Source organism: Puma concolor, chromosome D4 (genome assembly GCF_028749965.1).
Source record: "Puma concolor isolate L17-30 chromosome D4, mPumCon1.1.hap2, whole genome shotgun sequence".
In the NCBI taxonomy this organism is placed as follows: Eukaryota; Metazoa; Chordata; class Mammalia; order Carnivora; family Felidae; genus Puma; species Puma concolor.
This window is the reverse complement of record NC_141679.1, coordinates 15,061,237-15,204,391: the sequence shown is the minus strand read 5'-3', so window position 1 is coordinate 15,204,391 and position 143,155 is coordinate 15,061,237. Positions and strand designations below refer to the sequence as shown.

The following is a 143,155-nucleotide window of genomic DNA, read 5'->3' as shown; positions in this document are numbered from 1 at the left end:
TACACAACAAATTAGCACTGAGTGCTCTGGGGAGAGCTAGAGATCAAGGCGGGGCAGCTGGAAGAATGAATGTCCTCAGTGTAAATTAGCATATTTATGCCCTCCTACAAAGAACTTCTGCCTGGGTTCCCATGTAGAAAGTAAAAACAAGTGAGTATTTTGTGTGCACATATATTCTAAAAGGCTCTTCGTTCAGCAACCTAAAATGTTCAGATTAACATTTTTTTCAGATTCAGATTTTATAAAAATAATTATTTATCGTCTTACATCAGCAGATACCTCAGTAACACTGTTGTTAGGACATGTAACAGCTGCCACAATGTATGAACAAACGCAATTCTTTGGCTTCTCAGACCCGAAATAATCCGAACTCCAACTGCAAGAATTTCTTGGGATTCTGTGAGCCTATAAGATTTGCAATCTGGACCACCTCGTAGTATTTGGGACCTCATTACTTTGAAATCCGGAGAAGTCAAAGGCATAGGGAGAACTAAAAGATCTTTGGGCGTTGAGAAGAAAAAATATCCAAATACAGAGGAGAATCGCATTTCCCCAAAACCAGACAATGTCTACATTTTTAAAAGATGTGTTTAAAACTATGCACAAATAAATTAATAGGCAGACAAGTTAATATTGTAATGGCAACCCACCAGAACATTTTAAAATGTAGAACAAAGAGGGCCGATCCCAGAGCAAGATAAAAGCCAGAAGCAAGTTTAAATATTTGAAAATTAAATCTTCATTGTATAAATAAGACATTACAGGATTAAACAGAAAATATCTGTTTTATATTGGCTTGCCCTGAGCCTCTAGACACTATTTGTATTTCTTTTCTTCCGATTTATAAAGCTATGCTGGCAATAATTCTTAAAACCTTGAAAAGTTAGAGGGTATTTTATTAGCCTATGCGCTACAGAAAATATAAGGAATTTTATCATGAAGAATTCAGTTCCGCGATCATTAATGTGCTATCATTGTCCCCAGTATCCACGTGGTAGAAAGCGTTTTCTGTTCCAGGAATGCCAAATGATGTCACAGACGTTGGAACCACTGTTCCGGGAGAGACAGGGTCAGGGATACGATACAAATGTGCGAATGTCCGCCCACCTCCTTTCCTCCCTGCACCCCGCCCCTGCCCATTTTCTATGATCCACGCTTCTCGATTCCAGTATAATAGCCAAGGGGAAATGGGGGAAAGTATTTTTTCTTAATTTTTTTGTGGCCAATTGAAAATAGAACCGACTCAAAGGAGGGAATTTTAGCCTCACATACTCGGAGGCAGTGATGAATTAGAAGACCCCCTTCCCTGGGTAATGCATGATTTTTTTGAGTCACATTTCACTTGGACCTTTAGAAGTGTACACATACCATCTACTGAAAGCTTTTTTTTCCTGTGTATTTTCTTTTCTTCTTTCTTTCTTTCTTGCTCTCTTTCTTGCTTGCTTTCTTTCTAGTATATCAAATAACCAGGTTATATTTTGACATGAAGTGGAAGTTCCCAACTGGAATTTCACTCGTTGATTTATCTTGGGATTTTTTTAAAAAAAATTTATTTTATATATTCTCTGGAGATGCATTTGAGCCTTATCATTTTGATGGTAAAAGAATATACTGGAACGAATTGGAGATGGTGGCTGTTCTCCCTCGATATCAAAATGCAGTGACTGCCGGAAGGGCAGGGAAGCTTATTCTTACAGCACGCGGGGACTGTGGTATTCTGGAAGATGCTATCCTGAGTCAAGACACAAATGAAAGAGAAATAGCTCAATTATCACTCTGACATTCTGTGGAAGGGTAAAGACGGCCACAAACTTCTTAGTTGGGCTTAAGATTGCAACACAGAATGGGGTGCCTGGATGGCTCAGTTGGTTAAGAGTCTGAATCTTGATCTCGGCTCAGGTCATGATCTCACAGTTCCCGAGTTCGAGCTCTGCACTGATAGTGCGGAGCCTTCTTGGGATTGTCTCTCCTCCTTCTCCTTCTCTCTCTCTCTCTCTCTCTCTCTCTCTCTCTCTGCCCCTCCCCCACTTACTCTCTCTGGCAAAATAAATACAGTTAAAAAAAAAAAAAAAAAGATTGCCCTACATTATGTCTCTAAATGGGCCCTTGGATTCTGAGCAGTGGGTTTATCCCAGGGAAAAATAGTCACATCTGTCAACACTTATTTTGGCATTATCCTAATTCCAAAATCCCTAGAAGGTTAACTTTCTTTCCAAATGAAATATCTACGGCAAAGGTATAGCAATGCTTTTCACATGTTTATTTTAGTGCCATGTGCTCCCTAGCCTTTTGTTTTATTTAGAAAAATGGAAATCTCTGGGGGGCACCTGGGCAGTGCAGTTGGTTAAGAGTTGGAGTCTTGATCTCGACTCAGGTCCTGATCTCACCGTTCATGAGTCGGAGCCCCCCATCGGGCTCTGCACTGATGGCACAGGGCCCACCTGGGTTTCTGTCTCCCCTTCTCTCTGCCCCTCTGCCGCTTGTGCTCTCTCCCTTTCAAAATAAATGAATAAAATGTTTTAAAAAAGATAGAAAATGGACATCTCTGAGTTTTATAGAAATGTTCACAGGAGGCTGACATAGTGTTTTCCAGGAGTGGATTTCACCGGATTTTAAAAGTTTAGTTTGTTTGTTTTTTGTCAAGTCACTTATTTAAAGATTCATCAAGCCTAGGGGTGCCTGGGTGGCTCAGTCAGTTAAGCTCCCGACTCTTGGTTTCAACTCAGGTCATGATCTCATGGCTCATGGGTTCAAGTCCCATATCGGGTTTCATGCTGGCAGTGCGGAGCCTGCTTGGAATTCTTTCTCCCTCTCCTTCTCTCTGCCCCTCCCCTACTTGCTCATCTCTCAAAATAAATAAATAAGACTTTAAAAAATAATAAATATTCATCATGCCTAGAAAAATATTACCAAATATAAGAACACAAAACAGTTTCCTTCAACTTATTATTTTCAAATAACCTCACTTTTGGAAGTGTTGCTATAGCAGTTCAAAGAACTCTCATATATCTTTTATTCGCTGATTTCTAATATTTTCCCTCATTCACTTTATCATTCCAATTCTCTGGATAGATTCACTCTTTTCTTGAGGGAAGCTCTGGAGAATAACTCTTGGATATCAGGTCCTTTTGCCCCCAAATGCTTCAATATCTTTTTCTAGGAACAAGCTCATTCACAAGAGCCACGGAGTAATGACCTAATTCAGGACATTTAACATTGACAAAATATTAGTATCCAATATACAATCCACATACTAGTTTCTCAAGTTGCCCCTATTGTCCTTGATGGCATTTTTTTCTGCCTGTGGTCCAAAACTTGATCCAGGATCACGAATTGCATTTGGTTTTCATGCTTTTCTTTCATCTTACTCTTCCTTACTGATGGTGGTGTAACATGTAAACACATCTAATATTCTGCCAGGTTGGTTAATGTCTTGGCCTGGAGAGAAACCTAGGAAACACACAAAGCTCACAGAGTTAGCTAAATTAAGAGAAGCCAGAAAAGAGCATTAAATAGTTTTCAAGAATAAAAACTTCATTTCTAGATTGATTATTAATTGCCATCCTTCATGATAAAACTGAGAAGGATTCTATACATACAGGCTGACAAACAGGCTGACAATTCTGAAGAAAAGTTGTGTTCCCTTGAGGACGCTAGTCCCTACTTCTTACATGCATTATTGCAATACTGTCCGTTTTCATTTCATTCCCTAGATTATTTGAATATTTTCCCATAATTACAGGTTGTCTGCGTTCTGATGACATCTAGGGAGGCACCATAATTGTACTTGGTTACAAATCCCTTGGTGACTTAGAAACATCTTAAATGACTTTACTCTCAAAGTACGGTTGTGGTAGGAAGATCTTGATCTTTGGAGTCAAAGAGACGCTAAATTCTGGTTCTACCACTCACGAGTGGTATTAGTTTAGGTCAGTTATTAAGCCCTTCCCATTTAGCCATCACTCAACAGGTAATGGTGGCTGTTGATATTTAGGAAGCAATATAACATTGTACATAAGCCCATGGGCTCCTGGAGTCCAGCAATCTGGTTTCCAATGCCTGTTCAGCACCCACTGGCCTTGGGATTTGGAAAAAAATAACCAACCTTTCTAAATTTCAGGTTTTTGTTTTTGCTTTTTAATCTGTAAGGAGGAATTAATACTGTACTTATCTAACTGAGTTATTCTATTAAAAGAAATAATGTTTGTAAAATGCTTAGTAAGCTTCGTAGCATATAACAAATAATACATGTTACTGATCTACTGATGAAGATTCTGGAATTAATAATAACAATATCGGGCACCTTGGTGGCTCAGTCGGTTGGGCATCCAGCTTCGGTTGAGGTCATGATCTCATGACCAGTGAGATCGAGCCCCGCGTTGGGCTCTGTGCTGTCAGTTCAGAGCCTGGAGCCTGCTTCAGATTCTGTGTCTCCCTCTTGCTCTGCCTTTCTCCTGCTCATGCTCTGTATCTATTTCTCAAGAATAAACATTTTAAAAATTTAAAAAATTAATAACAATATCAACAAAGATAATAAAGTTTCTTTAGACACTATAGGAAGTATCTTTCTCTTGACCTTCACTCTGGTCTCTTGACTCTGGTTTCCTGTGTCCTAGCTATTAGGCTACCTTCAGTTAGGGCCATATAATTATGATTTGCCCATCCCTCCCCACCATCTTTTTTAAAAAATATCATTCCTTCAGACACAGGTGAAAATTATCAAAGAAAGAGCAGAGTGGAGGACAATGTGAGCAAAAAACTTGGCTTAAAATCGAAGTTAGAAACTTAAATACATTTAGTACCAAAGTGGGGCTAGTTCTAATTAAATGAACCCAACTGCCTTTCACCCCTGAGTTGCCAGTCATAATGATTAATCCGTAAGCTAATAGTCAGGGACAGCGGGACTAAGAGAACAACAAACTGAAGAGGCTGGTTTCAAATGCAGCACAGGAGCCTACAATGACATTGGTCATCCGGTGATTGATTCAGAGACTCAGCCCACATGCATTCAGTGAGGATTAGTGGACTTAAAAGCACATGGCTTTGCATTTGTGTTCAATGTTCAGTCACCTTGCATTCATGCGACCACAAAATGTCAGAGCTAGAAAAGAACTTAGCGTCCTTCTAACCCAATAGCTTCATTTCACAGAGGCATGCAGAAATCAAGTGATGCTTGAAGCATCACTAAATTACCAGTGGCAGGGTTTAGCTAATAACCCCTATATTCTAACTCCTAGTTCTATGCCACTGCCTGTGTCCCATGCGGTATCGTAGATGCTTACATTGATACTTAATTAAATATGTAACATGCAGTGCTGTATTTTATTTATTATTTTTATTCCTTTTGTCTAAAAAAAGTAATGCTGCATTTTGTTTGCATGTATTTTATTTATTGGAATTTACTCCTTTTGTCTACAAAGGGAAAAACCTCCAAGTGATAGTTTTTTTTTTTTTTAATAAGCCTTCAACCACTTGCAAAACAGAGTGTCTTGATAGAGTTACAAAGATTAAAATCCATTAAATGTGCTAACTTCTTAACTTGTCAGAAGTCTACTGTGTACAAAATATTGTGTATTGAAAAAAAAAGGATGAATATCAAGTCCTTGTCCTGTGCAAACACAATTTTAGGTGCCTTAAACAGGTTATTTGTTTCATATAAAAATGAAAAATCCTGCTCGTACAGTGCTTCCATCTAGTAGAGGAGATGAGAAATATACACGAAATCATGAAAAGAAAAGATCAAATGTACGAAGTGCCGTAAGATGGATAGCAACAAAATCTGCAATTGTTTGCAGGAAGGAAGATGGTCAGTTTCTGGAGTGACTTTCATGAAGTAGGCAGCACGTGGCCCAACCCGACACAGAGCAGCAGACCCTGAACACGAGCAAATAAAGCAAGGAGCATGTTCTATCCTGGAAATGAAAAGTAATAGTGGAAAAGCCCCACTTTATATGGTGAACGGTGAACTTACATGGCCCTGGTGGGTGGAGAAGAAAAGCTGGACAGGCAGTTTGGGGCAAGATCATGGAAAACTTGAATTCCAAGTTAAGCCATAAAAATTTAACAAGGAGAACTCTTAAAATCAACAGCAAATACATTGCTGTGGGATTTTTCTTTTTTTTAAGTGGATTTTTTTCAATTAAGCTCTTAATTTTTTAATCATTATAGATTCACATGTAGTTGTAAGAAATAATAAAAAGAGATTCGGGGGCGCCTGGGTGGCTCAGTCAGTTGAGCATCCGACTTCAAGATCTCACAGTTTTGTGGGTTCGAGCCCCACATCGGGTTCACTGCTGTCAGGGCAGAGCCTGCTTCAGATCTTCTGTTCCCTTCTCTCTTTGCCCCCTCCCCTGCTTATGCTCGCCCTCTTTGAAAAATAAATAAACATTTAAAAAAATGGAGATCCTATGTGCCCTTTATCCAGTTTCCCCCAATGGTAACATCTTGCAAAACTATAGTACAATATCACAACAGAACATTGATGTCTTCGCAGACAAGATACGGAAACTTTCCATCATCACATGGATTCCTCAAGTTGCTCTTTTATGGTCATACCCTGTCTCTGCCACCTTTCTCCTTCTTTAACACCTGGCCATCTGTCCTCCATTTTTATAATTTTGTCATTTCATGAATCACACAGTATGTAACCTTTTTTCTCAGTATAATTCTATGGAGATTCATCCAAGTTATTGTGTGTGGTAAATTATAATATATGGCTGCATTTTTACCACTTGGTTTTTTTTTTAAGTTTATTTATTTATTTTGAGACAGGATGAGGGGCAGAGAGACAGAGAGAGAATCCCTAGCAGGCTCCACACCCCTACTCAATCTCACAACAGTGAGATCATGACCTGAGCCAAAACCAAGAGTTGGAGGCTCAACTGACTGAGCCACACAGGTACCCCTGCATTTTACTACTTGTAATGAGAAGCGTCTTGCCAGATCCTAAGATAGATACCTCTAGAGAGACATTCACTATTTTTTTCTTTAATAACTTCTCAACTGAGTGGAATTGTCTTATCATATTCCAACCAAGTATGAGTGTAGGATAACAATGAAAGGGTAGGTAAGTAGGAGGAGGATCTGTTGGCAGAAACAGAGAATGTTCCATTTCCTCACTTCCAGAAAGTGTAACCGAATCTCCTCTGAAGTTCTGAGTTAGATTTGAGAATATAGAAGAAACAATCCTTTCAGCATCAGTGTTAGATGCTCAACAAAGGCTTGAGGGTACGGTGCAGGGCACCATGGGAGAAAGGGTGCTTCATAGTCTTAGACAACCAGGTCAGTAGATTTTCTACACTATGTGTCTTCTTCATTCATTTCCATTCGTGAGTACTCCCCAGAAAGCTCGAGGTAGAAAGCATGTAATTTCTCCCTCAGGAGCTTTTGACATACTGCCAAACAGACTGGTTTCCTCCTGCTTCTCCCCCCCTCCAGAAGTTAGATTGTCTCCACATGAACCTGGATTGTTCCCTACTCTTCCAACTGCTAAATCCGGCTATGACTACGGTGACACTCAGAAGTACTTGTGACCCTCCCTGCAGAGTGGAAGGTGCGGCCGCCCCAGAATACCATGAAATACCATGGGATATCACCCAACACCAGAGAACAGCACACAGACCAGCAGCACCCCTCTCTGACCACTTAGTTCACTCCAGCCACTATTATAGGCGCACTCAATGAGTCATCTCATCACCTCTTCTCAACAACTACATTAGACTAGAACTACTTTCCTGAACTTGTGGGCGAAGAAACTGAGGCGCAGAAAATTCAGATTACATGTCGAGTAAGTAGCAGCATGAGAATTCAAAGCCAGGCAGTCTAACTACATAGCCCTCCTCATTCTTAACCAATAAACTGTAATAACTGGGCATCAAAGCACAGTCAGGCAAAACCAAACTATAGAGTATAATTAGCAAAACTTAATTTTTTTTCCTTTTGCCTTAAATGTTGCATGAAAAGTCATTGAGACTTTTCAGATTTCAAGTTATTTTATTTTTCCTCCTCTTTTTGACCTTTAAGTCCAGATGTCCCAGACTTCTCTGTTAGATTCTTCTTGACTTCTGCTGTCAAAAAGATCCATAGGCTGGGAGGTCTTGGTGGCAGTTAACCCCCAAAGACACAGCTGCTGGAGAAGTCCCTCCATGTCTCTTTCATGCTCATTTTCACGAAGGAGCACACAAGGGAAGCCGTCATCTCAGGCATTAAAATGTTCCCCAGCTCCATGATGCTCAAAACACTGGCATCCACAACTCCAGTGCCCAAGGTCTTCTTCAGCCAAGGGAATTGATTGTCATACTTCTGTAACATCTCAAGACCTTTAAGCTGCTCTCAGCTGATGTTCAAAGATAGAAGGATTTTATTAGGGCTCATCCCCTCCAGTAACCAAGGGAGTGCTAGTTTTCGGTCAAATCAAGTCTGAAGGGAAAGGATGGAGGAAGATGTATTTACTTTTAAGAATTTTTATTTTTTTTTTTATTTTTTATTTTTTTTTAATTTTTTTTTTAAATTTTTTTTTTCAACGTTTATTTATTTTTGGGACAGAGAGAGACAGAGCATGAACGGGGGAGGGGCAGAGAGAGAGGGAGACACAGAATCGGAAACAGGCTCCAGGCTCTGAGCCATCAGCCCAGAGCCTGATGCGGGGCTCGAACTCACAGACCACAAGATCGTGACCTGGCTGAAGTCGGATGCTTAACCGACTGCGCCACCCAGGCGCCCCGTTTTAAGAATTTTTAAAGGGCAAAGTGAGGGTTCAGGGGAAAATCAGGGTAAGATTTGTAGAAGTAAGGAATGAAAGTACAAGGGAATTGGAGTCACAGGTGCTGAAGGGGAAAGAACAACTGTATTTTCTTATAGCGTTGACTTTGGTGATGCTTTTTCATGGCTTCAGTCAATGGTCACCTTAACCCAGAAGCCTCCCTACTGCACGCTTGTCTCCCACTCGTCTAGTTATTTGGCTCTCCTATGTACTCCCCAAGATGCTCGGTCGATCTCTCACCTGGAAGTTATTGGTCCAAACTGTCACCCTCTGCTTACCTGTTTGCTTTACTCATCGGATGGAAAAGTTGCAACCTGAGATTGGATGCTTTGCTTTTATTTTACATTTTGAGATCCAGTATCGTGCTTTACCATGTATTAGAAGTTCAAATAAAAGTAACAGAGTGAATTTGTGCTCCAATACCCTGGTCCTTTGCAAGCTCTGTTTACACTTCCAAAAAATGGTCTCATATATAAATCATATATGTTGGATTTGCCACGACCCTGGTTTTGGCCATTGGCTCTTCCCACTCCTCTATGTCTGGGAATGATGGAAAGGGTATGGAACCCAGTGATGAAGAAAAAGAGACTAAGAGAGAGAGCCAGAGCTGCCCGTCATTGCATGGGCTGCAGGTAGAGAAGAACAAGCTAAGGAGATCAGAAATCTGCCCTTCTTCACCCAGGCAGGCACAGCGATCCTTACAAGAAATACTATAGAGATCTTGCACAAGAGAGGTAACTCGAACATCACACAGACTTGCTTCAAAAGAGCCAGCTCCCGACTCTGATGTGAGTAACTGAGCCCCTTTGGGTGGAATAACCGTTCTAGGTTTTACTCTCTTCATCTCCTCAGTGAAACGGGGACATAACAGTGAAAACTCTGGAGGGTTGGAAGAATCCACGTAAGTAACTAACTTAGCCTGATTCTCGGCTCACAGCCCCTGGTTCGTAAAGGTTAGCTGGGAAGTCATTAACTATGAAATTATTCACGACAGCTGACATTTTTACTGCATTTTATATGGTAATTGCCCACACTTTATTCTATTTGATCCTTGTGATGTCTCGTGAAGTGATCTGGGAAGGTACGGTTATCCCACTGGATATAGAAGAAATCCCAGCTTCTAAGAGATTTACCGACTTGCTCGGGTTCACACAGGTAAGGCATAATGGCACAAAGATTGTGCTGAGATCTTCTGATTTCATTACTCCAGGCTCCTAGACAGTGCCCTTACGTCAATAATTGTTCTTTCTCTCACCATACTTTTAAACTCAGAGCCTGCTGGAGAAGCCGCTATGGCAAAGGACAGCAGTTCAGTACTGGGGAAAGAGTCAAAGGGAGGAAGGAAGGTGGCGCATGGAGGCAGTGTGGCATTTCTCCTTCACTTTGCCAATGAACGTCAAAGGAGAGCTGCATGTGGTTAGCTCTGCATAGGGAAGGGATGCATGTATGGGATACAGCGCTCAGTGTTCCTGGGATGACGACACCGTAACATGACTTCCTCAGGGATGCTCTGTTTCCTTTCAAAACTCTGACCTCCTAACTCTTACTTGTTTCCTTACCATTTCTAAATAGTAAGTAGAGCATAAGGCAGGGTGGGTGGGGACAGTGTAAGAATAGAGGCTGTCTGTACCTCCATCCAGAAGAGATCCCTCTCTATTTGGGGCTTGAGAATTTGATCACCAATCCCTTCATATCTAAAAGACGGACAAAAGCTTCAAAAGAAGGTCTGAATGGTGATGGAGGTGGAGCAATATGGAAATTTCTGGATCTGTCATCCAAGTAAATATTAGAAGCAAAATGGCCATTATTAAAGAGCCAAAAAACCTCCCCCAAACAGGATTTGCAACATCAAGCATTCTAAAAGGCAAAAGCCCTGAACCTTGCCAATCCTGGACCTTTGCATAACTGAAACTGAGAAGTCTGTCACAGCCTCTCCTCGGGCAGAAAGGGTTGAGGGTAGATGAAAATGTTTAGCTACAACCTGCCCTTGGGATAATTGCACGTTCCAAACGACATCAAACAAAAAGGCAGTCTCGACTTTATTGGCATGAAGTGCTATTAGGTTGTCAAGAATCCTGTGATCTCAAACTGCAAGAATAGGCAGAAAATGACTATGCAGAGGATATTAAAGGATTGCAGGATATTCTCTCCACTGTTGCATTATCATTTTTTTTCTCTCCAATCATTTTGAGTTACTTTCTGGAGAGGAAAAACCAGGTAGGATTTTCCCATAAGGCAGACGATGCAATTTGAAGAAAAAGAATGGCTTTGCTAGGCTTATAAATATCCCATCTGATCTTCTCCTGGTTTATAAGCTTTTTTAGAATCAAGGAAATGTGGGCAGCTCTGACATGATTATACCCAGCAGGTAAAAGAGAAGCACTGAAATTCCATTTCTGTAAGTCATCCACATTGCAATGAACTTTCCAGGGTTCTTCTGGCTGTGACAGATTGTTCGCTGTAGATTTGAGGAGGAAGTCAGCATCGAACGACTGCAGAGTCAAAATCAGCCCTCTAGAAACAGACAAAATCATTCTATACCTGCCACGGGGCTATAAGGGAGAAGGAATCACGTATACATTTAGCCCAGACCTATCATTATATAGATGAAGATACTGAGGGTCCTAGAGGTAAAGTGAGATGGTCGCTATCACACAGCTACTTAGTGGCAGCTTTACAACTAGAATCTAGGATTGCTGATTTGTCACCTGGGATCTTTCCCAGCAGCTCGCAACTTAACAATTTTCTAAACAAAAAATGTTTGCTATTTGCACCTTGAGTTGGGAAGTGACTTGAGAGTTGCTGCCATACATATTGGTGGTGGTTGTTTTGTTGTACCAACTTAGTACGTGTTTGGGGAGCCAGCTTTACTCCATTCTCACTTCATATGGTTTGGGAAAGTTGGAACCCGTGCATGTTCTCTAACTGCTGGGATGGGCATTAATTCCCATCCGGTTGACTCCGAGTGAATTCTGATCTTCCTGGGTTTGTAGTCCCATCGCAGTGACCTGCTTAATTTGCATCCTATTGAGGGTGACAGCCTACCATATGTGGAACGGTCTTGCTCTTTTAGTATAATAGCCTCGCAGTTCAGTTTTGATAAGAGGTTATCATTCTGGGGCTCAACAGGATGGGGGTTTGTTTTAAAGTGACAGCCTGCTTCTCGCGCATTCGTTCTGGTTTGTGCAAACTGTGCCACGTGCTGCTTGATGGAACGGGGCAGAGGTGTTTTGCAGCAAGGCAAAGGGTGAATGGCCAGCTCTGGGGAGCTCTGCCTGCTCCTTCCAGCTCTGACCAGAACATCTCCTGTATTAGTTACATACTCTGCTTCAACAACAGATTTTTAGTTGAAAATGGGATACAGAGGGTCCCCTGTGTGGCTCAGTCAGTTGAGTGTCTGACCCTTGATTTCCACTCTGGTCATGATCCCGTGGGGGATCGCGGGGTGGAGCCCCACGTCAGGACCTGGTCATCCCAGGGTTCCAGAGGCACATTGAACATGTTGGACTCTGAAAAGCTGTCAGGGTCACTAAAAGCAATTTGCGGCATTATTTAGTGACTGTAACGCCAAGCCGGTGTTTCTCACATCCACCAATAGATTATGGTGTTTTAAAATTTCCCATTTCTTGCAAAAAAATAAACAAAAAAGGGATAGGTCCCGTAAGAAAGGTAACAAATGGTTTCATACCACTGCAAAATTAGGAGGGAGAAAGAAAGAAAGAAAGAAAGAAAGAAAGAAAGAAAGAAAGAAAGAAAGAAAGAAAGGAGGAAGATTAAGAAAGAAAGAATCCAGAGGAGAGGTACCTGTAATCAATAATGCCTAACCCCCTGGGCCCCTGATGAATTCCAATCTCCCACTGGGAGGAAAACAATATTCCATCCTCTTCCTTGAGATGTACCCAAGTATGACATAAAATTCCCAAATGGAGTCCATCCTAAGGCACGGGCCAGTGAGCCAATAAAGTTTCCTTTTAACTTGTATCTTTGCCCTTGAAAACAAGACAAAAGCTGGCTAATTCTCATTCTGTCTCTTTTTCTTTCCCTGTCTCTTCCCCCATCCCCCCCCTCATACTCATAACCAAATGAGATATTCCCATATTATATACCTACTATTTCCTCTCTCTTGAGCTGCCACCATACTTTTGATAGAAACCATTTTTCAATGTTTGGGCAGCTTCAACTCTGCATTAAAAAAGAGACAGGGCAGAAGGTGACAGCAATCACCACAATTTATCTTTTGTTGTTGCATGTCCTAGAAAAGAAACTCATCATTCTGGGATAATTCAATACTTTGAAGAACAGCCCGGAAACACAAGTAAAAGGCCTCAGTGCTCTTCTAGGCAATGTAGCTACAAAAACTAAGGGGTCCAACTCTACTTTGGACGAGAGCTCTAAATGCATCTCACTATTTTGGAATATGTGCAAAGGATCTTAAAATGTCTCTTCCTGGATTCCATGTTCTGTTCTGTTTTGTTTCCTTCCTGTTGTTCTCGGGGAGTATGGATATGGGAGACGGCATCAGCAAAAAGGACAAGGCAGAGAATTAGTTCTTTTCTTGAGTTTTCTTTTTGCCACTGAAATAAAAATATAATAACCATGATAGTTATTGTGTATTAAATTCTGCTATGCACATCATGGTTTCATTTAAGCCTTGAAGTTCATGCCAAGAAACAGTTGTCTCTATTGTATTGATGAAGGCTGTAGCTGGGGAGGTACGGATGAGAATTTGCCCAAGGTCATAGAATGTCCTCGTTGCTAAGAACCTGTGTCCTGAACGAAGCATTTCGCACAGACTATTTTGTGAAACCTTCACAAGACCCCTGGAATAAATGCATGATTATCAACAGTTTTGTAACTTGTCAAAGTAACAGGCTAAGTGGTAAGTTCAGAGCAAAATTAAAACCTGGATCTTCCTAACTCTAAAACAAATGTGCTCTGACTATACCATAAACATTCTCATATCTCGTCAGAACAAATGGCCTGAGTTTTAGTTATACATGGTTATACATGGTGACCATGCATAGCCAACGATAATAGATTTAGCTTTTTATGGACTTCCTGAAAAGCATTTTTTCCAACATCCTTCAGCAAGCATTTGTTGAGGCGTCTGGGCCAGGCGTTGGGCTGGATGATGGAAGCATGGCCATGATAGACTTGCCCCAACACTTGCCCCCAAGGAGTTCGGAGTCTCAGAGAGTGGGGAATGAGGATGGGGGAAGAAGAAGAAGAGAGTGAATTAGAGCACACCACACAAAGTCACACCCTTATACAACACAAACTCAGTGAAACGGAGACCCAGTAAACTCTAAAGTACAGTTTTCAGCCATGGCACCATTGCCATTTGGGGCTGGATAGGTCTTTTCTGTAGGGAGTGCCCTGTGCGTTGTGGGATGTTTAGCGGCACCTCTGAATTCTACCCACTAAATGCCAGTAACACTTTCCTTCCTCAGATTTGACAACCAAAAATGCTTCCTGGGGATGGGAGGTAGGGTAGCCCCCAGTTCAGAATCATGGACCTGGAGGTACACCATGGCAGAGATAAGCAATGAAACAAAATTGCAGGTTGTTAATAATGCTGTCTGATTTTTTTTAATTTTTCTTAATTTTTTTTAGCATTTCATTTTTTGATGAGACAGACAGAGAGAAAGAGAGAGAGAGAGCATGAGCAGGGGAGGGGCAGAGACAGAGGGAGACACAGCATCTAAAGCAGGCTCCAGGCTCTGAGTGGTCAGCACAGAGCCCTATGCGGGGCTCGAACCCACGAACATGAGATCATGACCTGAGCCGGACCCTCAACCAACTGAGCCACCCAGGTGGCCCTGTCTGATTTTTAAGTAAGGGCTTGTTACATGCCAAGTACTTTAGAAACCTGCTATCATCCCACCCTGACAATAACCTTTTGATGTGTATAAATCATATTGATGACCCTTTTATAGGACTAAGGCACCAAGAACTCAAGTAACTGACCCTATCAGCTATGCAGTAGTTTCAGGTAGAGCTAAGATTTGAGTACTGGCCTGTCATCTTAATCCATGCACTGACATATGAACAACATTTTTAAGTCTTGCTGGTTCTCTCATGTTCTTTACATGTCCACAGACTAAACCTAAAACTGTCAACATAAGAGAATGCATATTTATGGGTTTACCCACTTCTTTTGTGGGTATTCTATCTTGTCCACCTCGGACCTAATTAATCTAGTTAATTCTAGATGATTCAGTTATGGGAATAATGCCCATAGGCCATATATCTAGGAAAAATATGGGCTTTAATTCTGAAGAGTGGAATAAGTTTCATATCTTGGTTTATCTTTTGGCCATCCAACCACTAACTGTGGAAATAATCAAATACTATTGGCTGAGGCTAAATGTTTCTAGATATTTTTATTGGAATGAGTTAACAGAAGGCAAAAAAAAAAAAAAAAAAAAAAAAAAAAAAAAAACCTGGATACCTTCTCTCCCTTAAATAAATACCTACAAAGGATCTCCTGGATTACTAGAAAGTTTTCATTTAAATTTCCAATTCTATCATTCCAGCAATACAAGTAAATTTGCATCAGTTATGTTTTTCTAGGTATTTCTCGGAAAATTCTAAGTGGAATATTTCCTTTATGGACAGAGTTTTCTTTTTTTTTTTTTAATGTTTATTTATTTTTGAGAGAGAAACAGAGTGTGACCAGGGGAGGGGCAGAGAGAGAGGGAGACACAGAATCTGAAGCAGGCTCCAGGCTCTGAGCTGTCAGCACAGAGTCCGACCCGGGGCTCAAACCCACACAACGTGAGATCATGACCTGAGCTGAAGTTGGTCACCCAACGGACTGAGCCACCCAGGCGCCCCTAGAGTTTTCAAATAGTCCATTTGCTAGGCTTACGTAGCTAAGCGAGAATAGTGATCATTTTATACTCATTTATTTACTCGAGTAGACTTTTAGGATCTGCTTCCTGTTCTTCAATTTTTTGTGTGTGCATCTGTGGTCTATTAATATGTATCCCAAATCCAGTAACTATAAGAACATCAACACAGGCATCAGAATTGTTACTGGAGCTTTATTAAATCAGTGCACTAATTGTGGACTGTTATCTGTGAAATCAGGACCTGAGGACAATAAGGCCACCGGTAACATTGTGACCCAGGGTGGCTAAAGCGTTGATTCACAATTAGCCTGCCGCACTGTGGCTAAGGATTAGGGAGAATTAGAACTGTATGTCAGATCTCTGACACTCAAGTCTACACCCTGGACACAGTGGCACCAGATGCGTGTCAGGCGGTGTGTGGGGACGTTCGACGACTTGATTTAAAAGAAAAATCATCTGTAGATAGGACGTTGTTTATTTGCCCGGCTCAGATTTGACTTTGTGCCGTTTTGGTGGAAAGAAAGAGAACCAGATCTGCTAGTGTATGTAATAAATCTCCCCCAAGAGGCAGGGAGTTTGGCCAACTGAAAATGTGAAGCGAGTTATTTGCATACACTTTAAGATTACTTTAGGAACAAGCATTGGAAAACCTTGTGTCCATCACAAATTGATGATTTCTACCTTCAGGTACTACATAAAACAAGTATAAAATAAAAAAAACAGTCTGAGTGGAATAGCACTGTGTATATTTCAAAGGTTTTCACAACAAAGGTTTTTCACTAATTTTGACAAGATTTCCACCACTCACCACAAATATGTATGCCCCTTATTAAAATAATAAGGTACTTAAGCAATAAGACTTCTGCCTATGTATATACATAGAAAATAATTGGATTCTCATTCACACACTTGTAACTGAGCAAATTTGCTTCTTCACTCTAATTGGGCCGTGAGTCGTCTTTTTAAGTGCATACTTAAATGCCACTTAAAGAATTTTTTCCCATAACCTCATAACTGTAATTAAGTCCCCATGTTACACTGTCTCTTAAAAGCCACACATTTTATGCGGAGCATTTATAGTGATTTACAATTTTATATGCATGTTTGTTTAATATCTCTCTTCCCTATTAATGTCTTATCTACCCCTGTATCTCAAGTCCCTAGCACCGTAGCAGAGACTTTGCATATTCATGAATGAATAATGAATAAATGAGAAGCAGACATAAGAGTGAGTATGTGTTCCCTTAAAGAAGCAAAGAGCAGCCCCCGGTAAGCCTTTGCTGTATTTTGTTTCTCTTCCAGAAATGTCTGTGATATTTCTTCTTGTATATTTATAATAAAATTCTCTTTTCTTGAGCCAGCTGGAATGAGTCTCCATTCCTTGGAACGGAAGAGTCCTAAGTCATAGCTAGAGAATGGGGCACATTGACAGAATTGTCAAAGTGACTATAATAATAACAAGGTAACGTTCTAGCAGGAAACATCACAGGAAAGCAAGAGTCCCCTTGGTATTGTTTATCCTTGCTTGGTCCAATCTGAAACTGAAACTCCCAACCAATTTGCTTCTTAAATTTAACCCTTTAAAACTGGCCTCTGACTCCACCTGGTGGAGATTCCGAAACCTGTGGAAATAAACCAATCCAAATGAGGATAAAAAGGCACCAGACTGATTTCATTTCTCAAAGAAGAAAAGACACATACTGAAAAAGTAAAATAGATGAACTTCTGGAACGTTTCACCCACTCAGAGTCCCTGACAACAAGTAGGCTTGCTGTTCTCGGCTCATTTCAGAGGGTCCAGGGATCTGCATGTTCCATTTTCACAGATTCTTGCCCCAAGCTTCTGGGATCCTTTCTACCAATGGGAAGTACAGGCAGGAGTCTTGCAGGCTGGAGTGGGGAGGCGGGATTTGCTTCCTGTTCTGGATTCTGTTAGCACTTTCCAGCAGCAAGAGAGCAGCCAACACTCCATCATCATCCGATGGAACTTCTGGCATCCGCAGCAATGGTAGGTACCATTGCATGCTGGCCAGTAGCCCCTCAGCTGCCTCAGTATGGGTTTGGGTGGTGCTTTATTTCTGGTTTCAGCACTGGCCCAGACAGACCCCTTCTCCAGGATCTTGGACTCTGATGGCCCATAGCCTCCAAATATTCCTTCAGGTAGAGGGTTTGTTGCTGGTCCCACAGAGCTATCTGAGTATGACCAATTCCCTGTATTTGATTCCTCTGTTTGAAAACCTAGAGTGGATTTTGACCCACTTCTGCCTCGAGGCCTGAATATCCTGATTCATATCAATTTCACAAAATGAATTAAAAATTAAAAGTTGGGGCACCTGGGTGGCTCAGTTGGTTTAGTGTCTCACTTCGGCTCAGGTCATGATCTCACAGTTCATGGATTCGAGCCCTGCGTGCAGCTCTGTGCTGAGAGCTCAGAGCCTAGATCCTGCTTCAGATTCTGTGTCTCCCTCTCTCTCTGGCCCTCCGCTGCTTATGCTCTCTCTCTCCCAAAAGTGAATGAACACTTTAAAAAAGGATGTAATTAGACAAGAAAAATAAATAAAAGACATCCAAATTGGAAAGGAAGAAGTGAAATTATCTCTGTTCACAGACAACTTGATCTTATATGACTCATAAAACTTTATACAGCTTTAGTTCATAGTAAAGAACTGATGATTCCATAGACACACACACACACACACACACACACACACACACACACACACACATATACCTGTTAGAAGTAATAAATGAATCGAGCAAAGTAGCAGTATACAAAATCAACACACAAAAATGAATTGAACTTCTATACATTAACAATGAACAATCTCCATAGAAAATTAAGAAAGCAATTCCATTTACAGTAGCATCAAGAAGGATAAACTCCTTCAGGAGGTTAATTTAATGTGCTTTTCTACTCCTACCACTGAGCTGTATCCAGCATCTAACTTTTGGTCTTTAATACTCTGGTGGACTGAAGGGACACAGGATCCTTTGGAGGAGAGCTCTATCCAAGCCCTAGAGAAAAAAAGATAAAAGTCTATGTGGATCTGGATTATACTGTTTTTGCCAAACATCTACTCCTTATAATAAATCTACTCCTTACAATAAATTTAAAATTCCTGCTGTTAAAAAACGTGTTTCTCACCATTTCTATACTTGAAATTTGGTTCCTTCCACACTCCCTCATTAATTTCATTCCAGAAGTTTACACCCCTGATGATTTTCCCAGTAATCATGACACCCTCATCAAAATATATGTAAATTTCCAGTGATGCCAAAAAAGCCTCAAAATGAGAGGACTATCAATCAGTATTTGTCCATTTTCAAGCATACATTATTCTTGCAAAAGTATCAAGTTTCAAAAACAGATAATTTCATAAAATATATGGTCTCAAGGTCTCATGATCTAACAAGGGAGATTGATCATTAGAAAGGACTTATCCTAAGCGTTGCATCACTTTGAATGCAACTTTGGGTCCTGCAACTCAACAAAGAATCAACTGCTCTAGAATGTAAACCTGGACCTTGGCAAGTCAGAGAGAGTATTCATTTGCTTTAGGGTTTGAAAATATTATCACCACCTTCCGGTAAAATTACTGCAATTTTGGAAAAGTAAACACATAAGAGCAAAAATAAGAATGTAAATATGTAATGAAACCATTAATTAATGCAGATAAATGCTTTCATTGTTTTCTTTACAGCTCCAGTTGACCTTTGAACAAAGGCAGAGGTTAGAGGCTCCAATCCTCCCCTCCACCCTTATAGCACAGTAAAAAATTCTGGTATAACTTTGAGTCCTGAAAAACTTAACTACTACTATCCTGTTAACTGGAAGGCTTACTGATAACATACAGCCAAGTAACTCATATTTTGTATGTTGTATGTATTATATACTGTATTCCTATAATAAAGTCAGCTACAGGAAAGAAAATCATAAGGGAGAGAAAAATACAATTATATACTATAAAAAATCCACGTATAAATGGACCTGCACAGTTCAAACGCATGTTATTCAAGGGTCAGCTATATTTGAATTTTACTCTAGTATTTGTAATTGGTGTGATATTATGTCCACGTTTTAACTGCTCCTTAAGTTGCTAAAGGCATTTAAGAGATTTTCATGTCTTATGTTTTGATTTTAATTAAACATTTAGAAGAGTAAAGTGAAATAGGTTCCTAATTGTTTAAATATTTGAGATACTCTAACTTTAACTTTAAAAGTTTTGATGGATTTGCTTTATAAGTAGTACAGAAATATTTAGAAAGTTTGTGGTCACTCAATGTTTAAGTGAGTGTTAATAACAGAGAGGTTTTGAGTTTAGTGAATTAAGCATTAAACAAAGTAAAAAAGTATGTGTTTTCCATTGTGGAATTAAAGGATCTATCAATGTGTTTGACATTCTGTGTAAATTGCCACACACTGATAGAGGTATGTATTATACGTTGGGGTCGGGGGAGGGATCTGTCAACTCACTGGTCTCTTCCTCCTCCAACGCCACAGATACCAGAACCAGGAGCCCAGCAGGCCATAGCTTCAGCTTTATTTGGCTTTTAATATAGCCATGCCTTTTAAATTGTATACTTTTTGTCCTTTACCCATCACTGGCATATATTTGAAGCCGACTGCAGTCATGATGATCTAGGGCTATCTTAACTGAAAATCTCTCCTAATGGGTTTTTAAAATTGAACTGGAAATACATTTTTCAGATATCTGTATCTCCTATTTAGTTACAAACTTCTTTAGGCTTTATTCTTCTTTGTATCTGTAGACACATAGAAAAACACTCAATAAATATATTTGAAGAAATTACGAAAATAGTAATACTTTGTGAATACTAGAAATGCTGGAGAGGACAGATAATATCGCTCATATATTATTGATGGGCAAGTAAATCAGTCCACCTCTCTGGAACTGATGTCTGCAATGTCTTATAAACATGTTCATAGGTTTTGACTACACTTATAGGAATCTGGCCTTAGGTAATAATGAAAAGGAGGCAAAACAATACAAAAAATATTTGGAAACAAAGTGTATATCCACCCATAGGGACTTGGTTAAATGAATTACAGTTCACTCACTGGGTGGAAAATTAACCCTCCCTTAAAATATGTGTTGAGTATCATATAGTAATATGAAAGATTATTTGTGGCATAAGCTTATTTTAAAGGCAGCATTTAAAGCAATTATGACAACATTATGAAACATATGGATTAAAAACTGGACGAAAATAACATCAAAATTGTAACAGTGTTAATTCCATCTCTCTTCCATTTCTCAAATTATGTAAAACGTGGTTTTGTAAATTGCCTTGCCTTCTGTCCTTAAATTTGCATCAGAATTAGATGCAGTTTTAAAATTGTTACTTCCTCCAACTATATATTTAGTTGCAAGAATCAAACAGAATATGCATTTTGGAAAATGTGATGTTTCATCCAGGAACAAATTCTACTTTCAACTTTTAGCTTAGAGTAAGCATGAATTTAATTTCAGGGACCCTATTACTTTTAATATATCATATCTCTACAAGTTTTGTGTACACGGTTAATGTAAGTAAATGTTGCAACAGCTTTTGGAAAAATGAGGAGGAAGGGAAAAGAAACATGGAGTTGAGATTACAACAAACTAAGGCTCAGACAGATTTAAAAATGATGGTAAACATCCCAGTCTATGACCGCCACCCACACGAGAGTGAGGCCATCTTGAATCTTCCACCCCACTTAGCTTCCGATCTTTCAGATCATCACTACATTTGAAATCATGCAGGAGTTTCTCTCTGGAGGAGAGTACTTGTCGTATGCCATAGTGTTGAATGTTCTTTTATGATCTTGATAATGGAGATCATCTGGCACAGAGTCAACAGTCCTGGCAGCTCTGAGATTCTCCCCAATGAGCTCAGCAATCCAGGAAACTTCATACCCCCTGGAGCTCCATGCCTTCTTCGGTTGGAGGTGGTGGGGAACACATCTCCAGAGACTTAATTTCCTCCAGGATTCCTGTTGGTTTAAATAGACAGGGCAATTGAATGTTATCCTGCATAAATACACCAAGGGAGTCTGTTAAAAATGTAGAGTTCAGGGTCCACTCAGCAGGGACGAAGATTGAAAAGATAAAAAAGATAGAGATTAGAAATTTGTATATTTAACGAGCATTTAATAACCACTCCTATCCTTACCAGTGAATCCATTGAAGATGGTATGTATGTCCTATTTATTGGTAAATAGTGTCTTACACATTTCTCAGAGTAGTCTCATGCTATACATTGGTTATGAAACTGTTTCCAATTCAGAGGCCTTCCCTAAACTCATCCAGAGATGGTCAGACTGGGTTGGCTTCCCTCAGCCTTCCCTGACCTTCAGCAGCTTCTGAATCCACGTAAGCCGCATCCTATTGACTTGGTCATGAAAGCTTTGGGAATTTGTGCTGGGCTCTCTCGTGGTCTGTGTGAAAAATTTTAGTTCCTCTTTTTGAGAAATATATGATAACGAATCTGTTGACCAATATACCAAACATCTCTTCAAATTCACACTAGTGTAGTGATGAGTCATGGGTCAGGATATGCTTGACATCTCAACTTAAGAATGGGTTCATTTGAATCTCGGGCTTCATTTCTAAGCGGAGGCCCTGTTGCCTTGGAAGAAGAAAAGATGGCAGCTCAAGATATGACACCACTGTTTACGCTTCCATTCCTTTTTTTTTTTTTTTTTTTTAACCTTTATATGCCCTGAGTGCTAAATCAATGCTCACTCACCTGAAATAAATCTGGCTACTGGTAACCGGTACTGGTATCCTGGTACTGTTGTTTCAGATTTCCAGAAGTTCTTCTTCTCACCACCTACTTTTCTGGCTCATATTCACCCCTATCACTGGATTATCCCTGAAAAAAAAAAAAACAAACTCACCACATGTCATCATCAGCCTCATCGTCGTCGTCGTGGTCATCGTTGCCATCAACATCAAATGTTTATTAAACACATACTAAGTGACAGGTATTTTTCTGAGCACTGTAGCTTTCATTGAGTTACATTTCAGTTTCCCATTCTTATGAGGTCTGTATATTACCCCTAATCTGTAGGTAAGGAACTTCCATAGTGGCTTTTTCCCTTTCATTCCTACTTCTACAATCTACAGTGAAAACCCCCTCAAAGGAAACCCATGTAGTTGCAGCCTGGGGCCTTTTGGTTAGTTCTTTTTCTGAAATAGAGTCAATCTTCTGCTTGTTCATGTCACACATCCTTGAAAAATGTGTAAGACTGTTGAGTGCCTATGTTGTAAGGAAGATTCTCCTCTCCGAAAAATAAAATATGTTAAAAGTATTCAGTCAAGATACACACACACACACACACACACACACACACACACACAGTATTTTTCCCCTCAGTGGGTTTCCAATGGGTAGCATGTCTTTGTGCATCACTCATGTGAGAGTCAAAGAAAGTTTCTGACTGGCTGAGCCTAAGTCACATGCCGGCTCTGTGGCTGTATCAGAATACAGATAGATGTGGCCCCTTTGGCTTTCACAGGGGAGACATTACTCCAAACAGAAGTTAACCTCCCCAGTGGCACTGCAATGGCTCATTTTATGTGTCAACCTGACTGGATATTCTGGGTATATCTATGAGGATTTTTTGGGTGAGGTTGTGTTTAAATTTTAGACTGAGGAAAGCAGATTTCCCTCCTTGAGGTGGGTGGGACTCATCCAATCAATTGAAGGCTTGAATAGAACAAGCCTTCTATTTGAACGTACTATTTGAACGTAATGGGAACTAATGACTGCCTTGAGCTGGAATGTTGGTAACTCTGGCTCTGCCTGGATTCCTAGCCTACCAGCTTCTGGACAGGATCTATACCAACAGATCTTCTGGTGCTCAAGCCCGACTCAGATTATAAAGGCATCATGGCCTTTCCTGGGTCCCCAGCTTGCTGACAGCAGATCCGGGGGCTTAACAGCCTCCATCATCATGTGAGCCAATTCACACACACACACACACACACACACACACACACACACAACTTATCGGTCCTTTTCTGTTTCCCCGGAGAACCTGATTAATACAGAAAGTCAGCCAAAAAGTGTCAAATCTTCACTACAACAGAGTCTTCCACCATTTTGAACATGTTCTTAAATCTATTCTTTTCTTTCTCATCTACACACCTCATTGAAGTGTTAGACGTAGATCGGGGTTTACCATTTAAGTATCTTTTAGAGAAGTCCGTTTTTATTTCCGTGGTATTGTTACTTGTTCCTCTTTAATTTTCCCATTTGGCACTTTTTAGTAAAATAAGATTTTAAAATGTCATCATTTTTATCCAATTGTCTGATACCAGCATTGCCTGAGTTAAACTAAAATGCTGGGTTGCAGACGGCAGGTACAAATCGATAGTTTGCGGTGCTAATTTTTCAACCGTATGAAATTTCACTGGGAACATGCTAGTCAAGGACTTCTGGTGCCCCGCGTCCCTTCCCATGAGGGATTTAATTCATTCCTCCTTCCCCTCCGCTACAAAGCAAGACTGACGGAAAATGCTTTGGTGGGGGAGGGTCTTAGAGGGAGACTTTTCTCATTCTCACTCATTCTGCTCCTTCGCCTGTAAAGTGTTCACTATACAAATTAAAGCAGAATAACAAAGAAACGGGCATTCTAGAAAGCGTTAGGATTGAAGCCACATTGACTATTCTAACCCTCACATGGTCCTGGGGAGGGCAGCTGTGAGCAGTGAACAGATTTGAAGCCAGATCTGCTCATGACGTGAAAGTTGTCTCTAATCACGCAGCCAGTCATTTCCACGGCACGGTATAATGAAATATGGCATTTAGTCAGAAAGTACTGATTAATCTATCAAAGCAGTTATTGCAATGAGAACGGTTCGTTTTAATAAAGATTAAAAAAATAGAATCAAACCACTGCTCCTCAAATTACTTAGTGCCCAGGCACAGGTTATAGGAACAGCTCAATATAGCACCATTTTTCCCTAAAGCAGGGGGGACTCCCACATCTCCTTCATTTCCAATACCACATTTACAAAGAGCATCTACTTATCTCTTTACTGAAGGAGTCAGTTTAGAAATGGCATTGCTAAACTGTCATTTCAAGACATTGTAATGGTTGCACTTTCTCACATCAAACCCACAGAGATGACAGAAAACACATTTTAAAGGATATTCAGCCACGCTGAAAAAATAAAAAGGAGACATCTCTTATAATAGATAAGAAATTGTGAGAAATTCTGGAAATACAAGAGCCCAACAGGTTGGATTTATAAGGAAACTCATATCGCAAGAAAAGTGTGAGAAATTTCCCGCGGAAAAGGCGGGAACAGCACCCAGAGTATCTTGCACTGCAGTGTCAGTGTGGACATTCTTGCCCAGGATGTCATCGGAAGTCATGTTTTTCAGAATCTCAAGAAAGCTCAGTTGAGGAATTAAGGTGGGGGGGGGGGACTCTAATTCTTCTGCAAGCTAATAATCAATGTGGAGGAATTACTGGTTGTAAGGAATTCACTGGTATCTAGTAGAAAGCAAGACATCTGAAGGACTGAAGTTTGGGACTAACCTTTCCAGAAACCTGAACGGGAATACGGAGGAGAGAAGCAGGAATGATTTAATCCAGTATTGCCGTAGCTCTTGTCATGTATAAACGAGTGTTCATGGTCCAGTCTGCTAACAGTTATTCTTGTCAATGAAATAGGTACCGATAAGTTTATCTCATGGCATATTTTAAACAAATCCAATGAGTGGTGTGTCAAAAAATAAAAAGTTTGGAAAACAGAAAATGTTCTTAAATTAGCAACTTCAATCAGTGATTCTGAACAGTCCTGTGAACTTCCTAGGAGATCTTACTGTCATGCATTCATATACTGCCCAGTGACATTTTCTGGCATTTTGAGGGTCTGAATAGTTGCTCTAGGCTACAGTTCTTTGTAAATGCCTTAAAAGAGGAAATGCAAGGAAAAGAAGATGTAAATATTATTGAAGGATTATCCCTTGGGAAATCAGAAATTGACCTAATATCTGAATGAGCAAAAGCATATTGATTTCAACAAAAACTCGACATTGTTTAAAAAGGAAATAAACTTATATGAAGCAATGTGTATCCTAATACCCAACTTAAAGATGCCTACGGGGTACTTGGGTGGCTCAGTTGGCTGAACATCCAGCTCTTGATTTCAGCCCAGGTCATATTCTCATGGTTTGTGGGATCGAGCCCCACATCAGGCTCGTGCTGACAGTATGGACACTGCATGGGATTCTCTGTCTCCCAATCTCTCTGTCCCTCCCCCACTCATGTTTGCTCTCTGTCTCTCTCAAAATAAATAAACTTTAAAAAGAAAAAAAAAATTCTTTTGGATGAGTGAACAAACACCAATGCAGAATAAAAGCGATCTTCGTTGCAAAACAGATCACGGTTATCAACGTGTTTTTTTTTTTAATTCAAGGATGTTAACTTTTAAACATTAAATACATGTAGTATGTGGTAATCTTTACATTTTAAATAATTTTTATTTGACATTTGTTTCGGTTTCATGTTCCAGTCTCCCAATGCTAGTCATTAATTCGTAAACTTTCTTCATGCTAAAGATCATGGAAAGTAAAATATTAGCAATCTAGCTAGAATTTTCTTTCAAAAAGCTTAAAAAACTGCCTTGAACGCTGTGAGCTGTGTCACAGTTTGAATTGCAGGAATGTCAACTCAGCAAGGTTCATCCACATCAAATGTCTGCTGCAACTCCTAGCCCGTCTGAAGTTCCATGTGCCAGACCCTGCATGGAGTGCTTCGTGGACTTTAATTCAACTTCTCGCAAAGCCTCATGGGGGAAGTGTTGTTATTCTCCAGGCTTTACAGGGAAGGACAATAAAGCTAAAGGACAGTATGTCTTTCCCCAGGCCGCTCACCTGGTTAACAAGGGGCAGATGCCACCCGAACGTTGGACCCTGGAGCTCACGCTCTTCACCAAGTCTCCATGGCCCCCCTCCTCCACGTGGCATGGGCACCCTCGAGCTGGGACAGTGACAAGACTTGGCCTCTAGCCTTCAAAAGCCAGACTCTAATGGGGTAAATAGATGCATAAATAAGTAGCTGTAATGATGATGAGGAGAAGGAGGAGGAGGAAGAGGAAGAAGTAAGGGAAAGGAAAGGGAAAGAGAAGGAGGAGAAGAAGGAGAAAAGGAAGTTATAGATGCTAAGATGAAGCCATGAAACCTGTGCTGTACCAACCTGTCTAACCTAGCAGGGGGAGACTCGCCCGGTTCCAATGCCATTAACCCTGCTGGCACAGCCTCTCCTTCTCCACTGCCTCAACTGCACAACGAGGAGAACTTTCACACAACCTCCCGGTCTAGTGTGAGGCCTGCCCGAGTGAACCCCTGTGTGGTGCTCAGAGCCTGTGTTAGAACTTCTTACCCTCAGGGAAGACGAGGTTAGTAAAGCGGACCGAGAAGGTCTGGAGAGACTTCTCAGAGAGCTTTCGATTCCAACTAAGCCTGGAAACAAGAGGTATTTGCAAAAACAAAAACACAAAATGGCCGCGGTCTAGGTGGGCCAACAAAGCACCTTCCGGACAGCAGGAACAACCAGGAGACAAAACCACACACAGGCTACATCTCAGCTCAGGGTGTGGTGTGCGAATGGACGTGTCAGGACAGCGAGCTTGACAGAGATGCCGAGAAGCCTGAAGGGACTGAAGCCGGAAACCTAGGAAACAGCTAGATTCTAAGCTGGAGAAGTGTCTTTATGTACCTCAGCCTAGAGGGACTAAATGTAAGTTTTCCTTTGCCTAAATGAAAACCTATTTCTGGTCTCTCAGAGAATCCTGGGTTGTTGTTTGTTTGTTTTTAATTTAAAATTTGAATTATGAGCCGATAGGCCCCCAAAGCTCTGTACCCTTCCTGCTCCTTTACCTCTGCCTGGAGCACATAGCGTCGCTCAAAAAGGAAAAAAAAAAAAAAAAACAAACCCTGAATTAATTTGGAAAACAAAAACTATACAGCGTAAAATAAAAATAAAAATAAAAATAGATCGATAACGCTGTCAGGCTGGCTCTTAGCGGAGTTTGTTTGCTGCCTGATTTTACAGTTATTGAAACAATTCTTAACAAAACCAAGCCGCATAAACAATCTCAGCAGGAAGAGGTAGCCGGAGACGTCACAGGATGAAAATTTCTGCCACTGCATTAATTAGCGTTACCTTCCAGTGAAACTTTAAAAAAAAAAAAAAAAAAAAAAAGTTTGAGCTCCCTCTTGTGGTGGTACATTTTGAGAGCTGAACCCAAATCCTGGGGGTTTTTTGACCCTGAGGGCCCTTGGACAGCATCCTGCTGACAGATGGAGTGTGCCTGTGTGCGTGTCTATATTGTTTTGTGCTAATTGCTAACATTTAAACTATTTTGGTTCTCTCTCTCTCCTCTCTCTCTCCCCCTCCCCCTGCTCTATCGCTCTCAAAATAAATAAATAAACATTTAAAATTGTGTTTCTATTTTTTTTTTAAAGGGGGCGCCTGAGTGGCTCAGTCGGTTAAGTGTCCTACACTTGGTCGGCTCAGGTCATGATCTCATGGTATGTGAGTTCACGCCCCACACTGTGCTCCAAGCCGAGGGCGCCGCGCGGAGCTTGCTTGCGATTCGCTCTCTCCTCTCTTTCTGCCCCCGCCTCTCTCAAAATAAATAAATAAACATTAAAAAAAATGATTTTAAAATAATTTGGTATGTGACATAAAAATTCAAGTTTCTGGCTTCTCTTTAAATATCAAACGATCTGGGGGCACCCGGGTGGCTCAGTTGGTTAAGCATCCGACTTTGGCTCAGGTCATGAGTTGGAGCCCCACATTGGGCTCATTGCTGACAGCCCAGAGCCTGGAGCCTGCTTCACATTTTGTGTCTCCTCTCTCTGTCCCTCCCCTGCTTGCAATATGTCTCTCTCTCTCTCTCACAAAAAGAAATAAACATTTAAAAATTTTTTTTAAAAATCAGAAAATCTGAGAGCCCTGGTTCTGCAATAATTAGCTAAACTGAGTAGTGAAGGCTCCCTAAAGATAGGACAGTTCTTTTCATTTTCTCATATACCACTAGACAAGCTCATTCATTGTGTTATTTTCTTGGCCTCTGTCGGCGGCTGGGTTTGTGGTCCCTGATAAAGCAGGAAGTGCGTAAGAAAAAGGCGCCAATGTCCCTGGAAGAGCACAAAACACGGACTAAAGGGTTCTTCTATTTCTCAGCTTTGTCACTTCCTGGCTGGGTGACTTTGGGGAAAAACAGTCCCTATCTTTAAACCTCTGCATTCTCACGGTTTCTTGTACTCATCCAATCCTGCTGGGCTTTCTTTTTTAACTAAAGAGAATAAAACTTACAGTATGTAAACGAGGTATGGCTTATACCCTGCAACACTATTTTTTAAAGAAATATTTATTTCTCTAAAACAAACAAACGATGGTCAAGCTTCCAACTGTCTAGTTCTCTGTAATTTAAACTCTTTTTGTGACATCCCTCCCACTCCCCAAGAGGGAGTAAGTAATCAAAACAGACAAAGAAGTGCCCTCTGGGTGTCCTTTCTTATCAGCTTTCTCTAACTATGGTGTCACCTTCCCTGACATGCTTCCCCAATGACCTTGCTAAAGTGGCCCTCCGTCTCCTCCATCACAGTGACCTCTTTTTACCTTTCTCTTGGTCATTATCAGGGGCAGAAGTTGCTTTATTTTTTTTTTCAATTTATTCATGTGTTTATTCAGCGTGTTTATTTGTTTTTGTAATGGTTATTGTCTGTATTGTCTTCATGGAAACATCTCTTGTGTTCACTGATGGGTTCTGGAGCCTCCTACAGTGCCTGACGCTAATTGTCCCGCAAATATTTATGCAACTTATATGGCAGTTTTACAACCTATACTGAAGGCTCGTTGGTTCTGTATCTCCTCACAGAGGATAGATTAGAAAGGAGGGAGATTAGAAAAGGGGGAAGGAGGGTCATGGAAGTCCAGCTGATGTTATTAAGGAAGACAGAGAGCAATCAAGGAGGTAACGATTCACTTTGCTGGGTTGTGTGCTAGCAGGGGGGAAGCAGTTCTCAGAAGTCAGTATGACCCTGAACGTGAACCCCATGAACCCAAAAGCCAAAAGGATTCATTGGATTCATCGAGGAATAGTTGGTGTCACTTATGAGTCACAGATTTGTGACATTTATGTTTCATAATTTCTAACTATAAAGTAGGTTTAAGAATAAAATAATTAGGAACACTGGGAAGAAAACTGACATCTTGATCCTTATGTCCTTGATCTCTTTTATTAATTTTTCAGTTTATCACAGATCCACATGCATATTAACAACAGTAAGAAGACAGTCAACACCCATGTGAAAAACGTGGTTAAGAAAAGTTAACCACAAAAGCTATTGTAAAGTAATAATTTGATTTTTTTTTTTTAATTCATAGGCTCAGGAAATAGTACGAGTTAGTATTCAATCTCATCATTGCCTCAAGAATATTATCCCTGGGTCAAAGAGAAGGGAGCTCTGGGATCCCATTTATATGCCACTGGTTTTTAAGCAACAGAAAAGGCGATACAAAATTGTCAAGGTGCATGTCTGTCAACACTTTCTTCCTCCCTCTTCACAGACCCCTGCACCTCCAGACAATCTAGGCAATAACACCGTGAACCAGCTGCCTTCTCTTTGACCTGGCATGTCATTGCTTTCAAGAAACTCTGATTTTTATTCTATATTATTTTATTTTAGTAATTTCTACACCCAACACGGGGCTCAAACTCACGACTCTGAGATCAAGAGTCGCACGTTCTTCTGACTGAGCCAGCCAGACGCCCCAGGAAACTTTGATTTTTAAAAGATTATTATCACTGCTTAACTAAAAAACTTCCCTGAGCGTTACCAGCCTTAAGTCCAAAGGAGGTATTTATTAACATTAAGATCCCAAATGTATTGCACCCATGTCTCAGTACCTACGCACTGGTACCCTGCAAAGTGCCACCTGTTTATGTGTGTTGGTCCACAGTTTATGAATTGATCTCTCAGGCTCATTCATTATGAAGCTTGCGTTGTACTCTCATTTTGCACCTCCAGTCCCTCAAACGAATATCTGAGAAGTGCCTGTCATGGATGTCTGTCGTGGGGACACCAGAACCCTTTCAAGAGGGCCATCTCCCGTGCTCCCCAAGCTGTCAGTTGATGGCAGAACCACAGTGGTGTCATGCTCCATTCATAGGGGCGCAGAATGTCTCTCTTCCCTTCTCTGTGTTAGATTTTATTCCCTGGCCACAAGTAAGCATCACATGTAGCCCACTGTCCAGAGTCCCCCTCCACCAAGTTACTCCATCAGGCTCTGTGTCCAGTGGACTCTAATCCATTCCTATTCCCCTTCCCCACTTCCTCAAAGGCAGCATCCCCCACCCCCAGTGCAAATCAGCTGCTGAAATTAGATGGGCGGAAGCCACCAGCCCTAACAGTTTATCGTCAATTTCCTAGCACATCTGAAACCCAGCTCTGCGAACGATGCACTGGAAACCTTCACAAAGTCTTATTTCATAAACACAGTTTGGAGAGCAGCGCTCAACTGTCCAACAGAAAGGGAAAGCAGCCACAAATGTAAGCCACGTGTCACTTAAAACGTCTTAGCAGCCACACTAAAGAAAGGACAAAGAAACAAGTGCAAGTAATTTTAGTAATTCAGTTCACTTAGTCGAAAATACACAAAATGGTGTCTTTCCCACTCTCGAAGTGAAAAAGCAATATTAATGAGATATTTTTACAGTAGCTTTTTCATACAGCCTTCCAAATCAGGGTGAATTTTATGTCGCTAACACATTTCAAGTGCCAAACATGTTGCAAGGGCTCCGTAGTCCCACGTGGCTGGTGCCTACCTGACACAGCGGGTCTGGTTTAGAGCACAGGAAGGAATCTGAGAAATCACGCGCGCAACCCCCTTATCTTGCCAATGAGACCGAGGGGGCTGCACCCTTCCCAACAAGTCAGGCAGCTAATCAGTAGCAGAGGCAGGACTAGAACACAGGGCCCCTAATGCTCAGTCACATGCATGTTTATTCATTGAATGCTGCTTATATTTGTTAAGCCACTCTGCTACTACCACACACCCTTCTAAAAAATACTAAGGATGTTCCAAAAAAACTGAGCTTTTTTTTTTTCTTTTTTCTGTTTTTTCAAAGTAGCCTCAATGCCCAAGGTGGAGCTTGAACTCAAGACCCTAAGCCTCAGTTGCATGCTCTACTGACTGAGCCAACCAGGCACCCCCAGACAGTTGTTCTTTCTTATTGGGTCTGTGAAAGATTAGGTTTTCCCGACCAAGCAAAACCTTCTTTGCAATTGGTTTCTGACTAATAGCTCTCTGAAGCAGATCAATTTAAAATCATCCTAATTTTTTAAACTAAAACATGACTGACGTCTTCAAATCAAAATATTTGATTGACAAGAAAAGGAGACTTATGGGTGATATTTATCCAGTTGTTCACTGCGTGCTCCATGCCAAACGGTGCCAGGTGGTTTTCAGCATCATCACCATCTCATGCAATCCCGATAGCAATTTGAATGGAGACAATTATAATCCACTTTAAAGGTGACATAAATGAAACTTAGTGACAGCCAGTAGTTAGCCTGGGTCAAAAAGCTAATAATGAACATCAGAAAATCACATGGCCAGTGAACAGCGCTTTTCATCGGAAACAGAACTTGAACTCAAACCTTGGCCTCAACTCCCAGGTCAGCACTGTTTACCAGTCATCCCACTCCTGCCCACTGCACTCCATTCAGCCCCCAGTTAGTAGCCTGTTGAGTTGACATATATGGAGCCTTTTCTGTGATACAAAGGTTGAGTATTTCCACTGGATCTTATTACTTCACTAGGGATAAGCATTTCCCATGAAATCAACTCATTCCATGTTCCATTGAAGTCAGTTGTTCCAACCAATGAATGGTTCCTTCTGCAGCAGGGTAATTTTCATCTGCTGATGGGCCATGCCATCGTCATTTATGCAACTTTGAACTCCACTGCAAATGTATTTGTCAATTCCGAGGTCTATGTCCTAAGCACCTTGCCCTTCAGACCTTCTAATCTATCTCTTTTCCAGAGGTATCTTCACATCATGCATAACAATACTGCATTCACAAAATTTCCTTTAATTAATGTTGTTCAGTTTGACCTGCCTTAGCACACACAGGATTATTTCTCAAAACGTGTATTGAAGCCATTTCCCCACTTACTCCTATTATCAAATCTGTGCTATATTCACACAGGAAAAAAGTTTGATCCCCAAAAGAAAAAAAAAGCATTTTAAGATTTTAACATTCAACTCAGTCACGCTCTCTGTTCGTGTTGACTCACGGTCCTTATTTAAACCATTTATATAATCCTTGCAAAATGCTAACCATGCCCATAGGGCCTTACACTCTAAATTATAAGCACATCAGATTGCTAATTCCATGGCTGGATTATATGATACAGCAAGTAAGCAGGTGTTTAGAGAATCAGCAAAGCAGGATTTTTTTTTCTTTTTCTTTTTTTTAGAAAGGAGCATCTGACTTCAGCATCCATGTAGTTTAGTATTTTAAGACTAATCTTGTTTTTGTTTAAAATTAGATGTTGGGGATCACCATAATATTTTCAGTGTTCCACCCCTATAAGAACTATGATCAGGCTCTGGATAAATCTTATTTCAGTAGTGTTCTCGATTACTTCACAGAGCTGATATGTATAGTCAAGCAGAAAAAGTAGTTGTAGGATAACTACAAATATTTAGAATTCCACGATAACAAGCATGACAACCGTGTCTATTCCTGAAGGCTAGCTGCAGGCCAGGCCCAGTGCTATATTCTATAAAGGTTCTATCTCTTTTAACCCCAAATAGACACTTTATGGAGCAGGGCTCTTATTAGCTCAATTTTTATTTTTTTTTATTTAAAACCAAAATTTTTTAATGTTTGTTTATTTTTGAGAGAGAGAGAGAGAGAGAGAGAGAGACACCAAGCAGGGGAGGGTCAGAGACAGAGGGAGACAGAATTCAAATCAGGCTCCAGGCTCTGAGCTGTCAGCAGGCTCGAACTCACGAACTGTGAGATCATGACCTGCGCCAAAGTTGGCTCAGCTTAACTGACTGAGCCACCCAGGCACCCCAGCCCCATTTTTAGAAATGAGAAACATGAGGTTTTGAACAATTTCCTTAAGGTCACGTGACATATTTTATAGCCATTAAAAAAGGTCTCGAAGTTATTTCATGGCATGGGAAAATGTTAAATCAGGAAGTAAGATAAAACTAAATATATCTCATGATCCAAAATCTTTTATTAAGTCTGTGTGTCTGTGTGTGCGAATTTGAGGGAAGGAAAGTACACCAAAATATTAAACAGCAGTTTTGCTGGGTGGTAGAATTACAGGGTTCTTTCACTTGTTTTATTTTATTCAAACTGTTTAAATTTGCTGTAGTGAACATGTACCTCTATTGTAAGTTTTTAAATAACCGTAAGGATTGATATGAAAACTTCCTGGTATGTGTGAAAAAGATGTGTGTTGTACAATATCTAAGTTCCCAGAAAAGGTCAAGTCTTCCTTATATATGTTTTTCCATTACTCATAGTTACCAAGTCACCAAGACTGATCCTGGAAAAGACAGCTGGACCATCCAAGGCCAAGTATCAAAGCAATCCATTACAAGAGAAGTCAGAAAAATAAATCTAATAAAAGGGCTTGAGAACTGTCACCACCATACAATGGTATTTCCTTCTTGCAGGAAGTAAACACAAAAAGAGGCCATGACTATAGTTCATTTAAAAAAATACATGGTTGGGGCGCCTGGGTGGCTCAGTCGGTTGGGCGGCCGACTTCGGCTCAGGTCATGATCTCGCGGTCCGTGAGTTCGAGCCCCGCGTCGGGCTCTGTGCTGACAGCTCGGAGCCTGGAGCCTGTTTCGGATTCTGTGTCTCCCTCTCTCTGACCCTCCCCCGTTCATGCTCTGTCTCTCTCTATCTCAAAAATAAATAAAAGTTAAAAAATTTAAAAACAAAAAAAAAAATACATGGTTAAGTCTCAGTGTCTCTCTTCCAAAAAACGAAGTGCATACCTGCATTGAGAACTGGGAACATTTGCCAAACCCATTCTTAAGTCTCTTGTTTTTGAGGCCTGCTTACATCTTCTTTTGGGATATATTTCTTTACGAATAAATTGTGGAGATGCTTTTACCCTTGTATACCAAACAAGGCAAAAGAAAGTTATAACTGGGCATTATATTTTTTGACTCAAGGAAGGAAATAAAAGTCATCAGACACCTATCTCCTTGGTTTCCCTCTTTTGAAACACTCTCTTGGTTTTCCCCCAAAGAACAAAGCCTAAACTGTTTTGTTTGCCTTCCACTCACTAAGCATGTGATGCCAATTCTGCATTCCAGGGTTATTTGTCCATCAAAAAATCCTAGTTGTGGATGAAGGCTGGAAAAGGTGAGAATAACATCTGGATTTTGCTCGGCATTGCACTTGACAGAGAATAAGAGAGAGTAAAACTCTTTTCCAATTTCTGATAGTGTATTGTAATAGCTGCCTCACTGTGAAGAAAGGGACACTCTTGCCTTGAATGGAAAGGTATCATTGATTTTCCTCAATCTTAAAACAGTTTCATAAGTTCTAGTATCATTCTAGAAGATTCTGGAAGCCAAGAAGATCAATATGGCAGGTGGTACAAAACAGTGGGAGAAAATATAGAGAGTAGGTGATACTTGGGGTACATTACATTTAATAAACATTTGACACACAGTATGTGATAAATGTTTATCAAGTGGATGAAGATGTGCTGGCTTCATCGTGGTTCCTAACGATCACACGCCCGGTGTGGTCCCAGCATGTATGATAAGCCCACTTCCCCACAATCTACCCATACTCTTTTAGGAAGGGGCTGGTAAAGCAAAGTGGAATATTTCAAGTTCCAGTAAAGTCTACTAGGTTAAAGGCAGGGCTCCAGCCCTGAAGTGTTAAACAGAGAAGTTGACCCGAAACCTCTTCCTATTAACTCATCCACTGAGGAGTGAAGATAGCAAAGGCTGACCCCCTGTGGCAACGAGGGGAACTATACCCCGCCATATAACATTTTGAGTCACCAAATAATATTTCCAAACCCTGGCTAGCTCTGGCTCTGGTACTTGTAGGGATCCATCAGAATAAGAAAACATAGTTCAGGTCAAAGTATTGTTAACACGAGCCCCTAGGTATGGTTTACACTATGTGCTACTCTCAGAAGCCAAAGGAGATAAGTCAAAGAATGTGTCGAAATGCAGTTTTTCAGTTTTCAAATGAATGGCGAAGCTCTGCAGAAAAGCAAATTTAGTTTTCACATACATTGGTCAGAATTTGTTCTTTATTCCTCTTAGAAAAAAAAATAAAAGGTGCAGTCTGGTTGGTTGGTTGGTTAGGTTTGCCTTCTCAAATTTTTCCTATAGTTTTGATCATTATATAGAGAAACAATGATAGAGAACTAAATCATAGCAATCAGAACCTTCCCAGTACAAGGCTAGTCTCCAAATTGTCCTCAAACAGCTTTGGAAATGGCACTCACCGTTTCAGATGCTTGTTCATGTAGTAAGTACTATGGAAATATTTTTGCCAGCTCTCTGGAGACGAAAACGGTTAAATTTTCTAAAAATGCTTAGCTTAAATCAGAGGAGTATTTAGGTGCAATCAAAATCCAACTTAATTTTCAATGTATACAAAGATTGGAATTTAGAATGTCATGTCTGAATTCTTTCTTATACCCTGAGCGTTTGTCCCCAAAGCACATTGTTTGAAGAGGTACAAACTTTCCGTTATAAAATATGTAAGTGATGGAGATACAATACACAGCATAGGGAATATAGTCAATAATATTGTAATAACTTTGTATGGGGACAGATGGCAACTCGAGTAAAAAAAAAAAAAGTGCATTGCCTACCTTGCCTTTAGGACATGAAGTCCTTGGGTGACAGTTTGTCAGCTTTCATCACTTCTCTTATGAAGTAGATCAAGAACAACGAGTGTCATCCACATTGTAAATTTGGCAACACATGTACACCAATTCTCTAATCTTATTACTACACAGTACAAAATGATCCAAGTAGAAATAAGCACTAACTTTATTTACTCATCTGCATTATAATCGAATGAGGCAAGAAACCCTGCATCGCAACAGATAATTCCATTTCTTCCATCATAATAACACTTCTCATGCAGATAACACAAGTTTTTGCTTCACAGTGTGACTGCTGCAAGTTAAATTGATTCAATTTAATTAATAAGCATATGCTCAGTGCCTACCTGTGCACAGCACTATCCTAGGCATACAAAAGAGTTAAAAGATATGATCCCTGCTCATAGGGAGCTTACAATCTGGATAGGAAAGACGATGCATGCATACAGGAGACAGTAAAGTACTGTTAAAAAAGCACAGGAAAACCTATATAAATAATAGACTCTGAAATAAAGCCAGTAGGGTCCAAGGAAACCTCTCAAGTTTGGGAATGGAGGCTAATCGGGAAAAGTGGACCAGAGGAAGGAAATCTTGAATTTGTGTCATGGCAGTGATGGGCACACGGATTGGCAGAGGAACAGGGCATCCTTTTACGGCCAGAAGAAGAGTGAAAAGAAGGAAGAACTCACGGACAGGGTAATAAAAACCAGCAAGTCAATTGCAGAGAATGGCAGGCAAATTGGCTCAGCTCTGGAAAAGGACATTGTGGGTTCGCATATGTAACTGAAGTCACAAAACAAGGCTGGCTGAGGGCATTGATTGGTGCTATTCAAAGTTTAATCAGATGATAACGCTTAAACACATCTATAAACTAAAGCCCCCTGTGGAAGTGTGTGTTTTCCTAACCTTAACAAGAAAGCAAAGACAAATTATGGAATATTAGAATCTAAACTCAAGAAATGTGATCCTTGGAGGTCATGATTAAGCTGTGATGGAGTTGTAATCATGTAGAATGCCTTTTTTTTTTTAACTCATAAAGAGGTGGGTTGTCTAAGATGAGAGACTTTCAATCCAATGCTAATCAGGCCCCTACTTCCCTTAGGATTTTTCTTTTAAAAAGCCCATTCCTTTTCCTACTGAATCCAGCAGCTAATAAAAAATCTTGGGTGTATAGTCATGGGGGCCCTAGATGGGGAGATGGAAAAAAAATGGAAAAACAAGACGTTGGTTTCAAAATGCGAGTTAATGAATAATTACAGTGACTACTTGATAAAGATATTTCTTAACTTGGAGGGTAAAAAGAGGTGAAGTATTTCTGTTCCCAGGCAAAGAAAACTAAGGCAGAAGAAGGGTATAAGATGAAAGTCCATATACCCAAAATTTTTTTTTAATTAACCCAACAGGTAAACCAGTAACCTGTATTGTTGAATCACATCCACTTTTAAATTCCATTAGTTAGAAGAAAAGCCAGGGAAATAAGTCAGGGGAAAAGTTGGTGGTGGGGGAACAAATCCCTGAGTTTGGAACAAGGTGGAGATCCTTCTTGCTGAACTGAGACTGGTGACGCCTTGATTGACCAGCATGACCTTGACAATACATCAGGGTTAGAAGAGGGGAACGGCAACTTCACAATGCTTGTGTTCTTGCCCTTTTCAGAAGTGGCTGGTTTTGAACAGCAAGGTGAAGAGTGCTTCTGGGCCCCCAGCGTACCTGGGAACGCTACTGGCCACCAGCAGCTGCAGCTGTTCAAAAGAGAGAGAGAGAGAAAAGATGAAGGAGCAACAAATCAAAATTTAACTTTCAGGGGCACCTGGGTTGCTTAGTCAGTTGGGCATTAGTTCAACTTTGGCTCAGCTCATGATCTCGGGTTTCGTGAGTTCAAGCCCCACATAGGACTCTCTGCGGTCAGTATGGAGTCTGCTTCAGATCCTCTGTCCCTCTCTCTCTCTGCCCCTTTCCTGCGCATGCTTTCTTTCTCAAAATAAACATTTTCTAAAAAATTAGCTTTCAGTGTGCTTAATGTTCCGAATGAGGTGGTCTGAAATCTGTATCTTCCAAATGTGCTCCAGGTCGCCATAATATTTAGCATTTTTACCTACAAAATATTTCTATATTTCTTACTCTACAAGGGAGTGAAAGTTCTGCTCTTTTTATATTTAGCACTGTTTTTATAATTAATATAAAAATTTATTCTTTTTAAATTTTTCAAATAAAAGAGTTCCTTATTGGCCAGTAGAAATTTGGTAGGCCTTTCCTGAATGACTGTTATATAATAAAGTTCTGTATTAAGTTCTGAGGAAACAACTATGAATAAGATAGTCTCTGCTTTTGCAAAGGTTGTATATGTTTTTAAGTAAAAATTATGGGAAAATATCAAATAAATAGCATGCTATACTATTATATCTTTAAAGCAATGAAGATAAAAACTAGCCTTACCTAGAATTCAGATCTTAAAAGTCAGAACTTTTGGCTCACCATTCTTTTTTTGTAAGATACTTTAAAAAAAAATGTTTCTTTATTTATTTTTGAGAGAGAGAGATAGAGCATGTGAGAGTCAGGGGTGGGGAGCAGAGAAGGTGGGGGCAGAGGATCCAAAGTAGGCCCTGCGCTCACAGCAGCAAGCCCAACATGGGGCTCAAACTCACAAACCATGAGATCATGACCTGAGCCGAAGTCGGACGCTTAACCAACTGAGCCACCCAGGTGCCCCTTCATTCACCATTCTAAACACGAATTTGATAATGTTAAGTTATAGTCACAATCTATAGCAAACACAAGAACAGCACAGATATGTGTGACATACGTGCTTCAAACTAAAAGATGCCCAGAAGGTCTCACGTCAGCTTTAAGAACACACGTAAACTGATAGCGAGAGAATGGAAAGAGATATTCTGTGCAAGTGGAAACCAGAAGGAGGCACAGCTATACTTATTTCAGACAAAATACATTTTAAGCCAACGCAGTAGTAACAAGAGACAAAGAAGGTCATTATATAATGATTAAAGAAGACACAAATAAAAAAAAAAAAAAAAAAGAAGAAGAAGACACAAATAAATGGAGAGAAATTTCATGTTAATGGATTAGAATTGATTTTGTGAAAATGTCCCTACCACCCAAAGCAATCTACAGGCTCAGTGCAATCCTTCTCAAAGTTCCAAAGACATTTTCAAAGAAATAGACAAAAAAAAAAAAAAAAAAATTCTTATATTCGATGGAACCACAAAAAGATCCCTAGTGGCCAAAGCAATCTTGAGAAAGAACAAGGCTGGGACATCATGCTTCCTGATTTCAAACTATATTACAAAGTTGTAGTAATTAAACAGTATGGCATTGGCACTAAAATAGACAACAAGATCACTAGAACAGAGTAACAAGAAATAAACACATGCATATGTGGTCAGTTAGTTTTTGACCAAGTACCAAGGATATACAATGAAGAATGAATATTCTTTTCAATAAATGGTGCTGGGAAAAGTGGATATCCACATGCAAAAGAATGAAACTGAACCCCTATCTTACAACACACACAAAAGTTAATGCATGATGATTAAAGACTTGAATGTAAGACCCTAAACCATAAAACTCCTAGAAGGAAACCTAGGAAAAAGCCTCCTTGCCCTTGGTCTTGGCAATGATTTTTGTACTTGACACCAAAAACAAAGGCAGCAAATGCAAAAATAAACATTAAACTAAAAAGCTTCTGCACAGCAAAGGAAATCATCAATAAAACGAACAGACAACCTATGGAATGGGAGAACGTATCTGCAAACCACATATTTGAGAAGGGGTTAAAATCCAAAATAGACAAGGAAGTCATACCATTGAACAACATCAAAACCAAATAACCTAATTTAAAATGAGCAAAGGATCTGAATAGACATTTATTCAAAGAAGACTTATCAATGACCAATATCTGTATAGTACATGAAAAGATGCTCGACATCACTCCCAGGAAAATGCAAAACCAAACCACGATGAGATAACTCCCCACACCATTAGGGTATCTACTATCAAAAAGGCAAAGGACAGCCAATGCTGGTGAGGATGCGGAGAGAAGGGAACCCTTGTGCACTGCTGGTGGGAATGTAAACTGGTACAGCCAGCATGGAAAACAGTATGAAAGTTCCTCAAGAGATTAAAAATAGAACTATCATATGATCCAGCAATCCCACTTCTGGATATATCCAAAAGAAATGAAATCATTAATTTGTATTCCCATGTTCATTGCAGCATGGAAGGATGGAAACCACATGAGTCTATCTATGGAGGAATGGATAAAGAAAACGTGATATAGATATATATAGATAGATTGATAGAGATATAGAATTATATAATATTTTTCAACCTATAAAAGAAGGAAATCTTGCCGTTTACAACAATGTGGATAAACCCGAAAGGCATTATGCTAAGTGAAATAAACTAGACAGAGGAAGGCAAACAGTACATGGTGTCACTTACATGTGGAATAAAAAAAAAAAAAAGGCAAACTCATGAAAACAGAGAGCAGAATGGTAACCCAGGAGCTTCGGGGTGGGGGAAATAGAGTTTGGTAATAGAGTACAAATTTTCAGTTGTAAGATGAAGAAGTCTGAGGATGTAATGCATCACATGTTGAACTATAGTTGATGATACTGCATTGTATACATCGCAATTTGCTGAGACAGTAGAACTTAAGGGCTCACACACACACACATACACACACACAAAGGTAAATATGTGAGGTCATGGATGTGTTAATGAACTCAGTGGTGGGAGCTCTTCATAATGTATGTGCATGTCAAATCGTCGCATCGTACACTTTAAAGGTTTTACAATTTGTCACAGCTGAAAAAAAATGCTAATGCAATTAAAAAAAAACAAGTAGCTTTACGGTGGAAAAACCATCTAAGACAAATGTAATTTAAGGACATAGCACTGGAAATTGTTACATCCTCTCCTGTTGCCATAAAGGTCAGCTGACACGGAGTGAGAGCAGTGTTGAAAGAACCATAAAGAAATGGGGCTCAGCCCTGCTCACTTCTAAACTTGGGATAAAACGTGGTCTCAGGCCATCCACACCACTCTCCTATTCATTTGTGTGGACTAATGAAGTTTTTTTCTACTTAAACCAATTCGGACTGACTTATAGTACTTACAAGGGGGGAAAGCCCTAGTAATATAAAGAGTTTTAAAGTTAAGAATGAGGGAAAAGTTTGAAAAAATGTTCCCTGAGGTTCTTAGACATTACTTTCCCATGTGGAATGCAGAACGTATTGGGAATTTTGGCAAATAAGGGTATGCCTTATTTTAATGGTTTACAACTTAAGAAGGTTATAAAAAAGAGAGATTAATGAATTAGAAAAGGCTCCAGGAAATCAACACTGGTGAGCTCAGAAGAGCCTAGTGATATCTTCCTGGTGTATCCATCTATGTATAAAAACAGCCCCAGGGGGCAGAACTTCTGCATTTGTGTCTGCTATTTGTACATGACTATGTGGATGTTGTCTTTTTCTTCTGTCAATTTGCAAAGTCACCTGTCTATTACTATCGCTAAGTTTCCATTTTTCAAGTTTTCTTTCTCTTGCCTTTCCTCCACTGGAAAAGCTGAGAGGGTCTCAAAAGGTGAACAGTAAAAATTGTGGAATGACTCACTCAGGGCAGTAATGGTATACTACATCAAATGCCCACTTGGAAAGAAAAAAAAGGAGGAACACTTTATCCATAGCGGGGAGATTTTGCAATCACAAACATTTCTCCAACCTGCTCGGGCAGCCGCCATTTTCTTGTTGCGCATTTTGTTCTCCAAAGCTTGCTACACAATACAAAAAGGAGAGAAGGACGTGAGATTTCCCGGTGTTTCCTACTACTTGACATTAATAAAGATGATACTTTTATAAAATAAATTGTATCCTACCTGTTTCATCTTCTTCTTTAGATCCAGATTTGCTGCCTTCTGGCCCTTGGCAGTAGCATTGAGATAATAGATGGTCAAACTACATTTTAAAAAATAATAAAATATATGGTAGTTTTCAGTTCGAGATTCTTCTGAAATTTACATTCACTAAATCATAGAATGTAGATAAACGACTGAAGTACACAGAAGTAAAAAAAAAAAAAAAATGCACTCGGAACATGGTTAGTAGAGCTGGACCTGGGAAGGTGGGACTCAAGGGTTCTCTTCCACAGCATCACTCTGCCTACCATACCCCGCTGCCTAATTGTATCTTCTTGGAAATGTATTAACATCAGTTTAAACTATAATTAAAAGTAACATTTCAAATTGATGCCAAGGGCATCCAAGAGAACGGAAAATCTACGGAAGCTTAGGGAATATGTGGAATAAAAAAGAAATTGACTTTCTGCCTTAAATTCCCTCCTTTGGCTTTCACAACAAAGAATATAATCCTCATAAGTCATAGTCAATTAACATAGACATTTTTTTCCATAGGATGTATTGTTTGCATTTCTCCCTTCTTTGAAACGAAAATGTTTTATAAAGGAATATCCTTGGCTTTTAACCGACATTTACATTTCTAGAAAGAGCAAATTCCAGTCAAACATTTGTGTAAAAATAAATATGTTCATCTTCACTTAAAGCAAAATAAACAAACAAAATGCATTAAAAAAAAGGTAACTGGCATTGCTCTTTGTTGCAAATAACTGGATACTAAACACATTTCCTCTACTCCCCAACCATGCCAGATTATACCCTTTATGAGCCATCTGGTGCTAGCAACACAATTATTGATATTGTTTAGCTGGGTTTGTTTATCTTTTATATGAGTGATGGGAATTTGAATGAAATTACATACACGAAAGCATTTGGCATATACTATTTGATATGAAGTAGGTGCTCAATAAATGTGTGTGTGTGTGTATGTGTGATAAAGATTTTTTTAGAAAAGTGCCTGGATTGGGAGGGTGAACGCAAAAGACCTCCCAAGTCATTTGCAGTTCTGGAATTCTCTCTTTATATGCCACTTTTTCTGTCTTGTGATGCACCTTAAATAACTACTCTTCATAAATCCTTTTCTGGTCTCCAAAAGGAATGAACCTGGCTGCAGAGAACCTGAATTCTACTCAGTTATCCCAAAATCACCCAAGCTGATTTACTATGAGCCACTGGGGAAATTCAAAATGTTTGTAACATGTAACATTCTCTAATTAAAGGTAATAAAGAGCCAGGCCAATTGTGTGAGCCCCATAAACTAGAAGATGACATCTCAGGATTTGAAAAACAATTCAGCAATAAACTGAAATTGGGTTTTAAATCAGAACCTCAGAACTACAATCAACCTTGCAGGACATCTATTTGACCTTGTATCCTGCCAACTTTCTTCTGCACAGTCTGTATGAGGGGTTGGCAAACCATAATCTCCAGGGTAAAACGGACTCCCAGCCTGTTTTGCATGGCCCATGAACTAAGACGGCTTTTACATTTTTAAATGGTTAGATAAGTGCTTCCAGAATATCCTCAATTTTTCCTTTTGACCCATACAACCTAACATATCTACTATTTTGCCCTTTTAGAAAAAATGTGCTGACCCTGAGTGTAGACCATCCCTGACAAGTGGCTTCTAGCCTTTCTGTCTATTCCCACTCATTCCAAACTCACTGTTTGGTGCTTCAAATGGTTAGGGGAAATAATAGATGGGAAATAAGACATGAGCTTGCATTGACTTATCAGCCACTTGATTTGGGGCATATCTTCCATGTGATAGCAATAATATGATTAATGAGGCCAACCTTTTAAGATTATCGTGGAAATGCAATGATTAATATACGGGTAGTGCCTGGACATAGGCCATACTAGTTCCTCTTCCACACTCTTGGGACAACTTAGTCAACCTTCACCCACTGGCATCAGAACAATGTTGCTCCTCAGTTTAGAAATAAATCTGTCTCTTACTAAGGTAAGACTATACTCATAAAATCTGACATGAACTTTGATCTGTTTTTTTTTTTAATACAAGATCTCATTTATACCACTAAGGGGCTTTGACTTTTAAAAACCACTTAATAACTTAACATCGTCCCACAAGCCACTGTATTACGAAAACTTGGAAAATAAAAATCACTTCAAGGGCCATCTGGTGAAACAGGTGGCTTCCAGCAGGTCATTTTCTTTCTTTTTTTTTAATGTTTATTTATTTTTGAGAGAAAGAGACACAGAGAGAGAGAGACAGAGTGCGAGCAGAGGAGGGGAAGAAAAAGAGGGAGACACAGAATCCGAAGCAGGTTCCAACCTCTTGAGCAGTTAGCACAGAGCTTGATATGGGGCTTGAACCCACAAATGCGAGATCATGACCTGAGCCGAAGTCGGATGCTTAACCGACTGAGCCACCCAGGTGCCCCCAACCAGATCATTTTCTAACATATCTGCACCAGAGATTCACCATCAGATTCTGAATGCCACCAAATGATCAAGGTTCTCTAATATACAAAAGTAATCTGTTTTACTGTTTAATTATTCCCATGGGCTTTCCTTCAAAAAAGGTGTCATAGTATAAAGCGGGAGGTAAAGGTTGGATCTACTGTCAGAGTCTTACTATTACCATTTTGCTATAGTCCTACCAGGTGAAAATCATCTTGTCCCTCTAAATTGGTGCCTTAATAAAATTGAAGATGAAACCTGTCTTCTCTGACATGACTCATGACCATGATCATCACAAAGTAGATGGTAACAACTTGGCCCAGAACCCAGCTCATTTATTTCAAATCATTGGGATTTCTCTCCCTGAGCTTTCTTAGTTTTACGTTTTAAGAAACAAATCCTGTGCATCAGCTTTATTTCTAAAGTGTTTCTGAGGGTGGTTTCATACTTGCCCTCCTTCACTGCGAGCAGTGACAGTACCAGACTTTCTATTTAGGAGGGCCTCAGGGGTTGAAAGGAAGGACCAGGGTGCTTTTCCTAGCTCTTCAATAGCAAATATATTTTTTTTTCCTTAGAATGTAAGTTTATCTCTGTGCTGGTCAAGAGTCAGAAGCCAATGAAAGTTACAAGGGAACAAAACCCCCATCCCAAATTCTCCTTTGGATATCACCTCTGACTTTTGAAGGGACAGACTAAGCGACCTTTCCAAGACCCTTCTGGGCCTCTGATTTTATTATCATGGACCCACACTTACTGATAGCCTTTGAGGAACAAGGACATGATGGTTTTTAAGACCCCTTAAACCTTTAGCCCTAAAATGCAGCCTATAGGGTCCCCAAAGGGAATGTTAACTTAGAGACTCATCATTTCTGTGTGTTCACAGCCATCTGCTTTATGGGACAAGAGCTGGGGGCCAGGAGATCGGGGGAGCTCCATGTGCTGATTAGATTTAGCATTTTGCATTTATGTTTCCCTTGCTTTAGCTGTTTACTGATAATTATTTTGGTTACTTGGGAACAAATCTTATAATCCTAGGCAGGCAAAGACAGATGCAGATGGCTGGGAATTACATTCAATGGGATCAGAATATGGCTCATGAATTTCAGACTCTCACCACCATGTAATCAGCACTGAATTTGCTGAGGTTACAGCACAACCCTTAGAGAGCATGAGAAAGCTAAGAAAGCTGGAAATTAAAAGGAGCCAGGAAAGACATCACAGAGTCTCTTCCTATGAGAGGGGAAGCACCTACGCCATAACCAAAACAACAGCGATAACCAGTCCGGGGTTAGAGAGCTGTCTCAAGATCTTTGCCATCCAGCTTGGGAAATCGTGCTCCAGTGTTTCTCCAATGACTTCGAACATCCTATTTTTGCCACTGAAAAACAAAAAGGGGGGGAGAGGGTGGAGGAGAGAAGTTCATTTATAACATATGTAAAAGCCATGGTTAGAGCAAGAAAACTAGACGTCTTTCTCAAACACCACCTAAGTACTCTTTCAGATTGGGAACCTAATGTTTAGCTACAACTCCTGGCACTTCGACCTGTTACTATCAACATATGGGTAAGACATGAGAACTGGTATGCCAAGGTAAACACGCAGTCGAGCAGTTAGGAAATTAACCACAGCGTTGGGAGAAGTCTGGTTTTGTTTTGTTTTTTTCTTAAGCTGTATCCCTAAGATTTTGATTGAAATATATTTTATAAATAACTCGCAAGTCTACCCCTTAGCCAGCTGTCCTTGTTGGAGAACATTCCCTTTGGGCTGCATAAAGAGCGCACTTAATTGTTGAATTAGCCTTGGAAATAAACATACAGAATAGCTTAACAGAATCAAGTCCACAAATAATCCGGTATCTCTCCCCATGCAAGAGCTGCTCTCTCATTTTGCACAGAGCTCTTTCATCAGAGTTATTAACAGGTAATCACACTGAAGGGTGAGTCCTTTCTCTCATTGTCTTTCTTGTGGACAGGCCCTAATGACCGCCAGCTCAGTCTTACAGCTAAGAACAGACCATGCGAAGAGAAGGAAAGAAGCCTAAAGGGCCAAAGTCCTTAATGGATTTGTTCTCAACCCATTGAGGTAAGAATCAGCCCCTATAAACTAGAGAAATGAGGGCAGGATGTCTGTCTTATCTTAATATGTAATAGTCAGAATTATTAAGTAATACCCATCATGTCAAGTTATTTTTTCTGTATACGCATATTGATTCTACCATGAAAAGCTGTAATTTTCAGAGCAGAGATTAGGTTATTTACCACCAAGTTCTTCATATCATCAGAATAAAGGCTGGTATAACACTTAATATTTTTGTTTCACTATCGTTTATTGATCTTCATACACTCTCAACTACTAAACAAACATGACTCACAAGTTCCAGATGAGATTTTTTTTTTTTTTTTTTTGCCTCTGGCCTCACTATAATAAAGTCTTTCAAAACACTGAGAGTAATTCCAGATATGTGGTCAAGGGGTTGCTGGACTGCCGAGGTGTTAAGTTTTGCTTCACAAATTACAGATCTGCACCCGGCAAGACCTGTGATATATTAAGGGGGAATGGAGTTTAGAGATAATTCAAGATTATATTGATTTATTTCTCTAGGGTTTCTTTGTCGCCATCCATTCTACCTGGCCATACTTTCTTCCCAGCCATAGGGGATACAGCGAGAGTAAGAAGGTAAGCAAAGATGAGAGAAGGCAAGACATTCCGCTCCCCAGCTTCTTGGTCTGAAGCTGATGGACGTGGTTAGAATAGGGGAACTGGAATTTTACCAAATGTTCCCCTCCCATAAAGGTCTTCTCTGCATTCAGTGTGTCCCAAAGTCGAAGTCATTGGCATCTCTGGGGATTCTCCTCTTTCCAGGTCTGGTGTTCTTACTAGGAGTCCAGATCTCTTATGTACAAGCTAAAGAAGCTTCTACTAATCCCTGGTAATCCTTTTATCTGACAGTTAGCCAAAGCGTGCCATGTTTTTCTGGTCTGCTGTGACTCTACAGTCAAATGAAATGATAATGAACTTAGGCTTCTATGGGTGTGGCCCCACCCACCCTGGCTTAGAATAGTCTATAAGCAGACCTGTCTTCCCAGTGGACTGAAAGCTTCCCAGGACCAGAATCAGTGTCCAATTTGCTCCCACATCTCCTCTAATGCTTAGTGTCCAAAAAATAGCCATTATTCATTCATTACTTCAAGTAATGGCCAACACTCTACTGTGCTTAGACTCACAGACATAAAAATACCTTTTTTTAAAAAAAATATTTTTAAAAGTTCATTTATTTTGAGAGAGATAGAAAGTGAGTGGGGGAGGGGACAGAGAGAGAGAGAGAGAGAGAGAGAGAGAGAGAGAAAACCCCAAGCAAGCTCTGCACTGTTAGTGCGGAGCCCAATGTGGGGCTCGAACTCACGAACCATGAGATCATGACATGAGCTGAATTTGGACACTTAACTGACTGAGCCACCCAGGTGCCCCCAGACATGAAAATATTCTATCCCCAACCTCTGAAAGTCAGCCACACTATTAAAAAAATAAACACATAAGGTATAATGGCAAATAAGTAACACAACGGCAGTGTCGCAATTTAAAACAAAAAAATATATATAAAAGTGTCACAATATAATATAAACCTGCACTTACTGTTTGATCTCAGTTATTTTTAAAAACTGCATAAAAAGAAAACCAGAATACAAAATTCCAAAATGTTGAAATGTGGAGGGTTGTTATTTCAGGTCTTTGGAGCCTTTGAAAAGTGTTTATTTTCAAGGAGAAACATTTTTATAATTTCCAGGTTTTCTGGGAGAAACACATAATAAGGCCTTTGCAGTGAGATGAAAATACATAAAAATATAATTACCATAATGCTAGCAGGGAGGTATGTGAGAACCCAGAGAATTATAAATTGTTCAGAATTATTAGCGAGAGGTTGGGGGAGAAGCATCATGTCAGCAAATGTGGTGGGAGAAATTAGAATTTTCTTCATCTGGGTACAAAATAAATGGTTTTAAAATTGTTGAACTGTTTAAGGTGAATCCACTTAATAGCCTATTGGAATAATTTTCTGACAAATTCACCCTCCCAAATCAGGTCAAGCAAGAATACCTCATCAAATTCCTTACAGAATTCCTTTTTTTTTTTTTTTAAGTTTTATGAGAGAGAGAGAGAGAGAGAGAGGGCAAGAGCAGGGAGAGGTGGAGAAAGAGAGAATCTTAAACCAGATGCAGATGACCAATCAGGAGTTGGACGCTCAATGGACTGAGCCATCCACGCGCCCCACAGAATGGGTCTTCTAAGGTATTGTAGCCACTTTACCTGCGAACATACCTGTCCCTGGGAGTGATTAACCATCACTGTGCTATTGGGTGGGTGTGGCCATCCATTAACCTACCGCAAATGCAAGTTCGCTGCCCACCCAGGTGCCAAGTAGAGTCAGACACTCTTCCGGAGGCAGGCTGACAAAACCATCCCAAACTCAGGATCCTTGAGAATGCCAAGCCATGAAGATCCTAATTCATGCTTTCTCACCTCATTTTTAGGGCAGAGCAACCCTTTCAAACTTCTAAATCTAAACAAATAAATGAAGTATACATTCTTTTGCTCCAAAATGAGTAAACTGACAGGAGAAATAGACTAGTTAAATAAGATAGAGACACCCCTTTCCTGACATGCTACTGAAAATATTTAAATTTTCTTGATCTCAAAACAGTGATATATGTACAGTAATTTTGCCTAAGTCTGCCAATCAGGGAACACTTGGTTAAAATCAGCTACTATGCCTTAGATACAGGCTCTTTTTTTTTTTTTTTTTAATTAAAATCATAGCAACTCTATGTGATATAAAGAGAGGCAGAAGAATTAGGCTCAAAAAGCTAAAACTGTGTGGCCATTGTGCCTGTCTAGCTCAATGATATTTTTCACAGGAACGCCCCCTGTGTAACCACCATCCAGCTCCATGTGGACATTGGGTTTCCCTCCCGTTGATACATTTTTCTGAGAAGCATCGACTTCCAGTTAGAAAGTCAAAAGCACATCTAAAACCCATCCCAGATATTTAGTTGTGTGGGTAATTTGCAATTAAGTAAAGTCTTTGAATGGCTTAACTGTTGAACTTTGTACCCAGAGATTCATTAGGGATTTATGAAGACCAAGCTCTTCTTCAAGACTGCAATTTCATATTTAGTCTCCAGATGTCACTGTCTGCATTATTTATTTCAGCCCAGAGTGGGGGGGGGGGGGGGTTGGGGGTTAGGATTTGTCAGCATCAGCTTCCTGAGTATGACAGAACTCCAGTGGTTTTTGCCCTATCAGCTGGCTTAACATTTTCTTTCTTTTGTTTTGTTATTTTTTTCCCCCCAGGAAAGCAATAATAATAACTCAGCCTATTATTAGAGTGAAATGCCTCTTTTATACTTAGGTCTGTGGGCAACGAAACTTTTGACTTTAATTTAATAACTTGCGTCTGACAGCACGACGGGGATATTACATGTGGCCATTATTGCCTCACGTTCGTCATTCACGTGGCTTTTCACATTCACATTTCTTTCACTTGAAAAGGAGAAATAACTCAAATGCATGCTGAGCAGTGACTCAACAGGCAGAGATTCTTGCGGTTGCAGAGAGGAACTTGTGGTAGATTCATTTTTAGGGCCCTATTTAGGGAATGAAATCTCAATTCCCCTCATCCCGGCGACTGGTTTTCTTGATAAGTGTCACCGTCAGAACTCTGTCATAGAGAACTGGCGAAAAGGACGTTTCAGCTTGGATCAGAGAGACCTCTTGACTCTTTATTACTGACTTGAGCGATCTGTCCTTGTTTGGGGAGAATATACAGGAGCGAATGTCACCCTCAATTGTTTTGCCACCAGGTAGCATTTTGGATTGTGAATTGTGTGACCCACTTTATAGTCACAGTTATCGAATGATGATCCCATTTCTTAGGTAGCTTGTGGAATAATCTATTTTTAATTAATTAATTATTATCTATTTGACGTGACGTAGCACGTCAAAATTCCTTCCGACTTTTGGACACGCTGGCCCGGCACCAAGAAAACTGACACATCCCAACTATCGTAATCTGAACACACTCTTTGCCATCCCCTTTGAGCTCAGATTTATCATCCATATTTACCCGGGTAGAGCCTGGCGCACTCAAATCCTTTTCCCTTTTATGATTCTCAAATAAGAAACCAATGCAACTTGCCTAAGAATCTCCATGTTACCTAATGAGCCTGGATGCTCAAAGAATCTCATTTCTACAGGCCAAAATGCCATTGTTTGGAGAAAAAAAAAAAGCTTGTAAGAGTGACCATTCCTATCTCCACGCCTGGAATAAAACGACACCCGGATGGAATTTCAAAGGCAAGAACCTGAAGGGGCCACAATCAAAAGATGGTGGGAGGGATACGATCATGTACAGGACAGGCATGGTTGACAGGAAGAGAATGAGCAATAGCATGCCCAGGTAGAAATTATTCGATCTGGAAGCTTTGAAGACCCTGGCCTCGGGAACGTTGCAACACATCACGGCCCAGCACTGGAAGTACATGGATGTGTGGAGTCGAAGGATATTGATGCCTGGGAGGCTGGGGGCGAAGAAGGAGCCCATCCTGGAAAGAAAAAACATGGCTCTGCTCACTTCAAGTCATCTCTTCGTAACAAAGTCACACGGCACCTTGCTTATCTCACGTCATGTTTATTTGCCAAAGGGAGAAAATGCAGTGCCGCTTTCAAGCACACAAACTCTTTTCATAAATAAACTTGCCTAGTCAATTTCCGTCTTTGATGCACATTTTACCATCTTTCCCTTTACCACAGGGATTGCACACATGATTCTCTCACGGCAATTATGCTGTCCGTTAACTATATCTGTTAGCATTAATCAATTTAAACTACACCAGAGAATATGTTACATATATTTACTTCTCTCTTCTACTTCTAAAATAAACTTGATTTCCCTTAACACTCAAATCATCAATTAATAAATCTAAAAATCTAACCTCTTTCTACTGTTACCCTTAAAACCATTCATTCTATTCAAATAAACTACACATCTGGATTAATTACTTTTCTTGTGGGCTAATTAATTTTTGCTTAATGGAAGAGAAAAAATAAAATGAATTTTTCTTTTGCTGATGGTTTTCTCTATTAGCTATGTAGCTACTATGGTGCTTTAGAGCGGATGTATGTATGCCCAGTAATAGACTGTGTTTTGTTGATAATCTATAGGAAGCTTTATGTATTTGAGATGAAAATGCAACACATCCATTTAATTTCATTTCATTTCATTTAACTTAATCTGTTTACTTCCTTACACTTCTGTTTGTCCTGGAAATCCACCACTTTGTATATCTGGCTTTTAAAAACTATTTTTAAATGCCACTTTTAAAAAGGAAGTAGTTAGGTGAGGTCACTTTTACTTGATGGCTTAGTTGGTTATTTTCAACAAAATAAATTTCACTTTTCTTTGATGAGAAAATCCATTAGCATCATCAAACAGTATTAATAGCAATGTATTGGTCCAAAACCAAAAAGAGGATACATGTGCACTTATTTCAGAAGTATAACCAGAGTCACATCTTTTCAACTGTCCCAGCTATGATAAAGCCCTCAGTAGCTCTAGTTAGGGCCAGCAGTTTAGATTTCCTACATATGTAGAGAGGCTGTTTCAACCAATCCAAAGTGAATTTGGTATATTATGTTGGAGGGGGGCAAGGGGTGAGTTAGATGAAGAAATTCATTTCTGCTATTTCTATAATTGAAATGCTGCAAACCAGCGTTAAGCTATTTCATTTAAAAGTGGAATCTTCCCCAAATCTGGATTTTCTTGTTGATAGGATTTGATACCACAGATCTGAATGACATTTGAACATAACGAGTGGACCAGACACTCTGAAGAAAGATAAACTATTTTTTTTTTAATGGTACGGACTTCAGGCGATGATCTACCCATGCAGGTTCATCAATCGTAACCCATGTGCCACTGCGGTGTGGGATGTCAATAGTGGGTGCGCCTGTGGGGGCCTGGGGGTGTATGGGAACGCTCTGTACTTTGCACTCAGTTTTTCTGTGAACCCGAAACTTCTCTAAAATATAAATTTTACGAATTAAAAAGAGTAAGAAGACAGACTTTGGAACAACACGGGGTATCTTTGTTACAGGATAGCCAGAGAGAACCCGGAGCCTCAAAAATGTGAGCGAGTGAGTGACAGTCTCAGGTAAGGGGCAACAATTGCATAGCAGTGCACTGTATTCTCAAATGCCAATATTAGTCATGTTAGATGCTTGTGAATGATTATGTGTGTTCCCTTCTAAAGCTGGGCTTGGCCATACGATTTGTTTTGCCCAAGGAAATGGAAATCAAAATGAGGTGTCTCACTACTGGATAGAAACGTTGAAAGCCCTGTGTGGATTTTTTTCTCGTCTCTCTGCTACCCTATCTAGTGTTGTTCCAGATGGACTCAATTTGGCCGGTCTAGGACTCTAGAGTGAGAGTAACTCAAAAGAGCAGATCCCTCTACCAACCCACATTGAACATGCAGAGTACATAAGAAGAAAACTTTTCCCTTTGTAAACCACTAAGCTTTGGGGGGGAGGGGGTGGTGTTTAGCTGCTATACAACCTAGTTTACCCTCAGACACAATTCTGTATATAATTTAATACCTAGACTTACCTAAAGCCACACATATTTGTACATATATATATATATATATATATGCATCATTCGTCTGTATACGTATATATGCACACACCTAGGTACATGCACCTATAAACCTCAGATTTTCAAAATAAATATCAAATGGGCACTCTGAACAAACAGGTTCAAGAACCATAACCTAGAAAAACAGATCCTGGCACAGTGATAGCTGAACCCTAATGCTCAAACTGTCTTTGCCGGTGACTCACTAATCAGCTCGGCCCACTAAGTCCCTTACCCACACTTGATCCTGTCATCTGTCAGTTCAAGATCCTTGTAATACCTTAGCCTTATAAAGTGCTTTTCTTCCAAGAAGATCAAAGCGAATGAAAGCTTCTTTCATTGAGCTCTCCTTATTACTCCAGTGACATGGTACATGTCAGGTAAATTATTCACATCTGATCAACCAAGAAAATGAGGTAGCAGACAGGGACAAAGGTAGAAGAGGTACACAAAGAGACAGTGTTGGAGCAATGTCCACACCCATCTTCTGTCTCACTGTTTTCTGCTGCCCCTACACCCTGTTCTGATAGAGATATGACGTGTGTTTGTCGTTTTAAAATACGATGACGAAACCCTGTGCTATCCATTTTAAAATGAAGTGCGTGATATAAAAGTGTACTGATCATGTCAGCCAATTACATGCCAAAATGGATTTTACCTTTAAAGTTGGACTTTAATAACATCCACTAATTAGAAACCCCTAAAGCTGTACCTGAATGTCTCTAGTCACAAACCAACGGACGTGAGTGCAAACGTCCCATAGTCTTTTGTTTCTGTGTGACCAAGCTCCAGTATCAGTTCCTTGTGCCTCATAAGATAGTAGCTTACTGTGTGTGAGTCCCCTTGTGTGGGGGAGCCTACCACACTTGGAATACACACTCCTCACACCTTGCCCACCAACCACATCCTCCCTCCTTTACCAACTTTCTGGGAGTTAGGAAAAAGACCATCTGTCCAAAGGGTTGACCTGAAAGTAAGCAATAATTCTCTTGCTTCTGTAACTCCGGGGTGTAATTATCTCTGTACGCTCAAAAAAACACCATCACATTCTAATGTCCTCTTCAGACCAACAAGAAGCAAGGCTTGACCACTATCTAAAGGAGGAATACACAGAAAGGGATAGTGGAGAGATTTTGGTAATGGGTCTGCCCATGAGAGAATGGGGGAAGGGTTTTGGATATTTAAGAATTTCAACATGAACCATAGTGGACTAAATAGTTGCAAAATTATAAGCAAAACGAATCAGGACAGCCATTTCAACGACTTTTCTGATCATGAAAATGAATTTCTAGGCCAGTCTGTTGTCTTTGCTACGAAAGAACAAGAAACAGACATGTAGCATGTGTCTGCACAAATGGCATCCACCAGGCCTGAGGGATTTGTGGCACTCTGTGTAGAAGCCAGGGAGTTTTAAAACTGATACACGGTGATGGTTTCTCATTGTTCCAGTAGCGAAGTTAGCTATTTTCTGCTGTGACAGCAGAATCCCCTCCAGAAAATGAAAGATCCAGAACTGCTAGAAGCTTTTCCCTTTACTCTCCCTGTTGGTGGTCATATGTTGGACCAACTTGACTTTCCTCCTTGCTTAGAGAATGAAAGATGCGTTTCACTCTTTAATGACTCTCTGGGCACATGAGCCATAACTTGCAAAATTTAGAAAGCGAGAGGGCAGGAATTAGATTTTTAAACGTACCTGATAATGGAAAAGATCATCTTTTTATAGCCTTTTCTTCATATGTATTGACCTAGTGAGGCACAGGAATTAGACAGACCCCAGGGCAGGATGATGGGGTCCTTGATTATGGTCTTTATATCACTAAAGCAAGATAATTTTAACATTTGCAGAGAGGTGCAGTCTTGCAAAGGTTTAACAGCTCAATGCAGCTATGGTTGAAGGATTTAAGTGCTATATAAAGCTTGTGCAAAATTTGAGCCAAGTTACTAGGACTAGTACATAGGACAATGGCGTGGTCAGTGGCACGGTGTTATATTAAACAAGTGTCATAAGATAAAGATGCTCAATTGTAGCTTGTGGGTTGGGTGTTCTTAGTTAAAAGTGACAGATTTCCAAGACACATGGTCCCTAGATGAATCGCATGCCATGAACCAATTTTTAAGCTCAAAAACAGTTTCTACTATATCGGCTCATCTTAACCTGTCAAGGTTTACAGTGAGAATGCTTTCATTTAATAAAAGATATGACAATCCTTTGTACATCAAAAGACATAATTCTGATGTGTAAATGGCCTGTGAAACAAGTTACGAAACAGTGATCGTATTTTTAGCTTGAACTTCCTAAAACATAAGTTACATCTCCAGTAGTCCAGTTACCTAAAACTACTGGATTTGGTAAGATATTTTTTTCAAAAGCAACAACAAGTTGTATTCTAAACATACTCGATAATGACAGAATAAAATCAGTTTTTCAGAAGGGCCTGACATTAATTTATTTCATACTTAACATGTGGCTATGGGACCATTAATGTTTCACCGGTAGACCCTAGTGTCACAGGATGTAAAAGTATAAAAAAGCTTTCAAAGAAGCTACAAAGCGGAAATACACTCCCAGTATTTGATAAAGGAATGCTCTGCAAAACAGGCAGATGTCTTTGAGGACGAAGAGTTAAGATATAAATATAAATATAAATAAATAGAAATATAATATAAATGTAATATAAATATAATATAAATATAAATATGAATATAAATACAAATATAAGTATAATATAAATGTAAATGTAAGTATAATACAAATATAAATATGAATATAAATACAAATATAAATATAATATTAATATAATATAAAATAAACATAATATAATATAAATATAATGTAAATATAATATAAATATAAATACAAATATAAACAAGATTTTCCTATCCACTTTGCAAAGGCAACAGTTGAGTTAGACCCAGACTGGGGACCTCTCTGACACCAGGCTACAATGCATTATGCAATAATGTTCTTTGCGGCTTTTCTGTAAGTTGTAAACAGTCCAATAGCAGACCTACCAGATCATGCCTTGGTTGAAGATCAGAGCAAGGACATTGCCGCTGATGTCAAATTCAGTGTATGAAGGCTACAGAAGACACAGACATTTGCTGGATTAACATATCAAATGGTGCAAACTGAAAAACCCGAGTGGTACATGTTTCTGCATAGGTATGCTTCCATGCAGCAATAATCACAGAATAATCAATCTAATAAACGAGTAGTGCTAAATAAAATAATGCAGCACCCTTTTTAACAAAGTAAAGCTCATTTTCTAAAGCAGTCATTCAAAATGTTGTGAAAGTGTGGACCACTGGGATCTCATGCATGGCCCACTGTAAAAATTGGAGCAACCTTCTGGGAAAAGTTTGACAATGTGTATTAAAAACTTAAGAAAATCTCAGTCTCTTTGGCCCTGTGAGTCTACCTCTGGGAATGTGAGTTAACAAATCGAGCTTAAATGCTGACAACGTAGGGGCGCCTGGGTGGCGCAGTCGGTTAAGCGTCCAACTTCAGCCAGGTCACGATCTCGCGTTCCGTGAGTTCGAGCCCTGCGTCAGGCTCTGGGCTGATGGCTCGGAGCCTGGAGCCTGTTTCTGATTCTGTGTCTCCCTCTCTCTCTGCCCCTCCCCCGTTCATGCTCTGTCTCTCTCTGTCCCAAAAATAAATAAAAAACGTTGAAAAAAAAAAATTAAAAAAAAATAAATAAATAAATGCTGACAACGTGTAACAAGCAGAGACAACACCATCTAAATATCCAATAATGACTCTCTGGGCACATGAGCCAGAACTTGGAAAATTTAGAAAGTGAGAGGGCAGGAATTAAATTTTTAAACATACCTCATAATGGAAAAGATAACCTTTTTATAGCCTTTTCTTCATATGTATTGGTTAAGTAAATACAGTATATCTATACTGTGATATACAGTGCACATAATCAAGGTCACCGTTTGAAGAATGCTTACTTACGCAAAAGAAAACTAGGATTTGATGTTAAGCAACAAATATATAAAATACATTCATTATTTTTACCAACTGAATATGAAATTATGCATAAGGAAAAGACTTGAAAATGCCCAACAAATTACCAGGTGTTATATAGGTGGGGGATGTATCATGACTTTCATTTTCTTCCTTAAGTTTGCATACTTTAAAACACCGCAAAACCTTGGTTTGCGAGCATAATTTGTTCTGGAAATGTGCTTGTAATCCAAAGGACTCATATATCAAAGCGAGTTTCAAGAACCATTGGCTCACTTGTGATCATGTGACATTCAGCATCACTTACTACTTGCATTGCAAGGCATCCTTGACTATCAAGTAAAGATTTATTAGAAATGCTTGCTCGTCTTGTGGGACACTTGCAGAATAAGTTACTCGCAATCCAATGTTTCACTGTATTTTTCAAAAAAATGTGGATTTCCTTTATAATAAAATGAATATAGAGAGAGACAATTAAAGTTTAAGAAGTTGTTCAACTCAATATCCAGTGTTTGTCTCCTAGATGCCACCCTGCTTAGGGTACAGCATCAGGCTGTTTTTTTTGTGCAGAAGGCCCACCAATAGGAACTGAGGTGGGCATCTGTCCTAGGGTGGCCTGTCGAAAGGCTTTCTGGTAACACATCAGGCATCCTAGAAGGAAAGCGTCTATCAATGGGAGTAATGCTAATTAGCAACAGCAATGAAACTGGCTCCTACTTGAGCTGGGCTAGAGAACAGTCAGGAAACTGACTAACCAGTGACAAGAGAAAGAAAAGCGAAATTGTGAACTGAGAGCACCAAGAAGACCATGAAAGAGAGACCAAACGGGAAGCAGGTCCTTAATCCTGTCCCAGATCCTGGCATCTGCAGAGGTGGCTTCAGACCCCCTGTATCTTCATCAAAACTCCCTGCCGACACACATACACACGCAGCCCACACACACGCATGCTCACGCCCACACACATGCACACGCAAGCGTCACTCTTCTTTTCAAACCCAAGAACCCCTCCTAAAAATATCTGTAAGAAGACGGGAGAGTTGTCTGGTTTGGAACCCCAACAGAACGGTCACAGCTTTTGAATGCCTTGCCTCGAGAGTTCTTGAATCCAGGCCCCAATTTCATCAGGAGCGCTTTGCTCTGGACCACCTTTCCCGTTGCCTGAAGCCTTGTGAGCTCACAGAACACATTTGACAAATGCTCAGCTGGGTGGCCTGTGCCATCTGTGGCCTTGGAACGGCTCTTGTCCATGTCGGTTTAAGAACCAAACCTTCATCTCTGACCTCTTTAGAATAGTGCCATGATTTAGCCCACCAAGCTATGTAAAATTTAAAAAATTCAACCCTTTAGAAGTGTATTTTCTTTACTCTCACAAATATATAAGCCTCTTAAAGCCCATTTGAGATATTTTTACAACTAGGTAACTATAAAAACATAAAGGACACATTGGGAGCCTTTGTTCGCATACTGTGTGTGCAGCAGGGTCAGCTGGAGGAATACAACCTTTGATGCACAAATTGACCTGATGCGAAAGATGGGTAGAGGGCGTCCCTACTGTACCAACGGTTTGGGGTCCACACACTTGTCTGAGTATTAGACCTTGCCCTGCCACTTCCTAGCTGCGTGAGCTGGGCCCGTTGCGTATCTCGTCAGGCCTCAGTTTCCTCACAGATAAACTGGTGCGAAAAACTAGGTCAGTGGTTGTCACACTGTGGACCAGAAGCCCAATCTGGACCACTGTCTGTTTTTGTAAACAGATAGTTATTAGAAGACAGCGGCCTTCGTTCGTTTATGTATTGCCTGTGGCTGCTGGACACGAAAACAGGAGAGCTCAACAGTCCCCACCGAGACCATATCGCCTGCTGAAAGCAAAAGTGTTTTCTACGCTCCACGCACAGTACTTTCTAAACAGTGCCCCGATTCTCTACGGACATAAGCCGGATGCTTTAGCATTTAACTCAGTTCTGACACTGACTGTCCCGAGCTAGTGCTGACCCCACAGGTTAAGGGCGCAGTCCCACAAGAATGCCCCACTGCAGACACCAATCACAAGTTCACATTGTCGCCTATGCCGAGTGACTGGCTCTAAGTCAGAGGATCCTACATCTCCCTCCTCAAGTTTGATAATTTGCTAGAACGGCTCACAGAACTACAGAAAACAGTTGATTTGCTCGGCTACTGTTTATTATTAAATATGGCAGGAATAGACAGATGGAGGAGGTGCACATGCATAGGGCAAGGTATGAGGAAAAGGGCACGAATGTCCTTTCCAAGCACACCACCCTCCCAGCACCTCAACGTGTTCAGCGACCTGCTAGCTCTCTGAACCCCACAGGTCAGGGAGTTTTATGGAGACTTCATCAGTAAGCATGATCAATCATTAACTCACTCTCCAGCTCCTCTCCCCTCCCTGGAGGAAGGGGGAGATAGGGCTGAAAGTTTCAAGCTTCTAATCGTGGTTCGGCCTTTCTGTTGACCAGTCCCCATCCTGAAGCTATCTAGGAGCCACCAAGCATTGTCTCATTGGAACAAGCAATGTTCCCGTCACCCAGGTAATCCCAAAGAATTTGGGGGCTCTGTATCAGGAACCAGTGTCAAAGACCAAATATTGGAATAAAAGATGATCCTAGCACCTGTACCGCTTAGGAAATTACAAAGGTTTTAGGAGCTCTGCCTGGGAGCTGGAGCCCAAAATATATATTTCTTATTTTATCACAATATCACACCTGCAGAAGTGAGAACACTTACCATCCAGCCCTTTACTTTACAGGGAAAGTCTGCCAACTTCTGAACTAGATCATTTCTAAGATCCTTTTCTAATCTAAAATCTGTAATGGGTTGAAAAATTAGATGCAGTTATTAAAGAATTGCTTCTCTGTAAACATCTTAGAAATGCACTTGAATACTATATGAGTTCAACTCAGAAAATCTCACTCCAAAAAAAAAAACAAAACAAAAGTAAGGAGGCAAACACACATGTGCGTACACACACACACACACACACACACACACACACACGCTATAAAATTCAATGCTCATTCTTTTAGAAATGGATTTAATGAAAACCTGAGATGATATTGTATTTTAAAGTTTTAAAAGCAATACTTTAATAACACAAGCATAAATCAGTTTGCAATACGTTTGCTTAATCGCCTCTAAAACATAAATAGCTTGAAGGTAAATGATGCTTGGGAAAAAATAGGTTTTCCTGAAAACTGAGAAATGAACTGATTCAAATGGGATGCATATAACAAAATCACTAAGGGCTGCTCATCCCTGATAAGACTTTTAGGGGCCAGCAAAAGCAGATCCCATTTGGATTTAGGCTGAGGTCTGTAACAGTCAAGGGATTGGAAATTATCTTGTTTTATTTCTGGACCTTTGTGGCAGGCGGGAGTCCGTCATCTGCCCACAACGAAGACAGATGGTTGTCACTGGACTGAAGAGCCATGAAAACTCATCCTCTGTCTGCAAGCTTAGTTATTTGAGACAGATCATTAACCTATGGATATTGTGGAATATCTCAGAGAGAATTCTGTCATTGCAATGTCCTGTCTGACATACAAATCTCACTTGCCCACAGCTGAAATCACTCTGGGTCAATGGTTCTCAAAACTATTCTGGTCCCCAGACCAGAAGCAGCAGTATTACCTGGGAGTTTGTTAGAAAAGTAAATTTTGGGAGTGCCTGCGTGGTTCAGTCAGTTAAGCGTCAAACTTCGGCTCAGGTCATGATCTCACAGTTTGTGGGTTCAAGTCTCGTGTTGGGCTTTATGCTGACAGCTCAGAGCCTGAAGCCTGTTTCAGGCTCCCTCTCTCTGCCCCTCCCCCACTTGCGTGAGTGCTCTCTCAATAAATAAATAAATAAATAAATAAACAAACAAACAAATAAATAAATAAATTTTAAAAAAGAAAATGAAAACTAAATTCTCCGGGACCTGTCCCAGATCAGAAATGCTGTGTTTTCACCTGCCTTCGGGGGATTCTGGTGTCTCCTCAAATATAAGAACCACTGATGTAGGACAAATCCTAGCCTCATCTACTAGGGTGACTCAGAAAACTCGGGGCTTTGTACTTCAACCCTCATTGTCTGCAGAAATACTGTCCAATGTTCAAGTGGAACTTCACATCCAGAATGTACTGTCCCTTTCCCCATGTTGTCAACCCTTCATGGGATACTCAAGACTTCTTACTGACTCCTTAGCATGGCATCTTCCTGGACTGTTAAATAATACCTCATTCCCAGCTGGAGAACATCAGTTTATTTCTAATCGGAGCCTGACGCAGAGCTCGACACAGGGCTTGATCTCACAACAGTGAAATCGTGACCTGAGCTGAAATCAAGAGTTAGATGCTTAACCAACTGAGCCACCCAGATGCCCCTCTTTCTAATTGTACATCACAGGCTTTCTTGTTAACTCCGTTCTATTGCAGGTGAACTGTCTAATCTTGGGAGTGCTTTGAGTTACCCATGTCATAGATTGGCTCATGAATTCATCATGACTTGACAGAGTCCTTGAAATTTCTAGGGTTAAGCGTTACAGTGAAAATTTACCATGACAGAAATCTGGTTGATGGCTTTGACGCTGATTCAACTGAGTTTGAGTCCTAGTTCCACCAATGATTAGGGATATGTCTTTGAGCAAATTATTAAACATCCTCTAAGGCTTATTTACTGTAAAGTCGGGGAAAAAAGGAGCTACCTCACAGCATTGCTGGTATGAATACATGCAATAATATGTGTAAAGTATTTTCTAGAAGTTCTGACATATAATAAGAACTACATAAGATATACTATACTATGGAGTCCACTTTTATGATCTGTCAAACATATGCCTCTCATTTATTAATAATCTTGAACCCCTTCATCAGATCGCAGGGAAACCTCTTATATTTTCCATTTATGTAAATTTAACAAGGACCACCTCAAAAATGTAACTTGAAACAAGATGCTGAGGTTTCATTTGATTGACCGTGTTCTAATACCACGCTGTGTATTCAGTTCTATTTCTTCTTGCAGGTGTGAAATAAAGGATGTATGACTGATTGTGTCAACATTCCACCAGACATTAACATTCTGTGGCTCTCTGGAGCTGAGGCGGAAGTCCACAGAGTTTAGTCGTTACAGAAGCTGTTGTAATAAAAGTGACCGAAAGTTTGTGCTGAGAATGGAGCCTGTTTGAGATTCTCTTTCTCTCCCTCTGCCCCTCTCCCCAGCTCGGATGCTGTCTCTCTCGCTCTCTCTCAAATTAAAAAAAAAAAAAAAAAAACGATACTTTTTTTTTAAATAGAATAAATAAAAGTGAATGAATTTTTTAAATTGTACATTCTCTAGGACTGGTTAATTCGACGTAGAGAAATTTCTCTTAAGGAAACAATCTGTGCCTACCATTATAATTTATCTGTGAGCATATTTATCTACATGCCTATAAATAAACGTAACCATAATATTTATTACCATAACTAAAAATTAGATAAAGTTTAACTGACACCCAATAAAAATTTAATCAATGCTGGGCCCTGTCTTACGTTGGTCCCTCCACTGAGAACCCTTGCTTCCACTGGACCTTTGAAATTCTGAGGCTTTCTCAAGACCGGCTCAAGGCCCTCTTCCTACAACACGCCTTTGCATTTCTGATCTCTCTCTGTCCCTCTTCCTCTCTTTCTCTTTCTCCCTCTCCTTCTGTTTCTCTCTTTCCTTTCCTCCCTCTCTCCCTTTCTCCCTCCCTCCATCCACCCCCCAAAGTCATGCAACCATTGGTTTCTTCTGTGGAATTTATATTTTCTGCTCTGTACTGATAACAAGAACTTGTGGGATCAAAGGGCAGTAAAGAGTGTGTGGGCCGGGGGATGCAAATTCCATCTGCCGCCAGGCAGTGGCTTCTCACTGCAGCCAATTTCTGCCGTGTGGGAATGTGGATCTAATGTTGCCAGCCCTCCCAATATGTCACGAAAAGCAAGAAATCCATATTTTTTTAAATATAAAACTTCCAGTTGTAAAATATGAGCTCATTAAAAAATAAATAAATAAATAAAAACCAAACCAACAAACAAAAACACTCTGTAGACAAGAGAAAAATACATATATCGGAAAGCTGAATCGAGGCATCTAGCCCAAGTGTGCAACCTCTCCTTAAGCTTACATCTTCTACATCTCTGTACCCCTATCACCCAGCACAGAGGTTTGCTCATACCGATTTGCACCTGGTAAGCACTCAACCGTGTACCCTCTCTACGTGATGGGCCAATGATAGTAGGATCCACATCGAAGATCCACCATCCACCCTTTACTGTTTAAAACTTGTTTTGATATTGGGCTTCTTTCTAAAGAGCCTTCCAAAAGTAACATGGGAACAAAGTCTCTGTGACCTAAGACAGGAACTCGTCTTTTTTCCTGTACTTTGTACTAACCCAAGAGCACCATCAGCACTCAATAAATAATAAATTACAGTCATTTAATTACAGCTTTTATGCATCCAGGTCATGTTTTATTGACTTCATATTTGAAGCAAAATTTTCTAGCACTTAAGAAGAAAGCAGTAAGGGATAAAAGGCAAGCATAAGCCAAGCAATGGCCTAAGAAAAGAATGGCAATTTTTACGTTGGCCTCAGAAGAGCTGAATCAGACAGGGAAAATAGAAATGAAACCAAGCCAGCTGAATACCTCATAGCAGGGAATGGGAAAACAATACAACAGCATCCTGGATCCATAGCATTACCTCACTGGAGTTCACCAAAGAGCATTACCTAACCACTTCTGGCCCGTCCCAGAGGCACTTTCAGTGAGGGTGGCAGAGATGACCTAATCATCAAAGGTACAATCTCAAAGTCAGAGAGCCACGCTGAGGATCCAGGCTGGTGTCTTGGAAACCGTTCTGAGTATAGGATTTGTCCGGAGACTAGAGGGCATGGGACTGAGGAGAGGGCGGCAGAAAAGGAGACCCCTCCTCCAGCAAGGGGAGAAACAGCATTGGCTCCGCAATACGAAGCCAGAACTGACCCCATGGGCACGTCCCTGGAAGCAGGCAGAATTCTGTCAATTGGTGGCGTTGCCTTGATGGTGTTAGAAAGCAGAGGTTCGACACTGAAGCAGACGGTCAACATATAATGCCTGCCATGTGACAAGCATAGTTCTAAGCCGAGAGGTCAAAGCTTCTGTTTTTACAGGGCTTTCATTCAAACTGTGAGAGATAGATTATAAGGTTGTTTTTAAAAGGAAATGTCAGATAGTTATACATCCTATGAAGAAAATTAAGCAGGGTGTTGAGACAGAGTGCCTGGTAAGCTCTGTTACATGGGAAGGTCAGAGAACAGCTCAAAGGAGGTGACATAGTAGCTGAGTCTTTAATGACAAGAAGGCATCAACCGCACCAAATTCTAGGAATCTGCACCCTACAGGGAAAAACAGCTAGAGCAAATGCGAGGATCATCTTGTGTTTGAGCATAAGAGAGAATTCCAAAGTGTACGGACTTTGTAAAGCAAGAACAAAATTGGTAGAAGATGAGCTCAGAGAGAAATAAGAAACAGATCCCATAAGGTATCGAAGGCCTTGGAAAGGGATTTGGAATCCATTTTAAGTACTTATAAGCCATTGGAGGATTTAAAGCAAGTGATTACAGTCAACCCTTCAGGTCACTTCCCAAGATGACTGTTACACTTGCAAAAGAGGGACAGCGGTCACCTGACAAGGTGGTAGACCAAGAGTGATGTGTGCCCTGCTGCTGCCCTTGAACTTTGCGGGGGGCACCTGGGGTTTAGCGTAGAGGGTGAGCTGGGGAGGGAGTCAGAGAAACTTGCACTGTTGTTGTGGGGCAGGAAATCATCTTGCCAGAGTTCAGAGCTCAGGTTCACCACTCGCCAAAGCTCTATCAGCACCCTGGGCCTTCCTTGAAACTTCCACATCTCCCTGCTCGTGTCTCTGCTGAGCTCTCATTACCCTGCGAGCTTTATGAAATTAGCACCGTATTTGCTGAATTCTTTTATCCCTCAATGCACTGCACAGTAACTGTCCAGGACTCTGTTTCGTAGAAACAAAGGAATTAACAGAATGTGCAGTTGATACACCCATCTTGCCCTGCTTCTAGAAATGTCGGCAAGCTTCAAGGGGAGGGGGCTGCCTATGGGTCCCAGATCGATTGAGTTCACCACATTCACGGAAAGGTTGAGCTCCGCTGCTTTAGCCATCCCGGGCTAATTTTACCAGAATGTCTGAAATCATGACACTCCTGTCTGAAACCCTTCTGAATCAGAACTGTGTTCCCTGGTCTTCATTATTAATGTCTTACAGGTGGCCCCACCTTCTAAAGTCTTTTTCTTGCATTGTGTGTGCAAATGATAATCCACAAAGGAATAATCTGATAAGAGAAAAGTGAATATCATACTTACATATCCATATTCCAAATCCCAGCACCAACAGTAATTGCAAAACCTCACAAAACATGCCCTGAGAAAGTCCCCAATGAGGATTGTGACATAAGTGGTCAGAACATCAGAAACGGTCAGCCGCACAAATTCCTGTTGGGATATTAGCCAGATTAAAACAAGCATTTCTCCTTTCAAATGGCCCTAGTGTCGACATCAGGTTTGTTCTGCTTCTGCATAGTATTAGCTTAGAAACCACAATGAACAGTTAAAAAAAAAAAAAGAAAAAAAAAAAAAGGCCTATCTAGCAAGTGAAGACTATTTCACCCTTATTTTCTTAGTCTAAAAATAATTGTCTCAACATTGCAAAGCCACAGTATCAAAAGTCTTCTTACTGGGAAACTTTTATAGGTATGACATAAGAAATAAAACCAGGAATATATTGACCACATGTTAGTTTAAGACTTTAATCTAGCAAACAGCAATATTTATCGAGTTAAAAAGACACACTGGGAAAAGTACTGGCAGCAAATGTGACACAGAATTAGTTTGTCTAATGTGTTAAAAATGTTTATAAGTCAGGGGCACCTGGGTGGCTGAGTTAAGCATCCAAACTCCCGGTCTCTCGATCTCTGCTCAGGTCATGATCTCACAGTTTGTGGGATGGAACCCCACGTCAGGCTCTGCACTGACAATGAGGAGCCTGCTTGGGATTCTCTCTCCCCGCCCCCCGCCCCTGTCGCTTGTCTGCTAGCTTTCTCTTTCTCTCAAAATAAATAAATAAACATTTGAAAGATAAGATAATTAGTGAGAAAGAATTTTCTCGTGGGGCAAAGGACCATTTGAATAGCAGTCATTAGGTGAATTTCCAGCCTCACACGTCAGAGCTATGCTTCCCAAAAATTGTGTACCACCTCCAGGATTCTTGGTATGTCCAAGTACCATGCAGAATAGAATTTATCTCCTATTTCTTTTAACTTTAATATCCCTTGTTCTTAAAAGATAACTACTACTCTTTTAAACATAATCTGCCGTGGGGCGCCTGGGTGGCGCAGTCGGTTAAGCGTCCGACTTCAGCCAGGTCACGATCTCGCGGTCCGTGAGTTCGAGCCCCGCGTCGGGCTCTGGGCTGATGGCTCAGAGCCTGGAACCTGTTTCCGATTCTGTGTCTCCCTCTCTCTCTGTCCCTCCCCCGCTCATGCTCTGTCTCTCTCTGTCCCAAAAATAAATAAACGTTGAAAAAAAAAATTTTTTTTAAACATAATCTACCATAAGTAGTAGTTAACTACAATACGGATGGAACAAAAGCAAAAACTATGATATTAAACACTTTAAAATACAAACTTTAAAACTTAGCGTTAGTTTTCACCACCAGCAATGCCTGTGACAAGGGCCTGGAGGCCAGCAGTATATTTTGGGAAGTGTTGTGAGAGAACAGGAGTGGAGGTTGGGAAGAATGAAACAGAAGGAAGGAGAGCTTTGGCCCAAGAGCATGTTAAAATCTATCACGTGAGTCTTACCCTGGTGGGCACCCACCTGGAAGCCTTGAAAGCCATATAGAATAAGCCTCCGAATTGTCCGTGCCAGAGACAGAAGGGAGACATATTGAACCGGCACCCCCCCCCCCCCACTAGTCAAGGGTGGCCCCACGTGGAATGATCACCCCACCCCGTGACAGCACAGAAACTTGGAGGGTGATGCAGACGGCTGAGTTGAAATGCTACCAGGTAACCGGGATGCGCAGCTGTTTGGGGCAGCAAGAGCCGGAGTAAAAAGTGGACCAAGAGAGCGTGGGGTTCCTGCACGCTCTGGAAGTTTCTGTATAATCCGACTGCTGTGTAGCTCCCCATATGCTTCTGGTATTGCTTTTCGCCTCTTCTTCACTCCAGCCCCACTGGCTTTCCTTGAGAGCTTCAGTCTCCATACTTCTTCAGACCACAGGGCCTTCGCATGTGGTCCTCACTCCACTCAGTCATTCTCACTTCACTTCTTGACTCAGTTTACACACCAACTCATACACATCACTACAGCATCCCTGAGTGGGGAGAGTTTCACTCCCCTCGGTGACAAGGGCAAGCCTCTCTGTACAAAGTTCTCAGATTCCTTGCATTTCATCACCCTTGTAAATTCCTTGCATTTCATCACCCTTGTAAATTTGCAAATTTGGCAAAATTATTCAAGAACATAGTTTTCACAAGGGCAAGGAACCAGCCCACCTTTATGCCCAATGTACCCCTAGTATCCAGCACGATGCCTGCTTCTCAGCGGCTGCTCGATAAATACAGAATGAATGATTGGGTGATAGTAAATTCCTGCAGTTATTTCTGGCCACAACTTTTCCCTTCCCTGTTCTGATTCTCCTTTTCATTCCCCAACCAATTTGAGTTCAGGCTCCAATGACTAGTATCAATCAGAGGTAGGCGATGCGGGATATTTTTTTGGCTTGCACTGCCAGCTCAGGAGGGCCTCCTCAGGTAAGAGAAAATTTCAGAGCGGTTTTGAAGTTCCTACATGTTCCTAAACATCCTCACCCAATAACTGAAATCCTACTGTTCCTGAGCAGCGTTCTGTCACCTAAAATACTGGAAGTGCCCGGGTGGCTCAGTCAGTTAAGTGTCCAACTCTTGATTTTGGCTCAGGTCATGATCTTACAGTTCGTGGGTTCAGCCCTGCATTGGGCTCTGCGCTGACAGGGTGGAGGCTGCTTGGGATTCTCTCTCTTCCTTTCTCTGCCCCTTCTTTCTCTCTCTCTCTCTTTCTCTCTCAAAAATAAATAAATAAACATTAAAAAATGTACCAGAAGAAGATCCAAACACTATACCGAGACATAAGAATATTTATTCACCAACCATTAGAAGAAAACAATGCTTGGGGCGCCTGGGCAGCTCAGCCAGTTAAGGGTCTGACTTCGGTTCGGGTCATGATCTCACGGTCCGTGAGTTCCGTGAGTTCGAGCCCCGTGTCGGGCTCTGTGCTGACAGCTCAGGGCCTGGAGCCTGCTTCAGATTCTGTGTCTCCCTCTCTCTCTGCCCCACCCCTGCTTGCGATTTGTCTCTCTCTGTCTCTCAAAACTGAATAAACATTAAAAAAAAAAACCCCAAACAATGCTTTATAAGAGAATCCCCCAAACAGTGGCTCAGCTCACCTCAGGGGCACATCCAATCCCAGTTCTAGCGTGTTAGTCAGGATGGGAGCACACTCTCCACACAGGGGCCCCGTTGAGCACCACACCTCACACCTCACAACTTAACACTCAGTTAGTTAAAATATCTAGGCAGCTTTGATTAGTAAACCTAAGAGTCATGAGTAGATAACAGGAACACCATAGACAAGGGGCATCACAGAGGACCACAGATTCTAGAACTCTAGACGTCCCATAGTAGGACCTTGGAGAGTATGTGTTGATGTTAATTATGTTCCTAGGGACAATTCAGCACTATGGGTAAGGATGCAAACTCTACCCAGACTATATGGGTTAAACGTGGGCTCCCGTCATTGACGTCGTTTAAGAGCTTGAGCAAATTATTTTACTTTTTGGGGTCCCAGTCTCCTTAACTATAAAATAGAGATAATAGAGATAATATGATTTATCTCAAAGGATAATTTCAAAATCCAAGGAGACAGCGCTGAGCACATCAGAGCCATTCAATAAATGCCAGACCTTGCTGTTGTTACGTTTAGCTGTTGGCTGCTTTCTCCTTCCCCAAAATGCAGACCTCAGTATATAGCTTCAAAGAGCAGTCTCCCAAGGAGGGCTTTGCTGCCTACCCATCAAATACTATTGGAAATGGGACTAAGTGGCTACATCTTGAGATTCCCTGGAGGGATAAAGGAGCCACCAAATCATCTCATATCCAAACTCAAAGAGAGGTTTGAGTCTTACATCATCCTTAAGGAAACAAAGCAGAGGGGATCCATGGAAGAGAAGAGAAAACATCTGGAATGTTCTGACGGAACAAAGAATGAGCCTTTGGGGTGTGTCCCCAACATTACATGCAAAGTAGATGCCTCTACTATTTCCCTTGGAGTCACTATTTTTAAGTAGTTAAAAGAAATGTTTCTAGGTGCATGGATAGAGATATTGATCTCGTAAAGACCAGACTTTCCAGACTTTTCACAGTTTTTATGTTCCCTGTGTTCTCTTTGTCCCCATGGACTCTACCTCCCTCATCAATAGTCTGTTCAGAACCACAACCTCATGGGCCAGCTCCTGCAGACTTTCCCTCAAGTGCTGAAGGTCCTTCTTAGAGAAAGGAAGGTGAATGAGAAAGGGGCAGTAAGGCAATATAATTAAGCATGAAGATGGGATTTAAAAAAAAAATTTTTTTTTGAGCAGGGGAGGGACAGAGAGAGGGAGACACAGAATCAGAAGCAGGCTCCAGGCTCTGAGCTGTCAGCACAGAGCCCGACGCGGGGCTCGAACTCACAAACCGTGAGATCATGACCTGAGCCGAAGTCGGTCGCTCAACCGACTGAGCCACCCAGGCGCCCCAAGATGGCATTTTTTTTAAAAAGATCAAGACAAGTAGCATGGTCCCCAAAAGAGTGAGACAAGTGACTTTTCCTTTATTTCAAGTCAGTCTGTGAGGAACTATTGCAGAATCTTCTGCATAATCAGAGACATAAGTAGCCTCCTAGATTGCATTGGCATTCCTACCTAATTAATCACTTTCTCTTCCCCAGAAGTGAGAAGCCTCAATCATATTCTTTTTTTAATGTTTATTTACTTAATTTTGAGAGAGAGAGAGAGAGCGCGTGTGTTCATGCACAAGAGGCACAAAAGCGGGGGGGGAAGAGAGAGAGAGAGAGAGAGAGAGAGAATCCAGAATAGGCTCCAGGCTGTCAGCGCAGAGCCCATGCTGGACTCCATCTCATGGGAACCATGAGATCATGACCTGAGCTGAAATCAACAGTCAGATGCTTAACCAACTGAGCTATGCAGGCGCCCCACCTCAATTTTATTCTTTACGGTTCGTTCTATCAAGACTGTTAAAGGGTAAATTTCTTAGTCCACATGCCAGTCTGCGTTCTGGGATATATAAAAGAAAACATTTCCAGCTCTTTGAGTTTGTGCAAGAAACTTATTTTCCCAAGTTTTTCATTTCTTTCAACTTTAGCTGCAGAGTCAAGGAGCAGTGTCCATGTGATAAGATTTGTGTTAAGCGCCGTGACCAGACTTCGCTTCAAGACCCTTGGAATCCAGAAACCTGTGTACTGCTGTGTATTCATTTCCCATTGCTGCCATGACAAATTAACCACAAACTTAGTGGCCTAAGAGAACACAGATTTATTTTCTTACAGTTCTGGAGGTCAGAGGTCTAAAATCAAGGTGTGGGCAGCAGGAGGGAGTCTGTTTCCCCTCCTTGTTCAGCTTCTGGAGGCTGCCTGCATTCTTGGGCTCAGAGCCCCCTCTGTCCATCATTAAAGGACATCTCTCCAAACTCTTCCATGGTCACATCTGGTTTTTCTGACTTTGACCCTTTTGTCTCCACTTGCGATTTCATCAGGTCCATCCACATAATCCAGGATAATTTTCTTATTCCAAAGCTCATCACTTAATCACATCAGCAAAGTCCATTTTACCGTGTAAGGTAATATAGTCATAAAGACTCCAGTGATTAAGACACAGATGTCTTTGAAGGTCCATGATCCCATCTACCCACACCTCGGATCACCACGCCTCTCTACTAAGTAAAGGCAACCTTCACTTCACTTCACTCCATTTCATTTCATTTCATTCCATACATAATATGTGCTATAAACATGTATGGAATGTGCATGTCTAAGAATTGAGTATTTAATAAAATGTAACTGGAAAGGGAGTTTATCTGGCCCCCTGAAACCTTAAAAATAAAATAAAATAAAATCCTTAATCATGCCATACTTTTTGGACACAGTCTTCGAGGATGTGTGTCTAGCATCATACACATTTTTCTTAATTTTTCTTCCCCCACAATTGAAATCACAGTTGATTGGCTTAAGTCTGATGAGCATCTAATTGAGCATGAAGGTATCTAATGATATCCACTTTTGTTTATTTTTTAATTAATTACTTATTTATTTTTGAGACAGAGACAGAGTGCGAGTGATGGAGGGGCAGAAAGAAAGGGAGACGCAGAATCCGAAGCAGGCTCCAGGCTCTGAGCTGTCAGCAGACCCCCACGCGGGGCTCGAACCCACGAACCACGAGATCACCACCTGAGCCAAAATCAGAGGCTAAACCGAAAGAGCCACCCAGAAGCCCCTACCCACATATGTTTAAATTATATTAGCTTTATAAGATTAACACTAACTTTTAATTTTTCCTTTTATATTTCCAAAAATAAGTACACAGCAAAAAAAGGCTCAAATAATTCCACAAGACCATGTTACTGCTGAAACTGAACTCTGGTCCAACAGGCAGGCAGACTCATGATGACATACTTAAAAATACCTCTTCATCATCCATGAACCAAAGCCCAAAATCGGTTTATGAAATTCACATTAAAATTAAAGGCTTTTCAAAGTAAAAAATGGATCTGTATAGAAGTAAGACATGTGCAATAGTTTATCGCTGTTGCTTTTGCTTCGTATGGTTTCCTCTATTGGACAGAAAGCCATGTGATGCCTTAATTCTTTTCTCTGGTAAAATAACAGTAGTGTTGGACTGGGGCCATTTACATAATTATCATGAAAGCAACTAGCCTAAAATAGCATTTCCTTTAATACTTAAGGGACAAGTATCTGACAAAAGTGGACATTCCTGAAATGAGCATTAGTGTGTGCTCCCAAAAGAATCTTTTTTCATGGAAAACAGGTAATGATAGGTAGAGTTCCATTTAAATATTCACTTGAGCCTGTATCCAAATCTAGGTGCTTTATTATGACACAAATGGAAAATAAACATCTCCTCACACCACTTAAAAATATCCTTTCTTTATACACAACTGTAAAAAAAGGTGTAAAAGTAGTACTTACCTCAAAAATGGCTGTGAGGACTGCATGAGCTAATAGATATGAAACTCACAACCAGCACATGGTAACCATTCGATAAAGCTTAGGTATTTTTTTTTTATTAAGCAATGAAAATGATAGGCCACACTTATGAAAAGGAATAATTGATTCTGCTCTTTTTTTAAGCCATTAATTGTCATCCACTTGTGTTTGTGACATTACCTGTCCCACCATTGTTTCCCAGCAGGGTCCTCGAGGTACATCTGCAGGGTGCACGAAAAAAGGTGGTCCAGTGCTATTTCCAGAAAGTGATGCATTATAGGCCTTGATCATGTTGGCTTCCCAGAGGGTAATATTGGCCTTTACCAGCTTCTCTTCTTCAATCTTGGGAGCAAAGTGATGCACACAAAAATGGAGACAACACAGATTTCAAAGGCATTTGTAGCAATCCGGAGACAGGCAATTGTAATAACACTCTGATGCCAAGAACAATCCAGATACAAGACTCACCTTGTTGTTAATCTCATCCATCAAGGCAAGAATAAATACGTACAAGTTGCCTAAGAGTAGAGCAAAAATGCGTCCCAGTAGCCATTTCAGAGCAATTAGAGGATGGTAGTCTTCCAGTTCAGCAAATAAGTCAAACAGGGCTGGACAGAACATCCCCAGGAGGGACATGACCATGTTCATCTACAATGAGACACAATGAATCAACTAAGTTAATGGTATTTTTAAAAATATTATTGCTTTCCTCCAGAATTTTGCAAGATTTCAGCTAGGTTTCCTTTATCTTTTATAAGATTAAAGAAGATTATCTTATGCATCTTTAAATTTTGATCTTCATAAAACAACAAAGACATTATTCAGCCCCCATTCTCGAGATGTACTTGTGTATGAGCTTGTGTATGTGCCAGTAATAATAGTCTGTTTCCTGGTATAATGAGGGAAGTAATTTACATCACGCTCTATCCAAAGAACACAAATTGTTCTGCCTGAGAACTGATTCTGACATGGTCATACACTTTGCAACAAGATTTCCAAAGGAAATGGAAAATGGTCTGGTTGAGGAATGAGGTCCAAACTGGAACTACTCATTTGACAATTACCAGTTTATGGGCTGGTTCAATCAGTTAGAATAAATGAGCTCCCTGAGATGGGCTCAAGACTAAATACTGAATTCTGGGGAATACATACTATTAGGAGCAAAAAAAAAAAAAAAAAAGGTAATGGGTTTATCTAAGAAAACAGGACATTCAGAGAAACAAAAGGAGAACACACAACACGATGTTATCACAGCCAAGGTAGGAAAGTTGCAGAACTGGTTTATAATCCCAGTGTGTGGGGGGGGGGGGGGGGGGAGTGTATGAGAAAGAGAGAGAGAAAATATATGAAAAGTAGCAAATGTCTGACACCCTTACAATTGCCATATGAGGCTAAATTAAATCAGGGAAAAGAATCCAGTGCATGTACCACTTTTTTGATGGGGAAAAAGCCTCCTTAAATGAAAAAAAGATTTCTGGTAAACCTTGGCAATGGTCTTTCCCAAATACCTGCTTCAGGACTGTCACCACTAAACATTTCCTATTTTCCACTTCTTGACTCTATGTTTTGAAAGATTGTAACTACCAGACTGTACTTATAGTATTTTAAAAAAATATTTATTTATTTTTGAGGCAGGGAGGGGCAGAGAGAGAAGAAGACACAGAATCTGAAGCAGGCTCCAGGCTCTGAGCTGTCAGCACAGAGCCCGATAGGGGGCTCGAACTCATGAACCATGCGATCCTGACCTGGGCTGAAGTCAGACGCTTAACTGACTGAGCCACCCAGGTGCCCCACTACCAGACTGTATTTAGAAAATAATTGTCAATGTGGTTTTTCCCATTTGTATTAAGAACATGATAGGAGCATGACCATGAGGAGCATGATATCATTTCAGCCTAAAGTAAAAACTTGGTAGACCTCGTGCTACCTGTTACAAGGTCAATTTAAATCCTGTTTCAGCAAATTAATCCCCATTACTACCTTGGCTGGCCCTGAGGACTTTAGGGGTAAAATGGCTGTTAAACAGACTCTTACACAAAGTGACCCTTCTAATGAAGGTCATTGGCTATGACCTTTACTGTGGTTCATTTATACAAAAATATGATCAAATATGAACCATGCACCAAAGTGGCATGATAATTTTGCCTGTGATGGCAACTATCACAACCGTAAGAAGAAACTTTGACAGCAAGCTTAATAAATGCTTTGAGGGTCTCCTCTGTTTTAAATAAATAAAATCACTCTACCTAAAGAAGTCTGTACAGTTATAGTCTCTTAAATGTATGGTCTCCCGTCTCTAGTGCTACCAGTTCTGAAATACCTAGAACGTTTTGGAAACTTTTTTTGTAAAGAGGTTATCATATATCTTGTCCAAGTATTTCTTTCTAGGAAATACTATGCTTATAAAGGCTTTCTTAATCTTTTTGGTCTCCCAGGCTTTGTAGAAGTTTGGGTGTGGGAAGTCTACACTTCCAACAGCCTAAATCTATATATGTTTTGAAAATGCCCAAGTTTCAAATGATGCCGCATCATATTCCAGAACATTTTATGAAAGGGAACAGGCCTTAGCAGCAACACATAACCAATGATTTCCTTATTCTCAACATCTAAATTTCCTTATTCTAAATGTCTGGCCTCCTTCCTGTGGCCCGCTAAATGGGTAGATATCCTGAAGATAAATCACAGGCATATTTAATTCCAGGCACAGAGCTGGCCCTCCTTATTTTAATATCTTTTGAAGGGGGAGGAAATAAGGTAAGGGGAGGAGAAGGTGGTAAATGTGAGGTTAGGCTGCTAGGGAAAACCAGAGAGAATTCCAGACTTGCCCAAGGTGCGGGAGGCAATCTGAATGTTTCCAATGAGCTAAACATAGGAACCACGGGCTCTATCATTGCTGCTTCAAAGAATTCAAGCAATAATTGGATCTTTCAGAGACAGGTGCAGAGTCAACAGAGAAAGAAACATGGAGTCATGGAGGACGTTGGCCTTGAAATAAAGATTCCTAAGTTTTAAGTCACTCTTCTCCATGGTTCTGTGACCTTGAACACATCTCCTCCTCTCCTGACACTCATTAACGGCATCTGTAAAATGTACTGGTGGGAATGTATGTGTTCTAATATCTCTCCCAACTCTAACTTTCCACAAAGTCACAAAACGCAAAAAAGATAGCAGACAGTAGACAGATTTGGAAATAAGGCTGGAATAGAGTGAAAATGTGTGACAGGGCTATTTAACTGTCAGGGCAGTGTGGAGAAGAGAGGTAAACGATAGCCTTATTTAATGTTCCACCATAGAAACATAACCCACACAATCTCAAATGTCAGGTTCTAAGCACATAAAAAGCATGCAGAGACGAACTTCATTCTTTTCCCACCACCCAAGGGTGTCAGGATCTTGCTGTGCAAATTCCTGGGATCGCTTCACAGCCCAAAAGATGAGGTATCCACTCCCTCCGAGTGTTAGAAACACGAAGAAGTTAGCAAGAAACCTCAGGAATCTGATCAAGTGGACGTTTTCTTCTACTTGGGCTGCTCTCTCCTCTATGATAGCTTCCTGTACCCAAGCAAAACAGAAAAAGAAAGATGTGTCCGAGTTACAAAAAAGTATCATAATCTCAGAAAATATTCTGCAAACATCAAAACATGAGAAATGAAAATCTTTGCTCTACCTGGGATTCCACAAACCAGGTGAATATCGCCAGCAAGTGAGGACAAGTGAGAGAATGAACGACGAATTCTTACAGACTCTGATTGGTCTAATGCTGAAATAACCTTGTTTCTAAATTATTTTCCAATAACGTGCTTTTATTTATTTTTTTTTATTTTTATTTTTATTTTTTTTAAATTCTTTTTTCAATGTTTATTTATTTTTGGGACAGAGAGAGACAGAGCATGAACGGGGGAGGGGCAGAGAGAGAGGGAGACACAGAATCGGAAACAGGCTCCAGGCTCCGAGCCATCAGCCCAGAGCCCGACGCGGGGCTCGAACTCACGGACCGCGAGATCGTGACCTGGCTGAAGTCGGACGCTTAACCGACTGCGCCACCCAGGCGCCCCATAACGTGCTTTTAAAGCTACAAAAATAATACTTCAGAGTCATTTTAAATATCGAGCTAACCTATTCCTGTAAATAATTATGAGCATCGTCTATTATTTAAACTATCTGATTCTGATTACTAACGGTCTCCTGTTTCAAGTCAATGGCATTATTTTTATTACCAAATTTAGAGAAGAAATCATGCCATCGTGGATCATCAGATATTTTCCAATCCCAATCAGAACAATGCCCGGATCCTGCTAGGCTGAAATAATGAGTTGCTCTTTCTTTTAATTGTCAGGATATTTCGTTCACTTTATAAACCATACAGAGTGGCTCCAGTTTTACTCTTAGAAATACAGAGGAGTGGCTCTTGAAGTTGATGTGTTTACCTTAAAGTTCATGGTGATGGAATTGAATTTGTTGTCTGCTGTTTCTGGATTGCCAATCAGGTAGTCCCAGCTGGTGAATACCTTCCAGCTGAAGTTGAAGGTGTTGTCATCACCACCCCCATCGTCCCCAATATTTTTGGTCATCCTGTAAAAACAGGGAGTTTAATCCAGCCCCCAAAATACACACCGAAAGGGAGAGGGTGGGCAGTGGTAAAATACTAGTTATAGGGAAACTGGAGAAGCAATATCCCAAAAGCATGTATTTTCAAATGAAGTTTGCTCATATCACCAGAAAATCAGTTTATTTTTAAATTTTGGTTTTGTTTTACTTTTCAAAACTGTTCATTTTCCAGGACTTTCAGGATCAAAAGACTATGAAGCATTGATGATTTTAACAATTAAGCAGGTTTTATAAAAATATATATATTTCTCTTGTTTTCCTCCACTGTTTTCATAGCATCTTATACTTGGTTCTTAATCCTCTGTGGGATAAAGATCTCTTTAGAAATCTGATGAAAATCAATGGGTCCCTCCCCCGGTGGGGGGGGCAAGGGGCAGGTGGAGGTGGGAATATGTGTAGACTCAAACTGCTCTACCCAGTTTTAACTTATTTCCAGATCCCCCTGAAGCTAGGGATGAGCTAACCCAAGGCACAGCAGATCCTGCATGGATCCAATTCCCCCCCAGAATGTCTTCCCAAAGAACAGATGGAATGCATGAAATTTCTCCATACTATACAACTCTTGAACAAAAATCAAAATTCTTATACACACACACACATACACACAATTCTTACACAACCTTAGTGCCAACTTGTTACGTATATTCTAATCTATGTATTCTAGTATATATAAATCACTGATTGGAATATATATATATATATTTTTTTTTTCTTTGTGTGGTTTTTGTTTTGTTGTGTTTTGTTTTGTTTTTTCTTGGGGAACTTTATTTTTTTTTTTTAATTTTTTTTTTTCAACGTTTATTTATTTTTGGGACAGAGAGAGACAGAGCATGAACGGGCGAGGGGCAGAGAGAGAGGGAGACACAGAATCGGAAACAGGCTCCAGGCTCTGAGCCATCAGCCCAGAGCCCGACACGGGGCTCGAACTCACGGACCGCGAGATCGTGACCTGGCTGAAGTCGGACGCTTAACCGACTGCGCCACCCAGGCGCCCCTTCTTGGGGAACTTTAAATGCATTTACTTACAGTTTATTTCAGTGGTTAGAGATCTATATTCCACTCACTCCACTTCCTTTTTTCCCCTTATTACTATAAATAGCAAAATTAAAATTTCATATGATACATATTATAAAATGATCCCAGAAGGTTTTGGTTTTGTGAATGTTATAGTGATATAGAACCAAAAAGGAAAGAAACACAATGACATAAAGCTGACACGATAGGAAGACAGGCATCTCTGAGGTCACCCACATTCAGCTTCCCTTCTTTTTAAAAAATTTTTTAACGTTTATTTATTTTTGAGAGAGAGACAGTGAGAGTCAGGGAGGGCAGAGAGAGAGAGAGGGAGACACAGAATCCAAAACAGGCTCCAGGCTGTCAGCACAGAGACCGACCTGGGGCTCGAACCCATGAACTATGGGATCATGATCTGAGCCGAAGTTGAACACCCAACTGACTGAGCTACCCAGGCGCCCCTCAGCTACCCTTCTTAGAGAGGTTTATATATATATATATATTTTTTTCAACATTTATTTATTTTTGGGACAGAGAGAGACAGAGCATGAAGGGGGGAGGGGCAGAGAGAGAGGGAGACACAGAATCGGAAGCAGGCTCCAGGCTCTGAGCCATCAGCCCAGAGCCTGACGCGGGGCTCAAACTCACGGACTGCGAGATCGTGACCTGGCTGAAGTCGGACGCTTAACCGACTGCACCACCCAGGCGCCCCGAGGTTTATATATTTTAAATGAGTTAATGTGTTATGAAAAAAAACCTGAAAACAATTATCCTTTTCATCAGTCTATCACTTTATCCTTTAAAACTGTGTTTTGCACATTACCATATTTGTCCATTCTCAAAAACTGGGCAAAAGGTCAAGGTAGTTAGTATTATTCTTTTTTCACAGATGGGGAAGCTAAGGGTTTACATTATGAAGTGATTTGCTGGACATTATTCAGCAGTTAACCACAGAGGGAGGTCAAAGGCTTAGGTTCTCTGATGTCCCTCTGGTGCCCAAGCTAGGACTCCAAGAGATCCGTCGAATCGCATAAAATGCTTTTTTGAAGGTCAAAAGGTGTTGAAATCAAAGATTCCCAATGGTTTAACCTAGAGAGAAAATTATTTGTTTGATTAATATGCCACTATCCATTTCTGTGCTGTCGCTGAGGAAAGGGCAGGGCCTCAGGTGAACATCTTAAGTTTTGAATGGAGCTTCACTGGCAAAATTGTGTAGCTGAGACAGCCTTCCAGATAAGGGCGCGTGAGCTGCACCAACAAATCGGGAACACCTAGTGTGCGGGAATCGACAAGAAAGGGAGTGGGATGCTGAAAGGAGTAAGGAAAGATCCCAAAGACAAACTGCTTATAGCATATTTTTGTTGAGAGGCAACCCAGATATCTATAAAACGTTCCATGGACAGCTCTATCCCTTGCCCGTAGAGGGAAAAAGTGTACATACCTATGAAAATTCTTCCCTTTTCAAGAAAGCTATAGTTTTGAACTACTGTTTCTATGAGAAGCAACCTTAACCTATCATTGGCTTTTCTGAGAGGTTGTATCTTTTTTTTTTTTTTTTTTTTTTTGAGAGAGAGGGAGGGAGGGCACAAGTGAGTGAGGGGCAGAGAGAGAGAGAAAGAGAGAGAGAAAGAGAGAGAGAGAGAAACCCAGGAAGGACAGAGAGAGAAGCAGGTTCACCTGAAGTGGGGCTCAAGCTCATCCAATGTGGGACTTGAACTCACAAGCCATGAGACCATGACCTGAGCCAAAGTCAAATGTTTAATGACTGAACTCCCCAGGTGCCCCTTTGTGAGGCACCCCCTTTGTGAGAGGTTGTAGTAAGTAACTGTTGCTGTAATGCCTTTGTCCAGGGTTTTATACTGGACTTCCTGCATTGGACAAGTTTATATCTCTGTTTACATGCTGAGGTTACTTGGTCATTTTGTGGATGTATATAAAGGTTTTTAATAAATCAAATAAATGCTTCCCTAAATCCTTAGCCAACAGGGTCACTACAATGTAGCCTCTGCTAAAATGAAAAGTCAGGAAGGGAAAGGGGATTGAAAGGCAGGTAGGAAGCAACTCTCTAGAAGCTCACAGGATAAGCCCATTATAGATGGGGGGGGGGGGGGGAATTATAGTAAGCACTATACTATACTAAAAAGCATGGATTACATTCTTGAGAAAGAAGAAATTGAGGCAAATATTTGACTGCAAAGGATAACATATATATTATATCCATATATATAATATATATGTTAACTGTATATTGGCCACAACCTCTGTTTTTTCCTTAGTTTACAGACTGTTACTTCAACTGAGCATCACGAGAGCAAGAACTTTATTTTGCTCACCATTAAATCCTCAGGCACTGAGTAGCTCCCTCTACCCAGATTGCCCGTAACAATTGCTCAATTTTTAAATAACTGAATAAATACATGAATTGTGATTTGGGAAATCAAGTTAGCAATTGACTGAAGGACCAACATAGAAACAATACTCCTGAGATCTCTGGAATGTAACTGGCGCCCCTGATTTTAATTTTTCCAAATCAGAATGGTTAAAAGACCAGAAATAGCATAGATTTTGGAATGTGGTAATACTTTATTAGGTAGACAGACACCTTACACTTAGGATCTCTGATTGCATTTGGACAGGTAGATCAATATTTGGAAGTGAGGTCTACATTAAGGCTTTCTTCAAGTCCTCTCAGGACTTGAAAACTAAATAGGAATGGTGTTCTCCAGTGGAACCAGTAAGTTTGACAGACAAGGCACAAAGCGTGTCACGGACCGTTCCAGAGAGCTCCTGCACCGGGTGACATGGACCCTCAGGCAGAGGTCCTTTCCTGCAATGAAACAAAAGGCCAGTTCACCTTGTTCGTGGTCAAATAAAAGGGCCGGGACATTAATTGAGATGTCTTGAGACTTCTAAGCTAGCTCAGAGAATTAGTCGGAGGGTTACATAGATGGCTCAAAGCCCCAGATGGCTGTAGTCGGTTTCTGCAATGTCTTTGAACAGGGTGTTACACATATATTGCAGGCAGGGGGGAAAATGAATGGCATCATTATCACTTCTCCAATGAAAGTCTTCTCCATGCTCTAATAAATGTTCTTCCAAGATAAACCATGATTCTGCAGTTCATCATGATGGTCGCATTGGGCCCCTTCGTTTTTGCTGTCTTACACAACTGATTTTTTTTGGTTGAATGACTATTCTGTTTTTGTTTTGTTTTGCTTAATGAACAGAGAACAACGATTTCTGCCTATTGAGCTGATTCTGCAACGTGCAAACTTCTCTGCACACAAAAACAGGGGCCAGCAGCTGTTTCCCTGTCTTGCTTGCAACATTGATCCATACCTTGAAATCCAAAGAGGCAATCTCTTCAAAAGATGCTTAAATGCAGGGTAGGTGTGCAACCCCGTGAGGTGATCCAAAGGCCTGTACTTGAGTTCACCCCTTTTGTTCTGGGGATGTCATAGTCTAACAGTAGCGTCGATATTAAAACTACATTTTATCTCTTACCGACTCAATATCCTCTAGGTATAAAACAGAATAAGAATTATATCCAATTCTGAAATTAATTCTTCCCTTTGATTCTAGACATCATTGCTTGCTTCCCAAGAGACCAATAAAACTTACGCTTTAAGGACAACCAGAAAGCTGTATCCAATGCTCATGATCCCCACCAGAAAATAGGAGAGCGGCAGCCTGAAATTCATCCATCCAATTGTTCGTTTATTGTCATAATAGCCATAAAAGAGGATGGAATATTGCGCCAAGCCCTAAAATCCAACAACAAAGCCACTTAGCAGATGTGATGAAGAACAACTCAAAGAAAAAAAGATCGACTTTTAAGAGAAACAGCAAAATGGCATGAATTTTCCAACTTGGGAGTTGAGCCCTATTGTTTTTGCCTCGTAGAGCAAATGTCTCCACTGCCACGTTGATTGACAAGGCTCTTGATTTACTCGAGGTTCAGGGACTTCTAAATAGGCCAAATTGTTAACCGAATACAGGCTTGCTCAGCTGTGGAGCCATTACCGTGAAATGCCCATTGATTGAAACATCAAAACACACTTCATGGTGTCATTAGATTTCCAACATGAGGAGCCTGCTGCACATTTGGGGAGGATCTGAAATGTGCTTCCTCAAAGTGTGGTGGCAGGTGTCCACTTCCAGTCACCTGAGCCACAGTTAGATTGCTTCTTCTTGAACTACAGAGGCGGTGAGTGGCTCAGCTCACACTGAGCAAACCTGTAGAGCAGGTGAGATGTCATGGGAACCGATCTGCATAGCCTTGTACGCATCAAGACCATGAGAGCATTCTTCCATAGCAAGCATGTTCAGTCACGCCAAGCCATGCTCTCTCCTTATGATTATCTGCCAGATAATTGGAATCGCCATCTCCCAAGGCTACCTGAGTGACCCTCTTTCTACTCAGAACATTGGCATATTCTGATGCTCTTTCTTTTATCATGGTGTTCATCTTTCTCTCCTTGAATTCACTGTGTTTTTCACTCCCAGCTTTGAAGCGTGTTTCTGTATCACTGCATATACACTTCCCCAGCTTCCTTCTAACTTCTGTGGCAAGAAGTTAAAATTACTATGTTTTGTGAAGTGAGACAGTAATCACTTGCCAGAGGCTTCCTCTGGAGATCAAGTGAGTCACCCTTGAACCTTGGAAAGTCCAACTGGCTACCTTTAACATCATTTATCCGCAGCCAGGGACTTGAAAGCCCATTACTGAAGAAGACAGGAGAAGTGGGGAACAAGGGTGGAAGAGGAGGAGGAGGAAATCCCCTGGATGCCAATTCCCAGAGGAAGATTGAAGAGAAGCCATTTAGAAAATTGCCTTAAACGAAGATCGTGCCTGGCTCAAAACAGAGGCCCACAAAGATCTGGAATAATGACTGCTTTCAAAATTTGCAGCAAGTCTATGTCCCAATACTGTGTAAGAATTAGCAGGAAAAAAAAAATAGGAAAAAATAAAAATAGGAAAAAAATAGCCAAAAAATCTCAGAGGAGCTCATGAGTTTCCAAGAGGGTCAGCATGGAATGAGAGAGACGTAGGTAAAAACTAAAGGACTTCCCTGCACCACCCCTGCCTGTTGTCTGCATTTTTTCAGCTCAAGAAAAAAGAAATCTGACCCAAAAGAAAATCTGGGACTAAAGAACTAGTAGAAACCTAGGGGAGCCTGGGTGGCTCCGTCGGTTAAGCATCCAACTGTGGCTCAGGTCATGATCTCATGGTTCAGGAGTTCAAGCCCTGCATTGGGCTCTATGTTGACACTCGGAACCTGGAGCTTGCTTCGGATTCTGTGTCTCCCTCTCTGCTCTTCCCCCGCTCGCGCTGTGTCTCTCTCAAAAATAAATAAACATTAAAAAAAAATTGTTTGAATAAAAAAAAAAAAAAAAAAGAACCAGTAGAAACCTCAAATTGAGGAAGCAAATGGGCTAATCTCTGCCCAAGATAAGAAACCACATAGAGAGGGACTGATCAACTGCCCAAGACCCAGAAATAAGGCCAGGAAAATAATCACTGGCAGGATCTCTGCACCTAGTTCAATGATATCTTTTTGTTTCATACCCATCTAGTTCAGGGCTCTGCTTCCTCTCAACTATTTGAGTTTTAAGTTTATTCACTTATTTTGGGAGAGAGAGCATGAGCAGGGAAGGGGCAGAGAGACAGGGAGACAGAGAATCCAAGCAGGCTCTGTGCTGTCAGCACAGAGCCCAACGTGGGGCTCAGTATCAGGAATTGTGAGATCACGACCTGAGCCAAAATCAAGAGTTGGATGCTTAGCTGACTGAGTCCCCCGGGCACTCCCAGTCAATAACTTTTGCTGAGCATTTAGTATTTGCCAAACGCATTTCCTCATCTCACAGAATGCTCGAAAGAACCCTCTGGCGTTGTTATGGTTAGGGCCAATGGTTTTCCTCCACTCTTGGTGTTGCCTTCCATGTGGGGAAGATCCGTAAATGTAACACTCCCAGATCCCCCTTACTTCCTTCTCCTCCCCGGGAGAGGAGAAACCAGTCTGATAACAGAGCATAGATGAAGAAATGGGGATGATGCAGGCCACCTCTCTTCCCCATCCAGAGACAGCACACGTGGTGCTCTACCCCGGGAGGGGGCGTCCTGTGGTGCTCTGGAGCTGCTGGGCAGAAAGTTCTGGCTATGAAGTACACTTGCCCATAAACAGATGTCACCATCTTTAAAATCAGCCTTAGCAATAATAAAGCTGACATGTTGACCTCCACCCATCTAAGGCTTTGTCTTATTTCTGGTTATCTCACAACCTGGTTACAGAAGGTAGGGGGTGTTATTTACCATGACTCTCCCACCCAGCAAAGACTCAATAGCCCTATTGCTACTTTGGGGACGAAGAAACTGAGCTTTATTTTTTTTAATGTTTATTTATTTTTGAGAGACAGAGTGTGAGTGGGGGAGGGGCAGAGAGAAGGGGGGAGGGACGGAGGATCTGAAGCGGGCTCCGCACTGGTAGCAGCGAGCCTGATGTGGGTCTCGAAATCAGAAACCATGAGACCTTGACTTGAGCCAAAGTTGGACACTCATCTGACTAAGCCACCCAGGTGCCCCAAGAAACTGAGCTACAAAGAGGTGAAGTAGCTTGTGCGCACTTACATAACCAGTAAGTGACCATCTGAACTTGAACTGGGTCTGATTCAAATCCATATACTTAATGACTGCTGTGCTGTACTGCTTCTCCCACACTTCGCTTTCCACCCCTTGTGTCACGCTAGGGCCATATCTTTCCAGCAATGCAAAGAAACAAGAAACCCTACCAACTTAGCCGGGCCTTTTGACCTACACCCTTGGATGGATCCATGCTGGTGCCAGGACCTCTGGAGAAGGACCTGAACACCCCTTCTGAAGATTTCAAAGGGCCTCATCTTCACGTCCTTAACCATCACAACCTGACATCTTTTTCTAGTTCATAATGACAGTACTGGGATTAAAAAACACCTCCAAAACAACATGAAAGGCGAAAGTGGATACATAACAAACATCTGGTGAAGCCTATTAGGTTAGCACTATAGCTACCGGGGCAGCTGGCTCCTCTGGTGTATGTACCATTCAATGGCTGGCACTTCATAAATATTAGATGGCAAGCAAAAGGCATAAGGTTTGTAGTTGTTTTTTTTTTTTTTTCTTCTTCTTTGGAATCCTGATTATTTCACAAAGGTTTCTTCCATTTGCCTATCACTACCTAAGCAGCCAAGCATGTAAATGAAAGAGGTACTATTGAAGAACAAAATTTAAAAAGCTTTTTCCAAGTCATCTTAGTGGCATATTGAAGGGTGACTTTAAACAACCCTCCCCTTCCACCCCGTGGGCCCCCCACACTCCACACATCTTTCCTTTTCCCTTCAAACTCCAACGGCAGACATCTGGAAGTGACTAAAATAGCAATGACTCCTAGCCTAGCCAAAGTTCTATTCAGTTTCCATGTCAGCGCGCATGGCTTTCCCTGTGGGAGCACTCTCCCACCCCAAAATCTGTGACAGAGAAGCCACAGTCAGAGCCAAGTTTCAAATGAGCACGAACCATTCCCATCCAACTCTGGGTTCTATGCTTGCACATCGTCTATTAAGCTTCTAATTTCTGTTTGAATGCTGCAGCTGGTCTAGGAATCAACTCATGTGTTTGTTTATCTAACTAACTCTGAGAATTTACTATTTCCCCAATACTATACATTGATGGAGTAACCTATCCCTAAAGGGGATGGCGGATGCCCCCAACAACATTCTGCATGCAAAATATCCCCTTCGTAAGGATCTGTCACCTGAAATTACATTAGAGCTCCACCCCTTTGGCGTTTCTCATGACTACAAATAAATACCCACTGGGAAACATGACATTGCATCCCTGGGATGGGAAATGAATTTCACTGGCCTTAGCAACTCTTTATAGTTGGTAGTAACCGTCAGACCACTATTTTGTAAAAACAAACAAACAAACAAAAAAACAAACCAAAAAAAAAAAAAAAACCAGAAAGAAGAAAAAAGAAAAGAAAAGAAAAAAAAAATTCTTAAAGTCAAAACTAGTGGAAGGGAAGATATGATTTCTGACCATGCCTGCTGAAGACATGTGAAGGGAGAGTGGCACCAGGTGTGTGTGTGGGGGGGGGGGGGGGGGGGTATTTCTACCATTCCCTGTATTGTTACCAGTCATTTATACTTTTGTGTTAAAGCAAGTTGCAAGTATGGGGGTGCCTGTGTGGCTCAGTTGGTTGAGCATCCGACTCTTGGTTTCAGCTCAGGTCATGATCTCATGGTTTCGTGGGTTCGAGCCCCACGTTGGGCTCCATGCTGAGAGTGCCAAGCCGGCTTGGGATTCCCTCTCTCTCTCTCTCTCTCTCTCTCTCTCCCCCTGTGCCTTCCATGCTCGTGCTCTCTCTCAAAAATAAATACATAAATAAACATTTCAAAAAAGTTGCAAGCATGGCATCACTTGATTATCTGATAAAGTGGACAGAAGCAAGGAGAATGCTAACAACACCCAAAACAAAACAAAACACTAATTTCACAAAGATGGCGGCCAGCCCGGCACCTAGGTGAGATCCGGCCCGTGACCTGGCTCTTTCTCTCTACCCAGACTCACCAAGCTTCTGCCTCATGCTCTGCTTGCCACTGAGTTTCCTTTCTTTTTGCTACAACCCTGATGTAGAGAGACAAAATTGACACTCCAGCGCTCTTAGCTAGGGCGCATGTAGATTACAAAGAGGAAATTGGGCTGAGCCTTAGCAGAACTTCTAGTTTTCAGTATTTGGAATTAACTACCTGTCCCAGGACTGTAGTCCATGAACTCGGGTCCTCAAGAGGCCAGGAAGCAGACAGTTGATTTTAGTGCCCGTTCATGTATCAGTGCCTTGTGCCTCTGCCTCCTTCCCAGACAGCTGACTTTACCGGTACCCCGAGTCCCTTTCTGGCTTATGAATACCATGCTGTCCCTGTCTGGGCTTCCTCTTCTTCTTTCATTGTCCCTTTAAGAAATGGGCATGTTCATGAGTTAAGTACCCTGAATAGGCATTTAAGGAAAGACACGCTTATTAAACATCTACCACGTGCTGGGCATTGTGCTAGCACTTTACATACATGACCTCATTTATTTTTTCACACCAGCCTGCTAGTTAGACATTAATCCCACTTTCTGACATACGACAATTAAGAGGCTCAGAGAGGTTGTCTAATGTCTCTCAGGTAGTAAGTAGCAGGATTCAAACTCAAATCTGTCAAAATCCCATGATGGAGTTCTTTTCATGATTCTACACTGCATTAAAAAAATTTTTTTTAATGTTTATTTCTGAGGGAGAAACAGAGACAGCGTGAGCAGAGAGGGAAGATAGAGAGAGGGAGACACAGAATTCAAAGTAGGGTCCAGGCTCCGAGCTGTCTGCACATAGCCTGACACGGGGCTCAAACCCATGAACCGCAAGATCATAACCTGACCCGGTTAAGCCGGACTCTTAACCGACTGAGCCACCCAGGTGCCCCTGCATTTTTAGCTTTGCTGGCTTCCATAAAGAGCATTCCCATTTGTCTTTTCTGTGTCATTGTCCACAACTGACACTAATATTGGGAATTCTAGACATTGTGCCCAGTGCCCAATACACATCTTATTTCACTTGGATATCCCACAGACACCTTGGACTCAAAAGTTCCCCCAAACTGGCGTCTTCCTCCTATCCCAGGTAATGACACCACCAGTCCATCTGTTACCTCAGTCAGAAACTTGGATGTTTCCATTAGCTTCCCACTTTACCCATAAGTCACATGCAGTGACTAGCAAAGTCCTGTAGTTTCAGCTTCATGACCCTATGTGATACGGATGCCGTCACCATACGTCACTGCCATTCACAGGCCTCTCCACCTCCATCTTACGTCAAGTCCAACCCAGTCCATCCTACATTCAAAAGGAACCTTTTTTTTTATTAAAAAAATTTTGTATGTTTTTATTTATTTTTGAGACAGAGAAAGACAGAGCACGAGCAGGGGAGGGGCAGAGAGAGAGCGAGACACAGAATCTGAAGCAGGCTCCAGGCTCTGAGCCGTCAGCACAGAGCCCGATGTGGGGCTCAAACTCACACACTGCGAGATCATGACCTGAGCCGAAGTCAGACGCTCAACCGACTGAGCCACCCAGGCGCCCCTCACAAGGAATCTTCTAAAGGGTAACTGACCACATTTCCATCCTATTTCAAAATTCTTTGTGTTCTCCACCACCTACAGAATCAAGTCTGACTCCTTCGCCTAATGACACCGTCCTCCTTGATTGGATCCCTTTTTTGTATGACGCACTCGTCCTTAAGTATGCTACTCTTATTCCCTGAATACCAGCTTTGCTGAATCGCTCCTTGGTATTGAGTGCAGAGCACTATTTACTGCCTCCATGCCATTGTGCACGTGGGTTCCTCTCTTGGAATGCTGTTCCCACTTATCCTTCCCATTTCAGAGCCTAGTTCATTCTTATTATTTATTTAAAACCTGTTTAAACTACCTCTGTAAAGCTTTTACTGACCTCTAGACCAGAGCAACTTGTTATGGGGAAAATGGTCATTTCCTCCAGGTGCACAGAGCTTTGCTAGATGAAATACTTGCCAGGGCCCCCACCCCCTCTACTCACTTTGTCCCAGGGGAGGTGTTGTCACTTCCCCAATCGATACTTTTGGAATGAATTAGCTGTACTTGCTTAGCCCAAATATAACTTTATTCCAGTAGGAAATAAGCTTTCCCGGGGTAAGATGGATTTGGAGTCCCATATTAGCAAGACCATTTGGCTAAGAGTCCCAGATTAGCCCTCCAACTTGGTCCCTATTAGTAATGAATGTGAAATTTTGGTGCCCATCTGCCTCCCCTCTCAGACAAATCATTCAGAACTCAGAGGAAAAATAGAGTTATTGCTTTCTGGGGCTTCACAAGTCTCCAGTAAACTGAACTCCAGTGAAATGTAACACAGAATCCTCCCTCCATTATGCCTCCCTGTGCCTAGGACATGTGTCTGTTGGCTTAAGGTTGTCTCAGTGTATGACAAATGTTTGCACATCCAACTAAACCAAAAGATCCCCGTGGGCAGGGAAAATATATTAGTTATCTATGTATTTCCAGCATCTCACATTCAACTTATGTTTGTGGAATGACCGACTGAATAGAAAAATTGCTTCCGGTGGTCATTAACAGTCCTCAGTGAGATGAAGCTGTTTCAATAAAATAGGGTCAATCATTCAAGACAGTAGCATGATGATAACAATGAATGAAAACACCAAGAAAGTGTCTGAGAGACACTCACATTGGCAAAACTCCTTAATTTTCTCTACTAATTGTCTAAAACTCTTGTAAAATAAGAAATTCTCAGTGCTATAAAATGAGCTTCTACATATATTTTCATCCCAAATGAGAAAAATGGTCTTTTGTTTCACAAGATGGAGATTAAAAGCATTATATTATGGGGTTTTGTTGTTCAGTTGACTTCCAGTCTTCTAAATCTGCCTACTAATTCTTTCAAGTAATGAAAAATGAAGCATCATAAATTCATATATGAAGAGAGATATGTCTGATTATACAGACACAGCCTATAGTGGGAATTACCTTATTATTATCTATTTTTTAAGCTTATTTATTTATTTTGGGGGGAGGGGAAGGGCAGAAAGAGAGGAAGAGAGAGAGAGAGAGACAGAGAGACAGAGAGAGAGAGAGAGAGAATCCCAAGCAGGGTGCGTGCTGCCAGCACAGAGCCCGATGCAGGGCCTGAACTCACAAACCATGAGATCATAACTTGAGCCAAAATCAGGAGTCTGATGCTTAACTGACTGAGCCACCCAGACACCTCACTATCATCTATTTTAAAAGAAGTTTTGAACAAATGAAAATACAAAAATAAAAGCAGAGAAAATAAGAAACTACTTGAAAAAAAATGAAGTTTAGAAAATTTCAATCCTATATGAGCAGCATATATTTTATTTCAAACATTTAAGATCAATGGATGTAGGGGCGCCTGGATGGCTCAGCCCACCTCTTGATTTCGGCTCAGGTCATGATCTCATGGTTTGTGAATTCAGGCCCACATTGGGCTCTCTGCTGACAGTGCAGAGCCTGCTTGGGATTTTCTCTCTTTCTCTCTGCCCCTCCAAACTCTCTCTCTCTCAAAACTAAATAAATAAACTTAAAAACTGAACTTAAAAACTTAAAAACAAAACCAATGAATGTAATTAATTTCAAGTACAATTCATAAGCGAATAATATTTATTGGAGATACATGATGCTGGAACATAGGATGGAGTTTTTACTGAATTGTTTTCAAATGTGACTTTAAGTAATCTATTTTCACAGCAGACGTATCAGACTCAAAATGTGATGCCATTCGGTTGTGTTATGGAATATAATTTAATGGATTGTGAAGTTCTAATCTGGCTCAATGGCTCAGCCTTTAATCTATTAGGTTGACAGCCAATATTCAGAGGTCAACAAATTCCTACCAGGCAAACTGAGCTCTTTCAAACAATCTTAGTCTCTCACTTACTGATATTTATCGACACATGATATGCTCACATATCGTTAGACTCTTTCTGGTCTCCTCATATTCAATTTCCTCCACTCTGATCTGTTCACCTTTTTAAGTTCCAAGATAATGCCACTACTCATCCACCGCTCCCTAAAACTACTTTCAACTGCTCTGAGAAAAACACAGTATCATGACCTAGATTCTAAAGAGTTCCACACATCTTGATACCCCTTCTATCTCTGTAAGGCCAACCCCCCCACCCTGACGCCCTTTCACAGTCTAGTTTCACTAACCTCCAGTCAGTCTCTTGAGTGAGGCAATCTTCTCCCACCATAGGTCCTTTGACTTGCTGTCCTCATTTTCTAGAATGCCTCTCCGCTCTCTCAAACTGGGAGCTCGTACTGACTCTTCAGAGCCCAATTCAAGGGTTTCTTTCTCAGAAAAATTCTGCCATCCTCTACTTCCCTCTCTTAGGCTGTGAACTAGGTCAGGATCCCTGCTTCATGTTCGCTTAATACTGTTTACCTTTCTTACTTGGCACAGTTGCAATTACATTTATTTTTGTGATTACCTCACTACTTGACTAGACTTTAAGTTTCCAAGGGCAGAGACCTTGTTGGGTTTTGCTCACCTTTGCTTAGCACCTGGCACATTATCTGGCATCTGGCAAATACTAAATAAATGTTCACTAAATTAATGAAAAGAAGACTTGTTCTGGGACCACATCCAAAGAACAGATGCTATTTTCATGTTGTAAGTATGACATCAGGATCATAAGCATCCCAAATTTTTGCAAAAAGAAAGGTCAGCTTTGCTTTGGCCAGGTGCAACCTGAGATGTTGAAAACTGGAAGTTGTTGTTGAATTAAAAAAAACACTGATAGAAGTGAAGACCCGAAGGAATCAGTTTTCCAAGTCTACACAACAAAAGGATCCCAAGAAAGCCAAAAGCAGACCCTGGGATCTCTTCTACTGCAAGCTATAAATGTGTATCAAGAAGTCCAGGAGTAGCAGATTAAGAGGCCTATGAAGCAAGAGAAACTATGAGTGAGAGCAGAATTTGACATGGCTTTTCTGTTAATGGAACCCAATGAGCCTATTGAGAGGGACCTGGGCTGGACACTGAGGAAATGAAGCAAATATGGCGGCCAGGGATGGACAACCTTTGGATGCTGCCAACCCTGGCATCCCTTGGCTAAGCTGCACCCACCCTGTTCAGTGAAGTCTTCTGAGGAGTCTCACTATGGGTACAGAGGAGAGGATCCTGGCCCCTTCCATTCTTAAGATTTCCATTGCAGGGGAGAACTATCCTCTGTCTTGATGAGCATGGTAATCTACAAACCTAGTTTTGTCCCAAGAGGCTTAGCAGTCTGCCTCGGGGTCCTACTTTTGCCCTCGGTGAGGGCACTAGATGTTTATCATCTGGGGGTCTGGTCTTTGCTGAGCCAGCTCTGGGTGAGGCTGAGACAAGGGCTGAAGCAAAGAGGTTATATTGGTGTACTTGAAGCTTGTTGCAACTAAGTAAGAGCAGCAGGAGAAACAACAACAACACTTCTGACCTAAAGTAGAGGAACCAAGTCACACATTCAAGCCCACAGACCCCGACAGCAGCCATGCAGGTGTGCTACTCAGAGAGCCTTTGGGAGATGGCCTCCAGATGCCACCACTTTGAATCAACCAGAATGGAATATCGCGTGCTCGTCCTGAGACTACATCCTCCCAGGTGGCCCCCAGCCCATGACCGAGAATAGTGAGAAATAGTAGAGCCAGTGATATGGGGTTCCTCCAATGGACAGACTTTGCTTGGAGATTCACCATTAGCCTCGTCAAGACTTTTTTCCCAGAGCTGTACTGCAATCTTGAGATTCTTCCTACTCAGTGTCCCCTCCCTCTCTCCCTTCTCAGGAGTCAGGCTGGCTCTGCCATCTGGACACTTTCCCCACCTACTCATGCTTCCTCTCTCCTTTCTTGTTTGTAGGTATTCCCACCCTGCCTCCAGGTATCTCCTGCATCTAATATTGTTTTTGTGTGTGTTTCTTGGGAAGCCAAAAATGACTTGCTCCTTCAAAAGGACTCCCTAAAAAAACCCTTGTGCACTGTTTGTGGGAATGTAACTTGGTGCAGCCACTATGGAAACCAGTATGGAGGTTCCTCAAGAAATTAAAAATAGAAATGCCATATGATCCAGTAATCCACTGCTTGGGATTTATCTGAAGAAAATGAAAACGCTAACTTGAAAAGACAAAAGACACCTGCACCTCCATGTCACCGCAGCATTATTTACAATAGCCAAGACACGGAAACAACCTGTGTGTCTGTCAGGAATGGAGGAATGGATAAAGAAGATGTGGTGTGTATATATACAGACATATACATGCTGGCATATATTATTCAGCCATAAAAATGAGGAAATCTTGCCATCTGCAACAACATGGATAGACGTTGGGCATTATGCTAAGTGAAATACATCAGATGGAAAAAGACAAAGAACATCGAATCTCACTTGTATGTGGAATCTTAAACAAAAAAACAAGCTCATAGACACAGAGAATAAACCAGTGGTTGCCCGCGGCAAGAGTTGGGGATGGGAACGATGGGCGAAGGAAGTGACAATGTACAGATTTCCAGTTATAAAACAAACAAGTCGTGGGGGGTGCAACGTACAACTCGCAGACCATAGTTTGTAGTACTGCATTTCATATTTGAAAGTTGCTAAGACAGTGAATCTTAAAGGTTCTCATCTCAAAAAATAAAAAAGAATTCTGTAGCTATGTATGTTGCCAGACGTGAACCAGTCTTATTGTGGTGATCGTTTCACAATGTCTCCAAATATTGAATCATTATGCTGTACACCTGAAACCAAGGTAATGTTGTATGTCAATTATACCTCAATAAAAAAGGGGGCACTCTCTGAAAATAAAGACGTATTTGAACTACTAAAACATCCCTTAAAAAAAGATGAGTTATTCCATATGTATATCGCAAAAATATCTCTTGTAAATGTGGTCAGTACCATAAGACATGAAGGAACTTAAGAGAACTGAGGGGAGATGCCGTCGCTCTGGAAGATTATTATTTAAAAAAAAAACCTGTTGATACTCATAAAATAAGGAGTGGACCTGCTGTTTGAGAACATTCAGAACGTCTGTGACAGTTTCCTTTGAGGACAGACTTCAAGGGTGAGATGTGGCACAGGTGGGCAGGGCAGAAGGAGTCGGCTTGGGGTGTGTTAGAAGTAAACTGACGATTTGACATTAAAGTCAGCCACATTTTACTTTGAATTTCAGCACCTCCTCTAATTACCTTTGTCGTCTTTGGCAAACTGACCGACCTCTCCGAGTCCCAATTCCCTCAACTATAAAAAGATGATTGATCTTCATCCTGAAGGGTTGTTACGAAGATGAAACTTAATGTAGGTGCCTGCTTAACACATACAGGTGCTAAATGTCCTCTCTAGGGCCCCTTTTAGAGCCTCGCCCCACCAACAGCTACGACGACCAGCTGAAAAGGGGGACGCAAAGTTGACTCGCGTTTATCCACACGCAAGGTACAAGACGTTCACAAGCTGGAGAACTGAGCGCCTTTCCCTTTATCCACAACTCAAATGATCTCACCCTCTGATATCATTCTTGTGTCTCCGAGTATTTTGACAACAAAGACGTCCTCTTCTTCTTGACCTAAACTCATTCTTCCAATTCTGTTGCTTCAAATCATATCATTTCTGCTGATTCGATCCATAACACACATATTAGACAATCTCCCTATTTCTTACTATTTTAAGAAAATATATTTCCCTCTAGGTTGGTAAGACCCGCCACTAGGTACTCAATACAAGGCTCGAAAATATGGTGCTTTGTAAAGCACGGCTTTGAAAAGCTGTCAGACTGGCCGACCTTTGCAAATGCCAAGTGGCATTTGTCCCCTATTAAAGTGAATGTGGATGAGTTATGACATGTGTTTACAAATGACAGAGCACTGAGCTCCAGGGAGATACTTCAGTGGGGAGGGTCCGGAGGGAAGTTCCAAGGTTCCAACCTGAAACTCCACTGCCCCACCTCCACCCCACTTCCCATCCTATAAGCTCCTCTACCACTAGAGGTCATGCTTGCATCTCTGTCCCAGCATTCTATCAATCTTTTTCTGTTTCTCTTCACCTGCATCTGTATGGAATTGTTTAGCTAAGCAGTCACACTAAGCTTCTTAGATGCGACAAACCCATGGCTTAATCAGACCGTTCGGGCATTTGTTAACTCTGCCTTAGTCCTGAAACACGTCTTTTTTCCTCCTTGTGTCTCTGGGCTCTTTGGAAGTGCAGAATTCTGAGTTTTCAGGGAATCTCAAGGATGTTTCGTTGATGGTTTCCTCCATGGTGCCATGATAGATGGAACACTGTGCTGTCCAGGAAGATCATCTTATAATACAGAGAGGGCACCTCTATTGTTCAGAGGACCAAGTAAAGAATTCGGGCAAGAGTAAATATTGAACCTACTATTCTACTTAGGAAGCTAATTTGGGAATTATGTATTTATTATGAAAAGTGAAAATGGGATCCAACTGTTTCAACTCCTCCCCAGTAAGATAGCTATGGCACTGAAAGGAGTCGATCTGTGTTCTAGAAACAGTAAGTGAGGATGCTGTTGGAAATCAATGCAGGAAAATTAGGTTTTTGGAACCACTCAATAGCTATAAGACCCTGAGTAGGCTTCTATAACTCAAAGTTTCCCTAACTTTATAATGTGAAACATGGGACTGAAGAGGTCTAAAAGCATTTGTATCTCTAAAAATCTCTTATGTGGGGAGGGCCTGGGTGGCTCATTCGGTTAAGGGGGTCCAACTTCAGTTCAGGTCATGATCCTACGGTTCGTGAGTGTAAGCCCCACATGGGCTCTCTGCTGTCATCATGGAGCCCACTTCAGATCCTCTCTCTCCCTCTCTCTCTGCCCCTCCCCTGCCCTCTCTCTCTCTCAAACATAAAAAAACATTAAACAAAGTAAGAAAAATTTTAAATCCCTTATTTTATGATACATGCCAAATAACTGAGTGGTTACCATACGCAGAAAAATTAAGAAAAGCTGCAAATGAATAACGCCACTTTAATGGCTTTTCATATTTTTTCTTGGCCGTTTATATTCTCTCTCTTTTTTAAGTCTATTCTCTTATTGCTTTAGAACTGTTTTCAGGCAGGCCTAGATTATAAAGGAAGATGAGTATCATAGGATACTCTGGTTTCTGTCTTCCTCTATCCGCTGCTAAATTGCATTTCACCAAACTGAAAATGAGACAGCTGTCAAGGGCAGTAAGAAAATCTTGGCGAGCCTATGTGTTGCCCAAACCCTCTCCCCTGGCCTTTTCCTGTATTCACCTGTTAGAGCTTCTGGTTTGACCCTCAGAACCACCTTCCTCTTTGTCTTCCAATCAGCTGATCGATCTCTTTCACGTCGCTAATGGACTTTTTCCCCCCAACTTTTTTTGTTTCAGTTAGTTGACAAATTTAAAAGTGCTTCAACTTCATTGAATATTTGTTCACAAACAAAACCCGCTTTTGTTCGGACTTTCAGTTCTTCTTTTCTCTGGTTTGATTAAAACATCAGAACATGCCAATGATATTATTAGTTTGGGCTCTTACTAACCAGACCGGAAGTTTATTATCTTGCTAATCAGAAGATGAGAATGGGAAGGAAAAGCAGATTCAGGAGAACACAATAAGAAACGATTTGAAATCTAGAGAGAGCGAGGAAGAGAGACGGAGGGTAACAGAAAGGAGAAATACACAAGAAGAAGTAAAATCTGACTCAGACGCCATATCCTTCATAAATCCTAGACCTTCCCAAGCAAAACTAGCAATCACTTCCTTGGGCCCCCCCCCCCCCCGTTGTCTTTTTCTTTTTTCCATTTTGCTAACTTAACACACAACACGTGGTATACTAGTTGACCAACTATCTTCTACTATCGTGAGTACCCTGAGGCCGAGAAGCATGTCACATTTATCTTTGTAAAACCAGTGCATGTTTATATTCCAGAAATGAGCGCTGAATTGAAAATGAAAAGTCCAACTGACAAGGATGATGGGAGATTCCAAATGCCACAAAGTTGGGCCTGCTGATGCTTATAAGCCTTATGCTTATAAGCCTCGGAGACTGGGAACCTTTCTTAAAGTTTACATTTTCTGGTAATGCTCATGTAATTAATTTCTATGGTTCCAGGGCTGTACAGATCATCCCTCTACTTGGGGTTGTCAGTCAAGAAGATTCACGAAGACTTTATTGGTTGAGTATCATATTAAGGGCTTCAAAGAAGGTGTAATAGATAGGATCCCCTCTTTAGGAAGCTCATAATTTAGGGAGTTTGAGGACAGAATTCAAAATATCTGTGAAATATATCTATCAGCACTATGAACATGAAGAGTGTTCATTGTTTTTCTCTCCTTCTTTGACTCCCCAGGTTACATAAAAGCTTGTCCTCATTTGCCACTGTCCAAAAATTCCTTGAATTATCAATTCCCCAATCTCCACCTTGCTACTTTCTTATCTTCTACACTTCCAACCATCTCCAATCTGGTCACTATTTAGAAAAGAAATGTGTGAAATTTAATAGTTGCCACAGACTTGAATCAAACTCTTGACATGATTTTTTCAATGGGTAAAAATGAATCTCTGCCGTAACAATAACCCTCACCCAGGGCAGCTGAAAGAGTGAAACTTACTCCGATACTATAGTGGAGTCATGCTCATACAGGTGCCACAATCGTGTGGTACTCATTTTAGTATTATTTATCAATTAATATTTAGTACTGTTTAGTATTTAATATTTAGCTGTGTCTGGAATTGACTATTGAATAATACTAAATAGACTTGTTTAGGAAGCAAAGCTCTAATTCCCTAAGAATCCTATGAGATTTTTCAAAAAGCACATTTGCAAATTCTTCCTTTGTTCTTTTCCAAAGCCAGAGATAAAGATATTTGTTTTAAGTCTTTGAACTCTGAGCTCACCTTCATTCAGTCATCTATATTCCCATTTAATCATATTATCATATTATTAAACCTATTCTTTTTTTTCTTTCTCTCCCTTCCTTCTTTCCTCTCATTCCTCCCACCCCCTCCCTCCCTTTCCTCCTTTCTCTTTTCCCCCTTCCTTCCTTCCATCCTTCCTTCTTTCCTTCCTTCCTTCCTTCCTTCCTTCCTTCCTTCCTTCCTTCCTTTATTATTTTTTTTAATAAGGGGCAGGGACATATCTCTTAAGACCTTCGTCTACCCCAGAAGAGGAGGCCATGGGGCTTCAGAGAGTAAGGACAAATCCATCCTCCTACCAACACAGCTATGTGGAGACACTTACGTTGAAGTCGTACAACACACCGAAGTTTGCCGCAGATGCCTCTTCAGCTCTGGGAACTGTTTTCCTAGGTAAACTGCCATATGGCAAACCCCAGAGGTACTGTATAGAGAAGCAAAGAAAGCAGTTAATAATTGGAAACAAAGTCTGAGCCACACATGTGATCACAAATGGTTTTGTTTAAAAGCACTTCTGAAACTTTTTCATGGAGACTCTGTGGGTCTCCACGTGGGGTCCCATTTTCTGGGAATTGACTACTAAATCCAGAGTTAAGAACAAAGGGAGTGCTAGGAACCCCTCCTTCTAAGTTCAGTGGACCACCAGCAGTCGGGCCAACCACAATGCCCAGAAGGCTTGCTGAGAAGCCCTACGACCCACCACCACCTCCAAACTGGTCTCCTTTAGGGGAGGTCTGGAGAGGAGAAAAGAGGCCTTTGGGGGAACTATAGTGTTCAAACAAACCATACTACCCACATCTTCATGTGGGGCTGCTTCTTAGGGTTGGGGGTGGTGGGAGATTCTCTCCTTCATGTTAAGAAAGAGAAGACTCAAGGGAATCACCTATACAATTTGAGAGGGTCAAATGGGAGGAAAGATGGGTACTCTGATGATATTTGCTTTACCACTAATTCAGGTTTGCTCCCCTGATCTTATGCTACCAGATTCAAAGAGGAATTTTTAGGGGCCAAGGGGACAAGAATAGGGTCCTGGCAGATTTCTTGGTGAGAACTGGTAAAAGCACCCCGCTAGGGCAGGCACAAGGCTTGCCAAGCAGATGCTGCTTCTTATGGAATATGAAAATTTCTTCCCTGGGGCTGGGGGTGGAGGATGAATGTGACTGGACGCCTGAGTGTGCAGCTTTATGGAAGTCAGCCCCTACTCCTACCCTCCACATAGGCTGCACAGCTTCCATGGAAGCTTCTTGGTTTCCTAGGACTGAACAGAGCAGAAGGTGGGTCCTACCCTGTCTCACTCCAAAGTTGAGGGCCACAGAGAACAAAGGAGATTAAGGTCTCAGGCTTGGCCCTTTGGGCGAAAGGGCATTTGAATCAAAGGAAGGCTGAATGAGTCTGTGGGCTGGAGGCTGCTGAAAAATGGAGCCTCATTGCCAGGAGGGGACCAGTCTTGGCCTCTGGCGGTTCTGTAAAGCTAGCACATGAGGTTTCTATCCTCTTTTGTTCTTTTGCTGGAGCTGGTAACCAATGCCCAGAAAACAGGATGCCCCTCACAGCATCTAACACAAACCTATAAGAAAGCATCCAAAGACAATATGCTTCTTAGTTCTAGGAATACATCCAATCAAACACGTATTAACTCCCTCCACTATACACCAGGCATTCTGTAATTTCATATAGTTGGAACAAATCAGCCACAACCTTTCATTTCCACGGAGGCTGTGTGCTGTAGGGGAAAGAGTAAGTGCCGTTGATAAAACTCCATGTATGCCCCGAGTCTGACACTAAGGAGTGTCATAATAGCCAGTGATGGAGTTTCAAGTTTCCTTAGAGACATGAGCAGAAATAAAGCTGGGGTTAATCTGAAATAGATGAAATACATACATTCTGCTCTATCGCCTGAAAGTTTTCATTTGAGAAATGGACTCGCCAGACTTCTGATCTATGTCTACTGACTTCTAAGAGCCACATAGCCGTAGAATGCTCCGAATTATCTCAGGGATTATAAAAGTAGTGGATTGGGAGGCAAAATCTTGGGACAAAAAATAGAATCATGATCCCAGTCCCGGAACGACTTGAAAAAAAAACCCTCACTCTCAGATATCGGTTAAGCCCAATAAGCAAACCGTGACTCTGTTTCCACATTTTTTTTTTTAATTTTTTTTTTTTCAACGTTTATTTATTTTTGGGACAGAGAGAGACAGAGCATGAACGGGGGAGGGGCAGAGAGAGAGGAAGTCACAGAATCGGAAACAGGCTCCAGGCTCTGAGCCATCAGCCCAGAACCTGACGCGGGGCTCGAACTCACGGACCGCGAGATCGTGACCTGGCTGAAGTCGGACGCTTAACCGACTGCGCCACCCAGGCGCCCCACTCTGTTTCCACATTTTTAAAGGGGAAAGAAAATGCTTCTGTAGTCTACTTCTTACATTTGTTGTGAGGCTCAGCAAGTAAAAGAAATGAAAGTGTTTTGCACTATTAAAAGCAAAATTCTTCATGCATGTAAAGCACTATTGGGATTGTTATGCCCACGGGGAGGCTCAATGCAGAAGCTGGCCCTGATTTAAAACCATGGGGATTCGAGACCAGTGCTCTAACCTAACAATCTGAGGGTTGATTGGGGGTGGGAGGGAGGGCAGGGTGGGTGATGGGTATTGAGGAGGGTACCTGTTGGGATGAGCACTGGGTGTTGTATAGAAACCAATATGACAATAAATTTCATATTAAAAAAACACATGGAAATAAAAAAATCACTCAAAATGCTTAGTTTTGGCTGTCAGCAATACTGTTCTGAACAAGTTGGCTTTGAAATAATGACACCTAAAAGACCCTCTGTAGCCCGAATAAAGCCTAAACTGACTTCTGTGTGATAAGTAAGCATCCAAAGATCAGAGCCATCTAACCTCTTATGACTAAAGACTCCAACCTCAGTCTTGTTTGTTGGCCTTAGCTGATTGACTCTTTTCCCCGCATCAGCTCAGGGCTTTGCCTCCTTCTTCACTCTGGACCCACTATCTGCTTTACTCTCCTCTCTGACTTTGATCCTAAAAGACCCCACCCCACTGTGTATGTGTGCATGTGTGTGTGTGCCTGGGTCATCTAACTTTACATGTGGAAAAAACCTGCTCATGTCGTGTTTCTTCAAATAGAAAAGACAGATGCATTAAGGAGTATTTCTTTCCAAGCAAACTTGGCAAAATAAATAAATACAATTCACAAGGTGTCAAAGCTTTCCTTTTGAGCAATTAACATTTGAGCACAGGGACCACCTTGGGAATCTGATAGAAGCCATGAACCCTTCCATATAAAAATGTACATTTAAACAGACACACCACATTTTATATATGATTTCAGGAAGCTCATGTACCCTTTGGAGCAATGAGTAAGATCTTCGGCCCACGGGCACCATTTTGAAGATTAACCTTGTTACCTGGGCTACGGCTTTCAGAGTGGATACGGCCAGTTAATCATTCTATTTTTCAGAAGAGGAAAGAAATTTTCTAGGACAGGAGAAACTTGTTCCAGCTATTTTTTTGTAACCCGGAAGTCAGAATCTTACCTCTGGCAACATGATGAGGCTGAATGTCAAGATAAAGAGAACCATATTTACTCCATACATCCATCTCAAGAAGAGGAAGTATGAGGCCACCGATGAGCCAAACTGACCTACCAAAAAGAAAAGTTAAAAGATTGAGAGTCAGGTCAGAATCAAAAGGAAACAAAAGCCACTGTCTTGGTGCTTTCCATAGGAGATCTGCTCCTGGCGACACTTGGGTTCTTTTCACATGGATATCATAATCGACAGTGTCTGGCGTCCTCCTGTTTCTATCCTGGAAGAGGGAAAGTTAATGGCGATGGAAGTGCTCTCTACTGTGTAGTTGCCGTTGTGTAGAATGACTGTGACCTACGCCTTTAGAAAGCTGCCTTGTACTTAGCAGCTAGAAGTGCTCCTTGAAGAGCCCATTTCATGCCTGGAGTTAGTACAGTTGTGTGAGCAAATACCTGTAAGGTGGTTGCTGCAGTACCTGGCCAGCAGTTTTCCGCCATTATCATGATCATTACTGCCCTTCTGCCTCCTTCCTGTCAGCCAACAAGGCTCTTCTCAAAAATGTTTACCACATCCTTTCTGGACAGCTGTCCTAACAGACCGCCCCGTGCTATTTGTCTGACTTAACTGGCATTTTTTAGGTACAGCACAGAGGCTGAAGTTCATTCACTCACTCCTCACATATTTAAAGTATCTTCTGAGGCGCCTGGGGTGGCTCAGTTGGTTAAGCATCTGACTCGGTTGCAGCTCAGGTCATGATCTCACGGATCCTGAGATGGAACCCCACATTGGGCTCTGTGCTCACAACATGGAGATGGCTCGGGACTTTCTCTCTCCCCTCTCTCTCTCTGCCCCTTCCCTGCTCGTGTGCTCTCTGTCTTTCTCAAAATAAATAAATAAACTTTAAAAAAAATAAACAAAATAAAGCATCTTCTGCCAGGAATCACTTTAGATGTGAAGCACAATGTCACAGATAGGGTTGCTGCCCTAATACAACTTACATTTTAGTGAGGTATGGAAACAACAAAAATGCAGGAATTTAAAAACTAAATAAATTAATTAAATATATGTATTTATCATAATATATTATATATTATATTATACATCATATCATGTGTGAATAGCATGTATATTATATATCATATATATTATATGTATATTCGCTTTATACATTGATTAATGCATATATATTATGTGTGATGTAGCACGTATGCATGCATCATTTATATGATATGTATGTATTATATATGATATATAAGATTACATATGATTATATATTTGTAACAATTACATATATGTAACTATTATAACCAGATAGGTCCTGATTATAAAACATCAAGAGGGTTGCTTTCAATAAGTTCATTGAGGAAGGTATATCAAAGAGGGTAGCATTCAAGCCTCGGTCTGAAGTTGGAGGAAGAGGCACAATGCCCAGGCTGGGGAAGAGCCGCTCAAGCAGAGGAAAGAGCCAGAACAAATATCTGGAGGCAGGCGAGAGCTCGGGACAATTGAGGAACAAAGCAGAGGACTGTGTAGTTGGAGCCCAATGAACAAGGGAAATTGGTGACAGATGAGGACGGAGAGACAAGCCAACCCACACTGCATAGGACCTCTTAAGGCAAGGTAGAAAGTGAGGCTTTTATTTTAAATGTGATGAGAAGTCACCAACAGGTGTTAAGCAGCTGGAGTGGGGCGGCGGTGGGGGGACCGTGACCTTTAAGAAGTCTTCTCCACTTTGGGAAATGAATTGGAAAGGGACAGGCAAGAATGTGCCATCGACACTCGTGCGCCACCGTGGATAGTGATCTGTCCAAATTGTATTTGCTGGGAAAAAAATAAAAAACATGATCTTACAACAGAGAATGGAAGAGGAAGAAAGAACAGGAATTTGAGGTCTCACGTTGAGATTTCACCAGTTAACAAAAGCCAGACTTTTCTTTACCACTTAAGGTTCAACGTTAAGTTACTAGTTTCCTTAATCTTCCCAATTCCCATTTTCGGTTGCCCAAGAAGAAACGATGAACACTGGCAGTCACCCCCACTGCATCAGGCCCTTTTTCCTGACTCATTCAGCAAAATACCTCCAGTGACCAAAGCTTTTCTTGGCCCTCTGGCTTTGCAACATTACTGGTGGGGAAACATTATTGCAGAAGGAAGGAGGCTGCTATGAAGCCAATTCCAGCCTCTGCTTAGTAACACGAGGCTGAGATCACATGAGAGTCATGCTGCTATTTCTGGAACTTAGAATATTCTTTAGGTGCCACCTTGCCTATTCCCACAGCACAGAGGCAATTTTTATAGAAACTTTAAAAAAGTCAATGGTTAAATGGACGTTTTTAAAAAAACACAATGATTTTGAAATCTGAATCTTTGGATTCATTTCACTTTGTAGAGGGATACAGAGTTCTACAGGATTTCTGAAAGCATGTGGTTTTGCTAAACACGCCCGCAGGTGCTGTAACCAGATGCGCTGGTCCATCTGCAGAAAGGCTAAGCAGATCTGCCCCTCCCAGGACATCTGATCATCCACCTGGCTCCCAGTGATTTCATATCATTTCATGGCTGTTATCTATGTTCTCTGGTAACAATTGCCCAAGGACTGCCTCAGCCAGGTTCACTTGTCATGTTTTATTGAAGGCAGTAGACTTCCAGCTTCCTAGTCGTTATAGTTACTCATTAATTGGAGAAGAAACTTTGTCTCTAGGTACCCAGAGTACGCTTTTCCCTGAAACACACATGAGATCTTCTGGTGTAGAATCCCAAGCACGGGATGCTGACTCATGCTTTCCTCCTTCTCTCCCTCCCTCCCTCCCTCGTGGCCTTCTTCCCTTCCTCCTTCCCTTCCTTCTTTCCTCCCCTTCTTCCTTTCCTACCTCCCTTCTTACAGTTTTGCTGTACTCATTAGCACCCACAGCTAATGGTCCCCTGATTGGGACTGAATCTGGCATTTACTAAAGAGAGAAACCTGACTATAGTGTAGCTAAAAGATAATTGGAAAGAACATCCATTCCCGTGTGCTTAGTCTCTTAGATAAAATTGTAAAGAACAAGAATAGGTAGTAGTAGTGGTAAGGATAACAACAACAACAACAACAACAACAACAACAACAGCTGGCATATCTCGCTGGTCAGTTATGCATACTGAAAACTTTGGCATCAACTCGTTTAACTACCTCTAGAACCCAATAAGGTTAAGTGTTATTAGGCCCACTGTGTGGATGGAGAATGCCAAAATTAAACGTAAGCATTGGACTGAACCAAAACTTGACTAATAATAGTAACAGCTGATATGTAATGAATGTTTCAGACATCTGTCTTGGTCTTGTGTATTAATTCATTTAGTCATCGAATTCCTGCAAGAGGAGAAATACTGTACTCTCACCTTACAGAGACTTAAGCCTGTGGGTTACACAGCTAGGAAATGATGAAACTGGGGTCATGTGGGTAGTTCTGTAGGTAGTAAATGATGGAGCCAGAGTTCTAAACCAGGCAGCCTTGATTCCTAGGTGTTTGACTCTAAATCTAGATCTCTTTTAACCACAGTGCTATATTGCTCGTCAGGTAGAATCATAATCAAATTATCTTTTTAAAACTATAATATATGGAATAATTATGCCATGTGCATGTATGTCTGAAAGAATATAGGCAATATCCATGAATCAGCCAAGGCCATGCACATTCATAAATTTGGATTGTGCCCAGAAATGACCTGTTCTTTTTTTCCTTAATCTAACTAATAAATCCTGTTTCCATAATGAATTATTCATGTATTAAAACAGAGTCCTTGGTATGTATTCAAGTGAGACCTTTTAAGCTTATGCAATATTCTGGTTGCTGAATTTTCTTGCATTTCTTTTAAATTCAGGTTAAAGTTTCACCTCTCCCTCTGGTTATTTATTATTAAGGCAAAGCAATTTGTAGTCTGTCATCATGGATAATTTCCTCTTGAACAGTTGGGTAATAAGACAGGCAGACAAATATGAGCATTTCTAAATGGGAAAAGACCAATTAAATCACCTGCTGCATGAGTACAATATACATATCATCTTGTTGGGCTAGGACAAAAAGCATAGTTTCTTTCAAATTGGTCTAGGAAAATTAAATGTGGCAAATTTGATTTGCATTATCTGGAGCCAGTAAGGGGCAAAAGGACCTCAACCTTCAGAAAAGGTTGGAACATGATTGCCTTTCCCATCTCTTTTCCAATTTCCATTTAGTTAAGTTTCAAAGACCATCACAGATACATGCTTCCCCATCTTTGGTAGGGTACTTTCTATGGGATGGTTACTATGACCCAAGGACTTTGCTAGTACAGTCTTAGAGAGGTTTCATACTTTTCAACTAACATAATAGCCCCAGAGTCTATGGTGTATTTATGATTATCATTATGATCATAATGCATTAAGCATCTTATAGAAGATGAAGTATATAATTAAATAAATAGCTCATTCAAAACTAAATGCATGAGAAAATGGAAAATAATTCCCCAAGTAGGATAATGATCAAGAAATTCTATAACTACCCATCCTGCCATTGCCCTGGTAGAATCCACTCTGGGAACTGTTGCCAAAGAAAAAGTTTATAAAATGTTCTGTAAAGTGATAAATGAGCAAGCCACATTGAGGAAACCACAAGCTTTGGACCCAGACAGACTTCACCTTGCATTTCAGCTCCTCTAGTGACTAATTCTGGTACAGTTAGGTTAATGTGCACATTGCATGCATGGTAAAGAGTATATGAAATGTCTGCGGAGTATCTGAGTGATGCTCAAAGGGCAGTGGTTGTGGCGATTGTTGATAGACTAGAAAATGAGGGTCAGTTCTTCACAGGGAGGCATAGCACCATGAAAGGTGAAGAAATCAGGGCAACCTAATCAAATCATAAATTGCATAAGGAAGAGAAAGTAATGTGCTTGACATCATCCAGCTGACTGTTCCAAATTTTCTGGAGGAAGAAGAGAGGAAGGAAAATAACTAAGAGTATAACTGAGTGGCCCTCAATCGGTCTTCCCCACAGTAACACACATGATAGATGGTGGCCATATATGTAACTCATTCTTGTGTGAAATTCTGGCAATAAAAAAAATCCCATCTGTTTCTGGCCTCCTCAAGATAGGCTACTGCAATGCAAGCGGGCATGACATCGTTATTGAGACAAGTTAGAACTGCTCTAGTGTACCTTCGAAATAAAAAATGTGCAAATGTACATATTTTAATGATCATTCTTACAAATGTATGGGGATACATCTCAAAACTGGTCAAGATTCAACCTTATCATCTCACAGGTGAATGGGACTGAGGCCCAGAGAGATTACATGACCACCCAGGAGCAGAACAGCTAATCTGTAGCAAAGCAAGAGCAGAACCCAGAGTTCTTTCCACACAAATTGTATCAAGATCTTAATGTTCCAAATGTCTTTCTGTTCCTCCATACCTCTCAGGGGAGCGTATTTCAGCTGCACACTTGAAACCTAAGGATTCTGTGATGTCTGTTCTTTTCTGACGTGTCTAAATTCCTTTTTCCACTTCCTAGAATGGTAGACATGTGAGGAATGTCTACTCTTTCATTTTATTCAACACGTATTTATTACAGTCAAATTCTAGGTCTGGCAATCCAGGAGGAAGAGAACCAAACCTCTTCTCTCATGTCTATTCGAAGAAATAAGCACAAAATGAAATGAAATGAAATGAAATGACAGTTAAAATTAAATTTAAGGCGTGCCTGGGTGGCTCAGTCAGTTGAGCGTCTGACTTCGGCTCAGGTCATGATTTTACCGTACGTGAGTTCAAGCCCCCCATCGGGCTCTGTGCTGACAGCTCGGAGCCTGGAACCTGCTTCAGCTTCTGTGTCTCCCTCTCTCTCTGCCCCTCCCCCACTCACACTCTGTCTCTGTCTCTGTCTCTCTCTCTCTATCAAAAATAAACATTAAAAAAAATTAAACTTAAAATACAGTATTTAAAAAAAAAATTTTAACATTTATTTATTTTTAAGAAACAGATTGAGACGAAGTGTGAGCTGGGGAGGGGCAGAGAGAGGGAGACAGAGAATCCGAAGCAGGCTCTGGGCTCCGAGCTGTCAGCACAGAGCCTGATGTGGGACTCGATCCCATGAGCTGTGAGATCATGACCTGAGCTGAAGTCGGAGGTTCAACCGACTGAGTCACCCAGGTGCCCCTGTTAAGATGTATTTAAAAAGAAATCACATTCATAGTTTTTTAGAGCCTTTTTTTAAATGGTTATTTATTTTTGAGATGGAGAGAGACAGAGTGTGAGCAGGGCAGGGGCAGAGAGAGAAGGAGACACAGAATCCAAAGCAGGCTCCAAGGCCTGAGCCATCAGCACAGAGCCTGATGTGGGGCTCGAACCCACAAACTGTGAGATCATGACCTGAGCCAAAGTCAGATGCTCAACCGACTGAGCCACCCAGGCACCCCTAAAATACAGTATTTTAGATAGTAAGTGTTAAGGAAGAAAATAAAGTAATAATGTGATCATACAGGAATATGTGGGAGGAAGTGTGATTAATTAGCTGATGTGTTTTTAATTCATTGCCACTTGATAATGAGAGACAGAGGACTGAGGACAGGCACTCCTAAAACATGCCCAATCATGTCCATGAACTATCCATCAACTGTGTTATCTCCCTGTGGAGCCTCCATTTTAATTATGCAAGGCCAAGTTTAACCAGCAGGAAAATCTGCTTCTCAGTCTGAAAACTCAGGGAGGAAATTCAGATCCTAGTCGAAACTCTTAGAAACCAAAACATGGCAAGATTATGCTCACCCTCGTTTTAAATATGACCCTTTTTCTTTATATTCTGTATTATATTCTTTCTTATTTAAAAACATTATTTATTACATTTACAATATTTTAAATTTTTATTGGCTTTATTCCAAGTCTAGAGCACTGTTCTAAATAGGCTTTTGATCAAGTATATTCTCCTGACCTCTCTGTACCCTGTGAATACTGTATAAAATGAAGGCACAATAACGTAATGGTATTCACAAAACAAATTCCTGGATGGTGATGTGATTAACTTATTCTACTTCAGATGTGAAAATGAGGCTTTAAGATTTCTTCAGTCTTTGTAGACATTGTTCAATTTGATTATTGTCTAAATCTCATAAGAGTATATATTTTCGATGTCATGTTCATTGCCAAAATAAAATCACTGCCTTCCCAATGATATATATGACTCAGTGACATTGTGCACAATATTGACTTCCCTGTATAGGAGAGAACACAAGGTCAGAATGAGAATATTTTGGTCTAATATACAAAGGGAGAGTGGAGTCTCCAGGGCTGTGACTGGTGAGTACTAACAAATTTTCACAGTAAACAAAAAGAATGTTAAAAATGATAACTTTTGTTTGTTTGTTTTCTTTTTTTTAATCTTTCCAATAGTACAGAAACCGAGAAATACATCTGATAAGCTTATGAAACAACCTTCCCATCTAATGAGATCTCATGAGCACTTACTTTCAATTGCTTTGATTTTGTTTTCCCACGGGACACAAGCAGCTTTGAAGTTTTCAAAATCACGAAGAAATTTCACCCATTTCTGAAAAGAAAGCCAAATAGAACAATAAAACCCAGCCTCTTGTTTGTCAAGATGTTTTATCCTCCACCCCATCCCCAAATATCACAAGACAATGAACTTGGAAAGATCTCTCTGGTGCCACATAACGCTTTTTGTAAAAAGAAATAAAAACCAGTAGGATTCACTTGCTTCTCTGTTCCCCACCCACCTTCACACCAATTCAATTAAAAAAAACTTTTACGGATCCCCTATTTTATAAAAAATATGCTGAGAAAGATCTGTTTATTCTTCCAGACAATAAGGGAGCAGGGACTGGGGTAGCACCTACTAAGTTGACTGGCAAATTGTATATGTTTAATTAAATACTTGTTGCATGAAGAAATTAATGAACTATGAATAAGACATCGTTCCTGCCTTGAAGGGCTTCTGGGACTATTAGAGTAAACAAGTAATTTCGATACAGGATGGGAAGTGTTATGACATGGGACACTTTTTATTCTGGGAGAGGTAGAGCAACTAACCAAATGGAAAGTCATGGTATCATAGGAAAGGGAGGAAGAAAAAGAATCATACATTAGCTTTTTTAAAAGCTTATTTGTTTTGAGAGAGAAAGAGAGAGAGTGCAGGGGAGGGGGAGAGAGAGAGGAAGAGAGAGAATCCCAAGCAGGCTCCACACTGTCAATGCAGAGCCCGATGTGGGGCTAGGTTCCACGAACCATGAGATCATGACGTGAGCCGAAATCAAGAGTGAGATGCTTAACCGACTGAGCCACCCAGGCCCCCCTACGTTAGTTTTATAAAAGACCTTCCTTCCATTTTACTCCACAATGTTGGGCCATCCATGTTCAAGAGGACCACAAGGAAGAAGGGGAACAGGGAAGCTAACTTTGTATATGTGCACACAACGCTGGGATAATGTGTGAGATGGACAGGTGCAATAGAGCCCAAATAACAGTATGAGACAAGTCTGAAGTTCAAAAGGTTACCCAACCTAGAAAGAGCCCAAATATCCATCTACAATAGAATGGATGAGTAAATAGTGGTACCTTCATACAATGGAATACAACACATCGATAAAAATGAACAACTACCACAACACAGATGTGTCTCATGAATATAATATTGCGTCAAAGAAGCCAGAAACAAAAGCATAAATATTATGATTCCATTCATTTAAATTATAAAGACAGACTTATTACTCCCTGATATATATCATAAATCTATATTTCATATTTAAGGTGTGAATTTTATTCACAAAACCCCATCTTTATGGAAATGAATTTAGCTTACAAGTGGTATAACAATTATAAAGAGGGGATAATAATACCTACATACCTATTTTGCTTTGAGAATTAAATATGGTACCTTCATAGGGGGATTCGATTCAGTGCTTGGCATAAGTAAATACTAATGAAATGTTAGTTTCTCTTCTATCTTTTCCAAGGATCTATGTTTATATTACTGTGTCATTTGGGGCTTTTTTCATATTCTATTCAATTTATAGTTAATGTTCCTGGTAGCTGTATGGCCCTGAAACTTGTAGATAACAACTTGTAGAGCAACAAACTTTGACCCAGAACCCCTTAACTACCAGGGAATGGAAGTGAAAGGGGCACAATCTTTGCCATTTCAGAGTGATAAAATCACACAAGTAAGTCTTTTTGCCATAAATCACCATTTCATTTGAGAGGCCGCCATTGAGAATATACAACATCGACCAAACTGAGTTGTGAAAATGCTTACCTTAGCCATCATCATCTTAAATGCAAACCACCGCTTTCCTTTTCCTTTCCCAAGGGCTCCTTCATTTTCACTCACAAATTTTTTTGCTTCCCTGAGAAAAGAAAACAAAATAAGGGGTAAGAGGGAATGGGGTATAGGTTGAGATGCATAGAATAGAGGTAGTGGACATTTCATTTTATCAGGTTTGTAGCCTTAGTTCTTCCAGACACTTAGCACATGAATTTAAGCTCTATTTCAAGCTCCGGACTCGTAATAGATGTTTAAGCTTTTTAATTCCGGCCAGGAAGAATAAGATATTTTAGTCTCACTTATTAATCAGCTGGAGTCATCAAAAAGCAAGGAATTTATGCTAAGTGTCAAAATCGAGAACTCTAGCTCTTTTCATTTCCACCACATATAAAATTGAATCCAAAGTTGACTTCAACTTCTGGCAGTCAGAATGTTTATTTTAAAATATTTTCTCTTCTTCTTTTTTAAGGGTTCCTTTTGTAAAATAAGGCAAAGAGTTTAGGACAAACTGACATGGAGCACAGTTACTGACCTGGTATTTAATCTCGTAAAACCAATTATGAGTTGAAACAAAAATGTTATGTACAGCAAATTGGGTTAAGGGAAGGAGTACTTTTGGCCTCACATTCAGAAAGGACCTCAAGGATAAAGTTTAATATTATTCCCAAATAGTTATACCTTTCAGTAGTCACACTCAGGTCTCTCTGTATGTGTGTGTGCGTGTGTGTAGAAAAAAAATCAGTTCATGAAAATGGAGAATGTTAAATATACTATAATTTTATAAACTTGGTTGGCCAATTTTGCTATTGCTGTTTGTTTGATATACGAAAAACTTTTAAAAATAGAGGTGGCCCAGGTTTGTCTTGACTTTTCGGGACGGCAGAGGGCATAACCCAGGAGAACCCAAACCTGAACTATGGTTCAATAGCTGCAACATCGTCCTTCGGTTGGAAGGCCGCTGGACCGTGAGATTTTACAGAATATTATTAACACAAAAAAGCAAATTAAAAAAAAAAAATGAAAAGTCAGTGAAGGATTTTTTTTTTGGTAAGGTGTTCCTGAGTAACAGTTCTAAACTCAAGATTTTATAATACCCAGGGATCGAAACACAACATGCACCTGCTGACTTACCCAATAACTACACAGTGGTGCCTCCTGAATTGCCTGGGCATGTGAACCCACCCATATTCTGCCATAAAAACACAAGTGCAATGGAGAAGATTCACTTTAGGCATCAAAGAGAGCTCCCAAATTAGTTCCTTGATGGCAGAGATGAAATCCTGTCCTTGTGTATCTCCCACAGCACCGACCACTACTTTGACCAGAAGAGGATGCTTAATAAAACTAGACCTTCTGGAAGTGGAGATGAGAGGCATAACTTGGGATAGTTACCAGATTGGGGAGAATCTGGTAATTGTATTTTCCATATTAATTAATGCTCAAATACAAGGTCATTCCCAAATGCTGGGATTGTACCCTTCTTCAGGAGTCTACTCAGAAACTATGACAGTCTTCTGGAAATGACAAGGGTTACTAGACTGGCCTTGTCAAATGGCCTGACCATTTGACATGACCTCAGAGCTATGAAGATTAATTTGATAATGGTTTCTAAAACACTCTACAGATCCTAAAATGTTTAATGCAGCCACATCACAAAGTATAAACTGAGCTCTCATGGCTGGGTTTCTACATCCACGCAATCAGAAAGTGCATCACATTTAAGCCTTAACTATGTGTTCTAGAGAAGACAGGGCAGGAGTGAGTATGGCACTTCGATGACATTTATAAAATGTTGAAGTGACCTAAACTAAACTTGACTCTGACTTGAGTTCTCAACCAGCCTCTGATTGGTCTCTGTGAGCAGGGGAGGGGCAGAGAGAGAGGGACACACAGAATCCGAAGCAGGCTCCAGGCTCGGAGCTGCCAGCACAGAGACCGACGCGAGGCTGGAACCCAGCAGCCATGAGAGCGTGACCTGGACCGTAGTCGCAGGCTTAACCAACGGAGCCACTGAGGCGCCCCTGATTCTCCTATTAATACTTGTTTCAAAACTGAAAATTTGCTCTAACATGATTGGTTCATTACAGAAGAATTTAAGCATAACACAAATTTTGCGTTTGCTGACATGAGATTGTATCTGCAAGAAACTCGAGGGGAATGCAGAAAAACTGCATCCAGCTAAACTTAGCGTATTCACGAAACGTGCACACCTCACCCGGCTACCTCACTGCGCCCCCTGCCTTATGGCCGCAGCCATTCACAGCTGGTCTTAAAGAACTTCCTCCAAACGCCACATCCCAAATTGCAAACCTGTTGAAGGCCACTTCCACGAGCAAGCTTCAGGTCTTTTGCAAAGGAAACTGCCATCATTTATTGTAGCTTTTCTGTATTTCTTAACCACTTAGCGTGTGCAAAATGTTGCTGCCGTTTTATACCTATCTTTTTTAATGTGTCACTGATGATATTCCTGAGTATTGTTCCCTTATTCCCAGGTTTCCTATCAGCCCTGTGGTTTTCATTGCCCTATTTTGCATAGTGTGGTGGATTTTAGGTACCCATACAATGTATGACAGCCGAACTGACTACAATTCAACTATTTGGTATCAAGAACTTTGAAATTCGTAAAATCAGGTCTACATAGGAATCATCACATCACTCTATTATAGTAAAACACATAAATAGAGAGTCAAAAATCCTTCCTGGTAGTAAAATCAAAATTTGTTTTTCAAATGTAAAGTGCCTACTTTATATGGGCATTTGCTACTCTAGATACTTAGTTTGGTCTATAGAGTTACATCACTTTCTAGATGAGTGGCCAATTAGAGAACATGACTGCTCTAAACAGCCATTATTCTACTTCATATTTCTGACAAGATTTTTAATTTTGTAAACTGATGATTATGTAATAGGATCATTAAACTGGCAAGGTTTAAGAGAGAGAGAGAGAGACAGAAGTCAGGGTTATAAACAAATTAAAATCATCACAAAATTAATGGAACCTATTTCCATGGTGTGCGTAGGGTTTTTTTGTCAGTTATTATAAGTATAATTTTCCCTGGAGCCATCTAAGCAAGGTTTTATCGTTTGCCTCCTCAATTGCCAAGTTTTTCCTGATGCTAGGCACAGTTTCATACTTCCCTCCAAAGCACTACTGTCCCCCACCCTCAACATATGTATTCTTTTTTTTTTTTTTAATGTTTATTTATTTTTGTGAGAGACAGAGACAGAGTGTGAGTGGGGGAGGGACAGAGAGAGAGGGAGACACAGAATCTGAAGCAGGCTCCAGGCTCTGAGTTGTCAGCACAGAGCCCGACGTGGGGCTCGAACTCACAGAGTGCAAGATCATGACCTGAGCCGAAGTCGGGTGTTCAACCGACTGAGCCACTCAGGTGCCTCTCAACATGCATATTCTGACGCTGGTTTTCAGATACCAGCCTGGACCGCACTCAACTCCATGTAATCTCGGGTATACATTTCTTCTCTTCCCTAATGCCTTACCCCCTCCTCCATTCTCCAAAAGGCCTGTCTCTAGTTTCATTCCTGAAGGATCCCTGAAGAGCCATTCCAGCTCCTTCTGCTCCCCACTGCCCACCCTTGCCAAAATAAATACTAGACTCAACACATCAGAAGTCTTGTGGGGGTGTGGGGTGATGTTAAGACAAAGCCAGGGGTAATGGAGTAGCCAGAGAATAATTTTTTTTAGCAAGTACAGATTCTTGAAATTCCTAATAGGATGCTCTTCGGATATAAGGAAAAACTCTTGCAGCTTGCTGGTCTAGAAGAAGGGACATCAGATGGGAAGACGTAGGCGACTCTGAGAGAACATCCTTTCACACTATTTTCAAGGCTAACCTTTGTAGTGAGCTGCATGACCTCGGGATGAAAAACAAAAACAAAAAAAAAGTAGTACGGCCCAATCCCATCGTCTCCAACAACAGATTTCTTACCCAGAAGACAGCATCTTTCATTGTGATATTAGAAACAAGATACAGGGGCGCCTGGGTGGCGCAGTCGGTTAAGCGTCCGACTTCAGCCAGGTCACGATCTCGCGGTCCGTGAGTTCGAGCCCCGCGTCGGGCTCTGGGCTGATGGCTCAGAGCCTGGAGCCTGTTTCCGATTCTGTGTCTCCCTCTCTCTCTGCCCCTCCCCCGTTCATGCTCTGTCTCTCTCTGTCCCAAAAATAAATAAACGTTGAAAAAAAAAATTAAAAAAAAAAAAGAAACAAGATACAAAAAGAAAATATCCAATATGGAGAGGAGCACTGACTGATACTTATCACACTCAAGTGCCCGTTACGGATACCAGAATCCAAGTAAATAAAGAGCAGAGCCTTTGAAAACTGTAAAGCAAGACAACTTCTTCATGGTTTTCTTACAGGTAATCCATTTTCCTACCCATTTGTATTCATCTGGATAATTTAAAGGGATTTTTTTTTGACACGGATAACATGAATAAGATTGTGTGGATAAACTTGGAATATCTATTGGCTTCGAACCATCCAAATGTCTGACTGAAAAATGTGTGTCATTCCCTTGAACTGCATTCAAAAAAAGCTGCCTGCCAAGACCGTAATCCGGTCCCCAGGTCTCGGAGCTCCAGCCGGCCCTGGTACAATATGCACAGGTCCATGAGCTGTAACCCCAGACCCAGGGATAAATAATTGAGTGAGATCTATTTAATGACAATGATACCTGGCCTCATCATTCATTTATAAACCCCTTGTGTTGGTAATTAGAATAATAAGGTTTCATGGGCTTTCAAGAATGCTTTCACAGTTAGTTGGAGGAAGACACTTTGGTCCAACTTACAAAATAGATAATTTACCCATAACACATGATACAACCCTGATCGCCCAGGGGAGTCAGGACATGCAAGGTTGCCTCTGACACATTCTCATCCCAGGAAACATGTTCTCTATTTGGGTTAGGTTAAGTTGACTTTTCTTCCCTCTTGTTTTCAGTTTGATAGTACGATTGGGCAACCAACTTCTTGCTCAAGTAAATGAAAAAAGACATTTCAAAACTAGTCTTCAAGACCACTGTAATCAAAACTTGTACTCAGGAACACTTCCCAGTAAAGGGATCCGGGGATGAGAAGCCTTTTCTTAGTAAACACAGTTGTTAAAAAAAAAAAAAAAAAAAAAAAAGACCAATGTAAATTGACTCAAGGTCAGAACTCTGACTTTTCCTAAAACAGTACTGAGTAAATTGAAGGAAAGGAGCAGAGGTTGGAAGCTATTCTAAGCACAGAGATTGGAAATAAAGACTATAGGCTACTAGACTACTAGGTAATGTAATTCCATAAGGAGACTGGCGGCATTATTTAAAATCATCCTAATCCTGGAAGCGATGATTCCAACACCTGTGTTTTGTTTTGTTTTGTTTTTTATAAAGGAGACACTGGTGGAAGTGGGTGCAATGGTTTGAGGCTGAGTTGCTACAGCTATGAAGTAAGATCATAATAGCTCCGTCATGGGGCTGTCCTGTGTTTTACAGGAGATAATGCATACAACATGTTTAGCAACAGCACATGTAATGGGACCATGGCAAATCATAAGAGCTCTATAAACAGGAACTATTATTCATAGCCTTAGTACTGGTAGTGCTGACTTCGATTTTTGTGCCTGAGTCTCCAAATTACAAAGTTGAGAAACGACTAGATATTTCCAGGCAAAAACCCCTCAGAAAGCCAGCCCGTTTCCCTTCACATGATGAGACGTGGGAAGAGCGGGAATAGTTCTTGCCACTAAATGAGCAAGAGAGGAACCAGCCCCGCATTTAAGACGCAGCGTGAGGGCCCTGGTGTCGGGCTTCCGAAACCCCGCTTATGACTCAGCCTGAGAGGAGGCAGCAGTGAATTCCAGCCTGAGTCCTGCTCCCCCCGGGGCTGTGCTGCCTCTGAGAGCTCAGGTCAGCCGGGGAGTCTCTGTGCTCAGGGGCAAAAAGAGATCTCTCTCTCTCCTGAATAGGACTATACGCCGTTCGATTCTGTGATCTGGGTCTTACCCGTGAGACACGGGTTTGGATCCTGGCTCCGCCATAGACTAGCTGTGTGCTCTTGGGAGAAGATTACTAGACTTTATGGATCCCGAGCGTTCTCACCTGTAAAATGGGATCAGCAACAGCAATGGCAGTGTCAGCTAACAAACACTGAGTGCTTGCCGCGTACCAGGCATGATGGATGCCCATCGACTCATTTTCTCCCCCACAAAATCCAGCAAGGCGGGAACTATCTCAGAGATGAGAAACTGAGGGTTGGATTAATGGAATAAAGGTCCAAGCTTACCCAAAGAGTAAGCGTCCCAGCTTGGCTGGGACTTGAGCTCAGTGCCCCCCGCCCCACGCCAGTTTTCCCCTGATAACAGCATCATCTACCTCGTGCGACTGGTATATGGACACATATGAGATGACATAAGCAAAGCACTGGTTGGTACACTTAGCCATTTTTTCTAAGCATGTGTTGAGTGTGTTCGTTCTTAGCAGTGCGTTCAGTGCTTTGAAAGAAATAAAAGCAACATTGATTCTTTTCTGAAGTTCAAACTCTGTGAAGAAAAATGAGATACAGACCCATAAAATTGTTATATAACAGTGCTAGACAGCTTTAAGTGAAAAGGGAGAGGAAAAGGGAGGCCTGAGAACATGTTGAAGATGTAGATAAGGGAAGAATTACACTGGACATCAAAGGGCTGATAGAATTCAAGTAGGCAGAGAAAGGCATTCTAGGCATTGGTTAGCAGGAATTTTTCTAACAAAGGCGATATTTCCACCATGGATCACATATACAAACTCATAGTCTCATATAGACTAACAGCCTTTCACGAGGCCATTTACAGGGCTTGGTAGGCACACTGAACTGACTTTTTTCGGGTGCATATGAATCAAATGCATGTGATACATTCTCACTGCTGTAAACAGACGGATTTACAAGGTGTTGCCTCAGAGTGAGATAGGTGTTCTGCTTTGGAAGGTTGAGTAGAATGATTCTGCACCATATCTGTGTGTTCCTGTTTCTACCCTATGCTAAACATTTCTAAGTACTATGGAATATTTTTCCAAAATGTTGTGTTGTGATGATCAGGAGTGCAAAAAAGTCTTAGTTTTCTGGTGGAGCAGTGTGCTCTGCCTTTTGATCCTTCCTTGAGTGGGCAAGACATTTCAAATGATGGCAGTTCAGTGAGCTCTGAAAATAATTAAGACCACCTAGTAAACTTGACTGCTTGCCACATGGCAAACTTAGCTCTCGAGGTCTGTCCTAAGCACTTGGCAACACAACTTAGGTGAGGTCACCCACAGAGAATTCTACACTCCTCTGTGAACTAGACTTTCTACTGAGTTGACGTATCTCTTACAATTTCACTGTTCTTTTGCATAGCCTCCCTTCTAAGCTTCCCTGATCCTTCTGTCCAGGCACTGGTCAAGAACACTATAATAGGATATACATAAAATAAACAATTAATTCGTCCAGAGTCATGTGTCTTTATGTAGATATCCCAGTATGTATGTATATGTCTATATGCAAGAACATAGACATATATATACATAGATATGCAAATTCATGCATGTATACCATAAACACATAATTAGCAACTATTTGAAATAAGTGGTTTAGAATATTTAAAAATTTCTAATTTTCAGGACTGTAGAAAGAAATTTTAGACACATTATACTGAATATATGAAACCACTCCCCTCTCTTCTTCCCGTCTAATTTGTCATCATATTCTAACACAATGTTTTCCAAACGTTTACTTTAGTATATCCATTTTAATAAGGCATTTTAATAACCACTTTTATTCTACAACAGGCTTACCTAAATCCCCCAAAGTAGTATTCCATTTGCCATTCTTTTGTCCTATACATAAAAACATCCTCAAAAATGCCTTGGCGGGGCGCCTGGGTGGCGCAGTCGGTTAAGCGTCCGACTTCAGCCAGGTCACGATCTCGCGGTCCGTGAGTTCGAGCCCCGCGTCGGGCTCTGGGCTGATGGCTCGGAGCCTGGAGCCTGTTTCCGATTCTGTGTCTCCCTCTCTCTCTGCCCCTCCCCTGTTCATGCTCTGTCTCTCTCTGTCCCAAAAAAAATAAATAAACGTTGAAAAAAAAAAATTAAAAAAAAAATGCCTTGGCCACTCTCTTATTATAATCCTGATAAAGTAAAGGGTTATCTTCAAAATTCATACCTTACCCAAGATCTGGATGACACTCCCCCAAACCAAAAAAAAAAAAACCACATTCCTCAAATTAATGGTATTCTGTGCTTATCATCTACACATTTGCTTTCCTTTTACTGTTAATGTATTATGTCAAACACACTTAAAAGCATTTCTAGATAATTGCAAGTGGTAATTAATGCATTTCTCTTCTTAATCACCTTTCAAAGATAATATATTTATGGAGAGTCTAATAGCAAGTTGTGAAAATTAGCTGTCACCAGCAGCTGACATCCTAAAGAATGCGAGTTAGGTGAAATGGTTGGAGAGTAGGACACCCTGGCAGCCTGGGAAACCAATTCAGTTTGCTTTACCACACCTAATATATTGACTGATAACACTCTAGGGAAGTCATAGACAACGAAATGCAATTAAGAAGATAGTAACTACACTTTACCTACCTAGAAGAAAACTTTAGAACTTTCTTTTGTCTCATATTTACTTTTTGTTGTAAGTATTATTATCTGATAATGCACTCTAAAAATCCCTGTCTATTTGAAATTTGAGGTTATCTGAATTCTGGATAAGCAGATATTTCTGGAAGGTAGTGAATAATATTGATTGACAAGATGAATATTAGCATATGTTAGACCCATTTTCCAATGACCGTTACCCTTCTATCAACCATCTGGGCACAATCTCAGGCTGATTTAATGAGGCTGGGAGCCTGAGATCTTGACATAGGTACAAGAGCTATAAATGCCTTTACAACTGTCCAAAAGAGATAGGACCTGTGGCCCATGGGCCATCTAAAAACCATGCCAAACCAAGGTGAAGAATAGGACATCTCCAAGTATCTCTGGTAAAATGATGCAGTAGAGATAGGAAAGATGAAATAAATCAGGAAACAAACAGAGAAGAAGAAAAGAATTTTTGGTAGGCAAAAGTATATTTATCCCCAATGCTTCAGAGCTGACTTCCTTTTTCAAGTCTCAAGAAAAAAAAAGAAATATGATTTTGTCATGTGGTTCCTACCAGCATCCTTTCAGGGAGAATTTCAAAATATTATGTGAAAAGCATTATTAAAATTACCCAGTGATTTTCTAAGCATTATTAAAAGTACCCATAGTGATTTTCTAAGCACTTACTATAGCACAGAAAATATTAACAGGCTAAATCTGAAAGAGAAAGAATTATAAAGAACATTGTGTTTTATTTAATAAAGAAAGATTACCTTTAATTCAGTGACAATGATAAGATAGTTAGGACAAGTGAACGCAAATGTGAATGATAATGGGAATGCAAACTGGTGCAGCCACTCTGGAAAACAGTATGGAAGTTCCTCAAAAAAACTAAAGATAGTACTACCCTACGACCCAGCAATTGCACTACGAGGCATTTATCCACGGGATACAAGTATGCTGTTTCGAAGGGGCCCATGCACTCCCATGTTGATAGCACTATCAACAATAACCAAAGTATGGAAAGAGCCCAAATGTCCATCGATGGGTGAATGGATAAAGAAGAGGTGGTATATCTCTACAATGGAGTATTACTCGGCAATCAAAAAGAATGAAATCTTGCCATTTGCAACTATGTGCATGGAACTGGAGGGTATTATGCTAAGTGAAATTAGTCAGTCAGAGAAAGACAAATATCATATGACTTTACTCATATGAGGACTTTAAGAGACAAAACAGATGAACATAAGGGAAGGGAAGCAAAAATAATATAAAAACAGAGAGGGGGGCAAAACAGAAGAGACTCATAAATATGGAGAACAAACTGAGGGTTACTGGAGGGGTTGTAGGGGGGGATGGGCTAAATGGGTGAGGGGCACTAAGGAATCTACTCCTGAAATCATTGTTGCACTATATACTAACTAAATTAAATTAGTTGGATGTAAATAAAAAAAAAAAAATTAAATTAAAAAAATGTGAGTAAGTCAGAAGAGATGTCTTATCCTAATCAACACTTGTTTATTCTTAAAAAAAAATTCTCTTTAAGATGAATTTTAAAAGGAGAGAAACGAAAAAAAGAGATAAAATCAGACTCTTAAATACAGAGAACAAACTGGTGGTTGCCAGAGGGGCAGTGGGTGGGGGATGGGTGAAATAGGTGATGGGGATTAAGAGCACAGTTAAACATGTTGAGCACCGAGAGATATACAGAAGTGTTGAATCATATTGTACACCTGAAACTAATGTAACACTGTATGTTAACTATACTTCAATAACAGAGAGTGAGAGAAGAGCAGAATAGGAGAAGGTAAAGGGAGAAAGATTGAAACTCTTGGTCATGCTCACAGATTTGGGAAGAAATTCTAGAATACAAAATGAAAGACATTTAGCAGGGTGTTGAAATAGAAACTAGAATAAGAGGTTATCAGTGCACTTTGGACCTTTATCTGGAGTTCTGAAGTTAAGTCCTTAATGCCTGCTTTTCTCACAGGCAGCTCTAATTCAAGCATTTCATTGTTGGTTACCAATTAAATAAAGGAAATATGTTATATCATAACAAACAGTTCTTTCTTTAGCCTCTGCTTTCTGTTGTTCCAGATTGAGATTCCTCTAACACAAACTTAATCAAAGGGCATTCTTAGATTCCCCTACGAGGTGCTGGAATTGACTTGGCTACTGATTGTTACATTTTCAGGGATTCTGTAAACTGGTTCTTAAACTGTTAGTTGAAATGGATCGTAATGGGAGTGTTTATACCATGGAAATTGGCAAAAGGTACAAATCAAGGCTTTTTACCAGCACATTCTTGCCTTTTATTCACACATTCATACAGACCTTAAAAGGCTCCATCATGTTAATGATTCTCTTGCGTTGAGAATGAGTGTCCAACGACTAAAGAAATGACCGTTAATACCGTCACCCACACAGGAGACAGTAATTCAATGTTTCTGACGTACAGAGCGTTATGCTAGACTCTGCAGAACTAAAGAGCTCACAGTCTGTTTTGAAGAGAAGGAGATTTTTGTACAATTTTTAAACTGTAATGCAACACAGCCTAACAGCAGAGTCAAATGAATAATAGAGTCTTCCTGAGTTCTACTTCTGTAGCAGTGGACAGAGAAAGGACCTCAGAGGAGAGATGATAATTCACAAAGGAGGAATAACTGGAAGAAGCATAGGAAGAAGAATAGCAGAGAAGTGGACAGGAGACTCGAGTACAGTGGGAAAATGTGCCCAGAATGTCTACAGAAAATTAAAGCCATCTTCCTGGAAAACATGGTTCAAATGAGAAGTGATGTGGCACAATAGAGAACGCATGAGGTTTTGGGGATGGAGAAATCTGGATTTAATTTTCACCTTGACAGTTACTAGCTGTGTGAGGCTACTTTACCTTTGTCAATCTTAGCTTGCCTGTCTGTAAAATGGGTATAACATTCTGTTTTCAAAGTGCTCATGAGGATTAAAAGAATTAATGTGTGCAGCATCTCCTAGCACAGAATCTGATATGTAGTTGACAAAAAAAAAAAAAATTAAAGATAGTATTGTCCACCTTCAAACCCTAATGGTCATTGTCATCAGTACCTAATGATTTGGAAGAGAAGCTGGACTTCAGAGTGTGAATCCAGATTGTAGAGCTCACTGATTTGCTAAGCAAAAGCTTGTAAACTTTGTTAATTACTGGGGGGATACGGAAGGCCTTGAATGTGGGGATAACATGTTCCAGGTGGTGTTTCAAAAGAACACCCCAGGGGCACCTGGGTGGCTCAGTCGGTTGAACGTCCGACTCCGGTTCAGGTCATGGTCTCGCGGTTCGTGAACTCGAGCCCCGCGTCGGGCTCTGTGCTAACAAACAGCTCAGAGCCTGGAGCCTGCTTCGGATTCTGTGTCTTCCTCTCTCTCTCTCTCTCTCTCTCTCTCGGGCTCTGTGCTAACAAACAGCTCAGAGCCTGGAGCCTGCTTCGGATTCTGTGTCTTCCTCTCTCTCTCTCTCTCTCTCTCTCTCTCTCTCCCCCTTCCCTGTTCATGCTCTGTCTCTCTGTCTCTCAAAAATAAATAAATGTGAAAAAACAAAATTTAAAAAGAACACCCTGGCAATAATGCATGAACACTGTCTTTGCAGTAATATAGACTTGGGTTCTGTTACATGAGTTTGCTGTGTTTTTTGAGAGCATTGAATTATGCTATTATAATGAATGGAACTCATCAGAAATATTAAGCATAGGTCACAAGAAAGCTCTTGGCTCATAATATTCAGGTGAAACTCATGGGCAGAGTAAATTTGGTGTACCTGTGACTGTCCTGATGCAGAGCACCACAGATGAGCCCAGTGCCTGCTTTAATGCTCTGCCATAGGTGTCTTGAAATTCTTTTTTTTTCATGTTTATTTATTTATTTTGAGAGAGAGAGAGAGTAAGCAGGGGAAGAGCAGAGATGGAAGGAGAGAGAGAATCCTAACTAGGCTCTGCGCTGTCAGCACAGAGCCCGACGTGGGGCTCAATTCCACAAACCATGAGGTCATGACCTGAGCTGAAACCAAAAGTCAGATGCTGAAACCGAGAGTCGGATGCTTAACCGGAGCCGCCCGGTTGCCCCTTGAAATTCTTAATAATTGACCTTCTTAATTATTTTTTTAACAAAAGGCCTTACATTTTCATTTTGCACCAGATCCTGCAAATGACGTACCTGGCTGGGCACATAAGAGGTGTTAAGTGTAGCTAATAAATACACTTTCAATAAACTTGTAGCATGTGACACACAGGCATAATTTATACGATGCCTGTTATATCTGTTTGGAATATCTGTTATTCCAAAACAGATAGCAAGTAAGTTAGGAACGTGTAATACCTGACAAGGAAAGACAAAACAGCTGAACAAATAAGAATATTAAAGTTAGAAGTGGATGGAAAGACCAAGTTATGATCCTGTCGCTTTGGGACTGATATCTGTCACCACTAAATCGACCACCCATTGGTGTCGTCCAATATGTTTCCATTCTCCTCGTGTGTGTTCCGCTCAAGAAAAGCAGCTACCACTTGTGGCACGTCAACAGGCTAATTGACAAGGTACTACTATCGTTGAGTGTACTTGCTCTGTGTCATTCTGATAGAGCAAATGCCTATCATTGGCCCGAGTCATCTTCATTCTGTGGGGGCCTTTGGGACCTCAGCCTTCTTAATGACACTGCCAGCAGGATGGTGAATATCAGTAGGGCATGTGAGCATCGTGAACCCCAAGATTCAAGAAATGTGATCCTGTGGCCTCCACCACTCTATTGCCATTCCTTGCTTGGCATGTCCATTTATGCCACCTCTTTGCTCTTGCTTATCACTATACTTTAACTTGACTTAATAGACCATGTGAGTTGAGCATGTTAGTTTGGTCTTTCAGTCCCATGGCCAGTGGTCAAGCTTGTGTAGTAGTATAAAGACTTCCATCTCATCAAAGTAAGTTTCTACACAAGTCCGAATCATAGTTCTACCACTTAACAGTTGTCTGAACATAAACAGTTACTTATCTCTCAGAGCGCTGGTTTCCTTATACACAAAACCAAAGTAATGATACATGGTTGAGAGAGATAAATGGAATTATGACAGTAAAATAACAATAGCTAACACATATAAAACAATTCCTACATGCCAGGCACCACTCTAAGTGCTTTAGATCTTAACTGATTTAATCCTCCTAATAATTCTATGAAGTAGTATTACTTTTTATCCCCATTTATAAGTGAGAAAACACTAAGTTCCAGAAGTTAAGAAAATTGCCCAAAGTCACAGCACAGCGCTTGATACCGACTAGGCCCTGATTAAATAATAGAAAAATTGAATGTCAATGTTACATTTTGATCAACAAAATTCAGCCATACTGACTTCCAATAGTCTCCATTCTTTGGATGAGAAAATCAATATACTTCAGATACCTGTAATGTACAAGAACTGAAAGTTGATGCTTTGGTTGAGCTATTGACTAAAAAGAATCCCAAATGGCTGAAGGGTGTGTTAGTAGGTGTGTACACGTGATTAAAGGTCCTCTTGTGTGGAATCCCTCATTCCTTCTCAATGACAGATGAAGGAAAGGCCTTTGTGAACTGAAGGAGAAATCATGGTTCTTACCTATAAAAATCTCAAGCTCCAAGGAAACTTGAGAGAAAGGGATGAAAGCCATGGGGCTATTTTCCCAGATAGTTCCAGCAGAGAAAATCAACCCCAGTCTATTCTTACTGCCCTAGAAATATATTAGTTCCCTCAACCAAGAAAATTCAATAAAATCAAAAACGATACAAACAAAAAAGAATACAGGATTGTGAAGGAAGATTGAGTAAGGAAGAATGTTACCTTAATGACAATCTGCCAGTTTCAAGCACATGTTTAAATGCAAATGAAATAGTAAGAATTCCTTTCAGCTTTATTGAATGTTTCACTAATAAATCACTAGGTCAAGTCGGCTGATGGACAACTCCCAGAAACACTGGATCAGGGTGCCACACAGCTAAGAAATTAGAACAGTCAGTATAAGAGCTAAATAAACATGCTTGTTATCAAAATAAGTGCATTTGAAATGGCTTCTACCCAAGAACCATTTCCTTGCAAAAGTATATTGGAGTACTCCCATATCTTACTTGGTAGACTCATGAAATGTTAGAACTGCTCCGTCCCCAAAATAAGCTCCTTTAAATATCCAGCTAAGTGAGGGTTTTTAATGATTTCTTATGTTAATAGGCACAGAAGCATTTTTTCTTCAAATGGGTGCTTTAGACACAAGTACATTCTGAAGAAGAAAGAAGTCCTAGGTTTCTGCTGGAAGCTGGTGCTGTTGGCCAAGCAGCCCCCCTTCTTACCTCTGCCTCCCTTGCCCTGAAGGGATTTCACCAAACCGCCTTAACTTAACATTAATTTGCAAACCATGGGCCACAATCCAATCCCTTCATTTTACAAATAAATACAGGAGACTCAGAGAGATGAAGTCAGAGGTACAGCTCAGCTCGGAGTCCATGTCTCTTACTTTTCAATCCCAAAACTACCCTACTATAACAAAATAAAGTGATTGCTTCATCAGGATTAGTCATGCAAGCTTTAAATCTACCATGTAGAAAGTTGTGGTACAGTTAGGTTTTAGGTTTCAGGATGAGTAATAAGTAGATGGTTATTTTCCACCCAGGTGTTTTATTTCACCTATGATGGTTGCTCTCAGATCAGTGTAGCCACCTATAACAAGGAGGAAAGATCTAGTTAACCCACTTCTTTTATTTTTTATTTTTTATTTTTTTTTAATCTTTACTTATTTTTGAGAGAGAGACAGAGTGTACGCAGGGGAGGAGCAGAGAGAGAGGGAGACACAGACTCCGAAGCAGGCTCCAGGCCCTGAGATGTCAGCAGAGAGCCTGACACGGGGCTCGAACCCACGAACCATGAGATCATGACTTGAGCCAAAGTCGGATGCTCAACCGACCGAGCCACCCAGGCGCCCCTAGTTACCCAACTTCTAAGTGAAACCCATTAATAACTTCAAAATAGATATGCCTAAAATCCTATGTTTTTAGTTCATTAATAAGAATAGGAACTGATGGGAATGCAAGCTGGTGCAGCCACTCTGGAAAATAGTATGGAGGTTTCTAAAAATACTAAAAATAGACCCTACGACCCAGCAATTGCACTACTAGGCATTTATCCACAGGATACAGGTGTGCTGTTTCGAAGGGAGACATGCACCCCAATGTTGACTGCAACACTATCCACAATAGCCAAAGTATGGAAAGAGCCCAAATGTCCATCGATGGATGAATGGATAAAGAAGATGTGGTATATACATATATATACAGTGGAGTATTACTCGGCAATCAAAAAGAATGAAATCTTGCCATTTGCAACTACGTGCATGGAACTGGAGGGTATTATGCTAAGTGAAGAGAAAGACAGAGAAAGACAAATATCATATGACTTTACTCATATGAGGACTTTAAGAGACAAACCAGATGAACATAAGGGAAGGGAAGCAAAAATAATATAAAAACATTGAGGGGGACAAAACAGAAGAGACTCATAAATATGGAGAACAAACGGAGGGTTACTGGAGCGATTGTGGGAGGGGGGATGGGCTAAACGGGTAAGAGGCACTAAGGAATCTACTCCTGAAATTACTGTTGCACTATATGCTAACTAATTTGGATGTAAATTCTAAAAAAATAAAAAATTAAATTAAAAAAAAAATAGGAACTGACTTTCAAATAGTTGGAAAACATACCACTATTTCCCCTTCCCTGTCTGCCAACATATTCTCACCCATTCAATAAATAGTTTAGAGTAAGGTAAGATGTTCTGCTTCTGAGGTTTTCTGTTTCTCAGAATCAAAAGACAGTGGCCCTCAATCCTTGACTTTCAGAGTAGAAAATTAAAACACACATAGCCTGGTCTGGGCCAGACACACCTGTCCCCTCCACCTAGAGATTATTATTTGATAGGTTTAAGGCTACCTGACTGTGTGAAACACATTGAAACCACATTGCAAAACACTGTTCCACAGTGACGGTGGAAAGGATGTGACCTCTCTTCAGTCCTAAAAAGCCAATACTGCTGCCTTCAAAATGCTGAGCTCCAATTCCTGAGCCATGTTTGAGAGTCATTAGGGATTAACAACCCATTTTTAGAGCTTCTTGCCTATGTATTAACTGCTTCTTTTAACTGTAGTTGGGTCCTCAGCTCTGAGGATGCTTACCTTGCTAGCGATAGATATTCTTTCAGAATGTGGGACTCCCCGAGCGCCACCTCCCAAGGCATCCTCAGAACAATAAGTTACCGTTCCTGAAGTTTACTCTAAAACACATCTTGAAAGCCTGATCCTCCATAGAATCTGTTTTAGAAGTTTCACAAGCTCATCAGAGTCCAGAGCCAGATGGAAAGCCTTGGAATCCCGACATAAATCCAAACCTGTGATCAAAATATCTGCTCCAGTTATACTGAGACTAGTATCTTGGTCTCCATGTAGTTAGCAAGGATTGATGACTGGAGGCAAATTCTGGGAATAACACGGTCCTCAGAAATGCATTCTCAGAGTCAGAAGTCCCTGAAAGAAATAAAGGGTGCGAGAAAAGCTCCCTGACCGCCATGTTTCAGTGGCATTGGGGCAGAGAAACCTTTATCTCTCCACACTATCAAGTATTCACCGCTTGTCCTAATAATGCGATTGAGATCCATGCGGGAGAAGCTCAATACAACATTCAAAAACCCACAAAGGGAGACAGGCTGGCCACAGTAGTGCCAACAGCTTCATCCCAGAGGCTGAAACCAAGAGGATCAGGCTGACCATGACCACTGGTACCAGCTGTGCAGAGAACTGCCAAGCTACAAAGCAGGACTGACTTCTGGCCATGGAGAATCGTTGTAAGACAGTGAGCGTTACTGACAGGTGAGAAGCCATAGTTTCTTCTTCTCTGGGCCTAAATCTGTGCTTGCATTCTGCAAGCTGGCTTTGAACTTGATGTTCTGAATCACTGCCTTGGTAACATGCCTAACTGGCTCCCTGGCTGCACGGGTAGGAGGCAGCAGACTGGAATGCATAGAGGGTTTAACCAAATAGCGTGACCAACTGATGTGGATCGAGAATTGTGTGCACTGAAGACTGAATTCCCTGTTCCTAAGTGCAACTATCACTGAGCCCCAGCTGCTATTTTCATGTAAGAATGTGGGACCAGATGCTCCACTTGTCCAGCAGGAGCTGGACATGTGGATTTTTTTAGTGTGAAATCTCCTACTTTTTAACATTTGACAACAAAGAAAAATGTTGTTAAAAAATACACCCCAGGGGTGCCTGGGTGGCTCAGTCGGTTGAGCGTCCGACTTCAGCTCGGGTCATGATCTCACGGTTTGTGAGTTCGAGCACCACGTCATGCTCTGTGCTGACAGCTCAGAGCCTGGAGCCTGCTTAGGATTCTGTGTCTCCCTCTCTCTGCCCCTCCCCGGCTCACGCTCTGAATCTCTCTCAAAAATAAATAAACATTTAAAAAATAATTTAAAACAAAATACACCCCAAAATGGTTAAAATGGTCAATTTTATGTTATAGATATATGAATAAAAAGAACAAAAAAAAGAATAAAAAGAAAAAAAAAGCATGTGGGCCAAATAAAAACCTAACACTCAGATCTAAAACCTAAGATCTAGACTGAGCTGCAGACTCATTTTCAACCTCTGCCCTAGCATTAGGGGCATCCCAAGCCCCATCTCTCCACTTCGCAAAATGGGTTAATTCCTGGACTCAGTTCAAGGCCCCAGGTCCTAAAATCTGCCACAGGATTACCCTGGGTCCATTTGGAAGATCTGAAAGTGGCCTGGCCCTGGATTCTGCCAAATTGTCAAGAGGCTCTATTCTTCGCTGGAACGTCAAAATCAGTTACCCATCTAGACTGCTACCAATGTGTCACCATCCCCCAAGGTGGCTAAGGTTATCCCTGACCAGGTGTGCCTCCACCTAGCCCTGCCGTGTCTCACACTCACTCTGTCTCTCCTGACATGCTGCAGGGGACCAGGCAACATTGACTCTGTCCTGAGGTGAAATAATAATTACAACTTGTGCTTCCCAGCTACGTGCTATGTTCTGGCAGCGTGCTAAGTGTTTTATGTAAATTATCCCACTTTATGATTCCACTAACCTGGTAAATTAGCATAATTTCATAAGGAACCTGAATGTCGGAGAGCTAAACAATTCATTCAAATTTGCACAGCTATGAAGTGAAGGTCTGAGATTCAAACTCAAATCAGAAGCCCATTCCTACTCCATTGCCTGGCATGGGAGAGACAGACCAGGGAGGGTGGGGGTATTTCTACACTTTCTGCAGGTGGAAAGGGAAGATACGCTCTTCGGCATTCTTACCCAATTTCACACCACGCTTTGAAAGTTCACAGTATCACTGCTTTCCAATTTTACAACTTTCTACATACAGTTACTTGTGGTTTCCAGTTTTGGGCATTTTATGTCCAATCGTATTTCAAACGATATTTTGGAAGCAACGTAAAGTGGTTGCCAAACTCCTGTTTTGCCAAGCAAGGATATTTTTAAATCTATCATTTAGCGTCATTATCACCACGTCGAATGCGTACGCGCACGCACACGTGTTACTAGCTCCAGGGAACCAGGAACCCTGCTTGCCTTTGCTTTCATTCAGGGCTGGTGGGTACAAGCACATGCACATAGAGTTCCCAGCCTACGACTGTGCAGTGTTATAGAAGTTTGCTGGGAAAACCACTGTTTGGAACTTGGAAAACTTTATCCGCAAAGAAAACAATGCCATTACAAATGATGGCTAGGTTCCCACTTCACAGAATAGATGGAGAATTTCTTGTTTTATTTTGGATATGAGGCCCCAGAAGTCTAAGCAGTGTCCTCAAATAACACATGCTCGTTTACAAAGCTAAGATTAGAAGAGAATTATCCTGGTAGCTATTTCAATTCTTTCTCTCATCACCAGAGACAATAATATTCTCCTCTATAATATTTAACATTATTAGTTAAATAGCCTGGTGGAGAGACAGCTTTGGAAATTTACCACTACTTACAAAAATGGTTCTATGGAAAAATGCAATCAGTAGCACCACTGAAAGATATAAACATGGCTGTTACCACTGACACATTCCCTTTTATTCATGCCTCGTCTCCCCAACAACCGTGGCAAGGAAACATAGCATGATCCTCAGAAGTGATCAGAAGCGAAGATGCTTCCATCCCCCAGAAAGAGATAATCATTTGCCTTTTCATATAGGAAGTTTGTAAATCCGGGTGCCCCGAGTATGTTTGTTACCCCCGTCAATGTTCAACGTAAGAGTGAAATTGGGTCACTGACATGTCGCCATGGAATAGCTATTAGCATAATCCTTAATTGGAATCCTATTTACTCTTCTGTTGGCTTAATATCTTCCCTGTGCTTTAAAGAGAGCTGTCACATGATTATGTCACCTGAGGCTGGGACCCTGCAGAGAAACAAGAATCTGCCAGTCACACAGACTTGTAAAATTCAAATATATTATCTCTTTCAGAGAGAAAGTAATGAATGCATTACATTAAAGAAATTCTCATGAACAAATGGCTAAAAGTGACCAGAGGTTATAAGACTCCAAACAATGAATTTGCTCATAATTTTTTTAAATTGATAATCATTAGCCCAGCCTCTCTAATGATGATATATATATATATATACATATATATGCATATATGCCCATGTATATGATATATGACATGTTTACATACATGACATGTAACATATATAATATGTTGTATATGTGTATATGACCATTAATGTTATATATAATAATGAGTATTTTATATATATGATATATTATATATAGCACCATGTACAAAACATAGGTAATAGAGGAGTTGGGAGATCAATAATCAAGGACAGTGTTTCTAATTATGAAAAGAGGCATCGTACTTGAGAACTTCAATTTTCTTCTCCATTTTCCAAGGCTTGCATTTGACAGTAGCAATCATTTGTCTTTTCTCATCTAACTCTGCCTTCAGTCTTTCCAATTCCTCCTCATCAATTTCTTCTTCTTCTTCCCTTTAAAAGATAGAAAAGAAAGAAACCTTAATAGAGTTAAGCTTTGCCTGACTACCAGACTTAAAGAAGAACGCTCTCGGATACTCAGTCAATGGATATCAATCAACTCGGTTGTACATAGAGGAGGCTGAGATTTATAAGCCTTAGAGCTTGCAGATATCTGAACACTGATGCGGGATTTCTGGAATTATTGCAACTTTAAAATAATAGCGTTTACCTTCTGAAGTCCTGAAACAGTTTTACATCCATAGCCTCAGGACATAACTCTCAGGACTAGAAGACCTGTGGAATATTAGTTGCAGATCTATCAAGATATTTTCCTCTCTACTTTGTTCCCTTGTATCCTTTCTCCAACCAATTCTACATTTCATTGAGAAACATTACTTTTTGATAAGGATGGTAAATGAGAGGGGAAGATGTCTTTGAAGTGCCCTTACAAATTTGTTAGCCATGTCTCAAGAGAAAGAGAAAAATTGAAATAGGGAAAAATTAAAAAAATCTATTTCTCGAAGGTAACTTAATCTGTTAATTAAATTCAAAACTTCAGTTGATAAAATTCAGCTTGAAGTTTATTTGGTAGAAACGAAACCTTTGAAGGGACCTTCAAAGGAACTTGGCTTCTCACTGAGCAAATGAGATGTTTCTTTTCTCTTCTGTGTTTCTCGGATTGCAAAAATGCCATAGGGTCCAGAACTAACGAAACAAATCAAAACAATCTAAACATGAGCAGCAGGATTTTAAGGTGAGGAATGTAATGCCCCATTTTGTAAAGATCAACATTTTTTATAGATAGCTTTGTTGATTGAGCTATTGTCCTTCAGCTCCAGACTCCCCTTCTATACTGAATATTGGGATGCTGGGGCTGGGGCTCTGTAGGGCACATTTCTGCTTTGTCAGCTGCCTCAATAGTAGGCTGTCAATAAGAGATACCCAGAAGGGACTTGGGATTCCTGTTCGCTTCCTGGGGTGGTACTTCCTCCCTGGTAATGCTTCTTCACCCCACTAGCTGAAGGGTCCTCCCACAGCTACAGGTGAATCCAGCTTGCCAATTTCCCCAACACTAACAGAACCAGCTTCCTCACCACCCCGGTAGAAAACCAGCACCGCTGGTGGATCACCCCCTTTGCAATGGTTTCAGCCCCATATGTCTTTCCTCTATGCTTCTTGGGTTTCTTTATTTTGGGAGAGAGGGGGAGGAGGGACAGAGAGAGAGAATCCCAAGCAGGCTCCTCGCTCAGCACAGAGCCCGACTCGGGGCTCGATCCCACAACCCTGGGATCATGGCCTGAGCCAGAATCAAAAGTCAGTCGCTTAGCCAACCGAGCCACTCGGCCACCCCTCTCCTCTATGCTTTTAAGTTTAAATTTCAACCTCTCTTCTCTGTTCCTGTAGCCCTTGGAGAGGTAGCTGCTTCATATACTTGTCGTCACCATGATACCTGAGTGTTGTCTTTTCACCTTCCCAGTAACCTAGACAACAATTATTTATCCCTACTCAACAGTTCTCTTATCAAATACTTTCTGTTCAATTAACTGAAGAAGTTTCTTTCTCCTAACTAAACCCTGACAGAGAAATTGCAATCTGACTCAGTGTTAGTCAGAAACATACTTTGCTGTGGGGTACCTGGGTGGCTCAGTGGGTTAGGCATCCAGCTTTGACTCAGGTCACGATCTTGTGGTTTGTGGGTTTGAGCCCCGCATCGGGCTGTCTGCTGTCGGCACGGAGCCTGCTTGGGATCCTCTGTCACCCTCTCTCTTTGCTCCTCCCCTGCTTGCATTTTCTTTCTCTCTCTCTCTGTCTCTCTCTCTCTCAAAAAATAAATAAATAAATAAATAAACATTAAAAAAAAAAAGTAACAGGGGCCCCTGTGTGGCTTAGTCGGTTAAGCATCCAACTTCAGCTCAGGTCATGATCTTGAGGTTTGTGAGTTCGAGCCCCCATCGGGCTCTGTGCAGACAGCTGAGAGCCTGGAGCCTGCTTGGGGTTCTGTGTCTCCCTCGCTCTCTGCCCCTCCCCCGCTCGTGCGCTATCTCTCTCTTTCTCTCTCTCAAAAATAAACAAACATTAAAAAAAAATTGTAAAGAGAAACATACTTTTCTGTTGACTATACTCATCATGACTACACACAGTAAGACCATGGCAGAGCTGCTTTTGAAAGTTCCAGCTGAGGGAGAGGGGGACACAGCCACAGCGTTACAGGCCACCGTACAAAATGACTGTGCACACTCCTTTCTTTCTCACCAACCCAGTTTTTAATCATGTCATGATTACTGAAATAAAAACTCATATTAACTTTCTAAAATAACACTTCCTGTTGACAGTTGGGTTTCTTGACCAATTCAAATGTTTTGCTTAGAATAGTAATTTGGGGTGCCTGGGTGGTTCAGTCAGTTGAGTGTCTGACTCTTGATGACTCTGGTCATGATCCCGGGGTCATGGGATCAAGCTCTGTGTCAGGCTCCGTGCTGAGCATAGAGTCTGCTGGAGGTTCCCTCTCTCTCCCTCTGCCCCTCCCCCGCACTCTCTCTCTCTCAAATATATTTTTTTTAACTTTAAAAAGAATAGTAAGAGACCAGTAAGAGTACACTCTAAAATACAACTCTGATTGCCAGTAGGTTGTTTTCGTTTTAATTATTTTTTTGATTATTATATAAAATTTCATGGTGGTTGCAACTCTGACATTTTTACTACATCTATATTCACAGTTTTTGTTTGCTTAATTTGCCAATCAGAATAACAATATGTGTGTTGATTTGTCACAGGAAGAAAATGTATGTTTTAGTAAAACTGATTGTTTTGCTTGTCACATCACTATGTTGAACACCTGAAACTAATGTGACATTGGCTGTCAATTATACTTCAATTGAAAAAGAAAGAGACTGTTTTGCTGAATATTACTAAAAACTTGTTTCCATGTAGACATAGACCAAATCCAAATTTAATAAATATTCAAAATCCATGTAAGGCAAGAATGTGCAATGGGAAAAAAGATAATCTCTTCAACAAACGACATTGGGAAAACCGGACAGCTTCATGCAAAAGAATGAAAATGGATGATTTACTTATTTCATACACAAAAATAAACTCAAAATGGATTAAGGACTTGAATATGAGACCTAAAAGCATAAAAACCTAAAAGAGAGCACAGGTAGTAATTTCTCTGACATCAGCTGTAGCAACATTTTCTATATATGTCTCTGAGGCAAGGGAAACAAAAGCAGAAATCAACTATTGAGACTACATCAAAATAAAAAGTGTCTGCACAGCAAAGGAAACAATCAACAAAACTAAAAGACAACCTACCCAATGGGAGAAGATATTTGCAAATGACAGAATCTGATAAAGGGTGAGTATCCAAAATATTTAAAGAACTTATACAACTCAACACCAAAAAAACAAATAATCCAATTTAAAAATGGGCAGAAGACATGGAAAAGACGTTTCTCCAAAGAAGATAGATATACAGATGTCCAGCAGACATGTGAAAAGATGCTCAACATCACTATCATCATGGAAATGCAAATCACAACCACAATGAGATATCACCTCACACCTGTCAGAATGGCTAAAATCAACAGCACAAGAAACAAGTGTTGGTGAGGATGTGGAGAAAAAAGAACCGCATGCACTGTTGGTAGGATTGCAAACTAGGGCAGCCACTGTGGGAAACAGTATGGAGGTTCCTCAAAAAATTAAAAATAGAATTACCATATGGCCCAGTAATCCCACTACTGGATATTTATCCAAGGAATATAAAAATACCAATTTGAAAAGATGTATGCACCCCCATGTTTATCGCAGCACCGTTTACAATAGCCGAATTATGGAAGCAGCCCAAGTGTCTACGGATAGATGAATGGATAAAGAAGAGGCAACACAATGGAATATTACTCAGCCATAAAAAAGAACGAAATCTTGCCATTCACAACAACATGGATGGATCTAAAGAGTATTATGCTCAGTGAAATGTCAGTCAGAGACAGACGAATACCATAGGATTGCATTCATATGTGGATTTAAGAAACAAAACAAAACAAAAAACCCAGACTCTTAACTACAGAGAACAAACGGATGGTTACCAGTCTGGGGGATGGGTGAAATAGGTGATGGGGGTTAAGAGTAAACTTATCATGATGAGCACTGAGTGTTGAATCACTAGATTGTGTGCCTGAAACTAATGTAACACTGTATGTTAATGAAACTGCAATTAAAATCTTTTTAAAAAAAAGGAAAAAAAATCCATGCAATTCAAAACCATGTTGTTCAAGGGTCAACGGTATCTACATGTAAGTACCTTAAAGCTTTACATTAATGGATTCCCATTAGGAATCATATCTGAAACAGTATCTTGCTTAATGTAGTATCATCAAAGAATTAAAAAAAAAAAAGATCTATTAGGATGTGGATTTACCATGTAACTAAAGTTTATTTCTTTACATGCCAATTTTTAGAAACGACTTAATGGAAATCTTCCTAACACTAATTCTATCCTTTCCTGCTATCTTAAATCTAGTTCTTTATGCATTTAAATTCTATGATTCCTTAAAAACTTATGTCAAATCTCTTTAACCCTTTTCTGATTATCCATATATATTATCCCATATAATAAATAGATTTGTCCTTTCCAAAACTCCAAACAACCTTGTTCTTCTCCGACACATTTATACTGTCTTATTTCACAATGATTTGGGTCCAAGTAACCCCTCCCTTACGCTATTATGAACTTCGGGAGAATACAGTCAATTGCATATTCATATCCATGTCTTCCAAAGAAATTAGCAAATTAGCTTCCACAGCAGTGGAGCTGGATAAATATTAATTAAATAAATGTTTATGTACAGAATTTTTCTGGATGACAGGGTTATCATCATAAATCCACTACTCAAAGTCCACTAAAATTGAACAATGTCCTCCAAGATTAGTATGGTATGGAAAGATAAGAATAAATTCTTACACTAAATAACCCCAGACCGGTATATTTTTAAAGTCTTTTTTGTTAATTGTTGATTGCTCCAGACGGATTGTGTTGTGCTACCAGGAATGGTTCTTCAATAAGTTATCTTCAAACAGGCAGGTAATTATAATATTACTTTCACCAGCATATAAGGGAACTGTTTTCTTAAGAATCACTCAAAGAAAGTGCTAATCATATTAAAAGAATATTGCAGAGGTTTGCTTCATCTTCTAAACTGTAGGGCTAATCTGTGCAAGAATGGCTTTCTATCTTCAGTTTGATTTATTTAAACAACAGTTGTTAGGGGGAAAAAAGGCATAATGTGCTGAATTTCTCACTGCTATGAACATATTTCTTACACTTAAAACTGGGTCAGGAAAAGCCTGTCATATTATTAGAAATCCTCCAAAATGTCTAACGAGGCAGTATTTTTTCACTGTCTCCAAAGATAGTTAGCATTGCAACCTTGGTTTTAGTTGGCTTCAAATGTTTTGTTAGTGCAGGGGAAATTCCCTAAGGTGTTTCACTTGAACATTTAAATTTTAAAAGACCATAAATCAGTTAATCTAAATAAACATGCCCTGATTTGCCTACAAATCTTTCTCGCAATATATTTGCCTACAAATCTTTCTCACAATATATTTGCTAATATATTTTCTTTGGAAAAAAAACAAATGCTTGGTGGGGAGCCTAGATGGCTCAGTCGGTTGAGCATCTGACTTAGGCTCAGGTCATGATCTTGCAGTCTGTGAGCTCAAGCCCCGCATCAGACTCTGTGCTGACAGCTCAGAGCCTGGAGCCTGCTTCGGATTCTGTGTCTCCCTCTCTCTCTGCCCCTCCCTCACTCAGCTCGCTTTCTCTCTCTCTCTCTCTGTCAAAAATAAATTAACATTAAAAAGAAAATTTTTTTTTAATGTCTTCAAAATGAACAACAGAAAATGAACCTTCATATTGGGATTGGAACCATCAATCACCAGAAATAATTTATGATACTATTTAGACGAGTTGCCCAAATTATGGAAGTAATCATGTAATTTGAAAAACCTTTGGAGACAAAGCTCACTGTAGCCAGGTTTGGCTGTTTGGAGGAGTGAGGAGAAAGGGGGGCAGGGCTACCCTTGGGCCTCTGAGAATCAGGGTGAGACTGGTACCAGCTAAGGACAGACACTGTCACAAGGACAACTTTCCTTCAGGCAATAGGGGCCAAGACCCACTGATTTATATGGTCCGATTTCTAGGAGTTGAGCAGTTAACATGTGGGCCTTAAGCAGACCGAGAGAGCACAGAACTTTTCTTTTTATTTTTTATTTTTTTAACGTTTATTTATTTTTGAGAGAGAGAGAGAGAGAGAGAGAGAGAGTGTGTGTGTTCAGGGGAGGGGCACAGAGAGAGTGACAGAAGGAGAGAGCGAGAATCCCAAGCAAGCTCTGAACTGTCAGCACAGAGCCCAACGCGGGGCTCAAACTCACAAACCACAAGATCATGACCTGAGCCGAAGTCGGACACTTAACTGACTGAGCCACCAAGGCGCAACCTCCAGCCCCCAATTCACCTTTTTGAAAGGACCTCTCTGAGGCACAAGTGGAGAAGAATAGCAAATTCTAGAACACAGCCTATATCATGCATGCATCTATTGTTGAAATCTCACTATCAGAAAACGCAAGCTTTGCTAATAGGAAATATTACTGCATCATAGTAGTGATGACAATAAGGACATAGAGCTTAAATGTATGAGATGAGGTGGCTCATTTAGGTTAAGTGACCAAGTCTTGATTTGGGCTCAGGTCATGATCACATGCTAACAACATGGAACCTGCTTGGGATTCTCTCTCTTTGCCCTTCACATGCTTGTAAGTGTTCTCTCTCTCTCTCTCTCTCAAAATAAATAAATAAACTTTACAAAAATTTTAATTAAAAAAAACATGAGATATTTTGTTTTCGAAAGTAAAAAGCATAAAAAGCATAAAAAGAAAATAGAAAAAAGAATACCAGAGGCAAAATTTTTAAAAAGGTGATGTCTTGATATTCAAAGATGGAAGAAAGGAGTTTGGGGAGGAGGAGAAAAAGAAAGAAGGGGAGGGAGATTTCAAAACTGAAATCAACAAAAATATGATGAAGAAGTAGGTGGGGTTAGTCTTTCGTTTTAAAAGGAACCATCAGCTATCAATGCTAAGCTTCTTTACCTGCCAAAATTTCCATACAATTGTATTTAATTACAATTATTTACGAAAAGGAAAGTAATAGCTAGTTGTTGAACACTGGAATGTATCATTTGGGGAGGACATCTTAGAAAATTCCTCTTCATCTAAAGTCCTAAGAGTGTTTTGGAGGAAATCGTATCACTTTGTAGTGGTTCCCATGACCCTACTACCTGAGAGGGGCAGAGTAGCTGCTCTCTTAAAGCCTTTCCAAAGGGTCAAGGTTTTCTATTATTAGATGTGTATTACACACACGCTTTTCCTACCAGCCCGCCATCTGCAAATTTCCAGAAGGCAAAGACTCGAAAACCATTTCATTAGATTTTTCCTAACTAGCATTTAACAAACTATTCTATATAAAGTCAGTGCTCAGTGAAATGTTCGCCTGGTGGAAATGGTAGGTGCAGGGTTGTGTTAAAAAGGAAATGACAGGGGCGCCTGGGTGGCGCAGTCGGTTAAGCGTCTGACTTCAGCCAGGTCACGATCTCGTGGTCCGTGAGTTCGAGCCCCGCGTCAGGCTCTGGGCTGATGGCTCGGAGCCTGGAGCCTGTTTCCGATTCTGTGTCTCCCTCTCTCTGCCCCTCCCCCGTTCATGCTCTGTCTCTCTCTGTCCCAAAAATAAATAAAAACGTTGAAAAAAAAAAATTAAAAAAAAAAAAAAAGGAAATGACAGCCCCAATGCTCTTCTGTAAAAGAAGAGATGCTTAGTATTTTAGGCTTTGAGGGTTACATACAGTTCTGTCCCATATTCGTCTTTGGTTTTGCTTGTTTGTTTGTTAATCAACAACCCTTTAAAACTCTAAGAACCACTCTTAGCTCTTGGGCTGGAATTAGCCATATTTTGTCAACCCCGGCTCCCTAAGCTAAAGTGATTTGGGCTCACTGTTTAGGAATTTTCCACTTAACTTTGATAACAATATATGTCATTAATGGGATAACTTCAAAATACCTAAATGAACTATTAATATTAATTAATAGCAATATCAATATTAATTAATGAACTATATTAATAACCATGACAATTTAGATGTCTCATTAGGAAATTTCTCTTAGCCCATTCTTAATACATATATTCGTTTTTAAATTCTATTTAAATTGTAAAATACATATAACTAAGTGGAGTAAAAAATGGCAGCATTGGATTAAGCCTGTGTTTATTGTTTTTAAGTTTATTTATTTTTGAGAGAGAGACAGAGGCAGTGCGAGTGGGAGAGGGGCAGATAGAGAGGGAGGGCTCCGTGCTGCCAGTGCAGAGCCAGACGTGGGGTTCGAACTTATAAAACCACAAGATCATGACCCGAGCCAAAACCAAGAGTCAGTCACTTGAGGGACTGAGCCACGTAGGGGCCGCCAAGCTGTCTTTCTAAAAGTAGTTTTTAATTACCAGTTTTAAGGCCACAGAGAGCCTAAAGGGTGGGGGAGTGGGGGGGGTCCTCTTTCAGAGTCAAGTACTTTTGAAGGAGTCACAGTTTCAGTTACAGATCAGAGCGAACTTACGCCCCCCTCTTCAGCCTCCTCCTTCTCTCCTTCTCTCTGGCCTTCCTTGTTTCTTCATCCTCTGGTTCAGGTTCTGGGTCATCCTCATGGATAACATCTCTTTTTCGTTTCCTCTTTGGTCTCAAGCTCTCTCTTCGAGGTAATTTATCTTCCTCCTCCTCTTCCTCTTCGCCTGAACATAGCCGTGAATGCTTCAGTGAACAATATCAAAAAGCTCTCTCTCCCACTACCAAATGTATGCTTACCATTGTCACACGTGAGATCATAATTCAGCAAGTCTCCACACCATAAGATGCACTGTGCCATTTATGTATTCCATAACTTGTTTTTCAAATACACTCATCTAGATTTTCATTCCTTTTGTGGTTCATCTACTCACATATGTGAATGTGGATCCCCAAATTGTAATAATCCTTAGAATTCCAATCTTCATTTAATGTCATAAATGTCATACCATGACCTCTCAGACAAGTATAGAGGTTACTGATATAACATATAAGGGTTAAGTGATTAACCACTATATGTTTACTACTACTTCTGTTTTGGAACAAAGGACCGGAAGAACAAGGAAATGCAATAAACTAGAATAATTTTGAAGAAACTAATTCGGTCCCTGAGATGTCTCCTAACTCAAATTCTCTTTATTCCTGATTCCAAATTTTTTCTTCTTTTTCCTAAATATTTTTCCCTTTCTTAAATGAAATTGATACTAAATATATTTATTTACATAAATAGTTGCTTGACCATAGTATCTTTATGAATAGATAACTTATAATTTTAATGTAAAACTGAGAGAAATGACATTCTTTTATTTTATTTTATTTTATTTTATTTTATTTTATTTTATTTTATTTCATTTTATTATTTTACTTTATTCATCAACTAACAATGCTTCCTATGTCCATAGTTTCACTGGAATCTTCCAGGTAAAGAGTAAAGAATCCAGTTCCTTCCTTCACAGTTTATAACACACAATCTTACTTCTCTTTCATTTTTGTCACTTCTTAACTTCTGATATTTAGATTCAACCATCAAAAAAGTCAAATATTACTCATAGTTATCACCATCCTCTTTAAATTTTTTTAATGTTTGTTTATTATTGAGAGACAAAGAGAGACAGAGCATGAGCATGGGAGGGGCAGAGAGAGGGGGGAGACACAGAATCGGAAGCAGGCTCCAGGCTCTGAGCTGTCAGCACAGAGCCCGATGTGGGGCTCAAACTCACAAACCGTGAGATCATGACCTGAGCCGGAGTTGGACGCTTAACCGACTGAGCCACCCAGGTGCCCCTTTATCACCATCCTCTTAAATATAAGTACTATAAAGAAAAAGTTGTCTTCAATGGAAAACTATAAATTGTCTGCAGTGTATCCTTTTGTGTTATTTGATTCTGATTCCATGGGAGCAATTTTGTACTTTTGAAAGTTCTAGATCACTGCATAGTGATATAAATATGTGATATATAGCAAAATAATAGCATAGTGATATATAGCAAAATAATCCTTGTCCATAAACATGTACATGAACTCTGTTCAGTGGAGACACAATCCTTCCTCACCAGAAAAAAAAAGAAAAAACTCCCACAAAACAGTGATGCCTCCGTATGCAAATCATTTCAATAAACCTGACCTATAAATGTATCTGTTCTTTAAATTTTCCTTTGAACTGGTCATAACAGCTCACTAGAGTTCTGATTCGTTAATGAAATACGTTCATTATGCCAATTATCTTTTAACATTACTTGCCAAAACTTTTTTTATTGATATTTCAAATATGAGGCCTAAATATTACCTTTATTACCAAAGTTTGGCTAGCAGAGAAAAACAGGAGGTTAACTGTTCAAACTAAGCTTTGAGAACTATACACTGTCATCAAAACCAAGAATGGTTTTTCCATTTGTTAAATATGCGGCAGATGTTGTATGTTACTTGAATCCCATTCTGACATTCTGAAAATCTGCCCAGTCTTTATTAGTCACATTAGTCGCTAATTATAGAAAGGACAAGACCTTGATAGGGATTGAGAAACAATTTTCCCACAAATAACTCAAGAAGTCAAGCAGCCACTTAGTACTCTGCATGATAGTATATTTTGTATTAAGACTACCATATTAAACTCGCAGTTTTACCATGGACAAAAAGTGTTTTACTGGAATTCTCTTGTACCATGTCGGAACAGAAAGACTGACTGCCTCTGGTGCCTTAACTTGTTTCCAAATATTCCAATTCTAAGAAAAAAAAAATCAATATTTTACAGTTGCCTCCTAACTGTAGATTTGCCTACAATCTTACCATTTGAAATGGGCTCCTCTCAGGACGGAAGCATAGCAGAATATACTACCTACTACCTCAAAATATGACTGTAGGAGTTAAGGATACGCCACTCCAAACTATGCCACTTTGGTATATTGATTGTTTTGGGCTGTAGACACTGGAAAAACAGCAAATTCAGTGAGAGGTTTTTTTGTTTTGTGGTTTGTTTGTTTGTTTGTTTGTTTGTTTTTCTGAACTCCCCTCATCTGCCCAAACACAGACACTTCAAAAGGAACTCATTGTCAAAAATCCCCTCACCAAGAATTTCACCCTTAGGGAAGACTGACTCTTCCCACAAAGGAAGATGCTAGAAGTCAATACCACACCCAGACAAACTTGGTCACAAACTATCAAACTTCCCATCTTTTTCTAAAGGCCCACTCATCTTTCTTTCAAATTATTCTCTCCTGAAAGGCTTATATCTCTATCTTTTTTTTTTTTCCTTATTAGGGTATTTGAGTCTAAATTCTAAGCCACCTCAGAATGTTACATATTACCTGAGTATCTCTCATGTACACATGAGGCATACATACTAATGAATTTCTGTATGTTTTTTCTCTTGTTAAACTGTCTTCTAGGGGTCTCAGCTAAGAACTCAGAAGGCTAGAGGGAAAATTCTTTTTCCTCCGCTACAGTACGAACGCCATGACTTGCAGGATCTGTATGAGACTGAGCTGTT

At 40.7% G+C, this 143,155-nt stretch overlaps 1 protein-coding gene across 1 annotated transcript; it reads right to left on the bottom strand.

The window, feature by feature from the left end:
- Positions 1-36,891: 36,891 nt before the first annotated feature.
- Positions 36,892-131,515, bottom strand: TMC1 (transmembrane channel like 1). The gene is made up of 17 exons (XM_025931606.2): positions 131,387-131,515; positions 110,854-110,944; positions 109,050-109,131; positions 101,585-101,691; positions 98,354-98,452; positions 82,139-82,281; positions 77,323-77,467; positions 76,253-76,447; positions 73,364-73,543; positions 73,076-73,237; positions 65,945-66,073; positions 56,601-56,668; positions 51,259-51,498; positions 46,152-46,277; positions 42,440-42,518; positions 42,286-42,337; positions 36,892-38,288 (listed from the first exon to the last, which is right to left on the bottom strand). The coding sequence occupies exons 1-17, from the start codon at positions 131,443-131,445 to the stop codon at positions 38,266-38,268; spliced, it is 1,980 nt and encodes a 659-aa protein (XP_025787391.2). The 5' UTR covers positions 131,446-131,515; the 3' UTR covers positions 36,892-38,265.
- Between the last annotated feature and the right edge of the window lie 11,640 nt (positions 131,516-143,155).

Bases quoted from the DNA above. Each gene is read 5' to 3' on its own strand.
- TMC1 (XM_025931606.2), bottom strand. From the start codon at position 131,445: ATGATTGCTACTGTCAAATGCAAGCCTTGGAAAATGGAGAAGAAAATT. The intron at 110,945-131,386 runs GTACGATGCCTC...TTCTTTTCTCAG, and splicing joins AAGAAAATTGAAGTTCTCAA to GGAAGCAAAAAAATTTGTGA. The intron at 56,669-65,944 runs GTAAGTATGATA...TGTCTTCTGTAG, and splicing joins GGGATTTGGAATATGGATAT to CCTTCATACACTGAATTTGA.